This window comes from Schistocerca americana, chromosome 1 (assembly GCF_021461395.2).
Source record: "Schistocerca americana isolate TAMUIC-IGC-003095 chromosome 1, iqSchAmer2.1, whole genome shotgun sequence".
NCBI classification, from domain to species: Eukaryota; Metazoa; Arthropoda; class Insecta; order Orthoptera; family Acrididae; genus Schistocerca; species Schistocerca americana.
Genome location: NC_060119.1, coordinates 38,837,497 through 38,981,675, shown reverse-complemented (window position 1 = coordinate 38,981,675; position 144,179 = coordinate 38,837,497). Strand labels below are relative to the sequence as shown.

Genomic DNA, 144,179 nt, shown 5'->3' with positions numbered 1-144,179 from the left:
CCAGTAAAATTTTAGATTGTCCCTATGCATCCTGCAACTGCCCCATCAGACTCTGCACTGCCACCCTGCAGCTTTGTGCATGTGATCGTTCCAATTTAAGTCAGAACTGAGCAGAAGTTGGAGAGAGCTATATCTACAACATTCTGCAGCCCACGTACAAACAGGCTAAGCTGAGTTAGTGCAACAGCATTGTGTTTTGACCTTTTGATGGGGATGGGAATATGTTGTATAAAAGATAGAATGGCAACTGGGAGAAGGACGAGGATTTTGCTACTGTATTGTGGTGCGTCTCCAAACTACATACAGGTGCTGCACTCTGAAGCAGATCCGTGTACCTCAGGGTCCTTTCACGCCTATCACCCCAGCATTTTATCATCGTCGTTCTGTACCACCCAACAGAGAAAAATTAGGAACTGTAAAACCTCTGCTAACTTCATCCGATTAAGAACTCGATAAGAGTTTTACCACATCTCTCTTCCCATATATCGGAAACAAATACCATCTGCGTGATGCCATCGAGTGCACGTGGTGATCCTATAAAAACACAGGTATTGATCCACAGACCAGTGTGAAGTGTCAACGCCAGTACTATAGGAGGATAACCATATCCCACAGACTATACCGTCAGTCGCAAGAGAGGCTTCCTGTGTCGTCGTTTGAAACGTTCTTTTTCCACTGTAACCGGCTTTGTACACTGCCATACATTCCGTTTTTACTGCCACAAGTTCGAGGTCTGTGTCAGTTTCTAAACTGACGTTAACATGTTCTGATTCGTTATCTCTCACAGAAAACTAGACATCGCTTGGTGTAAGTCATGTTGTTACTACTGAAGAGAGTCACAAAGTAAGAAAACTGGTAGAGTTTCACAGTGTTGTGGAGCCTTTCCAAACTGCTGTCCCAAGGTGACTGACAACCTCTACATTTAAACTCATCTGTCACAGTGATGGGATAGCTGGTGATACTGTGTTCCGTTTCGATTGATTCCTCATGTTGCAGTTATGTATGTGATCACTGTTTCGGTGCTAGCTGCCGCCCCTCCACCAAGACTCTTGCTCCATCTCAAACAAGGGACATCAGTCAATCAATATATGGCAATCAACAGTTTACCGGTGGACGGGTGGGATGGAGAAGACACCGTCGATGCACTGGAATAATAGGCAACACAGATAGTGTGAACAATTTTACAGTCATCTAGACATCTACCAATTTTGGGACAGTATGCTTCGCAGTTTCAGTATCACTGCTAAACCGCCCCTTCTGTACTTTCCAGGTACCATTGCGAATGTAGATAGATGACTGCAGTACTTCATTCTTTTGTTAATTCTCGAACATATACATCATCTATGTATACCAGACAGCGATCTACATATTTCTAGCACTTTGAGCATAGTTTCTAATTTACGATCTGTCTCTATGCGGATGGGTGTCACAGGGCATTCTCGCAATCTTAGAATAAAGTTTGAAAGATCCCTCGCACTTTCTTCGACTAACCCATCCTGCAGCACCGTTACTGATTAAACCTGCAAATGACCAGGGGTAGAACAGTACATCCCGCATCTTGTGGATCAATGGAGCTTGCAAAGTCCGCACCCATCCAAGTGCTAAGATTTCTCTAGATTCCCCCTATGTCGAGGTGGTTAGCACCCCTTATAGATATATAGTAGTAGATTTGAAAGTGTTGTGATGTAATAGACGGTTAAGAAGAACAAGAACCGGGCCGTTATTATGCATGGTCAAGCTCCAGACAGATGGAGTTTGAAGCATTTTACGTAAATCAACTGCGCTATCAATTCTGAAGTATTGTCCTAGTGTCTGTGGTCAGTACCAGGAGGTTATTCGTTTGAGAGAACGAACACATGGACTCCTATGGCTACACGGTTCTGCACTTTAAGTAGGTTATAATGTTAGATCGCTAGAGTTTCCGACCTATCAGTTGTGTGGAATGAAGCACTGTTAATATTCTAATGTAAGAAATATATTTCCTGCACATGGCACACCTGCAGGTTTCTCTACAATTAACTATGGTAACAAACTGTAAAATGGAAACACTACTGCATTAAAACATCAGCTCTGTGTGATATACGCACAGTCTAGCTTTCCAGAGTCGTTTAGCGTCCTGTGTTCACATCCGATCATGGTTCCGAAATTATACTATGCTCGCATCAGACTTGTGTAGAATGATCATTAATAATGGAGAATACCTCTTACAAGGAAACAGATAAACGCATAGCAGCGGTGTCTGACATATGAAATTATACGTCATGCCGCCACTAACTCTGTAAACAGGACATTCGTGAAGCAGATGGTTAAAGGATTGCAGCGCCTTACGAACACTTGTTGCTAACTTGTAATCATTCTTGTCACGAAATTGAAGTCTCGATTTTTCACTCAAGATGCGACAAGGGAATGGAGTGTCATGTAAATCTTCGTATGTGTATAGGGAAGTGTCGAAACAGAGTGGTCACGTTTCATCATACATGAGATGGAAGTCCTCTGGTGACAGACAGGTTCGCTGTTAACGATCGCAAGTAGACAGTGCTCTATGTCCCACAACTGATTCATCCTGACAGAACAACGGAAAAAAATGATCAACTGACCTGCAGCAGCATCTCTACCCCCCCTCCCCCGTCTAGAATGCATCATCAGTCAGCCATTAAATCATACCTCGTTACAGCTCCATCTCAATCACGCATCCACTTTGTTATCCCTTAAAGCAGATGCATGTAAGTTTAGAGGCAGATGGTGTTTTCTTGGAAAGCGTCAAATACAGCGGTCAGCTCGGGTGTATCACTGTTACTTCAGTATACATACATTAGAAAGATGCCTCCACAGAAAAAGAAGTGACTGTTCCCTAGTTCCTGGTGCTTCCATGTCAACGTATCTCCGATTCCTCTTGCTGTCACATACTCGTTCCTACATACAAGAATTGTTCTGCACCAGCCAAAAGACACGGAAGTACTTCGTCAATTTCCCCACATTTCAGTGTATTTTTCCTCAATTTATATGTATTTTCCGTCATTTTCGTAATTCTATCGATTTTATGTCAATTCTACCCATGCGATCATGACATCACTTCTAAAATTGCTCGTAAATGTGAAACACCTGCAACACCTAGCGCAAATGCACTGTTTTCTTCTGATCGGGTGGCGTAGTATATTACTGGAGTCGTCTGCATCCAATCGCATCTGGGAGTAGGCATTAGGAGTGGTTTAAAATGGAATGACCATATAAAATTAATCGTCGGCAAAGCAGATGCCAGACAGATTCATTGGAAGAATCCTAAGGAAATGCAATCTGTAAACGAAGGAAGTAGGTTACAGTACACTTGTTCGCCCACTGCTCGAATATTGCTCACCAGTGTGGGCTCCGCTCAAGACAGGGTTGACAGGAGAGAGAGAGAGAGAGAGAGAGAGAGAGAGAGAGAGAGAGAGAGAGAGAGAGAGAGAGACAGAAGAGAAGATCGAACGGAGAGCAACGCGCCTCGTTACAGGATCATTTAATAATCGCGAAAGCGTTACAGAGATGATAGGTAAACTGCAGTGGAAGACGGGTTTTGTTGTAGTTTCGAGAACATACCTTCACCGAGGAGTCAAGCAGTATATTGCTCCCTCCTACGTATATCTTGCGAAGAGACCACGAGGATAAAATAAGAGAGATTAGAGCCCACACATAGGCATACCGACAATCTTTCTTTCCACGAACAATACGAGACTGGAATAGAAGGGACAACCGATAGAGGTACTCAGGGTACACACCGCCACACGCTGTCAGGTGGCTTGCGGAGCATGGATGTAGATGTAGATGCAACCAGGCTATATCACCACAAGCGACTGTACCACCACACCATACCGTTGTATTAAATCGTGTCCTGCGCCAGACACCATCATTTGAGCATCCTGCACAGAACTACCTACCACCAGACACACACGTACCGCGAAGACAGATCGGAAGAAAACCACAGGCACCGTATTTAGTAGTCTCAGCACGAGGTCGGTCGGTCGTCCACAGCGGAGCGGCCGGCCAATGAACACGAGTCAACCGCCCCCCCCCCCCCCCCCCCCCCGCACGCACACACACTGGCCTGATGCCAGCATCTTCCACGGACAGCGGTCGCTCTCTGAACAGGTGTACATCGTGTACACAGGCAGGGCTGGTTTCCCTGGCACAAAGACGTCCGCTGACGGTACTGTTTCAGATCTGGCCGGCTTGCTGCTGTGGTTTCTGAACGAGTTGCGTGCGATCATCTCTGAACTCTCGGATCACAAGAACATTTAATTTCTGAACACTGTCGATAAGAAATTCTTCGTCAATCCCGAATTAATTCACCCATCTCGAAACCGATATCAGCTGCAACATACGATTTTACACAAAAAAGAAAAAACTACGTACTTGTGACACTTTTGTGCTGAAACCGTCGAGAAGCATACGATAAATTTCCGGAATGTCATGTATTTTCACGAAGTTTGCAAGAGTATACCATTTATGCGACTGTTCTCGATACCGACCACATAGCACTTTGTTACAGATCGCTTGCACAGTGTAATATCTAAAATAGAGAGTTGAAATTATATTTGTAGAAACCGTAACATAACAAAGGTCGTTATGTGGGACGCGCTGCAAACCACTGAGAAACTAGAAACTTACCTCATCTGTGAAGATCTTTACATGTAAACTCTAAACTAGAGTAAACTGGTAGTTCCACTCTTATTTTTAACGAATACCTATGTCAGTGATTTAACAGATTCCAGATCATCTTTGCACTTTACGATGTCGACTAAGGTTTTAACACTTGTGACTAGAGAACCAGCACATGTGTCTTCCACCAGTTTCTCACCATCTACATGCACACAACAAACATAGCTATGTTGTCTCAACCAAATGGCATTACAAGCAGTCAGCCGGTCAGTTTACAAATGGCAGGCATAATTATCCGGCGCAAACACTCGCTCATGTTGAATCTTGTCAAATTTACACGGAGAACATCCGCAACACGTGCGATCACGAAGGCTGGCCAACACAAAGTGGCGATGCTGACAAGGTTCACCGTGCGCAGGTCAGCATCGCGCGCGCTGGAGCTTGACTGCGCTCGCAGCCTACCACGTTGCTGACAGGGAAGCAGACTGCCTCCCGCCGCCGCAGTGTCTCAAAATGCTGGTCGCACTGATCTGCCGCAGAAGACAGGAGCGAGGGCTGTGTGGGCGCCCGCTGCTGCTGCCCACTACTCGGCCACTCGCGGGTGCTGAGGTCAAGGTGGTCAGACGACCACACGACTACCGGCAGGGCGCGCATCGCTGAAGGAGCTCCAAGTTCAGCACAGAATTTCTCGTTGTTTTAAGTGACCGATTGTTTGCTTACGATAATGTTGAACCAGTGACAACTTCGAAATTTTTCCGTAATTCGCTCCATCTATCTGAAGTAAAAAAGTCTCGCATTGGCAAGATTCTCTTAAAAAACTACGAAGGCGCTAATAAACTCATTGTACGTTATAATTCGAAAGTGAATGATTGTAGGTCTCTTCTGTAATTTACTGGATTTCCAACGAATCGTGAACAAGGGAAGATCGACCTAACCAGAACTTAGCATCTCGCAGGTGCGGAACACCGTACCATTCGCTTGTACGACGTGTGATCAAAAAGTAACGGTAATTTTTGGTTCGCTTGAAAAAACTGTTGTTAATCAACACAACCTTGTGCCCTTCAGATTACTCCCCTTCATGCGCCAGCCCTTTTACCGATCTTGGAAGCACTTCTGCAACCGGCTTTCCGTTATGCCGTTCAACTCCGACAACGATTTTGTTTCTACCTCATCAGTTCATCAGTGGTGGCAAAACGTCGTTGAAGTCATGGGGTACAGGGGGGGGGGGGCGGGGCATGCCCGGCGAAAACGTTGGCTGGGGCCACATAAATGATCTCTCTTTTGCCAAAAACATCACGTATTCCTTACTGACCGTACGACTGTTGATGCGCTATCTCATTGTAATCGAAGAACTCAGTGAGGTGAAACCTCACATCTGATCGCGATTGTCGAATTTTTTCGGTGTTTGTTCTTCAGGCAGTTTCCACTGATTTCTTCGATTACAATGGGGTAGTGCATCATGAGTCGTACGGTCAGTAAGGAATACGTGATGTTTTTGGCAAAAAAACAGGACAGTTTAGCTCCTATACCCATCATTTGTTACCTGTTAATCTTTATTTAGAAGTTATGTATCGCTGACTTCATTCACCAATTTCTGAGCGACGTCTAAGTGACGTTGCTTTTGGCGGAAGTTCAACAATTTTGGAAAAACTTTTCTGCTAGACGTTTCAAGCCCAAAATATCCGGAAACAATAATACTTGGCATGAGCCGAACGATATGCCGACGTCGTCAGAAACCTCTCTGTTGGTAATTCGGCGGTTTTCCAGAACCGTTTTCTTTGCTTCTTCCACATGTCCAATATATGTGCTAGGTAGTGCAGAACGGTATTCGTCTTCAATGTCTCCTCCAAGCCCTTTTGAACGCTTATACCACCGTACACACTTGTCTTATTTATAGAAGATCCGCAGTCAACGTTTCGATTGCGGTGCTGCACGTTATTCCTCTTTTCAAGCAAAATTTAATTCAAATTGTTTGATACATCATCTTGAAAAGTAAAAATTCCCCAGCATTCTACAACACTTTTAACCTTTTCGATTGCCAAACAAAACATTCAGAACAGCTGAAAATACGGACATACGTAAGAAGCATGTGTAACAACAAGATGAAAGAGTTTGAAAACCGAATCCATAAAGCCGGCGAAATCAGAAAGTTGGTTATTTTTTTATCAAACCTCATAAAGGGGTCTAGTTCTTCGAAAGAAGAAGATACATTATCACAACTCTCTAAACTTTCAGTGCTTAAGAATAAATATGGCCATGCGCTTGGAAAAAAGTAAGTATTTTGGCGCTGGTCGGACGAGTCATTAACTATTTATGTTAGCTCAGTTACGAGGCAGCAGATCTAGTACAGAGCGGTGGTTCGAAGGTTGTCTGATCCCTTCGCAGCATTTTTTTATATTTTGCAGATAGGCTGAAATAATTCTCAATACATCATATTTACGAGTATTAATATTTTGGTAACGGTATGAAAAGGCAGGGCAAAGGAAAATTAGGAATAGGAAATAAATTTCCGGGGAGGTATATGCAATTGGATACTTATATTATTTTATAGTTCATTTACACGTGCTGTGGTAATATTCGAAGTGAAAAGAGGGACGCAGTAATTGTCTCTGCATCTTGCACGTGTCGTACACACCACATTCTTTCGACTTGGGCGACATGATTGCCTTGAAGTTTCTGTAGAGAAACGAACTTTGTTTGCAAACTGTACGATGAATGTAAACAAAGTGATACCCATTATTTCACCCAATTTTGATGAGGATAGTTGGTGATGTGGAATTTTGTTTTTGGATTTGTTAGAGTGCACAGAAGCAACTGAGGTCATAAGCGCCGGTGTTGTTGAAAAAAAATTTACTGTGATGTCTTCTCGGTCTATGATTCTTTTTCACTCTGGATTGGTCGATTTTAGTTCACTGGGACCATAGCGTTTGCGTTTAGCTGCTGAGCACTATTAAACGCCAGAATGAAACTAATGGAGTACCAAGTCCTGTACATTTCAATTACAGTCCTTTCCCGGAAACTTATTTGCAGTATCAAATTTTCCTTTGTCTTTCCTTTTCATGCCTTCCATGAGAATATTAATAAACGTTATTCATTGTGCATTATTTCGGTTGCTTTGCAGTGCCACTTGCGTAAACAAACACTGGAAAGGAAGACAGTTTTCACACAGAGACTCGACCCTGCGACCCTCTGATCACCGTTGTGTATCCCTTCCGCTATGCCAATCGTTGCAGACGGCCCATGCATCCGCCGACCTGCGCTAAAAATGCAATTTTTTTCTAAACGCTTGTCCACTGGGAGCTCCTGTTTCCTTCTTTCATTGTGAAGCACTGTATATACCATAAATTTGGACGGAATCTGTGATGAGTAGGGGCGGTCCCCTGATAAGATTTTATTACCGTCAGATTGCGTCATCTGAAAAATTACAAATCCTTCGAACAAATAAACAACAAAAATTGAGATTTAGCAAACAGCGTAAAGAAGTGAAAACTTTTGTTACGCCTTCACTGTCGGTACGCTTTATTATTCCAAGAACCGTACGAAGAATTTCAAGAATGCATCCACTATCATATAAAACGATTTATTTTGGATTAATTAATTTAAACGCGGTCGTACAAGTACCGAAGACGAAGTGCGCTCCATCAGCAAACTGAGGTCACCACAGAGTAAACCGCTGACAAATCCACGATACGGTAATGCAAGACAGTCGAATTAAAATTCCTGAGATTGCTGAGACTGTAGACGTCTGAACTGAGCGAGTGCATTGTATTCTGCAGTGAGAGTTGACTACGAAGAAACTGTACTAGATGGGTGTCTCGATTGCTCACTGTTGACCAAAAGCACATCCGGCACAGCATTTCAACATAATGTCTGGCGATGTTTGATCAGAATCCGCTAGACTTTTTACGCTGACTTGTGACTATTGATCAAACCTGAAACGATCAGACCATTATACTCCAGAGTCGAAACAGCAGTCAAAAGAATGGAAAAAGGCTGCTGAAAGTGCACCACAGAAGTCAAAGACCATTTGGTCAGTTGGTAAGGTGATGGCCATTGTTCTTTTGTGAATCCCAAGGAATAATCATTTTTCTGTTAAATTTATTATTTTAAGCGATTTTTAAAGAATTATAGTTAAAATAATTTTAAAATGAGGTATAATGAATGTATATGACGTTGGTAACACTGGTGAAAAACATTTGCTGACAAAAAACCGTCGATTCTGTTTTTATGTTAACAGATGATGTTTTGTTAACTGTCAACCGAACTTTACTTTCCCGTTTCCTGTACATGTGCTCAGTACAATGTCTAATCGTGGTTGTAAAAACTCTGTCGACAGTTTGTTATATTCGTGTCGAATTTGTGACTTAAAAACACCAAAGACACGTTACAGACTCTCTGAAAATGTTTATCTATTATACTCTGGATCTAAACTTTGTGATCAAAACAAATCTTGGGGGGGGGGGGGGGGGGGGGGGGCGTGCGTGCGGTTTTGAAGATCTGAGAAAATGGTCCAAAAAGGAGGGAAAAGGCTTTAGATTTATTCTTTCTATGATATCGAGGGAGCCAAGAAATCATTCCGATAACTGCTACTTTTGCATTGTTGATATTACTGGTCATAATTCGAAAAACAAGGTTATAAGCTACCCTAACCTTCCGTCCGCCATCCGACCAGTACGGCATTTTGTCGATTTGCCGGTTCCTGAACCACCAGATTTAAATTCTATTCCAACATAAGTATTTTCTGATGTACAATGTGATTTACATGAACCAGATGACGATTAATTCCACTGTAATACACAAAGTCTAGAGATTAACGATTTGGTTGGGGATCTGGGCTTAACGAAAGAAAAAGCTGAATTGTTGGGCTCTAGATTAAATAAAAGAACTTATTGGCAGATGGAACTAGCATATACATTTATAGAAAGAAAGAGCAGCAATTTCCCAAGTTTTTTTTTAACAAGAACGTGATTTAGTGTACTGCTCAGACATTCCCAGTCTAATGAATGAGTTTGGTATTGAATACAAAAAGGAAGACTGGAGGCTGTTTTATTACACAATGGTAACATGTATACCTGTTTGACATTTTGTGCATATGAAAGAAAGCTACGAAAACCTAGAAATAGTGCTAAATAAAATAGGCTATTCTGCTCGTGGTTGGATGATATGTGACGAAGTAACATGCATGCCCCTTAGTCAGCAAGGTCGCTTTACCAAATTTACATGTTTCTTGTGTGAATGAGATAGTAGGGTTAGGGATCAACACTGGTGCCGAAAGAACTGGCCTGTGAGGGAGTCTGTAAAACCTGGTGAGGACATTCTACGCAAAAATCTTTTAGATCCATAGTTCTCCTTCCACCTTTACATATAAAGTTGGGCCTAATGAAACAGTTTGTAAAGGCTTTGCCTAAAGATGGACCATGTTTTAAGTATCTCTGCCAAAAGTTTCCACACCTTTCAGAAGCTAAACTGAAAGAAGAAGTCTTTGTCGGACCTGACATTAGAAAATTGATGTCTGATAACTTTGAATCCACAATGACCTTAAATGAGAAAGAAGCATGGGTATCATTCAAGCAAGTCGTTACAAAGTTCTTAGGGCATGAAAAGTTCCAGAATATGTTTCTATTATAGCTACAATGTTAAAGAGGTCTAAAACTTTAGGATGTTTAATGAGCCTGAAAATTCACTTTTTGAACAGTCACCTTGAATACTTCCCGGACAATGTTGGAGATGTTAGTGAGGAGCAACGATAGCGTTTTCACCAGGACATTAAAGCGATGGGAAAACGCTACCAAGGCCAACATTATGGAGGACTACTCTGTCACTTCACCGAGAAGTTCAGCAAGCGACTCATCGCAGAAAATGCTACACAAGAAGCTTCGAAGGAAAAAGAGAAAGAAAATACAAACCAATTCCAGCTGACAAGTGAAACTTCTATTAACACGTATCATTGTTTTAAGTAGCTTACTGTAAATATAAACCATGCTTATGTTGTAGCAAAGCGTTTCATTAATTTCCCCGTCACCGTATAGAATACGATTTTTATACTACATAGTAAAAAGCATACTGCTCGAAAACTATGGCTGACACAAAAAACTAAGGCTAGATTTGAATTCAGCTCATAAAAATCTCGTGTAAAGATCAGCTCTCAAAGAAAGGAACTTTTTAAAAATTTTTTCGTTGGCCTGTGTAATCTTTTACAACGTGCTACCACTGAACAAAGATTTGCGGCTACACGAAGAATTTCCAATTTCGATGTTTTTTTTATCTTCACTGACAGGATAGTTATCATGCACACGAGTAGTCCGACCAAATGAAGCTCTGACGGCAGTGGGTTTTAGCATAGCATCAACTGCACTCTGAACCAGAACAACATGGAAAGCAATAGCGGATACTTTCGGTGCGGATCCATTGCCAACTCAAATTATGAAAAACGTACAATTTATGGAGACTGTCAACCGCGCAATCAGACGGAAATTTAACACAAACAAAGCGAACTGGAACCTATTCGAAATACTACTGGAAGAAAAACTAATCTATAGCCTCTACTGAGAATCATGAAAGAGTCTATGACGTGTTTGTGTCGCTTATCGATGAAGCAGCGGTAGTCTCAACACCTGAAAAGCGACATATGCGGACAACTACTCGCCAATCACCCTGATTGTGGGGTTCAGAATGTGATGCAGTCCTCTAGGAACGCAAGGAGACATTAAGAAAATACAGAAGTATCTCTAATGACACAAGCTTTCTTGCCATTGAGAAAGCATAAGCTGTAGCCAAGAAAATATTCACGTAGGAAAAACTAAAAATCTTGACAATTTCTGCACTCCGGTCGGCGAAGAAACTGTATTAACCTGGATCTGGAATGTAATACAGAACAATAAAACCTATCAGACAAGAGACATCCGACTTTTAGAATCGTTCTTGTGTATGATAGCTCCACCTGGCGTAACAGACAAGGGGCGAGGTGGAAAGAAGAGAGGAGAAGTGGCATTACACAACCCTTTTCGCTGGAGGAACTCCAGACTGCGCGCTCGCAAGGGAAGGTTACTGCTCCTGATACGGATCCGGATTATACCGACTACCCAGGTTACGGCACATCCCACACAAGGGAAAACTGCTGCTACTCAAATTTTGCAATTGTTTATGGACACAAAAGATCAAAATCGACTCGCTGAAAACACGTCGTGCCGTCGCCATCCACAAGTCGGGAAAAAGATCTGATAAACGTGAGTGATATCGGCTTTTCATCACACTACTGTGTTCGGCGAAGGTAATGGAAAGGATTAATATGGCGCTTAGAATGGCGGTGTAAAAACAAGCTATTACCGGAAAAAATACTTTGATTTTGAAAAGCAAAAGAGACAACTGACACTTTCACTGATGGTTATCGACATACAGCTAAATTTCTCTCTGTCGAATTATATGATAGTTGCGCATTCATAGATTTCATTAGAACATACAACAACGTGTTCTAGTCAATCTTTGTGAAAAAACTGAAGAAACTCCAGATATCAAAACCACTCGTGCGCAACGTTGTATGCTTCCTGTGCAACAGGAAGCCAATCATTCTGCAACACGGAATTACTCTGGGATCCAAAAAAACTAGCAGAGGACTCCCCACAGGGATGAGTCTTGGCTCATCTTTTTATTCAGTCTCTATACAGCAGACCTTTATGACCTCTTTGCCAGTGACATACAATATTACAGTACGCAGATGACGTATGCATATATTTTGAAGCCAGTACTCTTTAGTCCTGACATCTGAAAAGCACGCTGTGATAGTACGTCTGCATGAGTGAATTGTAGGAAGTGCCTTCGGAATATGATAGCAAGTCCTCTCTTTCGATAGTCGTCTCTTTCGATTTTTACTCGACTTAGGATTCCACTTCCCCTAACGATGCAACAGCAGCCAAAACAACTAAATACCTTGGGATGATTGTTGTTAAGTTTATATGGGCTCTTCGTATCTGACGTGTAATTACCAGATGTGAAAACGCCTACAACTGGACTATGGTGGGCCTGTGATCGGTGGAGAGCAACGTCTTTATACCGGTCCCTACTAAGGACACAGTGATTTGATGCCATGAATGAGCATCAGACAGCACGCTCCAAACACTAGACACTGTGGAGTATAAAGCCCCGCGTACAGTTAATTGAGCCGGCCGCGGTGGCGGAGGGGTTCTAGGCGCGTCAGTCCGTACCCACGCGGCTGGTACGGTCGCAGGTTCGAATCCTGCCTCTGGCATGGATGTGTGTGATGTCCGTAGGTTGGTTAGGTTTAAGTAGTTCGAAGTCTAGCGGACTGATGACCTCAGATGTTAAGTCCCATAGTGCTCAGAGCCATTTGAACCATTTTTGAACAGTTAATGGGGCGTTTATATTAAACTCTACGAGAGCATTACTGGTTCAAAGTAATGAACCACCGTTAAGGTTGCGGCGAATATTTCTCTGCGACTGTTTGGACGAATATTAGCACTTTGACGAAACATTTTGTGTGTGTGTGTGTGTGTGTGTGTGTGTGTGTGTGTGTGTGTGTGTGTGTGTGTGTGTGTGTAAGATGTAGGATAAATATCAGTTTCCACCGGCCGCACTTGAATTTACGCAGTTTAAGTTACCAGGCATGGGAAAGTTGTCTTCTACCGCATTAACGCCGACTTTGCAGATTGACGTCAGGTCCAGTTCAACATGTCAAAGCCAGGACCCATCAAATGCAACGGCTATGGAATTCCTGTCTCACCACCACGGCGCGTGCGTGGTGTATACAGAATGGGTCCAAGTCTAAAAATGGTTCAAATGGCTTTGAGCACTATGGGACTTAACAGCTGAGGTGATCAGTCAACCTAGAAATTAGAACTACTTAAACATAACTAACCTAAGGATATCACACATATCCATGCCCGAGGCAGGATTCGAACCTGCGACCGTAGCGGTCGGGCGGTTCCAGACTGAAGCGTCTAGAACTGCTCGGTCACACCGGCCGGCGGTCCAAGTCTAAAGAAGGCGCTGCTAGTGCTTATTGGGTACCCCAAAGCAAACAACACAGCCTACACAAGCTGGGTCCACACTACACGATTATGGCAGCCGAGCTGAATGCTATTTTGGAAGCCCTATAATTCACACAGACGTAGACAGCAAACATAGTCTGCATCCCTGATTTGAAACAATCATTATAGTTGCAGCAGTTGCAGACGTTGTTTCGTGTGCAGAGGAACTGTCACAACATTGTGATGGTATCGATGAAAGGCCACTCTTGGGTACCTGGAATTAAACAAGTAGACGGCCGTGCAAAGCCAGTATCTCTACATGCTGCTCATGGAGCTAGTATATATATATATATATATATATATATATATATGATAAGCCGTTGAGGAGTGGAACAATCTGAACCAATCGTGAATTGATGAACTTGTGGATAGTATGCCACGAGGAATACAGGCTGCATCAATGCATGAGGACTGCTACTGGGTATTAGAGGTACCAGTGTGTACAGAAATCTGGACGACTACCTCTGAACGTCTCGCTGTATGGTGGTACAACTTCAAATGTGTCGTATTCATGAGCAATATAAATGGCGGAAAAGAAACTTCCTGGCAGATTAAAACTGTGTGCCGGATCGAGACTCAAACTCGGGACCTTTGCCTTTCGCGGGTAGGTCGTCTACCAACTGAGCTACCCAAGCACGACTCACGCCCCGTCGCAGGAGAGCTTCTGTGAAGTTTGGAAGGTAGGAGACGAGGTACTGGTAGAAGTATAGCTGTGAGGACGTGTCGTGAGTCGTGCTTGGGTAGCTCATTCGGTAGAGCACCTGCCCGCGAAAGGCAAAGGTCCCCAGTTCGAGTCTCGGTACGGCACACAGTTTTAATATGCCAGGAAGTTTCTTATCAGCGCACACTCCGCTGCAGAGTGAAAATCTCATTCTGGCGGAAAAGATGTTTATGTTGATCTCTGTTCAAATTTTCTGTACAGGTTGTGGTGATGCAAAACTTTCTTTGATGTGTGTATTACTCTTGTGCGCATATAACAATTATTGTTTATTTTTACTTGCCGTTTAATCCCAGTTACATCCAGTTTCTTGGAACATTTGCGCCGGTTTCTGTAGAGCGAATGGGCACGACGTTGCGGACGTGTGACTGTCGTGATACGTTGTATCAGGATAATCCCTGGGCAACGTTTGGTATTCAAAGGACGTTTACATGGCCCATATTTCACGACAGTGTGTGTCCGAAATAGTGTTCCCTGTAAGAGTGCAGCAGTGTGGATGCAACACGTGGCATTTTTACGGTATGGCTTCGCAACATTTCTGTGTGAAGGCGATGATGCAGGCAGTTTCCAAGCTGTTACCGCTATCACCCAACAACGGTGGAGAATACCTGTTGTGTCCCAACACAGCGCTGCTATGCTATGCCTGGCCAGGTAATCGGAGCGCTGACACAGGTATTATTTCGTGTCAGGTAGAAAAAAATGGCGCATGTTGTAGACCCACTTGATTTGTTTACGTACAGGAACGCAGATGAGGGCAAACCAGTGATATCCACGAATTTCATGAATGTGATTGGTACATCTGCGTCCAGATACATAAAGTATTACACCTAAAGACTTTAGTCTGAGAAAGGACAGTCCCGCTGCTACAATTGCTACTTATCTGCAGTAGTGAGCCATAAATGTATTTTGCATAGGATCTTTAGATTTCTGAATTTTCCTGAATTTTCTACATATGTTTTCTTCTTCATATACACCAGCTTGCCAATTGTTCTTTTATCCCGGGCTTTTTGTAAATTACTTTCCACTTCCTACAAATCTTGTAGACGAATCGCATTTATGAAGTTATAGTTGGCTCACTCTACTTGTGAACCGCAATAAAGCATCTACATAAAAATTTAATTGGTATTTCAAATCATATTAATGAATTGCATGAGCCCTTGCACAATTGTTGCAAGAGTTTCGTACCTAGAGGCATAATTTATCGTTGACTAGAAGTGTGTCAAACTTCTGTATGAATCGTCTGTAGCCAAGCCCCAATGGATGATCAGTAACCCAATTGTAAACTGGTACAGTCATGTCTTAGGACTGGTATCGCCAATCCTCGTACCAGCTGCTTTTACGACATATTCAAGTGTCTTAATTTTTTTTTTTTTTTTTTTTGTTTGTGGTTTTAGGGCGCAAAACTTCTATGGTCATTAGCGCCCAGCCCATGACGTAGAAAACAGGAAAAAAACGAAATTTAAAATCAGCAGCAATGGAAACATAGTCAGAAAATTGGAGAAACTAAAGGCAGAAGGAATGCTTAAAAGTCCACTATAGAAAGGGGTTGGTTGTCCACAAAAAAAAAGCTTCAAATGACTGACGTCATTTCACTGTCACTAATAAACTGTAGAACGCGGTCAGCTGAGCGCGTGTCATCTGCTAAAATCGACGATAGATCAGGCGATAGCTGTAGACGGGAGCGTAACGGATTAAAATAGGGGCATGCAATTAAAAGGTGTCTGACCGTCCACAGCTGAGAGCAGTGGGGACAGAGTGGGGGAGGATCACCGCTTAAAAGATGTCGATGACTAAAAAGACAGTGCCCTATCCGGAGTCGAGCTAAAATTACCTCCTCCCGACGACGCGTTCGGGAGGAAGAGGTCCAAGCGCAAGGAACGGCTTTCACTTCCCGCAATTTATTGTGGGGAAGTGTTGACCAATGCGCATGCCATAAATGAGTAACTTGGCGACATAAACCGCTCCGTAGATCGGTAAACGGAAGAGACTGAAGAGCTGGCCGAGGAAGAGAGACTGCAGCCTTGGCCGCTATATCGGCCGCCTCATTTCCACAGATACCAGCGTGTCCCGGGAGCCAGAGGAACGCCACTGAGACGCCCCCCAGGTGGAGCAAGCGCAGACAGTCCTGAATCCGGTGGACCAGAGGGTGCACAGGGTAAAGAGCTTGGAGACTTAGGAGAGAGCTGAGAGAATCTGAGCAGATTACGTACTGTATCCGCTGATGGCGGCGGATGTAGTGGACAGCCTGGAGAACAGCGTAAAGCTCTGCAGTATAAACCGAACACTGGTCGGGAAGCCGAAAGTGATTTGGGGTGTCGCCAACAATATAGGCACTCCCTACACCTAACGATGTTTTCGAGCCATCGGTGTAAATAAATGTGGCTTCCGTCATTTGTGCACATAGAGCAGCAAATGCCCGACGATAAACAAGTGTAGGGGTACCATCTTTGGGAAATTGACATAGGTCTCTGAGCAAGTCGATCCGGGGACGGTGCCAAGGCGGTGCTGTACCCCAAGTTGTCAAGAAGGTTTTAGGAAAGCGGAAGGAAAGAGAATGGAGCAGTTGACGGAAGCGGACTCCCGGGGGTAGTAGGGAGGAGGAGCGGCCTGCATACCCGACATCAAAGGAGGCGTCGAAAAAAAGGTTATGGGCTGGATTAGCAGGCATGGAAGACAGATGGCTAGCATAACGACTCAGAAGGACTGCCCGCCGATTGGACAGCGGAGGTTCAGCAGTCTCAGCATAAAGGCTTTCCACAGGGCTGGTGTAAAAAGCTCCAGACACTAAACGTAATCCACGGTGGTGGATAGAGTCGAGACGCCGAAGAATAGACGGCCGAGCAGAGGAGTAGACTATGCTTCCATAATCCAATTTCGAGCGCACTAAGGCGCGATAGAGGCGGAGAAGGACCACCCGGTCCGCTCCCCAAGAGGTACCATTCAGGACACGGAGGGTGTTAAGGGAACGCAGACAGCGAGCCGAAAGATAGGAAACGTGGGAGGACCAGCACAGTTTTCTGTCAAACATAAGACCCAAGAATTTAGCGACGTCGGAAAACGGAAGGTTGACAGGACCTAGATTTAAGGAGGGCGGAAGAAACTCCTTACGTCGCCAAAAATTAACACAAACGGTCTTACTGGGTGAGAAACGGAAGCCGGTTTCGATGCTCCACGAGTAGAGGCGATCGAGACATCCTTGAAGACGTCTTTCAAGAAGGCTGGTCCTTTGAGAACTGTAGTAGATCGCAAAATCGTCCACAAAGAGGGAGCCCGAGACATCAGGAAGGAGACAATCCATAATTGGATTTATGGCGATGGCAAACAGTACAACACTCAGCACGGAGCCCTGGGGTACCCCGTTTTCTTGGGAGAAAGTACGGGAGAGAGTAGTGTTCACCCGCACCCTAAATGTGCGCTCTGCCATAAATTCGCGAAGAAAAAGGGGCAGCCGGCCTCGAAAGCCCCAAGAGAACAGTGTGCGGAGGATGCCTGTCCTCCAACAGGTATCGTACGCTCTCTCCAGATCAAAAAATATTGCTACCGTTTGGCGTTTCCGGAGAAAATTGTTCATGATATAAGTGGAGAGAGCAACAAGATGGTCAACAGCAGAACGATGCTTTCGGAATCCGCATTGGGCTGGTGTTAAAAGACTGCGGGACTCCAGCCACCAAGCTAAACGGTAATTCACCATACGCTCCAAAACCTTACAGACACTACTCGTGAGAGAAATGGGGCGATAGCTAGAGGGGAGATGTTTGTCCTTTCCAGGTTTCGGAACGGGAACGACAATAGCTTCCCGCCATCGCCTGGGAAAGGTACTGTCGGTCCAAATTCGATTATAAAGGCGAAGGAGGTGACGCAGGCTATGGGTTGATAAATGCAGCAACATTTGGACATGGATACCATCCGGTCCTGGGGCGGAGGAGCGAGAAGTAGAGAGTGCATGTTGGAGTTCGCGCATGGAGAAAACAGTATTGTAGCTTTCGCGATTTTGAGAGGAGAAAGCAAGAAGCCGCACTTCTGCTGCACGTTTCTTCGGGAGAAACGCTGGCGGGTAATTTGAAGAGCTCGAAATCTCAGCAAAGTGCTGACCCAATGAGTTAGAAATTGCGACGGGGTCCACTAAGGTATCATGCGCGACAGTGAGCCCAGAGACCGGGGAGAAACTAGGCGCGCCTGAGAACCGTCGAAGCCGACTCCAAACTTCCGAGGAGGGAGTGAAGTTGTTAAATGAGCTAGTAAAGAATTTCCAGCTTGCCTTCTTGCTATCGCGGATGACGCGACGGCATCGCGCACGGAGCTGCTTATATCGGATACAGTTGGCCAAAGTTGGATGGTGACGGAAAATGCGAAGAGCACGTCGCCGCTCACGTATTGCGTCACGGCAGGCCTCGTTCCACCAAGGAACTGGAGGGCGCCGGGGCAATTCGGAGGTGCGTGGTATTGAACGTTCCGCAGCTGTGAGAATAACGTCGGTAAAATGTGTGACCTCATCGTCGACGCTGGGAAAGCGACGGTCATCGAATGTCGCTAGAGACGAAAAAAGTGTCCAATCGGCTTGGGCAAACTTCCAGCGTCGCGAGCGCATATATGGCAGTTGAGGCTGCAGTCGAAGAACACATGGAAAGTGGTCACTCGAGTGTGTATCATCAAGGGCGAACCATTCGAAGCGCCGAGCTAGCGGAACAGTACCGACCGCAAGGTCCAAATGGGAGAAATTTGCCGTGGAGGCAGACAAAAATGTAGGGACCCCAGTGTTGAGGCAGACTAGATCCGCTTGTTGGAAGACGTCTAGCAATAGTGAGCCACGTGGACAAGGATGTGGAGATCCCCAAAGCGGGTGGTGGGCATTGAAGTCCCCAACCAGCAAATAGGGGGGTGGAAGCTGATCAAGAAGATGAAGGAGATCAGCTCGTGCCATTGGTGTAGACGATGGAATGTATACCGTACAAAGAGAGAACGTGTATCCAGAAAGGGAAAGACGGACGGCGACAGCTTGGAAGGAAGTGTTTAAGGGGATTGGGTGATAATGGAGAGTATCATGGAGCAGAATCATGAGTCCTCCATGGGCTGGAGTGCCTTCAACTGAGGGGAGGTCATATCGGACAGACTGAAAATGAGGGAGAACAAAGCGGTCATGGGGACGCAGCTTTGTTTCCTGAAGACAGAAGATGACCGGCGAGTAGGATCGTAAGAGGATCGACAATTCCTCCCGATTGGCGCGAATGCCGCGGATATTCCAGTGGATAATGGACATAGGGTGAAGAGAAAATGGAGGAACGGCACCAAGGGTGCTGTCAACTCAACGACTGCTCAGAGCTTGCGACCGACAGCATGGAATGGCATTCAGTCGAAGGCAGAAGATCCTGATCCATAGGTTGGTCAGGAGCAGCTCCTGCCACCAACGATCGGCCAGTTGACCGGCCACCAACAGTGCGCCTCGGCGACACAGAAGATGGCCGAGGGCGATTTCCGCCAGGTGGTGCTGTAGATGGGACACGCCTTGGCGGAGAAGGAGAGGAACTGTGTTTCTTCGTAGCCTTCTTGGAGGTATGTTTAGATGAAGGAGGAACCGATGGTTGTGAAGTTGCAGTACGTAAAAACTCTTCACGAGAATGCTCTTTTTTTGTAGACTTGGCGTCTGACTTTTGGGCTCGAGATTTAGCAGAACCCGACGAAGGGTGAGCCATAGAGTGGGCAGGCGAAAGAGGTGAGGTTGAACGGGCGATCTTTGCGCTGGCCGATCTGACGACCGTGGTACTAAATGTGAGGTCGCAAGTCTGCGTGGCCGCCTCCTTTGTTGGCCGAGGAGAAGCAAGGACAGTGCTGTATTTTCCTTTCGGAGGCACTGTGGGCTGTCGACTGGCGAGTAACTTTCGAGCAGCAAAGGTCGACACCTTTTCCTTCACTCTTATTTCCTGGATGAGCTTTTCATCCTTAAAAACGGGGCAATCTCGAGAGGAAGCAGCGTGGTCACCCATACAGTTGATGCAGTGAGGGGATGGAGGTGGACAAGCACCCTCATGGGCATCCTTGCCACACGTAACACATTTGGCTGGATTGGAACAGGACTGGCTGGTGTGATTGAACCGCTGACATCGATAGCAACGCGTAGGGTTTGGGACATAAGGGCGAACGGAAATTATCTCATAGCCTGCTTTGATTTTTGATGGGAGTTGAACTTTGTCAAAAGTCAAGAAGACAGTGCGGGTTGGAATGATGTTCGAGTCAACCCTTTTCATAACCCGATGAACAGCGGTGACGCCCTGGTCAGACAGGTAGTGCTGAATTTCTTCGTCAGACAATCCATCGAGGGAGCGTGTATAAACGACTCCACGCGAGGAATTTAAGGTACGGTGCGGTTCCACCCGGACAGGGAAGGTGTGGAGCAGAGAAGTACGCAGCAATTCTTGAGCCTGGAGGGCACTGTGTGTTTCTAACAACAGGGTACCATTCCGTAATCTGGAACAAGACTTTACAGGACCCGCAATTGCGTCGACACCTTTCTGAATAATGAAAGGGTTGACCGTGGAAAAGTCGTGACCTTCGTCAGACCGAGAAACAACAAGGAACTGTGGCAACGATGGAAGAACCGTCTGTGGCTGAGACTCAGTGAACTTACGTTTGTGAGCAGACATAGTGGAAGGTGAGGAAACCATTGCGGAAGAATCCCCCATGATTACCGGCGTCTCCGATGGCGCGCTCCTCCCTTGTGGGGGCCCTCACCGAGGGCACACCCGCCTTAGGTGATTGTTCACACCTCAGGTCACACCTCCCGACATACGGACGGAGGGACCAATCGGCACTTTCGGAAGGTATCAGCTCGGGTAATCACCCCTCCCTGGGCCTGGCCTTTACCAGGGGGTACGTACGTGTCCTACCTGTCTACCCGGGGCGGGGAATTACGCGTTACCCCGTCACCGGCTACGCATGGAAGTGCGTGGGTCGGCCTTCAGACACGCACAGGGAGGAAGAAAGAGAAAGGGAAAGGAAAGAAGAGGGGGTCTCAAACGCCGCAGCGGAGAAAAGGGTAAAGAGAAGAGGTAAGGAAAGGAGATGGACAAAGGAAGGAAGAAGACATACAAGCAAGGAAGAAGAAGAATGCGGTACATTTACAAGCGTCCGTCTCCGGACGTAGGCGCAAACCATACTCCCAGAGGGGGAGAAAGTGAAGGAAAGAGCAAGAGGTGAGGGGGGGGGGGGGTGAAGACAGGGGATGGGGAAGGATGCGGAAAGGGAAGGTATGCAGCCCGGAAAGGAAGGAAGGCCACATTAGCTCGGGGCCCCGTGCTCGCTACGCACGTATCCACAAAAGAGTTGTGGATCCCCTGGGGGGGGGGTGTCTTAATTTGAAACTGCTTTTCTATTCCTGAAGTACAATATTCGTGTTCCACAGTCTTTAATGTAAAATGTGTCCTCAGTGTTTCTTGGAAGGTAGAGTCTTCATTTAAAGGAATGTTTATCAGCCGTTAGTGGGTGCGTTTGACATAACTGGATAGAGATTGATAGGTGGGACTCAGGTGGTCGCTCTTGGGTTTCCAGACACACTGTGGTCAGGCTACTCTCGCATTGTGTGCCACCCTTGCACCTGCATTACACAATAAATTTGCCGAAGATCTTTCGTAAAGGTCATGTTGTACGAAGCTGACAAATGAAATCCTTAAAGGCCCAATAAAATTCCTAAACGTTGGATTTGGCAGGTGCTATACTTCGTTCAGGAATGACCAGCAGAGCAGTAGAAGTGTTAGGCTTGTGGAAGTGCATTGTCGAATGATAGCACATTACCTGATCCTTGCACGTCCCTGCAGCAAGTGTATGAATACAGCAGAAATTATAAGAGGCGTAAATTATTTTTTTTTTTTTTTAATTTCTTGGCTTTCGGAACGTGCACTTACAGCCAACCAAACACAGGAAATGTTATTACAGTTGATTTCGACAGTTCATGCAAGACATTATTTGAATTCTTTTCCTGGTATGATGTAACATAGGATTAAGAAAGGTCAGATCCGACATAAAACAAGATTTACAATCAGAGTACACGAAAACGAGTGAACAGGACGAAAATGGAACAAGATACACAGTGCTAGTATACTATAAAAATTCTACTGGTAACACAACAAGAAATGATAACTCGCCGTTGGTTCACAATTGGGATATTCCCAGGTCAATCCACATTGATGACTATATATCTAAATTAACAATAAAATTTTCTTTGTATGTTCTCTGAGAATTGTTTCAAAAGCTTCGGATAGAGAATCGAATGATTGTACAGGTCTGTAAGTTCCATCTATACAGACCAGAACAGCAGAACAGTTCACAAGAACTACAGTTGTGCATTACAGCCACACGCATTGATACACCAGTACATGGGCAAGTACACAGCGGCATAAATTTAGAGACTGAGCATTCCATATTCTGCAGAGTGGCAGATTCTGTCAATTGAGCTTTGGTCTTCCTCTGGAATTGTAAGTACATTAAGCGTTAATTAGCAACTGGGAGCTATGTCCTGATGTTGGCACTGTTGTCGAATTCGTATGGTAGCTTATATGTTGCTACAGCGTTCGGTGTCAACAAGCGTCGGTGGCTGCTTGGGAACACACGACAAAGAGCACTAATATTACTTTTAAGGACGTTGATGTGATACGTGCCCCGAAGACATTGCATAAATATGTGGTTGGATGACGCTTATGTCGAGTCGATGAAAGTGTTTGTTTTGAACTTCCGATGGTGAAATTTCAGCCGTACTGAAATTTTTGTGAAGCTCATTGATGTTTGTTTCGTATGATACTCGAACTCTCGGAAATGTCGGACGAAATAACGTGTAGTGATCGCCTTCGACTTTAGAGGTCTGCGACCATTCCTCTTACCAGTCCAAAGACAACTGCTTCGTGAGCATGGATATCATATTTGACAGGGAGCTTCTCGTATATATATATATATATATATATATATATATATATATATATATATATATATAAAAGCTCCCGGATAAACGAATCGGAAGAGGAGCCCCCCATCTCGGGATGGCGTTTATCATACACAAGAGCGTGCTCAGCTTCATCAAGGAAGTTACTCCCGTAAATAATAGGATAATGACGATGCGCTTACAATGTGCCAACAAAACATACACAATGGTTAATGTTCATGCTCCCACAAACGGAGACAACAAGAAAAACCCCATAGAAACAGAAAAGTTCTGGGAAAATTTGGAGAATATAATGGTCAAGATTCCAAAAGATGATACAAAAGTTCTACTCGGCGATTTTAATGCCCAAATTGGTAGGGAGAAAATCCACCAAAAAACCGTAGGCAAATATCCTGTACATAAATTTACCAATAAAAATGGTACAAGGCTCGTCGAACTATGTAAGCAGCATAACCTGAAGATAATGTCAACATCTCTAAGAAAATGTCCAAGAAAACAAAAGACATGGAGATCTCGTATACAACAAATTGGCGAGTTTCAAATAGATCATGTGGCGATTTCATACCCAGTACAAAAAGAAATTTACGACGTCCAAGTACGCAGAGGAGCAAACATTGATTCAGACCATTACCTAACTAGAATTAAAATCAAGTTTACAGCACGAAGAAGTCATCAGAAGAAAACGGAAATACAGAAATATGACACCAAGAAGATTAAGTAAAAGAAGAATGGGAGAAGAAAAAGGCAAACACATGGGAAGAATTTCATTCTAAAATCACGCGAATAGCTAAGGAAACTATTCCCTTAAAAAAGATATTCAAACACCCTTGGTGGGATTCAGACTGTGAAAATGCATTGGAAAGGAGAAAGGCATTTCAAGAATATAACAGTAAAAAAAAAATCACAAGAAAGTCTACATTTATTTAACGAGGTTAGAAAACAGGTTTCAAAATCTATTAGGCAAGCAAAAAGGAAGTACACAAAGGCACAACTGGATGCCATAGAAGAAAATTTCCAAAACTATAATACAAGAGACTTCTACAGAACTTTCGCAGATAAAATACGAGGATATATCCCTCAAAATTTATGTTTCAGAAAACTAGATGGTAAATTAGCCCTAACAAACCAGGAAAACTGTCAAGTATTGGCTCAATATTTTTCTAACCTACTAAATTGCCCAGAACCTAGTTTAAGGTTTCCCAAAGAAATCAGTGCCAACGCTCAACCGGATTCATTACCACCAACACAGGAAGAAATCAAATGTCACATTAAAAACTTAAAAAATAATAGAACATCTGGCGAAGATGGCATTGCTGCAGAGCTATTAAAAAACCTAGGACCAAAGACGTTGCAAGAGCTTACAAAAATAATAACAAAAATATGGGAAACAGAAAAATTACCAGAGGATTGGAAATGTGCCCTTATTCACCCGTTACATAAAAAAGGAGACAGAACAAATGTCAATAACTACAGGGGAATCTCACTTTTACAAGTCACCTACAAAATTCTCTCAACATGCCTGCTGAAAAGAACACAAGAGCAGCTGGAACGCCAAATTGGTGATTATCAAGCAGGCTTCGGCCCCGGTCGCTCATGCATAGAACAAATATTTAATTTAAAGACAATATTAAAACACAAAGCAATTAGAAATGCCCCCATAATTTGTACATTTGTAGATTTTAAGAAAGCCTATGACTCAATTGACCGGCAATTTTTGTTTAACATTTTAGAGGAACTTGGACTTGACTCCAAAACACTAAGGCTTATCAAAGAATCACTGACAGACACTGTATCTAAAGTTAAATTCAGGGGAGAAATCTCTGAACCTTTTCTCGTAAAAACTGGAGTACGTCAAGGTGACGGGCTATCTCCACTTCTGTTTAATATAGTCCTGGATAAAGTCATTAAGGAATGGGAAAAAGAATTAAAAAATCAATCCTACTGGAAACCAATCCATCTTGGTAGAACCAAAGACAACGTGGAGATATCTTGTTTAGCATTCGCGGACGACTTGGCCATACTTGCAGATGATGAAGAAATCGCCACCAAACAAAGAGAGATCCTTAAGGAATGCGCGGATAAAGTAGGTTTACAAATTTCGTTTCAAAAGACAGAATTTTTCTGTACGAAATTCCATATACACAGTTTGAACACAAAATATGGAAAAATAAATAGAGCAAAACATTTTAAATACCTAGGTGAAATTTTGGAGCCAACCGGAGGAGAGAAAGTTGCACAGAAGATCAGACAACAGAAAATGAAGAGAGCATATGGTATGACACATGAAATATACAATAAAAAATGCATCTCCTCGAACACAAAAATCAGACACTACTGCGCAGTAATTAAGCCAGCAGCACTATATGCTAGTGAAACGCTCACACTCCACACAAAATGTGATTTAGAAAAAATACTAAAAGAAGAACGCAAAATTATGAGAAAGATTTTAGGTCCAAAATTAACAGAAGAAGGATACCGGATACAATCAAGAAGAACCACAGAAACTATATCAAACCTGGCAGCAGACATAAGAAGGCGAAGATTAAAATTTTATGGACATGTCACTAGACTTCCCCCCACACGACTCACCAACAGAATTCTCACTTACATAGAAAAAGTCAAATCAACACCACCATGGATTAGCCAAGTAAAATTAGATTTACAAAAAGCAAATATTGAACTTAAAGATGTCAAAGATAGAAAAACTTTTAGAAATAAGGTGGAAAAGTGGATTGTATTGTCGGAGAAGGAAGCACTAAAGAGACCAGGAACAAAATGGACAGAAGAAAGAAAAAGAAAACATGGAGAACGAATGAAAGAGGTATGCAAGAAACGACGTCAGAAAGCTTTGCGTGATCCTTCTGGGTCCATTCGCGATAAGTAAGTATATATATATATATATATATATATATATATATATATATATATATATACTAGCTCCATGAGCTGCATGTAAAGATACTTGCTTTGCACGGCCGTCTACTTGTTTAATTCCAGGTATCCAAGAGTGGCCTTTCATCGATACCATCACAATATTGTGGAAGTTCCTCTGCACGCGAAACAACGTCTGCAACTGCTGAAACTATAATGATCGTTCCAAATCAGGGATGCAGACTGTTTGCTGTCTACGTCTGTGTGAATAGTAGATTCGGCGCAGATCCCTCAGAGGAGTTGGTGGGTGTCGTCCATAAACAACCCTTTCCAAACTATCCCAGGCAGGTACGATAGGGTTCTTGTCTGGAGGACATGCTGGCCACTAGTCCAGTGACGTTACCCTGAAGGAAGCCATTCACAAGATGTGCACGATGGGGGCGCGAATCGTCTTCCATGAAGACAAATTCCTTGCCAATACGCTGCCGATATGGTTGCACTATCGCTCACTATCGCTTGGAGGATGGCATTCTCGTATCGTACAGCCGTTATGGCGCCTTCCATGACAACCAGCGGTGTACGTCGACCCCACATAACGCCACCCCAAAACAGCTGGGAACCTCGACCTTGCTGCACTCACTGGACAGTGAGTCTCCAACGATTGTCTCGAAGGCATATGCGACACCCATCGGTGAAGAGAACGTGAAGCCAATCACGAGCGGTACATTCGGCATCATGTTGGGCCCATTTGTTCCGCGCTGCATGGTGTCGTGTTTGCAAAAATGGACCTCGCCATGGACGTCGGGAGTGAAGTTGCGCATCATGCAGCCTATTGGTCAGTTTGAGTCTTAACTCTATGTTCTGTGGCTGCACAAAAGCGTTGCTGTCAGGGTTCCTTCGAGCCATAATCCGTCGGTGGCGGTCATCCACTGCAGTAACAGCCCTTGGGGGGGGGGGGGGGGGGGGGGGGGGGAGCGATGCGTGCCATCGGCAGTTCCTGTCTCTCTATCTCCATGTCCGAACATCCCTTTGGTTCACTCCGAGACGCCCAGACACTTCCCTTGTTGAGAGCCCTTCCTAGCGTAAAGTAACAATGCGGACGCGATGGAACCTCAGTATTGACCGTGTAGGCATGGTTGAACTACAGAAAACACTAGTCCTGTACCTGCTTCCTGGTGGAATGACTGGAACTGATCGACTGTCGGACCCCCTTGTTTAATAGGCGCTGCTCCTGAATGGTTGTTTACATCTCTGCGTGGGTTTAGTGACATCTCTGAACAGTCAAAGGACTGTGTCTGTGATATAATATCCACAGTCAACATCTATCTTCAGAAGTTCTGGAAACCGGGGTGATGCAAAAGGTTTTGTGACGTGTTAATTTACTGAATACGTATACGTATATTTTTTAGTCAGAGTTAGAAATGATACTAACGTGTACATAGACGATTCATATTTCTCATCACGGTACACGTGAAAGATTGTGAGTGAAACTGGATGAACAGGATAGGGCGCAGCCCATACGCTAGTTCGGGAACTACGGATTGAGGATGAGCACGAAGCCGGGGCATTTCTCCGATTGACGAGCGGCGAGGTGGCATTTCTTCTAGACTCCGTTCATAAAGGGAGAAAAGTGAGACAAGTAGTAAGATTGCACCACAGTAATACCTTCCGCTTCACTGCAAAAGCTGGGACAACCTTACCTTAAAATATTTTATTTCACAAAAACCGTACATTTAAATGTACTGCGTTCCAATACCAATTAGCATTTTTCATGTGATTTGTGCGGCAGCCTACAGTATCCCTTTCGCGACCCTGTTTGCAGAATCGGCAGGATCATTAAAGAAGCAACTACGGTGCTCTGAAAGCTAAATATCTGCATGTAGGAATGTGAACATCTAAGCAAACAATCTGACTGGAAAAGAAATAAATCTCATTATTTGTAATGAATTCCAACACTGGTAATTTTTCATTGATATTTTTGAAAGTTCTGGTTCTGTATTTGCTTTGTAGCGTAATACGTGTTCATTATTTTTTCGACTATGCTCAAAATACAAAGAAATTCCGGCTTTTTCTTTCTTGCTGAATCCAGGCCCTATTAGACGTCAACCAGCACCAGAGCGTGTTTTTAACCGCCGACTCTACAAAAAGTTTCGGCATTTTAGTTATCAGTTTTAGAGTATTAAGAAAGCCATTGTACTTTAACCCAAACACAGTATCAAACAGTTCTGACTAAGTGTTCAGTCCATAACTTCTTACTGTTTCAAAACGTGTCCTCTTGTATGGGTAATGGGATGCGTGACTGTGGATTCCATAAACAGAGATCTCGTGCCAAATCACAAGCGTGATGGATGTAATAAAGAAAATTGCTTTTCCACTGCAACGAGGGAAACTAAAAAACGCGCCAGTATCGCGAAAAGATGCGAGAGACGCGTTTAGGGACTACAGCTATTGAAAGTGAACGGAGCTGTCAGCGAACCAAGAGCTGCAAGCTTTCTGGGAATAATGGCTTTCGGGAGACAAATAAGGCCAAATACTACTGTGATTTTCGTCTTGTCTGTACCTACTTTCTCGGTTTCTCATACTACCTAGTTCTTCGTCAATCTCATAATGAGAGCAAAATGAGGGTAAGCGTATTTACTACCAATCCCATGCCTGCTTTCAGTGTAGTTTAAATAAACTTAAAATTGAATCGAATAATTCACGAACTGTGCACCTGCCTCTGAAATACCCTGCGGAAAATAAAAATTCATCTTCAACTACCCCCTGAGCTTCATTTCCTTCCTTCTGCACAGTCAATAACAGAACCGCAAACTAAAGCAAAACAATTATGGACTTACCCGCGTACTATATAGCATAATAAATTTTTTTAGGTGATTCTTAGGCAATCTGCTGAATGTTTAAGTTGTCCTCAGATGTATTTCCGAACATGTTAGTTTCTTGAGCAAGTAATTGTCCTGAGTATGCGATTTTTAATTTTGAAACGAACACTTATTTCATGATTTTTCGCTATTAGCTAATTGTCACATTGTTCATATTCAAGCTACCTGATTGTCACATGACGAAAGTTGCAGCAGCTTCAAGAAGTCACTTATGAAAGCGGTGGTAACTGTCACAACCTACAGATATCACTAGACAGCACACTCCACATAAAATGTAAAAACATGAATTAACTTTGGTATCACCGTTAAATGACGTTACAGCTTTCACAGATGCCAATTCTGTATGTCAAGTGATTAATTGCAGCTCTTGTAAGGGTCTCTGTCGCTGTTCCACCATAAAACGCATTAAAATCCGTTGGCTCGCACTTCAGATCCTCCCAACAATAAGACGAAACTTTATGAATGTTTCTACCACATGCAGTATATGATTAGCAGACGTGAGAATTTTTTCTTTAGAACGTAGTCGTACCTCCATCCGTAGTTCAAGGCAGTATTTTGTCTAGAAGCTTCGCATATCTCTCAAACATTTTAATCATTAGATTTTCTGCCTAACTTAGTTCAGGCATACGTAGTAATGAGCCTTTGGCCAAGGGTTTATTTCTTTTGTTTAAGCTTTTTATATCTCTGACGAAACACTCGTGCAGTTGAATTCGCTGAAATGAGTCATTTAATTTTAAAACGTTGACAGTGTCATGTGCAATTTTATTTGAAATGCGAGCTAACGGATTTTAATGTGCTTTTGGCTGGCATAGCGACAAAGACCAGTCATTTCAACCTGAAACCAGCGTTTTACGAATTGTTTTTTAGTACCTGTCCCTTTGGCATGAAACCCCCGATTCTGTGGCAAGACCGACCTTGTGAAGATTCTACAGTTTCAGTGACGAAATTAAGCAGACTGGTTCCAATGACAATGTACTTTGAGACAAACATTGATGTCAGCTTCAGCAAATTAGCTGTCATGAAACTCAGCTATATTAAGAACATACAATCGTAAAATATACTTTGACACCAAGGTCTCAGCTTCTAGATCTACCTGGATAAATCACGCAACAATTCTCAAAATTGCTGGTGAGACTGCTTAAGTAACGTGGACCTCCCATTACTCAAACGACCTTCCACAACACACACAATAAATAACAGTTCTTACAAAACAACAAATAGTGTTGAAAAGAACGAGCTTTGAATAACAGCAAGCTCAAATTTCTTTAAAAATAAGGTAGCTAAGGAGGGATTGGATACACTATTCCAGGCGGAAGCGTCAGATAAACGGAATCAGCTTTCGCCATTTTACCGGCATGCTGACTGCTGATGCTCCATTACAGAAATAAGAGCCAACACACACGGAGTAGAAGGAATGACAAACAGACATCCAGCCAAACTTGTTAAACATAGGGTGTCCTGTACAAAACAAAAAACTACATATTTTCCAATAAAATGTAACAGTACAAAACGTTTAAAGCAGAACTTTCTAACGTTGGGAAACATTAACAGTGCCGAAATATTGCAATCTACTAACGTCAGCAAAGCCTTCTGAAAACTGATTGAGGCATCTGGAGTCAACAAGCCTTTATGCATAGTGCAGTACGGTAATATCGTAAAAGAATCCAAAGCAGTATGTATTCTTTTTAATAAGAATTTCGTATCACCAGCAGAAAATACAATACTTCTTATGGGCATCTACCATCAGATACCAAATCACACCACTCAAAACCGTGAAATTTCAACCAGAGGAGGTTAAGGGAAACGAAATAAGCAAGGTAATCCTAACATTAATGGACAAATACTCAGCTGTTATGTCGAGCCCTGAAGAAAGTGCATAGAAGGAACCACAACTGGCCTCAATCTGTAGTATTAAGAAAAACAGTAATCTAAAAATAAACACTGTTAAACCAGTGCTAAGAAGCGAAGTAACCTACAATAGAGGCTTCAAACTACAGCTCAGTATCATTGTCCCCTAGCTTTAATATGTGATATTACATAGGAAGAAATAGGTAACAAATTTCTTTGTGTCCTTCTGGACTAAAGTTTTCGTCACGTAAACCACATATATTTTGTGTGCGAGAAAATAAGCGGTAGGTTCCACCTGATACGCGAAGTGGCAAAAACAGTTCCAGCTCGATCCTTAAACATGGGATAATTTGTTAATCACGATACTGAAGTGTGCGGCTGCGTGGCAGGACTACACCTGAATACACAGTTGGTACTGTAAACAAGGTCAATGGGGTTATCGCACAGGCTAAGGTCCGGAGAGTCCTCGTGTGAAATCCTTGTTTGACATATTTAACAATATATTCCTTATATTTGTATTTACTTACTATAGTTTTTTGTGAACGGTAAAAACAAAACAAGCAAATGTGATACACACAACTATGACACTAGAAGTGGGATAACAAGATCATGCAGAGGACAAAATTAAATATAAGAATAGTCCATGTTTTAATAGGTATGTATGGTTCAACAAGCTGCCACATACTTTAAAAATTTGTGAAACAGGGGGGTTAGCTTTCCTAGTAAATACGTGTTTGCACTAAATGGATTCCAAGCTGAAGGCACGATTGTAATATGTAAAGATGAATGTATTGTGTATCACTACTGAATGTATTATTTAAATTAACTGATCACCCAACTAACTAATGACGTTTGGAAAAGCGACCAGCTTAATGACAGTAACAGAACTTACTCTACCCAACACCACATCGAAAGTAGTTCACAGGGGTGACTTCTGAAGCATCCCATATAAAAACTGGCTTCAGACAAAGTGACAGGCTAACACTACTACTCTTCAACTGTGCACTGGAATATGTAATGAGCGAATGGTAAGAAGATAATCAAAAGAAAATAAGAATTGTGTGTGCGACAAACGAAGTTTCAACTTCTTGGGATTTGCTGATGCTCTTGCTCACCTAGCCAACAATACTCAAGAAATAATGCAAGTTAAATCGCTACAAGAAACAGCACAGCAAATTGGCCTTAAAATATCATTTGGAAAACAAGATTACGTTGTCTTATCTGACTTGCAAATTAAATTACAATATAACAGGGAATCGAAACTGAGTTACGTATTGGACACCTCCTCTCCCCCCTGAATTTGTGGCCGTGGCGACAAAAATCTGTAGAACAGCCCTGTGTCTAGGTTATGTTACAAGGTGGCAAAGCCAACTAATGTGACAGTAGAAAGTATGGTCGAGGTAACAAATTAACTAGTAGCGGAGAGTAATATCTACGTCTGTGCCATATTGAAAAACGGATGGGGGGCGGGGGGTGTCCAATACGCAGCTTTTACCCAAAACTGTTAATAAATTTGAATATTTAGGTGAAATCGTAACAAACAATCTAAATGAGAACCGAAAATGGCAAAATACAACAATTGAAGAAAGAAAAATACATTATTAAAGAACAAAAAAGCGTGTCTATAGATGCTAAATTAAAGAACTATGAAACAGTTACAAGACCAGAAATAACATATGCAGCTGAAAAATCTTCAAAACTACTACAGCAGAAATGGACCAAAGACAGAAAGAAGAATTAGGAGACCAACAATATCTCATTAAATGGGCATCGAAGAATGTACATAGGCATACATAATATCATTTGATAGTAACTCCAAAGTAAACAATACGCAAGAAAACAGAACTAATAAAGAACACCATCAGGAAGAATCGCGAATCGTTCTTTAGACATTATGAGAACACCAGAGAAAAGAATTAGTACAAGAGTAATAGAAAAGTTGTTGAATAGTAAGAGCAACATTAAATGCGTCACAGAAATTTAGGAACACATAAGAACTCCAAATTATAGAGGATAATTAAAAAACCAAAATACTGGAAGACAGGCAAACCAGACCCCAAACGAAGATGAGGGGAAGAACTACAGGAAGAGTCGTCTCGTAAGAAGAAAGAAAACATCCGAGAGAACGAAGAAATATCGACCAGACAGAGTAAAGCACCCTTTACGTAACAATAAATTTTAACACTACTTGCACAACCACTGTGTTATTAATCGCCATATTGAATTATTACTGAACAATTGTATTGCAAAACACCACCAACAAATTCTATAAACCTTCGTAAATTTAAGGGATGTGCTTACATGAAGTCCATAAATTAATAATAATAATTAAATAGTCCATGGAGCCGGTCGAAAATGGAAATAATTGGTGAAGTCTCAAATTTTTGAGCAGTGGTAAAAGGGAGCGCCATGAGCAACATACTAAGAATTCTGACATGAGGGAAAGCCTCCTGCCCACTCGGTCCCCACCTGTTTAAAAAAGTGGGAAGTGTCGATACGTGCAAATGGTTTAGAAATAAAAACAATAAAATCCAGATTCCGCTCCCATCGCCGGTAGAAAAAAAGTGGTAGGCGTCGCGCAATGTGGATATGGAGTTTAGCGTTCACTCCATTCCATACTTCCGCCTGTCGCTTCACCTTCCAGCGAATACGTGCAGAAACAGCTTGTGGCAGCGGCCAGCCGCAGCTCACCGCTGACGTCACTCGCCTTCCGAGGAGTGTGTTTAGCAACTGCCACCTCCTTATTTCAGCTTGGAGTATTTGTCTTCCAGTTGCGTGTTGGAGTTTGCGTACTTGAAACTTACGAATGTAAACTCTTCATGATTAAAGGAGACCACTCCGCGGAAAGCGAAAGTGTTGACTTGTTGCTAGGCACACATTAAAGGCCGAAAAGTTGCTAACTTTCGGATTTTATTTACTCTGTTTTACTTTTATTGCTCTAGCTCGTCAAAGGATAAAATCCTGAAGCTAGCAAGTTTTGCCCCTTTCGTGTGTGCCTGCTTTTCTGTGAGGGAGTCACCTTTAATCTAAATTATTAATTTCAAGTATCTGTATTTTACAAGAACCTCCCTGTAACACAAACTCCATGTTGTTCGAGCTTTTAAAATAGTCTCATGCGCAGAAAGGTCCAACGCTTGCAACATATTACTCACTTTGGGTACCACAGAAGGCAGCGGCGGGAGCGCTAAACTTGTATTGTGTGAACGAGGCGAGTGCTTTTGTACAAAATACGTCAGAAAAGCATTTTCTTCTTAACAAAAAAGAATCTTTCTAGCACGAATGATTTTAAACATTCACGAACATAACAACTGACGCGTGACTACTTGCGACCATTTAAGTGTTGTGCGACATTTGCATTGAATAAGCCAAGTTCAGGAGTTGCGAGTAGGAGTACCGCAGGCTCTAATTCAGAGCAACAAAAATCGAAGGGGTGACTGTTACTGCATTGTTCCTCGAATATCCTCAGATAGCTCACTGAGCATTCGTTTGCAAATTGTTACTAGTGGCGAGTTACTACGTCTTTGTTACCTTTTTATGAAGAAATTAATTAGCTGTCCCAACGAAATACATACTCCAGCGGAGGGCAATGAGAGAATTTTGCATCGTACGACTAAAGTAGGGTTCTGTGTGCTACAAATCCCTCCCCAGGGGTGTGTCCATCTCAGCTGGTATTTATTAACAACTACTTTTGACACTTTATGGTCGCAGTGTTAAACAAAACGACCGATAAAACTACATCACGTGTTATTGCTACACGTAAACGGACTCTGCTTATTTCACAAACAAAACTATCCAGAAATTATTTGGCTAGTAACTCATGTATTTAGTCTTCTCGTGTTAGGCCCTCAAATGGTTTCAATCTCCTTCCGTAACGAAAAACGGTCACGAAAATCCATTTCACTGCGAAAATACTCTTCCCACCTGATTTTTAGGCATGTTTAACTCAGATCCAGTGGAATCAGTAAAATATCTGAGCACTGTCAGACCGTTTTAGATAAACGTAGATGTATTGTGACTCTTTATTTCCCTCTGACGTTCACTGTTTTTTTTTTCCAAGAAACTAAAGGAACACTTAAAATATGCACTGTACTAAAATAAGTGGAATACAGAATACCAAAATAACCTTAGGACGAAAGTCTATTTCAATAAAATTTAAGGTGTCTGCAACTAGAATGTGCCTATATTAACACGAATTATTCACTCCAGACTTCAAAACGGTCTGTGTGTACTTGCCGACGTGGGTCACTCAAGTAGTATGAAAATGTGGCATGTCATAAACAAATAAGACTATTATTGATTTTCGATTTGGCTCCCTGTAGCTGTATCACGAAACAGCTAAAAATCCAGTTTTCAGTGAGCCTGAAACCACACACCAAAGCAGCCTTCGTTTTAAAGGCGACCACATTACCACAGAGCTAGCAAAGCGTCATACATTTTTCTATCCCTTATTTCCCTAGAGGTGGCTAGGACAGTTAAATCACAATGTAAACGACGATATAGTTGCGACTATCGTCTGTAACAACTTTCCTGAGCTCGAAACCATATATTAATCGCCTTATTTCACACCTTGTGTAAATACCACTCAGCGTTTTCCATGGAAATTATACAAATATCATGTGAATTTAGCAGGATAATTCTGCTACATCGTGGAAGTAACTCGTCGGTCACAGAGTTGCCAAACATATCTTGCGTTGGTCCCAAGATTCAGTTATACTACTAGTATGAAGAATACCAGGCAATGGATTCCTGTAACATGCTGGGAAGTGAGCACAGCTGGTGTCTCGAGGACGCAGCTGCTGAGGGCTGGAATACACACTCGATACGTGATCGAGCCATATTTGCATATCAGTAACCAGGTCTGGAGACTAGAGCGTAGTTTTAATATCTTAATATTCCCAGTGATTCGTTGTCACCTCGTTCAGATTGGGTGTTCTGCCAAAGGTCCGTTTCTTCCCAACTCGCCGTAACTACGTCCTCATTAGGTGTTCCCTGACATGGCGTCAAAGTATCGTGTGGGGAAGATGCAGACCAATGGCAAGACAGCTGATCTCAACAAGATGGAACATGGTTACTAATAATGCTCAGATGCATCGACTGTCAATTAAACATCTCAAATGAAGAAATGTCACAATTATTTGTGTTTGTCTGTCTTAAGCCTACTGAGAACGTCATTCACCAGACGCGATTCACGTATCTGGAGCATCCCCAGTGATTATACTGCTTCCAGTGGTTATACTGTAAACATTATGAGCAGGCAGTACATCTTTATTAAAGTTGTAGACCCAGAAAATAAGTACTTAAGACGCCACTGTGACTCTTCCCAAGAGATAACCACACTAATAAAGATACAATAATACAGAAATGAATCTAAAACATGCCCATCCACAGGGAGACTTCGTAAACTAGGATCAACAAAGTTGTAAATCAAGAAATGCTACTGTGCAGGAAACCGTACGCAATAGCAGAAAATGTGGGCTCAAGAATCTTTTGAAAATATAACCAGCGAATGCATGCACTCCATGTTCGATTCTAGCTTTTGCAAACAAGAAGTTATCAGAAGGCGGAAGAAGCATACCTAAAACGCTGACGGAAATAACTATAAGAAGTCGTCCTTAAGCAAACCTGCCGTTCAGTCTATGAACAGTGGAAGAACGACTTGTATCATCTACTCGCCACGAGTACATGAATTTCCAATAAAGTGAAAAGCGCGTATTTTAGGACAACTGAGACAGGGAGTACCCGAAACAACACCAAGCTGGGCGTGATGCTGAGATTCTAAGCAGCTTTCTCATTTAGCCCGACGCTTTCATGTGAGCGACGCCCCTAGGCTACCGCAGTATCCATGTTAGAACTGTCGAGCTGTACTGCGACGGCACAAATGGCCAGATGGTTGTAAAACTTGCCGAGACTATCCGTACACTGCTTATTTGTAACGCCAAACTGCGACTACGTCCGATTTTAGCACAGACCTTCTGCCTGTGAAGAAATTGCTAAACAGTGGGTGAATAGTATCGACAAACCTGCGCCCCACATACAACACGGACTCATTACGTCCCAATTAATCGCAGCAAAATGTATCTTTGTATCTTTCTGCCACAGACATAATTCTTCCACAGCAGAGTATCACCCCGTCGTGGAGGCGAGAAACAGGTGCTGCCACCTAACCCGCAATCGTTCACGCCCACACCCTCCGCTACCTACCACATTCAATGTGGATGTTTCACAACTTATGACAATGAACGCAGATTTATACCTATTGGCCGATTTCGTGATGGCAGTACAAACCTTCAGGGATGATGGAGGAGAGTAATTTTTTTTTTAATTTAAGGAAAGGGAGCCTGGTCTGGAAACAACCAGGTCATCAGTTACAGGCGAAAACCGTTTCGATACCTCTACCAGTGGACCTTTGCTGCTGCAAGCTCTTTGCTTTCCAAATTTATGAGAGGTGGTAGTAGTAAACATGGGTTGCGAAGTCAGCCGTATGAGCAATTGCTCATCTCTGCTATTGTGGAACGAAGTCTTCCAGTGACCGTGGGATCGAAGCTTTTCAGATGTGCATTTGGCTGTCCATGTTCACTAGACTTTTTCTCGTTTTAGTCCATACTACACATTCACAAAATATAGAAACTTAAGAGCTGACAGGTCTAGTCAGAGGTATGAAAGATTTTCGCTTATAACTCTCTACTCTTTTTCCTGACTAGGGTCATTTACTTCAAACTCATACGATTACTGTTCTCCACCATCCCTGAAAATTTGCACGATCATCGTGGAATTATGCTGTAACTACATATATCTACATCTCACTGTCGTAAGTTAAGACATCCACAGTGTGTGTGACGGATAGAGGAAGGGAGTGGGTGTACAAAACTGTCTAACATACTGTAGAACGTACTTCTCACCTCCACAATGGGGCGACAGTCTGCTGCAAAAGAAAGTCATTGGCACAAAGATACAACCACAGAGTATTTTGCTGCGATTCACTGGCATATAACGGGTCTGTTGCGGGTGGGCCGCACACGGCTGATGCCATTCACCCACTGTTCAGCAGTTCTTCCACAGGCAGAAATTACGTCTGTGCTATAAGCCGACGTAGTGGCATTAAGTATCAGCAGGGCACTGACAGCTGCGTGTCCCAAGAAATAGGGTAGATTCTTTTGCGAACTAAAAACAGCTACCATCTATTTTACGCTTGTACATGGCACCTGGAGTTCTTTCTGTGTCTTCTCCGAGTATCACAAAAAACTGTCAAGTCGCAATAGCCATCTCTGACAACTACTTTGGCGCGTTCAGTTCGGTAAGACGCGAGCAGATTGTCCATCTCGGAGACAGTCGAGTGTAGAGCAAGGTTTCCTTTATACCACTGTTTTATGTGGATCGACACTTTTCCAGTAATACCGGAACTTTTCAAAAAGTTGAGTTGAACATCAGGATTTGTTTTGACTAAGTTACTTCGATCATGTATTTTAACACCAGTTCATAAACTTGATGGCAGCAAGAAGACAATAAGCAGATTTGTATTACGTTTTTGTTCGAGAAGCACGCAGGCGCCAGTGATACGACCTGTATTCGGAGCCGCAGCGTCGCAACAAACTGCGCCTTAGCTTCGAGATTCCAGTCTACAATCGCGTTCCCAACACCCTCCATCTGTTGGCATACTGAGGAACTTTCTTATGTTTGCCAGCAATAGCTTGTTTCTCATTTCCATGAGCAATAACTATCGGAAGATGTTCCTTTGATTTCTGATCATGTAAAGCAGGCAGCAGTTCGCCATTCCAGTGATTGCGCAACACCCCACACCCTGTCTTTTAAATTAGCTTTCATATCTTCCACACTCTCCTCCCGTACGAATTCTTTGAATCGAGCTCTTAGTTGCACCAAGTTCTTCAGTATTGCATCCAAGTGTCTCAATGGCAGTTTCTAGAATAAACTTTGAATCTCTCATACTTAACTGACACAGATACAGGGCTGTTATTAATTTTGGAGTAATGAGATTTTTTCGCAGAATTGTTTCACTGGTTTCAAATTGTATATTCTCAATCACAGACGGGAAATAATCTTGCAAATGCATGTACTTTTCATTACCATCAGAAGATCAGACTGCCTCAATCTCTGTCGCTGTAAGACATTTCTGTCTATATTTCTTTTCATCAATTGAGATGCGTCGCCGTATGCAATGTCTAACAAATCACCTAACTTGTTGACAAACTCATCGGCGCTGTTCAAATACGTTAAAGTTTCTTGTGCATTTTTTAACTCTTTCCAGTATTTGAGTAGGCTGCTAGTTTCTTCACACTTATGCAAAGATCTGGCAGGTACACGCACCTTTACGCTAAGGACAAGGCATTCGTGAATAGTGAGATTTGCACGTTCGTTGACAGTTAAATTCATCTCACGGATATTATAAAATCAAACTGCCACAACCATTCCATCGGAGGGCGGTTCTGAACATTTCATTGCAATATTCACTTTTCGTAACACTACGCCACTCAACATGTTCACCGACTAACAGCAATATGTTTACTAACAATTTACGAAAACACAGACGCGGAAGTGCGCTTCCGCCTTAGCAAATACTGACAACCTGACATGTTCCACTTACAACTCGGTACGGGTTGCCGGCGTCCAACGTTTCTGAAATTTTATTTACATCTGTTTTGACATTGTACAAATAAGAGGGTATGCGTTAGAAACAAAGGACATCAGTTTCTCTGGAACACCCCAATGGACAGTTTCGGCAAATTCTACAACCGTCTGCCCACCTACACCGTCGCATTACAACTCGAAAATTCTCATATGAATATTGCAGTACGCTACACTCGTCCCTCGGATGACGGGCTAAATTATAACACACTGCGCAGATGCTATATAGAACCTAGCACCACGCTCAGATTTGTAACCAGTTATTTCGAGTTCTCTGTCTTAAGCGTACTGCAACTTTAAAAGCTCTTCAAAACAAGCGCTTTTGGCTTTTACTGACAATGTATAAAAAGTAGTAATGCTGTAATCATATGATCATTTTCTTTCTTTCGGTATTTATAGACGAAATGACTGTTTTGCTTCTGAATGACTATTCTAGACGTGCCAATGTTCTGTGTTCCTTGTTTAATTTCTGCTGACAACTACTCTTTTCGTATTAGCTAATTCAATTTTCTCCACTTGTTTTCGAGATCGCTGTTTTGAACATGGCACATGGTTTTTGTGAACAGTAGACCACTACTTCTGCAACTTTATGTTAGTCATAGCTTAAAGTGTGTGTTCAAGTTAACGTTCTGCCATCAATTCTGTTATCTATTCATCTGCATTCCTCTGTTTTGAGGATAGAGTCAATGCAAGCGTTCTCTCAAAAATATTTTGAAAGTTAATAATGTTCAAGACATGTTGTGTACGCAATGCCTGCAGTGTAACCACTGATACGCTCCAAAAAATGTGAATCTTTTGTGGTGAATGATCTTTCAGTAATCAGTGTCCTTACGGCAATTGGAAATTCGTGGTACGGTCTTACGGGACCAAATTGCTCAGGTCATCGGTTCCTAAGCCTAAACACTACTTAATCTAACTTTAACTTACGCTATGGGCAAAAGAAACACGCACGCACACACACACACACACACACACACACACACACACACACACACACACACACACCGGAGGAAGGACTCGAACCACCGACCGGGGGGGGGGGGGGGAGGACCTTGTGACAAAAATACCAACAATTGCTATATTTATTTACTTCATTTAATTTGCAGTTGGTGCACCTACAGTAAGTATTATAAATAAATACACTACTTACGGAAATGACAAAATTCAGGGACATATACTTTTGGTATTCCGACCCTAGGAAGCGACGTCTTTGAGAGGCAAGTTGTTACTTCCGAGCCCCCTCAATGCACATATTAACTAGTTTTCTTCCTGCTGCTAGTATAACATAGAAGAAGCATACAAGTTTGGCAACTGTGAGCGACTAGTTACTTTCTGGTCGGCACAGACCTATACCGCTAAATTCACTATTTCACGTGTCATTTCCATTGAATAATCTTTGCGATTTTCACATAAGGCTATCAATTTATGGTTTTCAATCCCGGAAGATAATTCCACGTGGAAACTGTAAGTAATCTCTTCCTTCACAATGCGATGTACCTCTCCTAGCCACAACATTATCTGAAACCATCTGACAATGCTCAGGTACTTCAATTCCACGCCTGTAGAAACCTTCTGGTTCTAAGTTAAGGATGTTGTCAAACCAGGCCTGAAGCGCATTTTAGTCTGGAAACGAATTTTCTTAACGGTTGTTTGATAAAGAGTGGGAAAGGTAAACATTTGACGTTACAAAACCAGAAAAATAAGTATGTGTGGTATGATTTTCCAAACCACCTCCTGGATAGTTTTGTTTTTCAAATCAGCAGTATGCGTTATGTCCTAGTGCACAGCACCCCTCCCACCCTCCATAGATGCAAATTATGTTCACACTGAGTGCTGTATAGGAATGTTGAATGTATTTATTGATCGCGTTCGGGTAAAATATTGCTTTCAGTTTTAGCATGGAGTAATCCTATGCCAGGCTTCTAATCCTGTGGAAAATCATTCATGCGAGAACGATCGTTCTTGAAATAACAATATCCTTTTCTGGAATCTTTCGCTCAAAGACACTCGCCCACACGCAATACAAAGATTCAGAGCTGTCTATGCTGCATTCATCCCTCTATTAAACCCAAAGCGAATAATGTGTCACAAATGTTAGAACGTTTTCCACTTGAAAATATTTTACAACTATTTAACAACGTTCTCAACCCATTTTTAGCACCCAAATGTTATAATTATTTCTACACAATCAATGAAACTTTTAGCCTTGATTGCTATTTCTAAAAGTTTAAACTGACGGAGCTCTATAATGGCTGAAAATTGAAAAAATAAACCTTTCTTTTCTGGAAAGAGATCAGTGTTCCTATTCTTTAGTTTCGCACTTGGCTGCACTCTATGCCTGCTAGTAGTTTCTGCACAACAATCAATTGCGATTAAGTTGCCTGGGTGTGTTATGAACGTATGGATGCCCTTCTAACAATCCGTATATTTCAGATTTCCTGAAGTAACTGCAATAGCGGTTCATCTTACCATCCTAATAATAGAACGAAGTGTTACATTAGCATTCCTACGTCGATGTGCCATACACACGCCTTACACAGAAAAATTAGAAAATGAGAGATGCCCGAGGTCGATATGCAAAAAAAAGGAGAAGGAAAATGAGTGTTCTATGGCTACAAGTCTGACAAAGAGAATGAAGTTCTGATAATGAAATTGAGGGATAGCAAACCAGTATGTGTAGCCACAAACAACAGTACTACTACTGCTTTGAGCTCTGATGCAAGCTACTCACAGGCAAAGAGAAAGGAAACGTCTATTGCAGTGCCACATCTGTTTGAAGAATACAACGCCTATATGTGTGGCATTGATGTACTGGACAAGCAGATATCACTTTATAGGACGATAAGATAAAAAAATAAAACCGGTGGTGGCCACTATTCACTCAGATGACATATCTGTATGGTAAACACAACGGTGGACGTTCCAAATCTCTAAGCCAAATGAAAAGCTCTCACTGAAGGGGAATAGTGGTGTTGCGCGTTTCAAAGAACATACGATCAACACCGAAATGCAGAAGACCACAAGGACGAAAATTGACGAGAGGACAGGTGAGCACTTTAGCTGCTAAGTAAAATATAGGAAACGTCTTCATACTGCATAAAGATGACAACTGTGTCATAGCTACTCTGTTGGTGTACATGCCAAGTGTTTTGTTTCATTACACACTGAATAGACACACTAATATTACAGTGTGTGTATTTTGTTCACTATGTTTCTTGTTTTCTGCTTAGGTGGTAATATCGCGCCTTTTTATGGCTAATTTTGCCAACGTCCCAGAAATGGGACGGCCTAGAGTTTTTGTTCTATTCTCATCTATTAAAAATTTTCAGAAAAGTTTTTCATTTATCACGAACGTATCACTTTAAAGTGAAATAAATTGAAGAATAAAGTTTTGGCATAATGGATTAAGTTGCAAACATGCAAAATCCAACACACAACTTCAAGATAAACACTAGAACTTCAAGTAAGGAAGTGACAGGTGGTAAATGCACTCACAGCCCCGCGCAGCGTTAACCTGGCGGACGGCGCCTGGAACGCGGCAGGTAGTCTATACACGGCGAGGAAGTCTCGGGCGTGATCTGTTCCGACGTTTACGCAGCCACCACCTGTTCGGGGCGAATGGTTTCTGGAAGTTTCTGCTGTCACGAGAGTCCAGACTGTGGTATTACTGGTTGGCTATGTAGTGAAGAGGATTATCTTTGTGACTCCATCAGATGTAACATCAGCAGACACGAATATGATTTAAAAGTAAAACATCAAGGAGTTTATCTCGCGACTATGTATTTACATCGCGCGACGTTTACCACTAGACGAAGAACACATGATATACCCCTGAAATGGCTGGTGAAGTATGATAGAAATTACTCCATACACTTGCGCATCCTGCAGTATTGCCAGATTGTGCAGACGGCCGCATTTAGAATTCTGAGGTACGGAGGGTTATACTTGGCAGCTTGAGTGAACGACTCTACTGACTCTACGGCAGCCGCCCGGCTGCCGGGTTTTATGTCTGTACTGTTACCCACTCAAAATCCATTCCACCTTGGACGAGAATGTAACACGTGGCACTGTATAAGAATTTTAATAAAAACAACTTAAATGGGAATAAAATTTAACAATGTGTCATTTCTACAACATTTCCAATTTCTCTTAATTGTTATGGCCATAGACAGGGTCTTCTCTACCTTACTTTCATCACTTCTTGTCACTCTCCCCTAAATGTAAATTTGTTTCCATTCCAGTCAAATTATCGTGAGACCAGCGACATTATGGGGATTTCAAAGCGGGCAAGATAAAAAAAGAGAGCACCAGAAACTACAGCACACGTACATACATAAAATTTTCCAATACACGCGCTCCTAGCAGGAGCAGAATATCTGAAAAGATTTCCATTCTTTTTTTTGGAAATGGAAGTACGCCTATATACATTAGTCACTTTTTCCGGTACCCACACACCGACGATACAAGAATAGACGAAGGGATCACGCGAGGGTGGGCTGCGAGCTGCCACGTCGCCCTAAACCCTCTCGCCACGCCGCGCTGCGTTGAAGCTTTAGGAAAACGGCGCACACATGTTTAACTCGTATGCAGGTATCAATGTAATCGAGATTTTCCTTTTAGTTTATTATTATTCCACTTTATGCTGAACTATTTTCTTCCACGGTCGGTGAATTGCTGTTGTCAAGTATCAGAAGGACATAAACTTCTCTCACAATCTCAGATGGCATGGCTTTTTTCCCTGTGGGAAGAGGCTCATACATCGAGCTCACATGAAATCGTCGATGAGGGAGCCACTGAAGGGGACGAGTACGTTGGCAACGGTGTGCTGAACCCGGTAGCTCAGGGGTGCCCTTAACCTAGCGACGCGGTCGGTGGGTGAGCTGCAGTACAGTAGTCCCCCCCCCCCCCCCCCCCCCACCCCATGCCGGAGGAGCCGGTCCGGGGTTAGAGACGGGCCCCCAACCCATGTTTTCGCTTGTCTAAACATGGCTGACGAAGAGACAAGCGACTCGTGTGCGTCTGCGAGGGCCTCAATGCCTCCTGCTCCCGCACCATCAGGGGACATGGAGCAGATCCAGGAGTGTTAGCGACAGGCATATATGGATCACACGGTTACTGGAGTCCAATGTTAAAAATGGCAAGATTAGCCAAATTGCTATATTGGCACTGAAAAATGAACTCGCCACCTGGGCTATTGCTCACACCTGAAGAACCAGTGCAAATGAATGCAGTTAGTAGCACGAATGCCATTGCTATCCTAGAGCAGCCCTCGGTCTAACGCTTGGAAGTTGACCCCATAAGAATTTATCCCAATTTGGCACATTCTTTGCAGTTGTCTGGAGGATCTGGCTGTCCTGAAAACAGCATTGAGGGACATAGTGTGGTAGGACGTAAGTACGGACGTAAAGTCACCTTCTCGACCACGGAGGCTGTTGACAGAATACAGTTAAGAACCATGAATCTCCCCACCAACTTTGGTGCCCTGCGTGACCTCGTCAAAAAGGAATTTGGAAGAAGGAATTAAACATTTGATCTTGATGATATCTACAATCAGGCTGTCTTAGCAAACGGGAGGATAACATATGACTGGAGGAAGACCGTCCCTGATTCATACGTTCATACATATTTTCCATGACTGCTACGACTCAGTTGGGGCAGCTGAACGCACGTAAGAGTAGACTGGTCATGCAGGAGCTCCAGAGGGTGGTGGAGGAGATGAGTCTTGACGTACTCTGTCTACAAGCTTCATACTCTCCTGCGGGAAATATAGCTTTCACTGCGGTAGACTGTCAAATAATAAGCTTCCGCAATGATCCCGAGGCCACCATCATATTAAACATAGCCTTAAAAGTCACAGTGCATGCATATCTCTCACATGACCATTGTACTGTCTTTGAGCTCCAGACGCCCATGGGAGTCATACACCTAGTGAACATGTACTTTCAGTATTGTGACGATATAGAAGAGTAACTCGACCAACTTGTGCAAATAACCACGGCGCTGCAAGGTCGAAGGATAGTGGTGGTGGCAGACGTAAATGCGAAATCCGCCTGTGGCACAGTGGCACTCTGGATGTAAGAGGGAAAAAAATGAAGGAAACGATCATGTCTCCGCAGTATATCATAGCCAACAGAGCTGGAGATATCAAGAGTGTTTCGTGAAAACGTCACCTTCTTTCCATCAAAATATCCAATGTAAGTTCACGGAGCATACTATACTGGCGGGGGAGGTGAAGCTACTAACATACACATAACGTAAGTGTCAGCTAACGTTGCCGGCCACTTGCAAAACTGGATGGTCAGAGACCAGGTGACTACTAGTGATCGCAACTTAATTACCTTCACGCTTTCTGACATTATGCCACTGGGACATAGGTTGGGATGTTCAGCTCAACTACAACAGTCTGGGAGCGCCTAGCAAGAGAGTTTGACGTCCTGACAAGGCCAGATGGTGACGAAGTCAATAAGCATCCAGAAGAGCTAGTGGGACGCTTACTAGAGCAGTTAAGGCAGCCGTACCAACCAGGAGGAGGGCTGTGACTGCCTCTCCATGGTCCGCTGAACTAGGGCAGACGCATCAGTCTGCCAGGAGGCCGAGGAGGTACTACCAGTGAGTGTCGTCTGAAAAGAGAAACAGAGATGGCTGCAAACTTACAGGGACACCAAGGAAGAATTCCAAAGCGAACTAAAAAACGTCAGACTCCTAAACTGGGAAAAGTATGTCCAAACACAATTGGCTATTGACCCTTGGGGCACACCCTAAAAAATAACAGGGGAAAAGATACGGTCACCAATGATACTTTCAACTATTAAGGATGGGAACCGGATGACAGGGTCTTGGCAGGAAATTGCCGATCCCTGCTCCAGGACGACAAGGAAAAGGAGGATACTGAAGAACAAGGCTTAATTAGGTAGGTAAGAATATCCGAACAACAACATAGTGTATCTATTCTCCGAGAACGAGGTGGCGACGCACATTAAATCACTTAAAAGAGGTAAAGCCCCAGGACCAGACGGCATTGTAGCGGAGGTGGTGCAATACATCGCTCCTCAACTGGTAACACCTCTAACAAGAATATACAATAAGGGGTTGAGGCTCAGAATGTTTCCCTCAATCTAGAAAGAAGCCTACGTAGTAATTATCAAGAAAAGCAGGATAAAGATCCTAAGGAAGTCAAGTCCTACTGATCGAGCTGTGTGTTGGATCTGCTTGGGAAATTGTTGGAGTGGTTACTAGCTGACAGGCAGATGGCACACCGGGTGCTCTGTGGGATGAGCAATAGGCAATTCGGCTTCTGGCCAGGGCGATATGCCTCTGACGCAATCGCCATGGCGGCTGAGGCCTGCAGGTCATCCACACAGAAGTACTTACAAGGGAACCTCCCCATCGCACCCCCCTCAGATTTAGTTATAAGTTGACACAGTGGATAGGTCTTGAAAAACTGAACACAGATCAATTGAGAAAACAGGAAGAAGTTGTATAGAACTGTGAAAAAATAACCAAAAATACAAACTGAGTAGTTCATGGGAAGATAGGCTACATCAAGGACGCCGGAAACGCATGAGCGCCGTGGTCGCGTGGTAACGTGAGCAGCTGCGGAACGAAAGGTCCTTGGTTCAAATCTTCCATCGAGTGAAAAGTTTAATTTTTTATTTTCAGTTTATGTGACAAACTCTCATGTTTTCATCACTTTTTTGGGAGTGATTATCACATTCACAAGAAAACCTAAATCGGGCAAGGTAGAAGAATCTTTTTACCCATTCGCCAAGTGTACAAGTTAGGTGGGTCGACAACATATTCCTGTCATGTGACGCACATGCCGTCACCAGTGTCGTATAGAATATATCAGATGTGTTTTCCTGCGGAGGAATCGGTTGACCTATGACCTTGCGATCAAATGTTTTCGGTTCCCATTGGAGAGGCACATCCTTTCGTCTACTAATCGCACGGTTTTGCGATGCGGCCGCAAAACACAGGCACTAAATTTATTACAGTGAACAGAGACGTCAATGAACGAACGGACAGATAAACACTATGCAAAAATAAAGAAAGTAAAATATTCACTTGATGGGAAGACTTGAACCAAGCACCTCTTCTTCTGCAGCTCCTCACGCTACCACGAGACCACGGCGCTCGTGTGCAAATTGTCTCCATGATATTGCCTATGTCGCCCATGGGCTACTCAGTTTGTATATTTTGCTTATTTTTTCACAGTTCCACACAACTTCTTCCTGTTTTCTCAATTGATCTGTGTTCAGTTTATCAAGGCCTATCCACTGTGCCAACTTATAACTAAATCTGAGGGGGGTGCGATGGGGAGGTTCCCTTGTTAGTTGGCATCACGATAGATATCAGTGGCACCTTCGACAACCTGTGGTGGCCTTCGCTCTTCTGCCGCTTGTGGGAGGAAGAGTGCCAAGGGTCTCTTTATGGGTGTCTTAGGAGCAATTTTGTGGAAAGGGAGGTCTGGCTATCATCCCCTAGTGGGAGAGTGGGTAAGTGGATAACGAAGGAGTATCCACAGGTCTCTGTCCTGGGGTCACTCTTTCGGGACATCAATATGGAGCCTCTCCTAGACAACTTTGAGAGCAGCGCTGATGTGCTAGAGGTGATAGCCTACACTGACGACCACCTCCTGTTGGTTGGCAGCTGAAGCCGAGAGGAACTAGAACCCAACATCGGGAGAACTATGACCATATTGTCGCAATGGTGCTACAGGATCAAAGTTAAAATGGCGCCAAACTAGTCAATTTACTTGCTTGCTTTTAAAATGCCAATTGACCAGGAACCCAACCGTCAGGATTGAGGGCACACCAGTTATGCACCATCGAGAGGCACGATACCTGGGTGTTATTCTGGATGAGAGATGGAGCTTCGCCCAACACACTGAAGTGGCAACTCATAGGTCGCTAGAGGTCTTTAACAACCTTATAATGATTGGGCACAGGCGATTTCATCTTTCCCCACAACTCATCAAACACTATCCTTGCTTTCATCGAGGGCTACAGGTCTGGAGTCTGGGCTCACAGGGGTCGTTCCTGCTTTGGCCGTGAGGAGGGTGCAGCGCAACATGCTACTGCGATCGATTGGAGCCTACCGCACATCCCCAGGGGGAGCATTGCTGATTTTCATGAGGCTGTACCCCCTAGACGTTACAATCAGAGAGCAGGCTGCGTGCTATTGGGCAAAAAGGGGACAAGTTGAAAAGATGGAGGGCATTTTGGGGGTGCGAGTGGGGGACAAACCGTCGATCCGTCGATTAGAAGAAGGGGGAAGAATTATGGCAGTACTTCTGAGATAGGGACGAGACAGGCAGAAGAACCTACCAGTTACTTCCAAACATCAGGGAATGTCTTCAAATTAAACGTTTTCAACCTAGTAAGGGACTACTGCACTTCCTCATTGGGCGTTGTCCGTATCCGGCATATCTCTGCCGGTTTGGGAAAAGGGCAATTCCTTTGTGTGACTGTGGTGCCGGGATAGGTACACCGGACCACGTCGTCCACAAGTGCCCCTTGTTTGATGATGTTGCCACGGAATTAAGGAACCAACAACCCAAGACAGACATTTCACTTTATCAGGAATCCGGTCACCTTTAACATCATTGACAGACTTGCCAGCGAGGTATCCACCAACGTCCTGCATGTATACCGAAGGGAGAGAGAGAGAGAGTGGCGAGCAATGAATCAACATCCCACAGCCATCCCACATCGACGGCGCGCGGACTGGCCGACCGCCGTGACGATTGGAATCCGCCACGTCCTGGATTATGGGGATGGTGTGAACTTACCAAAATTAGACACTGCACACTGTTTATGACCCTAGTAGTTAGGATTCATTGGTAGAATATAGTTTTTCTGGATAATTTAGAAAGACCTGCAGCGATTTCCAGTTAAGGCCAGCCCAGTGTCAGGGGTACGCCCACTGGGATTAGCTCAGTGGGCACGGCCAAGAAAGAGGTTTGTATTTTGCTGGCACACTTTTAACGCTGCAGGACGTAGCTTGGTAGAGTAGTAGGTTGAATAGTAGGCTTTCCCATACAGTAGCTAGCTCTCCATCCTGTAGTTAATATTTAGTAGATAAAAGAATAGTAAATGCTGATTGGTAATCAGTACATTGTATGTACTTAGGACCCACTAATGTTTTAGTTGGTGGGTTATTATGTATAATAATTGTTTTTGTGAATAAAGATTTTTAAAAAAGGCTCACACAGCCTTAGACCCCAAATCTGTGGTACGGAGAAACCCCCTATATTGTCATTTTAAACCATAACTGTATTAAGTTTTCTTTGCTATTCTGGAAGGTTATAACATAACCTTTCAGTTTTCAGTTTCTGTCTCCTCTCAGTTCACTTATCATTACATTTTTTTCCTTGTTGATAGCTCTAATTCTGAAGAAAATGCGTGCCCTTGTGAAACATTCCAGGAAAGATCAGAGAAAAGGTAACGCCTTATATGATAGGCAACGTAATTTCGCATACTATGGAATATCTTAAAGTGACCAGTTAGTATGCTGTCCCTCCATAAACAGTTGTTGATACAGAAAGAGTCCTGAATCACTTTTTGAACATATTTTAATTTCCGTAACTCAGTGCTATATCCTGTATTCTTTTGTCTGAAGATCCTTTGTTTCTATTTTCATAATTTCTATTTACTTGCGCAGGCACGCATTGACAGTCACATAGCAGTGGGTTTTCGTCGTTAACGTTTTGTCTAGTAGCAATTTCTTCCATAGTCGTTAATTTACTTCTATTTTCCTGGAAAATATTTTCTAATTCCTTGCGATAGCTCCATTTTCGTGCCCGAATATTTCTCTCATTATTAGGCTCATTACTACGGCCTGAATCAGCAGTGGATGGATTTAGAATTGGAACAGCATCACTCTACCTGCATTTAGAACGAGTAGTCAACAGTTCTTTTCAAATCTCTTCCGTAATCGCAACCCACAAGAGCATTTTCAACTGGAAGCGAATCTGCAAGTCTCAAACACTTGTCTGTTTTCTTTTTGTCTCACCGCTTCTAGGGCTCGTAGCAAATCATTATTTTTCACTTAAGAACTTTCTCTAAAAATCCCTCAACATGCCGATAATTACGCCGTAACTCTGTATTCAATCACCAGTCAGTAATAAAAATTCACATTGACGCAAGCAACCTTGTTTTCGCTCGGAAACGCAATTACAACATAGTGGCAGTCCCGGGCTGCTAGGCGCTGTCCGGGCTCGCTACTGTGGACACCCCTCGTGATCCCTGCCGTGCCTTCTAGTATCCACGCACACACCCTACTGACAGCGAAATCTTGAAAGGTCATTTTTATTCGCCATTTCACCTACATATTACCCAAGACATTTTGGCAACTTCGGAACCCTTGAAAAGAACACGAAGCTGTGGGAATATCAGCACCTACTTTGTTGCCACATCTACCCACCATTTCCTTTCAATTCATAAATGAAACCTGAGTCTGACCCACACATTTGGTTAAAAATAATCTCATTTACTCCTACTAATAAGATTATAGCAACAATGTAACAGTCGAGCCCCTGAATGGAATTTAGTATTAACTTACACATTTCTAGAAAACTTGTGAACAGACATAAATGAAAAATTCTGCACTAAATGTTGATGCTTCTGCAGCTCGTTCCGAATTTTCTGCCTGAATGTTCAGCAGAGTTAAATTGTCAACTTCAAAGCCATTCGTGAACCATACTGACAGACCTATTTAGTGTCCCTTTTTAATGTCTTTCAGAAGTCTTTATTCTCATTTTTTAATCAAAATTAAATGCGCTGCCGAATCACTTGTAAAAACAGTACTGCAGTGTCAAATATCTACAGCCGACTTGATCCGTCTACATGTCACCATACCAAGTCATGGTTCATACATAGGGAAGGGAGGGCTCTAGAGGCGCTGTGCATCCAGCTTCCCAAGCCAGACAACCCCGACAGAAAATCAAGCAAGAGGCGGCAGCCCCATCACGTGCGCAGGTTGTGTGTCTTTGGCAATGTGGAATGTTAGACGACTAACCAACACAGAAAACGAGTTAAACTAAGTACGCAAGGAGAGGGAAGTATACACTGTAACAGAAACTAGGAAAAACCAAGAGAAACAAAAGATGTGACGGACTACACGATAGCTTACAGTGGGTTCCCACAAAGAAAACGAGCTAGTGCTGGAGTGTCAATTTCAGTCAATGATAAATGGAGAGGGCAGGTTCGTCAATTCAACCTTATGAATAATGACCCATTTCAAATTCCAAGAGATTATCTAAAAGCTGTCTACAGCCCAGAGGAGGAAAGGATGATCCTCAGAAAGTGAATAAAAATCAACACGACAGACCGTGTTGTCATCGCTGGTGATTGTAATGCAGAGCTGGAAATCTACCTACACCAGTAATATCAGGCTTATTTGGAGGAAAGATCCTTGATAATAATGGAAATGAACTACGCACAGTTGTCTCCAACAATTTTAAAATTACTACCACATTTTGCAGACAAAGACAGTAACAAGTTTACGTGGAGTGCACGAAGATTAATGTCTGTGATTGAGTACACACTGATTAATGATAAAATGAATAATCTGATGTAAGATATATTTGTTTGTAGAGGACGAGACATAGGTAGTGACCACTTCCCTCTACGCAGTAAGATAAGGCTACTGCCAAAATGAAAGGAGACAAACTCCTAAAGAAACCACACCACGAGTTGTTCAAAATATATCTTCTGTCGGAATACAGTATTAGGAAACTTCATCAGTACTGACTCCAAGGAAAGCTTGTTTTATTACCAGTCAATAAAGACATCAATATAGAATTGAATATCAAAACCGGCATAATTGAAGCCCTACAAGCACTTGGTAGAAGGAAGAAAACAGATGGGGAAAATACTCAATTTGGAACACAGAAATTAAAGAAGTGATTAAAGAACAATACGTAGCTTGTCGAAGTTTCTACAGATGAAAACGTCAGAAAGTTTGCAGACGTACGGAATAAAGCGGAATGCTGCCCAACAATTACTGTGCAAATCTCACCAACAGCCTACTACATTCATAAGCGTCTTAGAACACGATGTACATGGCAGACAGCAATGTGCATACGAGGTCATGAAAGCGCTCAACAAGAAAGAAAAAGACGCTGCCTTACTAAACATTATAAGCAATGGATAAATTACACTGAATGCTGAAAATGACACTCGAGAAAGTATGAACAATGAATCAGTAGCGCAATTACTACGGACGAACTACAATACGCTTTGAAAGGCATGAAATACAGGAAAAAAAAGAATAGATGGAATACATGCAGAGCTAATTAAATATGGAGGGTTACCACTAAATAAGACTTTACAATTAACAAATGAATGTTGGTCGAAATGTAAGATCCCCAGACCATTGGTACATAGCAGAAGTGATCTCTCTCCAGGAAAGGGAAACACAGTGATTGTAGGAGCTATCGCGGCGTAAGTCTTCCAAACACTGGCTACATACTATATAGATAGAACAATAATGACATGCAGAATATTACAGAAACTATTATTTCTGAGGAACATAATGGTTTTAGGTCGTTTATGCACAGTCATTGTGGTTGTAATTAAAAACATGATAGGAAAAAGACAGAGTTTAATGTACAAACCCATATGGCCTTACCGATCTTCACAAGGCTTTTGGACGCGTGAGCCGTGAGAGCCTATGGAAGATTATGTCCAAATATTGATATACGTACTACCTAACTGAGGTAGTGAAAAGTCTTTACAATAGCACATGCAATGCAGTAAACACAGGTAGGAATCGATTAGATGAAATAATTATTAACCAACGGGTTAGATAAGGATGTGGACTGTCACCTATCCTTTTTAATGCTACAATGACATTACCTCAAATGCAAATGTAAAGTAAACAAAGGAATTAACATAACGAATGAGCAATATCTGAATGTATTTCAGACTGACCTCCAAAGATCAGTGTACCAGCTAACAAAGATCAATATATCAGCAGAACGGAAGTACATCTTTAGAATTTCTAGTAACAAAACAAAAATAATGGCATTCTGAGGAAAATCTCCAGTCAGGTCAAAAATTGTTTTGGATAATTGAGTTTTAGAACAAGTGTCTCAACTCTTATTTAGGATCCGCTGGAAGTTTTGATTTGGACCCTGATATTGAAAATTAAATACAGAAATTTCAAGCTCTCTGTGGCACCGCTAGCAGAACACTGGCTTATAAAGCACAAAAACAAACAGTCGTGATATTCTATAAAGTAACGGCTGTTCCGGTGTTATCTTACACAATCGAAAGTTTGTTTACCACAAGAAAATAAAATTCAAACAGAAGAAATGGGGTTCCTGAGAAAGACAAAGAGCTGCACAAGAAGATATGATTGAAAACGAAGAATTAGAAGAGAAATATTTCCATCATGAATGAAAAAGTTAAAAGAAATATCGTGAAGATTGGGAGCAAACACCTCATGATAATTCCAGGTCACAGAATTCCTCATACGATTGAGGACTACAAGCAGAAATGGGAGATATTGGAAGGCCTGGATAAAGATGGGTATGAGTTTGTTTCAAAGGTCGTAACAGGCAACAGCCTCATCCTTTAAAGGACGATGATAGTGTGTGTAGGTGGCTTGTGGGATTTGTTTGCTTAAAACAGCTCGAATACGTCCATAAAAATCACTCGTAGGTGCAGCTCCGTCATGTGATTGTGCAACAGAAATTTAAATTACGGTTGGTAGTTTTTTCTTAATGTAGACTACCAAGTTTTTACAGGTTCGAAGACTAGGGACGTTTCGTATACGTTACCACCCAAATAGCACCGAATGACTATATTTTCTCAGTTTTCGAAAACCCTTTTGACTCTTCAAACATTAGAACAAAATACTGGGCTTCTTTCACTTCATGTGAGGCATTCCACCATATTGCTAAGGTTATAAGGATATTATTTGGTTTACCGTGAGGTGTTCATTTTTCCCGTTTAGGTTCACGTTTTTCCTAAGACAGATCCTTCCTTCAAAGTTCCAATGAAGGGAAAAAATTTCTGATTTGCACTATCTTTCTACTCACTATGAACTCTTCGTACAAGTCCCTTGAGAGCTGTGTATCGAAGTAAATCGGCAGTCTCTTCCATCCCCCCTCCGTTTTCTTGAACGTCTAGAACGTATCTTTGATCCACTAGAGCAGCAACCGTTACATTCCCTCCAACCTATTACTTGCAATTTATAGAACACGAGAGCGTATAATCCCTGAACTACAATTGCAAACCTTGTGCTTAAAGTAACAGGATGTAAACATGTACCAGTATAGTTTTAATGTTCATTGCACAGCACTGTTTACGGGATTACCAATAGGTTGCGATCCCACATGTCTGCTTTGACTCATGATATGAAAATACCGGCCATCTGGGTTTCAAGCATAAAGAATATGTCCCTCATAGTGCCACTCATTGCATCCGCGAACAAACTTAACATGCGTAATAATCACTACTAAAAACTCAAATTAACGGGCCAACCACGAGAAGTAGAAATTCTTGCCAAACACTAACAAGAAAACAACCTTAAATTAATGGAAAGAATCGTTCGTTATTGGTCGAAACAGCTGCTGGAAACTTATCACAGACAACTTCTCCCACTGCAGGAAGCAATGACCTACTCGTAAATTTCCTTATCACAGACAACGAAATTTATATGAATTACCTGTCCTCTTCCTGACAATTCTGAAAACGTATTATGCAACGTTTGGTGGGTTTCTAAACTTATCTTCTCACACCCTTCACCCAGAGATTTTCGAGTTGGATGGATACGAAATATGAAATCAGATGACTGAAGGAAATCCTCTAATGCGAAAGTAAACAGCGCAGCCACTGCAGATTAAAAAATCAACCATGTATAGAGTCGAAACAGGCAAAATAATAATGTAAAAAGTCTGTTTTTGATGTTATTGTAAAACAAATAATCGCAATGAGCATGCTATTATACAAATTGTATCAGAGGGAAGTTTTAATGAGAGAGATATATATAAATATAGGGGACTTTCATTTCACATGCATAACATGTTAATAAGAACATCAAATAAAATATGATCACCGTCATTTTCTTAAAACTTAACATCCCAGCAAAATACAATTTACAAAAAATATCAGAGTTCACTTACCATGGCTGTTATCTTGATGGCACTCTCCTCCCAAAGCAAAAACACTCTCCTCAGCACCACTCTCACCCTCGTCAGCACCACTCTCACCCTCGTCAGCACCACTCTCACCCTCGTCAGCACCACTCTCACCCTCGTCAGCACCACTCTCACCCTCGTCAGCACCACTCTCACCCTCGTCAGCACCACTCTCACCCTCGTCAGCACCACTCTCACCCTCGTCAGCACCACTCTCACCCTCGTCAGCACCACTCTCACCCTCGTCAGCACCACTCTCACCCTCGTCAGCACCACTCTCACCCTCGTCAGCACCACTCTCACCCTCGTCAGCACCACTCTCACCCTCGTCAGCACCACTCTCACCCTCGTCAGCACCACTCTCACCCTCGTCAGCACCACTCTCACCCTCGTCAGCACCACTCTCACCCTCGTCAGCACCACTCTCACCCTCGTCAGCACCACTCTCACCCTCGTCAGCACCACTCTCACCCTCGTCAGCACCACTCTCACCCTCGTCAGCACCACTCTCACCCTCGTCAGCACCACTCTCACCCTCGTCAGCACCACTCTCACCCTCGTCAGCACCACTCTCACCCTCGTCAGCACCACTCTCACCCTCGTCAGCACCACTCTCACCCTCGTCAGCACCACTCTCACCCTCGTCAGCACCACTCTCACCCTCGTCAGCACCACTCTCACCCTCGTCAGCACCACTCTCACCCTCGTCAGCACCACTCTCACCCTCGTCAGCACCACTCTCACCCTCGTCAGCACCACTCTCACCCTCGTCAGCACCACTCTCACTCTCCTCAGCACCACTCTCACTCCCCTCGAAACAAAACAACTCCCCTCGAAACAAAACAACTCCCCTCGAAACAAAACAACTCCCCTCGAAACAAAACAACTCCCCTCGAAACAAAACAACTCCCCTCGAAACAAAACAACTCCCCTCGAAACAAAACAACTCCCCTCGAAACAAAACAACTCCCCTCGAAACAAAACAACTCCCCTCGAAACAAAACAACTCTCCTCCCAAAGCAACAACAAAACTCCACTCCAAACAGCAACAACAACAAAACAACTCCTGCCAACTCCGTGCTCAATACTCGATGTGATCAAATCTAACCACGTAAGACGAATAACCCTCAGCTGTTCGTATCATCCGTTGCAGCCGTCAGGCAGGTCACATGACTCGATAGCAGCGCCTCTCGTGGCACCCCACCAACCGTCCGTCTGGCAAATTGGCTGTGTGTCGGCGTTTTGACTGACCGACCGACGAATTTTTATTGTCGGGTTGTCGGGCGCGTCCGACCAGTCGACAACTGACCCAAGAAATTGTGTCGTGTGTATCGCGATCGTGACAAACGCATGACTAAAACACCAGTTCTGACACAGCTCTCAGAATTAAATACTGTTGTAATATACATTTCTACGTCCGAGGCGGACGAAACTTTAAGGACAGAGTTTTTAGAGAAATTCAAAGGCTGTACATCTTTTCGCGACACATAGTGTGAGGAGTATAACAATAGAGGTGCAAGAAATGAAGCACTTATTTCATTTTTTAACGAATCCATAATGGTTTCTCTATGTGCAACACGAGATTAAGTCTGTTGATCTTCTTTATTTATGTTTTTAGATTTTAATTTCCCTGTAGACCAAATGTGGCATCTTTAATTTTTATTTATTTATTTATTGCAATTCTAACGCTGAGCGAGTTGTTGCAGTGGTTAGCACACTGGACTCGCATTCGGAAGGACGACGGTTCAATCCCGCGTCCGGCCATCCTGATTTAGGTTTTCCGTGATTTCCCTAAATCGCTCCAGGCATATTCCGGGATGGTTCCTTTGAAAGGGCACGGCCGACTTCGGCCGACTTCCTTCCCCGTCCTTCCTTAATCCGATGAGATCGATGACCTCGCTGTTTGGTCTCTTCCCTCAAACAACCCAACCGTACAATTCTAACAGTCGCTAAATGTTTCATTTCTTACGTATCCATTGTATTTACTAGATGATGCGCGCCACCGTCATGTGTAGTCTTTCTTGTTCAAATATGATATGAGTTTCTGAAATTTGCAGATCATCTTTTGTATAGCATCCGTAAATAAATTAATAACGTTTTGTTTTATTTATTTTATCATGATTTATTACCTCTGTCAACTATAGATCACGTTGCACGTTTCAGGAATAATTTTAGGTAATAATTGCAGCGGTATGACAGTACTGAATCTTAGGTCTGCCGCCAGTGACGAGAAATCGTAATGCAACTAACAGTCTCTCCTCGGAGTTTAGCACCTCTCTCAGGACTGCATTATTTCTCCTTTAAGTCCAGCAGCCCCGAAATGCATGATTCACCCCTTCTTAAATAATCAGGAAAATTATAAGCTCCCAGCCTGAACATGGGTGAATTTCTTCCCTTGCGTTGGCCACTTCTTTGCCCACAGCTTTCTCTCTGTTTTTTCCCTTCTCATCTTTAAAACAGCCAAAGCAAACCGCGTTATTATTTTTCTGAAAAACCAGGCGAGATCTCGTAGAACAAAAACGGAATTAACTGAAGATAAAACAAACAACAGGGCGGCACTATAATCGCCGAGTACAGTCGGTTCGGACGTGTGTAGGCTGCGACCAATTTGGTCATTCTGTCATCCGATAAATTTGTGTGTGTGTAGGAGCCTTGTATACGCAAATACTGTTCATTGAGACCTTAAACCGATGACAAATCCGTATTTTCTGCTTCTCGACGCTGAGCTGCCTCTGTTTCCTTTGCCTGGTCTTTGATGATAGCCAGCGCAGCTGGATAGATGTTTTCGCTCTGGCGCAAATTTTAATTACTTCCGGATGAAAAATGGACAATTGTTCCCAAAGTATGGAGCACAGGTTCTTAGTGACACCAATTTCCGTGGAGAAATTGTGGTTCCATAGATCTGGACAAAAAAAATTTCGTAGCTGGGAGGTGGAGGTTAGAGTTTAACGTGCTGTCGACAGCGAAGCCATTAGAAACGGAGCACAAGCTCGGACTGTTGAAGGGTGGACTAGGAAGTCGGCCGTGCCCTTTCACAGGAACCATCCCGACATTTGCAGTAAGAAATTTAGGGAAATCACGGAAATCCCATACCTAAATGACCGGACGCAGGTTTGCACTGTAAACCTGCCGAATGCTAGTCCAGTGTGCTAACCACTGCGTTACCTCACTCGATAATTTCATAGTAGTTTGAAGGAGCGATTCTGAGGTTACAAGCAAACCTCCGCGAGAAATCGTGGTCAGCCACTCAACCGAACTTTCCTCAAGCATTGCCAGTAACTCCCCTTAGTGTGTCGCCAGTGATCTGTCGTAATGTTGCTTCGGTATGCTACATATAGTATTGAAATCTTTCAACGCTGAAGTCGGAAGCCTGTTATGAGACATCGGAATCTGCTATTGCGAAATTTATATTTTCGAGCTCTTTCTCTCATTCAGTTACTATCAGTGTCTCACTGTCAGTAAAGGACCCTACCCTACACATGCGCCGGTTTACCGACCGACCGATAAATTGTGCGCGTGTAGCTTGTTGACCGACCGACCGACTAACAGTACGCCTGTAGGCTTGTTGGTCTGAAGAGAGATTTTTCTTTGCGGTGGGTTGGTTGGCTAAGACTAGCAGACAGCCGCACCTGCCTGCCCGCGACCCCATTCGCCGTGCAAATCGTGTAGTCTGTCGTGCAAGCCGCCCCACAACAGTTCCTTTTCAGTCACCACGCGCGGGGTTCAGTGCACTCCGAATGTGGCTAACACTGCAGTGTGCGAGGCAGACGAAATTTGTATGAGAGAGTTCCTGGAAAGTTTTCGAGTCTTCAGACGTCTGTGGGACATGCCGTGCGAGCAGTATAGCAATAGAGGGTAAGAAGTGAAGTGCTTCTTTCATTTTTAACGAATCTATAGTAGTTTCATGTGGCAAACAGAGAAATTAAAATGCACATTTTTGTGAATAACTGTTAATCATCTGTCTGTTTCTCGATTTTATTTCCTATACTCATCGGAAAGGAAGTCTGATAATCTTAAATACAGACAGATTGGATTTTTATTTAATTTCCGATACGTAGCGAAAATAAAAACTAAAAGCCGAATTACAGACACATTTGGTTCATTATTAGAAGTGTTACAAAAATTCAACCTATCGTCACCCCTCCTGCTATGAAGAGCAAAGTGAAGAGCTTTTCTCAAGTTCTAACAACTGTTAAGTGCTTCATTTCTTATGAGTATGTTGCTGAATTTATTACATAATACGCGCCGCCGCCATTTGCAGTCGTCCTTCTAATCTGAAATGAATTTCTTGAACTTACAGGGGATATTATTACATTCGAACATAAATTCATAAAGTTTACATAAATATATTTTAATTATCGTTTCGCTTCTGCTTTATCACGAGTATTTCCTCAAGCAACTATTAATCACCTTGCAGATTTCATGAATCCTTTTAGATAATTTTGGGGATTAATTGCGCTGAGTTCCGCCAGTGGCTAGAAATCGTATTAGCTATCGTATGACGACGTTCAGGAGCTCCGAGAAGCATTTTACATTCATTCTTAAATAATTCCGAAAATCCTCGGGTCTCAGCTCCGTAAGTAACAAAGCATTTGGTCCATTGCAATAGCCATTTCTTTACCCACAGCTTTATCACGGCTTTTTCTGGCCTTGTTAGTTCGAACAGCCAAGCCAAATCCCAATTATTTACTTGTGGAATACTAAGCGGTATCGCGTAGAACAGAACGTCATAACCAGCTCTAGGAGCAGGGGGGCGCTGAAATCATGTAGTCGGTCGGGACGTGTGTTGTGTAGACTGTTACGAAATTTGTCGGTCGGTCAATAAACTGTGTGTAGTAGAGCGGTTGATGTTGGGGCGGGCTAGTTTTGCATGACGGAGTAATAGAGCACAAAATGAGAGGTGTGCTGAGCACAGCCTACCTAGACAGCCTGCCCGCACCAGTGGCCGAGCGTAGAGGCCATGGCCAAGTCATACGTAATGTTAGACTCCAAAAACGTCAAACGTACCTTCACCCCTGCGCAACTACATCCACCACAGGATTCTCATTCGTGATGTATTTGTAATCATGCAGAGTGAGGAAGTATTTGCAGTAACAAGTAAAACTGAAACCAATGCGTAAACGTAGAGGAAGCGGGATAGTCCAAAAAGCGAAGTAAGGAATAAATATTTGTTGTAAACTGAAACAAATTCTACAGCATGTCACGCGTAAACTGATCGTTTGTGTTTCCAGTTGCGAACACTCATTTAAAGAAATACAGTTGTATGAAATCCCCCACTATCTCCTTCAGGAATTTAGGTTGTAATAAAAAACAGCGAAGTTTGTTGCAATGTGTGCTAAAAAGGTGACACGTTTTAGAGGTGAGAGGCGTTTCTGATGACAGTTCCAAAGAAATAGGCTAAGAATTAATTCATCTAGGTGCAAATTATCGAGAAGTCGGCGTTTCAGATGTTACGTCAAATATTTCTACTGTAAGTATGCATGTCAAAGAAGAGGCTTCTTGCAGTCCGAAACCGTATTATAATCTTCTGTTATAAAATTATTAATACAAAATTCTCTACGACGGTTGATATATGTGGACTGATTCGTATAAAAGGCGCATTATTCGACACAGCACATAAGCACATATTGGTCTCTTGTGAATAACATTCGATTTATAACCGAATTCCCAGACGTTAAGCTGACAGGAGTAAATACAGGGTGTATACGAGGATGAGAAAAAAAATTCCAGGATTTCTCGGTGAAAATTAGACTTTCTCCTGGGTGAAAATACACTTTTTCCTTGTTAAGTGACAGGGTACTTTTCCTCGAACCTGTAAAATTTATCAATCCTTTGAATGGTTATGGCTTTATACACCAGCGTAGTACTTCTCGGCCCTTTAGAAAGCCACATTCAGTAAAAAAAATACATGAATTTGGAAACGTGTACGCTACATATTTTCGTATTACGGAAGTGTACATTTAAATTCCACCAAACGCCGCATGTCACTTTCTGAAGCATTGAAATAAAGATTACAATGCGCTTTTGTAACCAGTCATAGCTCATGTCACGTGATCTCGCCAGGCGATGACAGCGGATATTCGAGCATATGACACGTGATAGCAATACCACTGTTCAGTAGTGGGTTCACAGATAGGAAACGTTAATAATGGTTCAAATTAATATACATCTTGTTACTACAAAAAAAGCAAAGTTTTCACATATAATCTTGGTCTCTAAGATTAATAAGCTGCAAGAGAAGCTAAGCTTTCACATACCATATTGATTTTTGCGCGTTACACTTACACACTTCCCACAAAGGACATGACTGATCTTCTGAGCTCGAAATTTTTCTAAATGTTCGTACCAGACTTGATTTTTAAATGAGTCAAACGCTCTGTGATTTAAGGAGTTCATCGTAAATTCTCGCACATAGTACAACTTAAAAGGTAATTTACTTTGAAAGTAACGATTTTCAAGCAACCATTCGCAATATTTTCCCGCGACCTGTTATAAATAGGTTCGCCTCAGTAGTTGCCAGAGCGCCAGATAACAGGCGTCACCGCGCTTGCGCAGCTACTAGGATTCTGGAAGCTCGTATGTTCGTAGGTGTAAGACATTAAACGATCTTACATTGTCATAAAAGAAAAAGACATCAGAGTATACTCAAAGTGCATCGGAATTTCGTGAACCACACTAAAACGCGTAATTCGGCTTGATGTGGACATTCCTATGTCCAGATTCGGATGTAAATTTTCTTGGAGTACCAGTAATGTATTATTTCATCTTTGGTTCTTCATTATGACATAATTTCATACGTGCTAGAAGATGAAAACATGCACTTTCGAAATGCAGCAAACCGTTGAAACCAGCCAGTAGTGTGGAATTAAACACTTCGTTTCAAATAAATTGACTGCCTCAGTGGAAAAGATTAATGAAAGCCAAATCTCTTCGACAAATATAACTTCATTGTTCTGTAAGGCTATTAATGCTTGACTGTCAGAAAGATGGAAATAAAATAAAATCTGAAACTAATAACATAATTTAGCCTTCCGTACTCCTGTCAATGTATTTTAATTCACTTGATAGCTCTCAGCCACAGAAATCCATTTTGTTTTCACTTGACGTGAGAGCAATAAACGAAGAGAAAACAGCAAAATCACTGAACGTAAACGTCGGTCGTGTGAAGATTATCACCTTTCCCACTATAACTGAGACTGCTTTGCGCATCAGAAAAAAACTCGCAATCAATATTGGATGGGATAATTTGTAACCGGGAGAACAAGAACTCTTCAGAAAATTTGCATTATTTATTGCCTATAGCTAATAACTCGTTTTTTTGTGTGATATAAAATTAAATATAGGATACATGAAACCAGTAGAAGAGACAAGCAAGACAGTACATTTCGTCAGACATTAAACCTAGCATTTTTACTCTCTAACTTTGTTACAGATTTACATGACGTGCTTTCCTTTCTGGGAAAGAATCTATTACCTCATCAAAGATCGTCAAATGTTTTGCTACATGAAAAAAGAAATTATTTGGCTAATACTGAAAAAGCCGTTAGTACATACAATACCCAAGACTTGGTGATTTCTCAATCTGATAACGTGTTTTTGTCACTGTCTGCTAGATAAAACAAAATAAGCCTGTCTAATATTGTAGCTATCTTAACAAACACCAAATAAACGAGACAGTTTTGGCACAAATGGTCATTTTTATAACACGAGAAAATATAATTCACGAAGTACCAATATCAAATGCTTATCAAGCCTACTACAAGCAAAAAGCTTCATGTTCGGAAGTAGTTTCACATTTCATTCATATGCTCCAGCTTCCCAAGCATGAGATCGAAAGTAGTAGTACGAAATTTTTGTATAAAATTGGAATCGTCGCTGCTCGGGAGTAACCGAGCGGTCTATGGGCGCTGCAATCGTGGACTGTGTGGCTGGTCCCGGCGGAGGTTAGTCCTCCTTCGTGTGTGTGTGTGTGTGTGTGTGTGTGTGTGTGTGTGTGTGTGTGTGTGTGTGTGTGTGTGTCCTTAGGCTAAATTTGGGTTAAGTAGTGTGTAAGCTTAGGGACTGATGACCTTAGCAGTTAAGTTCCATAAGATTTCACACATACTTCAACATTTTTTTGGAATCGTCTTATTCTTACATAATTTGTGTGATGTCCCCGTTTCTGCTTCTTCGTTCTAATAAACATTCTTGTCGTGACTAATTACGTAACTTATTCTCCGGTTAGCTTCACTAACCCTGCCACAATCAACGGTTTAGTTATCCGGCGTTTATTCTCCGGTTAGGCATTATTAGGTGTTCATATATAGATGAGCGAGGTTTCTACGGCTGCTGCCCCCTCTCTTATCCCAATCACCATCGTTCACGGTCTATCCAGTCTCCTTCATTAAGACTTCTTGCCGCCGTTGCTTCGTTGACGTCGTCTTTCCAACATCTCGCAGGTCTACCGCGCCTTCTTCTTTGATGTGGAGTCCATTACCATACCCGTTTTGGCCATCTTGTGTCTGGAATACGCTGTAAGTGACTATACCAGAGTAGGCGCTTCCTTTCTATCTAGTCTAGGATTGTGCTTTTGACATTCATAACCTCTCTGGTCCTATCACTTGCAATATGGTCAAGTCTGGAGTATCCACAACTTCGCCTCCAGAAATCCATCTCGACAGCCATCAGGCGATCTTTCTGCCTCTGAGTTAGTTCCCACAACTCTGCACCATGTGTTGTGATACTTCCAATAATTGAGCAAGCGTACAATGATCTCTTCTCCTCGAAAGCTAACAAGCTGATTACTCTGGTCAACAACACGCAATTCTAGGTAATCCAATATCTGAACTGTTACTGGGACATATATAGTTTGTGTGGGCTTGAACTATTTTATACCCAGTGCCGACTGTAGGGATGAATCAACTTATCGTTGAGGTATGAGTTTGTGGCAATATTGCTCTCAACGTGGATTGTGCTGACTGGTAGTATACCTACAGCTTGATCCGATGCATAAAATTTACTGGCGTCCCTCACCAAAACACGATCATTTGCAAAACCTAGCAGTGGACCTATTGAATCTGTCTAAAGTCGATCGTAGCTCTCTGCCCGTATTTGATTTACGGATATTAATGTTTGCCCGCAGTTCAATACCTTTTTCCTGACTGTTTTAACACTTCGTTTAAATCATCAATATCGTAGGCACCAAGTTGTATTTGTAGACTCTCCTTCCGACCGTCAATTTCCAGATGCTCTTCGTGAAATTTGGAATGCTGTTATACGCCTCCAGACCAATCAGAGCAATACGCCAGTCCCCTGCACTTAAATCGGCGGAAAGTAATCTGCACGTAATGCTGATACTCGCTCTTTTAAAGTCAGTGTGTATGACATAGCATCTAAACCTCAAATGATGGGCGTGCGTTCAGTTATGGCTGTTTCATATGTGTGGATGTTCGCACACCGGCTCTGACAAGGAGAGGAGAAAGCGGGCATTCCAGACTTCTCACCGTTCAGTCTAAATATAGCGCGCATTCCAGAAGTTCGCTGATACAGGCGAAGGCTAATTTGCCATGGCTGTGATGAGGAACATAATGCAGAGATGCCCGCACAGGTATGTGTTAAAGTCCTGACATCGCCGTAGATTGTAGAAAACACGACTTTTGCTGGTGAAGTAGCGCTGTGAATCTTCAGGCGGCTGTAAATCCCCAAATGAATCGAAATATTGTACTGTATTCGCACTTTCCTTAACATACGCCACCCAATGGATTCCTGGACCCCCAGCAACATCTAAATTTACAATTCCGCACTCATTAGTCCGCCACATAGTCTCCGGTAATGTATCCCGCATAAAGACGCCACGGAATCCAGGAATGTGATGTTTCTCTTTAACAATATTAATAATATCTTTATTCGTGAGTGCTCGATCAGGTAGGATAACTAACGAACTTTTTTTATTTATGAAGAGACCTAGTCCTTTTCTGTATGGTTTAAAGTAGAGACCCTTTCCGATAGCTGCTGCTTCCGTGGCCCGATTATGTCTTCGGGCTTCCTCTAGATGCCTGTGCATTTTTGACGCTCTGGCTACAGCTGCAGCCCCACCTGTGAGTGAACCTACCGCCGACAGAGCTGCAAGGGCTGGAACGAGGAACGGAATAATTCCACCTGATGTGTTTGGTAGTGGTAGGACTCTAGGTGGTTTAATTGCAGTCTTCTTCGACTCCCCCCCCCCCCCCCGCCCCCCCCCCCCCCGCCCCCCCCCCGCCCTTCAACACACGTTTAGCTGTACACATCGAAGTGAGAATACAGTTTTTCAAAGAACCTGGTGTGGTGTCACCGCCAGACACCACACTTGCTAGGTGGTAGCTTAAATCTGCCGCGGTCCATTTAGTACATGTCGGACCCGCGTGTCGCCACTGTGTGATCGCAGACCTAGCGCCACCACAAGGCAGGTCTCGAGATACAGACGAGCACTCGCCCCAGTTGTACGACGACATTGCTAGCGACAATACGGACGAAGCCTTCCTCTCATTTGCCGAGAGACAGTTAGAATAGCCTTCTGCTAAGTCCATGGCTACGACCTAGCAAGGCGCCATTAGCCTTACATAGTTTGAGAGTTATAGTATAAATGTCTCCAGAAGAACGCTGTATTCATCCACGAATGAAGTTAAGTATAAAGCAGCTACGTACTTTTCTTGCTACCATTCAATAGTTATCCTGTTCCAGAATTCACGCCTGTCTGCGTTAGATAGCGTGCCTATCGGCCCCCTCAAAATAAGACTGTGTCGGCACTTCTGTCCACACATCATTTGGCGCCGAGGCTTAACGGATCGTGTTCTTACTCATTGCTTTGCTCTGATTTGTCATGGCTTCGCCACAATCTCCAGATGTACTGTCTGAATTTTATCGCTTGCAGAATCAGCAGACGCAGGTGTTATTGGATGCCTTTGGACAGCTCGTCCAGGGTCAACGTGCCATTCAAACCGATGCGCCAGCCGCCGCTTCACCGCTACCGCAGCCACAACATGCTGTTGCACCGCCGTTTCGCAGTTTTAATGCGGCGCACGAGTCGTGGCCAGAATGGTCCCGACAGTTCGCCTTCCATCTCGCCGCCTACAGAACTCAAGGTAATGAGCGGCAGCCGTTTTTGCTTTCTTGTGTCGGTGTGTCCACCTACCGTGTGATAGTGAAATTGTTTCCCCGACGCGACGTAGCAACTCTGTCCTACGAGGAAATTTTGTCTGCTTTAGATGCCTATTTCAAAGACACACTTAATGTGGTTGCAAAACGGTATACGTTTTTTCGTACAAAACGTACGGCCGGTCAAACGAATAGGGAGTGGGTAGCAACATTGCAAGGACTTACTAGGGACTGTGCCTGTGACTGTGGCCTTCTTATTCAGATACAATGGTACGTGATGCTATTGCACAGAACGTTTCTGATGTTCGCATACGGGAGCACATTTTGAAACTAGTTAATCCCTCCCTTCAACAAGTGATAGACATATTGGATAGACAAGACACACTTGACTGTGTTCAGGAATCTTTTGAAACTTCGCCAGCCGTGTGTAAGATTAACCGGCCCGCCGGGTGAGCTGCGCGGCCCGGTCAACTGCCCTCGCGCACACAAACGCAGCTGCCGCCGCGCTCTAAACCAGGTGTGCCGCGCCAGCCAACAAATGCAGTGAAATCATGCCCGCGGTGTGCTACTAGACATTCGCGTGAACATTGCCCATCGCGCCAAGCTATTTGCTTTTTCTGTAATAGGAAAGGACATGTTCAAAGTGTTTGCCAGAAAAAGCTCCGATCTGACAATCACAATCATTCCAGGCACTTTGCTTCGCGCCGGAATCGAACCAAGGACACTCAGGATCGTGGACCTTCGCCCATGGACATTCATGTAGTTAATTCTGATTCGTCCAGTGCCACTTTCTCTAACAGTGACTGTGTTCGTCCCACAAAAACTGTGCGTCGACGTCGCCGGAAATCACGTCAATTAGCAAGTGATTCTGTACAAGTGTCTGTTCAAATTGCACAAGACAGTCGCTCTTGTCGTCAGCAGGACAATAAACTTTTTGTAGATTTGGACTTTAATGGCAAGGTCATACCATTCCAGCTCGATACCGGAGCTGCAGTTTCATTGCTCAATCACGACACGTACAAACAACTCGGCACACCTCCGTTGCGTGCCGCAAATGTTCAGTTACATGGTTATTCAGGACAGAATATACCTGTGTTAGGACAGTGCAGCCTTCTTGCCACATACAAGGGACAAATAAAACTTGTGTCGTTTCACATTCTTCGTTCTTCTTCTGCAGTGAACTTGTTTGGTTTAGATTTATTTCAATTGTTTAACATTTCTATAGTAAATCATGTCCTATCAGTGAATCAACCTGTGCCTTCAGACAGTGTTTCTCGTCTGTGTGACGAATTTGCAGACATTTTTGCACCGGGCTTAGGTTGCGCTAAAATCTATGCAGCACGTTTGGAACTGAAAGTAAACGCGCAACCAAAATTTTTCAGAGCGCGCAATGTTACTCACGCATTGCGTGATGAGGTCGCACGAACATTCCACGATTTAGAATCACAAGGTGTGAGTGAATGTGCGCAATGCCTCTTCTCTTTCAGCTCCGCTTCATCGCTTACGCCGTACAGGTGTTCCGTTCGTCTGGACGACGGAATGCGAACGCGCCTTTCGCCAGTTGAAATCGGCGTTGCTTTCTAATACTTGCCTCACGCCTTTCGATCCCCGGTAACCCCTTTTGTTGATGGTAGATGCATCGGATTTCGAGATCGGTGCTGTGCTTGTGCACAAAGTTGGCTCGCATGATCGCCCTATTGCCTTTGCGTCAAAATTGCTCTCATCTGCGCAAAGACATTACTCACAGATAGAGAAAGAAGCTTTGGCTCTCGTGTTTGGTGTTACTAAGTTCCATGATTTCTTGTATGGTCGTCACTTTACCATCATCACAGACCACAAACCTTTGACATCGCTTTTTCATCCGAACAAGCCTGTACCTCCGCGTACAGCGCAGAAATTCATTCGCTGGTCTATTTTTCTCTCGCAGTACCGCTACGATATCTTCTATCGGTCCACTGCTAGGCACGGCAACGCTGATGCGTTGTCCCGTTTGCCTGTTGCTGAGGATAAAGCATTCGATTCTTCCGATCTTGCTTGCATGTTCATTGATTCGGAAACAGATGAAGTGGTCGAATCGTTTCCGATTGATTTTCGTCGTGTAGCTACAGCCACAGCTGCTGACCCTGTCCTTGCTACCGTTTTGCGTTTTGTTGCTACGCAATGGCCTTTGTCAAAGTCTCGGATCGAGGATCCGTTGGTTCGCCGATTTTTTGCTCACAAGGAGAGACTTTTTGTTCGACGTGGTGTTTTGTTGTTGCGTTCTGATAATCAGTCCAGAGTCGTGGTCCCACGTTCGTTACAGTCCTGTTTTACGGCTTCTTCACCAAGGACATTGGGGTATAGTGCGAACGAAACAACTTGCTCGTCAGCACTGTACTTGGTTCGGAATCGATGCTGCGATTACGAATATGTGTTCTTCTTGCATGGCGTGTGCCGAACAACAATCCGCACTGCCGCGGAAAGTCTTTGCATGGCCAAAAGCCACTTCCCCTTGGCAACGCTTGCACATTGATTTTGCTGGTCCATTCTGGAATGTTCGATGGTTGGTTCTGGTCGACGCCTTCAGTAATTTTCCTTTTGTTGTCCGGATGTCTTCCACGACGACCTCCGCCACCATCCAAGCGTTGTCTATCTTTTGCATTGAAGGTCTTCCGCAGACTATTGTTTCCGACAATGGCCCACAATTCATGTCCGCAGAATTTCAGTCATTCTGCCAGGCCAATGGTATTCAACATCTGACATCCGCGCAGTTTTCGCCTCAGTCAAACGGTGCCGCTGAACGATTGCTCCGGACTTTCAAGTCACAGATTTTGAAGTTGAAACGTCAACATGGGGTCCTCCTCACGGCGGGCGGAAGCCTTATCTCACGACCGTTCGCCGATTTGCGGGGGAGGAATGTGGTGTCACCGCCAGACACCACACTTGCTAGGTGGTAGCTTAAATCTGCCGCGGTCCATTTAGTACATGTCGGACCCGCGTGTCGCCACTGTGTGATCGCAGACCTAGCGCCACCACAAGGCAGGTCTCGAGATACGGATGAGCACTCGCCCCAGTTGTACGACGACATTGCTAGCGACAATACGGACGAAGCCTTCCTCTCATTTGCCGAGAGACAGTTAGAATAGCCTTCTGCTAAGTCCATGGCTACGACCTAGCAAGGCGCCATTAGCCTTACATAGATTGAGAGTTATAGTATAAATGTCTCCAGGAGAACGCTTTATTCATCCACGAATAAAGTTAAGTATAAAGCAGCTACGTACTTTTCTTGCTACCATTCAATAGTTATCCTGTTCCAGAATTCACGCCCGTCTTCGTTAGATAGCGTGCCTATCGGCCCCCTCAAAATAACACTGTGTCGGCACTTCTGTCGACACATCACCTGGTTCCTCCTTCTTCGCCCCCAAAGCTGTTCGCGCTGCATTCATAGTTAGTTTGTAATTCATAACCCCCATGTCCAATTTAATTTTTCCACGCATGGTTTTATCAACTACGAATGCAGCAATGTGTTGACATATTCAGAGATCTTTTCTTCGTCTTATTTGCTTAGCTCTATCGGCTAATATTCGGTCGGCAACGTGGCATGCTGGGAGATCTTTATTTGCAGCGAATGCGAGGTCGTGTTCAAGACAGACTTCGTCTAGTAGGTTAATACTGCTAACACCGCGTGCCAGGCGTTTCTGAAGCTTTGTCTCAGGCCCACAGAAGTTGTACCCCGGAATGTGCAATTCAAAAGGCAATTTTTCAAAAATACCACCTCCACCTCTTATGGTGTGCTGCCTATCATGCATGATACGCTACTGAGGAGACAGAGGTCTACGCTTCCTGTTATACACTAACTCGTCAGCGTCAATCCAACTATTTTCTGATGATGGAAATACTAACAATTTAACTAGCGCTCTATTCCCGCGACGTCTTATCACGCGTTCGATGAGAAATACATCTGCTGCAGAACTCTACTGCAATTCTTCTGTGTAAAAGCATCCAGCAATTTCTTCACCCTTGCCATCCTTTAGGATATATGTCCTAGGGTTCGTTCTGTGCACTTTGGATACTGTGAATATCTCCGCTGACCAGTTTGGTAAGTAAGATTTCTCGAACGCTGTCTTGTATTTTGAAATATGTACTAAGTCGCCTACATTGAACCTCTGTTTGCGCGGGTCCAGCATTTAATGTGGAAATATACTTCGTCCATGAGTGAATTATAGCGAACATCGGTCGGTCTCATTTTTATTGTACTATGTTTGGTTCGATAATACCGCGCAATTATTTGTGGGATGATATCTAGCCACTTGTAAGAACCGCGAAGATTAAACGGTATTCACATTTGAGCTTTCACCATTCTGTTCAAACTGTCCACGAAGCTAGCTTTCAGGTGGGTAAACGTCGAGTAGTCGTGTATCCCGTACCGCTCCATCACAGTCTTGAAATGTTCATAGTAAAACTCACCACCATGATCGGTTTGAAGATTGTCTGGGCATCGATTCGATCCTGTCTGCAGCAAACGCTCAAACACTACAGCAACATCTATACCGGTTTTAGTTTTGACAGGTAATGCCCATGCGAATTTAGAGTATATATCAATAACCATTAAAATGTATTTGAATCCATTATTCTCGTGTGAATATTGACTCATATATACAAGATTGGCCTGCCACAAGTCATCCAGCCGCTTAATCATGACATGCCTCGGAGCATATGTTTTGCGTGGTGGCTTGTGCAATTCTCGAACTACCGTCTTCATACTTATTAAATAATACCTCTCTCTCAAAGCTCAGAGATTATCGAAACAACCTCATTCGAATGAGCTGTACTGCCTGCAGCAGCCGAAGCCATCAACAGTCGAAGCCTATTAGTTCATCCGGCTCATCGTAATATATATACTGTGGGAGTTGATTGCTCACGCCTTTATGCTGAAAGTCTACACCCTCACCAATGCTTTTAGGATGCTCATTCACTAAAGGTTGTATAATGGCTCTGTATTTAGTTTTGCAGGTTTCTCAGTGTTCTGTCAGGAATTTAATACAGCTCAGTCAATTGCAGTATTTCACCATACACTTTGCGATTATTGGTAGAGTATTTTAAGTTTTTTGAGGGCCTTAGGAACATTAGATTCATTAAGCCAGGTGTTCTTCTAAACTCTGTATCCCCGAGGCGTGTCGTGCTATCGGATAAACTTAGTTTGAGAGCCTAGCATGTATGGTCTCTCCCTGCTGACACCGAATGTTCTATCTTACCCGCCCAATACTGGTTGGTGAATTCTGCGATTGAATCATTATCACGCGAAGCCATCTTACTGATAGATTCGGTAACAGGTTTAAAAGTTTCTCTTAATGTTTGCTCGCAACCCATATGCCCCAATTTCTCTGGAACTGCTTTGTGTGCCTGAATGACTTAATGCTTTGTCGACATCTCGGAGCATACTAATCAGAGCTGTGCATATCACGTGGTTTTATATATGCTTTGTCGTTCTTCTTCTTCCCTACACCACCTCCTTCAATAACAACCACCTCAGCTTCTATCTTCACTCCAATTGCGCTAAATCTATTCTCTAGCCAATTTTGGTTAAGTGCAAGAAGTTTAGGAGTGTCCTTTAATTCCCTTACAAGCTTACCGAGTCTTGCCTCAAGATACGTAAATTTCATATCGGTATACATGTGAGCATTCTATGCACACCTAACCTCTCAGATTGAGCGTCCGCCAAGCGTGCGAATTTGTCCATGGTGTAGTGTCTACTGACGCACTCAGCTATTTTGTACATTTATATATGGAGAAACTGTGGTGTCACCGCCAGACACCACACTTGCTAGGTGGTAGCTTTAAAGCGGCCGCGGTCCATTAGTACATGTCGGACCCGCGTGTCGCCACTGTCAGTACTTGCAGACCTAGCGCCACCACATGGCAGGTCTAGAAAGATGGACTAGCACTCGCCCCAGTTGTACGACGACTTTGCTAGCGACTACACTGACGAAGCCTTTCTCTCATTTGCCGAGAGACAGTTAGAATAGCCTTCAGCTCAGTCAATGACTACGACCTAGCAAGGCGCCATTAGCCTTACAGTGATTTTAATCAAAGTCTCATTTGTATCGTCAAGAGCGATGTCCCCCCCTGCGGGTCCGGGGATTAGAATAGGCCCGAGGTATTCCTGCCTGTCGTAAGAGGCGACTAAAAAGAGTCCATCCTCCTCACGGGGGTAGTTAGCACCTGCGTCCGGAGACGGACGGTTCCGCGACCTATAATTGTGGTCTTTTTGGTTTTTCACTTCTTGTTTCTTCCTTCCTTTGGTTGCTTCCTTTCTTTGCTCTTCTCCACCTCACTGTCTTCCTTACTCTTTCCCTTGACTTCTTCTCCTTGCATCCTCATTGCCTTCTTCTCCTTGCCTTCTCACTGCCTCCTTCTCCTTGCCTTCTTCTCCTTGCCTTTTCTGGTCTCCGCCTCGGCGTTTGAGACAGTCTGTCCTCCTTCTCCCTCTCTCTTCTTTTTCCTCTTCTTCCTTCCTCCCTGTGCGTGCCTGAAGGCCGACCCACGCGTTCGCACGCGTAGCCGGTGACGGGGTAACGCGTAATTCCCCGCCCTGGGTAGACATGTAACGCACGCGCGTACCCCCTGGTAAAGGCCAGGCCTGGGGAGGGGTGATTGCCTGAGCTGATACCTTCTCACCATGCCGATTGGTCCCTCCGTCTGTTTCTCGGGAGGTGTGACCTGAGGTGTAAACATTCACCTGAGGCGGGAGTGCCCTCTGAGAGGGTCCCCACAAGGAAGGAGCGCGCCATCGGAGACGCTGGCAATCATGGGGGATTCCTCCGCAATGGATTCTACTCCATCTCTCTCGACTTTTGCCCAAAAACGGAAACGTGACCAGCCACAAAATGCTACCGCCTGCCCCACAGTTCCTCGTCGTTTCTCGATCTGAGGACGGAAAGGATTTTTCCTCTGTCAACCCTTTCGTTATCCAGAAGGGCGTAGATGCCATAGCCGGATCTGTCAAATCTTGTACCAGGTTGCGTAACGGTACCTTATTACTAGAAACTGAGAGTGCCTTTCAGGCACAAAAACTGCTTCGGGGCACACTCCTGTACATGTTCCCTGCCCGGGTGGAGGCCCACCGAACTTTGAATTCGTCTCGTGGTGTGGCCTATACTAGCTCCCTCGATGGATGGATTGACTGACGAGGAGATTCAATCTTTCCTCGCTGAGCAGGGCGTGACGGCTGTCCATAGGGTCATGAAAAAGGTCAACAATGACCTTGTACCGACCCGGACACTTTTCTTGACCTTCGATAGTGTTAAGCTGCCATCGCGCATCAAGGCGGGCTACGAGGTTATTTCTGTTCGCCCCTATGTCCCGACACTACGCGCTGCTACCAGTGTCAGCGTTTCAATCACACTCGACAGTCTTGTTCCAATGCGGCTAAATGTGTCACTTGTGGCAGAGATGCCCATGAGGGTCACTGTCCACCTCAGTCTCCTTGTTGTGTGAACTGTCAGGGTGACCATGCCGCATCCTCCCGCGACTGTCCTGTCTATAAGGAAGAACGCTGTATCCAAGAAATTCGGGTCAATGAGAAAGTGTCCACCTCGGCTGCTCGCAAGCTATTGGCTAGTAGGAAGCCCGCGCTGCTCCCAGCAGGGAAATACAGTACTGTCCTCGCCTCTCCTCGGACTACAAGGGAGGTGGCAACCCAGACATGCGATCTGACCTTCAGCACCACGGTCGTCCGTTCGGCCAGTGCTAAGATCGCGCGGTCGACGTCTCCTCTTCCTCCCATCACCCCACAGACACCAGCCCCTTCATCAGCTTCTGTTAAGACGAACACCCCGAAGTCAGATGCACGGGCCTTCAAGAAGGAACCATCCCGTGCAGACTTCCTACGTACCTCGACCTCCCAGCCTTCGACCGGTACTTCCACCAAACGTCCTTCCAAGGAGGCTCATAGGAAGCACAGTTCTCCTTCTCCGCCCCGGCGCATTTCTTCTCCTGCGCCACCCAGCGGTTGCCGCGCCTGGCCGCACCGCTGGTAGCAGAATATCTGGCCGTTCACCGGCGGAGGAAGCTCCCCCTCCCGGCCATCCTCCCAAGATGGCCGATTAACCTATAGACCCAATGGACGATGACTGTCCGCTTACTGATAGCGGCGGCAGTGCTCGCTCGAAGCCAGGCCCTCAGCGGCCTTCGAGGTGACCCCTTCTTTCATCTTCCTTTTCTTACGATGGCACTTATTCACTGGAATATTCGCAGCATTCACTCCAACCGAGAGGACTTGAAGTTGCTGCTCCGCTTGCACCGTCCGCTCGTCGTAGCCCTCCAGGAAACAAAGCTATGCCCATGCGTTCAAATTGCCTTGGCACACTACACCTCTGTGCGTTTTGACCTACCCCCTGTGGTAGGTATCCCAGCTCATGGAGGGGTTATGTTGCAGGTCCGGGATGATATTTACTACAATCCCATCACGTTGCACACCGGCCTGCAGGCAGTTGCCATCCGCATTACTCTCCCCACTTTTACGGTTTCCATTTGTACCGTTTACACTCCATCGTCATCTGCCGTTACCAGGGCAGACATGATGCAAGTTATTGGTCAGCTACCTGCACCATTTTTGTTAACTGGAGACTTCAATGCCCACCATCCCCTTTGGGGCTCTCCAGCATCCTGCCCGAGGGGCCCCTTGTTAGCAGACCTTTTCAACCAGCTCAATCTTGTCTGCCGCAATACTGGCGCCCCTACTTTTCTTTCGGACACATCTCACACCTATTCCCATTTAGACCTCTCTATACGTACTCCCCAACTTGCACGCCGGTTTGAGTGGTATGCACTTTCTGATACGTATTCGAGCGACCACTTCCCGTGTGTTATCCATCTCCTGCAGCATACCCCCTCTCCGTGCTCCTCTAGTTGGACCATCTCCAAGGCAGACTGGGGGCTCTTCTCTTCCAGGGCGACCTTTCAGGATCAAACCTTCCCAAGCTGCGATCGTCAGGTCGCACACCTCACGGAAGTCATTCTCGCTGCTGCTGAATATTCCATCCCTCACCCTACTTCTTCTCCACGTCACGTACCGGTCCCCTGGTGGTGCGCAGCATGTACAGATGCTTTACGTGCTCGTCGACGTGCTTTACGCACCTTCAAACGCCACCCTACAGTGGCGAATTGTATCAATTATAAACGATTACGTGCTCAGTGTCGTCGTATTATTAAAGAAAGCAAGAAAGCCAGCTGGGCTGCTTTCACAAGCACCTTCAACAGTTTTACTCCTTCTGTTGTCTGGGGTAGCCTGCGCCAGCTATCTGGCACTAAGGTCCACTCACCAGTTTCTGGCTTGAAGGTCGCGAATGACGTCCTTGTGGCCCCTGAGGCTGTCTCCAATGCCTTCGGCCGCTTTTTCGCAGAGGTTTCGAGCTCCGCTCATTACCACCCTGCCTTCCTCCCCTGCAAACAGGCAGAGGAGGCTAGGCCACCTAACTTCCGCTCCTCGAATTGTGAAAGTTATAATGCCCCATTCACCATGCGGGAACTCGAAAACGCACTTGGCTGATCACAGTCCTCCGCTCCAGGGCCTGATTCTATTCATATTCAGATGCTGAAGAACCTTTCTCCTGCGGGTAAAGGTTTTCTTCTTCGTACATACAATCGCATCTGGATTGAGGGACATGTTCCCGCATGCTGGCGCGAGTCTATTGTTGTCCCGATTCCTAAGCCGGGGAAGGACAAGCACTTGCCTTCCAGTTATCGACCTCTCTCGCTTACCAGCTGTGTCTGTAAAGTGATGGAGCGAATGGTTAACTCCCGATTGGTTTGGCTGCTCGAGTCTCGACGCCTACTTACCAATGTACAATGTGGATTTCGTAGGCGCCGCTCTGCTGTTGACCATCTGGTTACCTTGTCGACCTTCATTATGAATAACTTCTTGCGGAAGCGCCCGACCGCGGCAGTGTTCTTTGATTTGGAGAAGGCTTACGACACCTGTTGGAGGGCGGGCATTCTCCGCACCATGTATACATGGGACCTTCGCGGTCGCCTCCCTCTTTTTATTCGTTCCTTTTTAATGGATCGACAGTTCAGGGTACGTGTGGGTTCTGTCCTGTCAGACACCTTTCGCCAGGAGAATGGGGTGCCACAGGGCTCAGTTTTGAGCGTCGCTCTCTTCGCCATCGCGATCATTCCTATAATGGATTGCCTCCCAGCTGATGTATCAGGCTCCCTTTTCGTGGACGATTTTACCATCTATTGCAGCGCGCAGTGTACACGTGTCCTGGAGCGCTGTCTTCAGCGTTCTCTTGACCGTCTTTACTCCTGGAGTGTCGCCAATGGCTTCCGTTTTTCTGCCGAGAAGACGGTCTGTATTAACTTCTGGCGCTACAAAGAGTTTCTCCCACCGTCCTTACGACTCAGTCCTGTTGCTCTCCCAATCGTGGAGACGACCAAATTTTTAGGCCTTACATTTGACAGGAAACTTAGCTGGTCTCCACATGTCATATTTGGCCGCCCGTTGTACCCGTTCTTTAAATGTCCTCCGTGTTCTCAGTGGTATGTCGTGGGGAGCGGATCGAACCGTCCTACTTCGTCTATATCGGTCGATCGTCCGCTCCAAGCTGGATTATGGGAGCTTCGTATACTCCTCTGCACGGCCATCCATCTTACGCCGCCTCAACTCCATACAACATCGGGGTTTACGACTTGCGATCGGAGCATTTTATACTAGTCCCGTAGAGCGTCTTCATGCTGACGCTGGCGAATTGCCACTCACCTACCGGCGCGATATACTGCTTTGTCGGTATGCCTGTCGGCTACTGTCAATGCCCGACCATCCATCTTATCGTTCCTTTTTTGACGACTCTCTCGACCGTCAATACGGGTTGTATGTCTCTGCCCTGCTACCCCCTGGAGATCGCTTTCGTCGCCTCCTTCAACACCTTAATTTTTCACTCCCTGCAACCTTTCGAGTGGGCGAGAGCCACACGCCACCTTGGCTGCAGGCTCAGGTCTGCGTTCACCTTGACCTCAGCTCACTCCCAAAAGAGGTTACCACCGGTTCGGTCTACCACTCCCGTTTTTTGGAACTTCATTCGAAGTTCATAATATGACTTTCATTTATACAGATGGCTCTAAGATCAAAGACAGAGTCGGGTGTTCTTTTATTGTCGGGGCACAAAGTTTCAAATACCGGCTCCATGGCCATTGTTCGGTCTTCACAGCTGAGCTCTTTGCCCTCTACCAGGCTGTTCTTTACATCTGCCGCCACCGACATTCTGCTTATGCCATCTGCTCCGATTCCCTGAGCGCCATGCAGAGCCTCAGTGATCCGTATCCGGTTCACCCTTTCGTGCACCGGATCCAACGCTCTCTTCGGCAGCTGGCGGACGTCGGTTCTCCGGTTAGCTTTGTGGGTCCCTGGCCATGTCGGTATCCCTGGGAACGAAGCTGCAGATGCCGCGGCCAAGGCTGCGGTCCTCCAGCCTCGGACAGCTTCTTGTTGTGTCCCTTCGTCAGATTTTAGCAGGGTTATTTGTCGGCGCATTTTATCGCTGTGGCATGCCGATTGGGCTGCCCTTACAGCCAACAAGCTTCGGGCCTTGAAACCTCTTCCCGTGGCTTGGACGTCCTCCTCACGCCCTTCTCGGCGGGAGGAGGTAGTTTTGGCCCGGTTAAGAATTGGACACTGCCGGTTCAGCCATCGCCATCTGCTGACGGCTGCGCCGGCGCCGTTTTGCCCCTGTGGGCAATTGCTGACGGTCCGCCACATTTTAATGTCTTGTCCGGATTGTAACGCACTGCGTCTCGATCTTAACCTGCCATGTACTTTAGATGCCATTTTAGCGGATGACCCACGAGCAGCTGCTCGTGTTCTTCATTTTATCCATTTGACAAACCTCACTAAGGGCATTTGATTATGCTGTTTTTAATCCTATGCCTGTCAGTCTGTCTTTTATCGTGTTTTCCCTTTTAGTTGTTGTTTTAAACTTGTGCCTCGCGGTGCATTCTTAACGTCGTCAGGGTGCTAATGACCATTGAAGTAGTGCGCCCTAAAACCACAAAAAAAAGAGCGATGTACCACAATGATGGATTAAAGATGAGTATTAACTTAGCTGCATACTTTTCTTATTAGCATTCACAACTTATCCTGTTCCAGACTTCACGCCAGTCGGCGTGAGTTGACGCGTGCCCTTTCGGTAACTTCACCCTGTGTCTAGACTGTCTTGTCTAGACACAATAGAAACTCCTGGAAGTTCCGGCTATAACTACCATCATTCAGTTTCCGCCTTTTATCAATAACGAGGAAACGGGATTGTGAGTGATTCCAACAATCAGCACATATGTTTACAAATTCATTGTATGACATGACAGTCCCTACATGAGCGTGGTAAATGTATTTTAAATTGAGATTGTCTTGTTTGAAGGCTATGAGGTTGGCGTTATCCCTCACCAACTGTGTTGGGATGCTGGAATATGTCTCAGACAAAATACGTCAACACCCATATGACGACCAAAGCAGAAATATCTACGAATTTGATCCTGCTTTTCAACAGCCACATAGTCAAATATGAAGACGGTGTTAGGCTTTACATTTTCAGGTTAAGGGGGGATGACGTCGCTTTCACTAAATGCTCTGTACATTACACCATCTACCCCATCTAATATTTTATGCAGTAACTGGTATTTGGGTTGAAGCAGTGCTTCAGAGTAGATGAAAAAGTGCTTGAAGCGGACTCAGTCTGTGTGTGTTGACACAGCCATCAAGACATTATCTAACCACAGTTGGAAGGACCTACAATTATAGCTTGTATGCTGTTGGGAAGGAGTGCTACATTCTTCTTCTTCTTCTTCTTCTTCTTCTTCTTCTTCTTGGTCTTCTGGTCTTGATCATCACAGGACCGGTCACCAACAACAAAGTCCTTGCAGCAAGTGTGCATCACCCAGCCTGCCATGATACCTATTGTGCTATGTACTGGCGTGCAATAGGCTTTTATATGATAGAGTGTGTGTGTGTGTGTGTGTGTGTGTGTGTGTGTGTGTGTGTGTGTGTGTGTGTGTGTGTGTAGCCACTATAGTGCAATCACCTTATCAGCTGAGCTACAACAGCTACACGACAGAATGAATTCCACATGGTATATTTAAAGGGAAGTGTGTCACATAGATTAACGTACATAAAGGTGTACTAACGTGCATTAACATGTGACATTTTTGTCTAGAGAAATGAAAAAGACAGAGAAATTTAATATTATAAATACATTTATTTACTCGAGACATAAAATTATGATCAGCATGGAAAACAAAAAGTTCATTCTTTTTCAAATGGTGCAGCAGAAGTATAGTATTTCGAAAATAGCTGTTTCTTATGTCCCTCAAATTCAACACGTGTATCTCATAATGTTATAGACCCATTGAAATAGTTGGGTGTCCCATCAGTAAATTTGAGTTCAACATTCTCAACACTTATTTGAGGAATAGCACAAGACTTCGGCACTGGAGTTATACAGGTGCTAAGACAATGGTCTATATCTTCTATGTGAATGCTAAATGTCTGAAGCCAGTTAATGATGTTATTGTATACACCTTGAACACACTGGCGCCATCTATTTAGTACTAGTTACTGCCATGTGTAGATTGAATAAGTTATCAACAGTCGAGTGCTGCATGAAAATACTATGACCCCCAGCACATTTGATATACTCTCTACTTCGACCATGTGTCTCTTTTCCTAATCTAATTCTGTCAGCATCACCCGACTTAATTCGACTACATTCCATTATCCTCGTTTTGCTTTTGTTGATGTTCATCTTATACCCTCCTTTCATGACACTGTCCATTCCGTTCAACTGCTCTTCCAAATCGTTTGCTGTCTGACAGAATTACAATGTCATCGGCAAACCTCAAAGTTTTTATTTCTCCATGGATTTTAATACCTACTCCTAATTTTTCTTCTGTTTCCTTCACTGCTTGCTCAATATACAGATTGAATAACATCGGGGATAGGATACAACCCTGTCTCACTCCCTTCCCAACCACTGCTTCCTTTTCATGCCCCTTGACTCTTATAACTGCCATCTGCAATATCACTCTCTTCTATAAATGATGTAGTGAAATGTGGCTAGTCCTCCTTTGAATGTCTACATCATCTGCATTCATCTCGATGATCGAACATGTGACGATGCTTTGATGATGACAACAGAGCAAAGACTAAATGTGCACCGCCAATCAGGTCATCTGAGTGGCGAAACAAAATAAGTCGCCGTCCTGGATAACGGTAGTTGAGTGGATGTGGTCCAGTTGGCCTTCTTCCCGCCAAAATCCGACATCTTGAATGACATCCTCTGCTGGTGGCAATGTAACTTATCCAGTTGGACTATGGATCTCGTGGCGAACACACCTGCAAGATATTGTTGAAGTAATAATAAAGACAAGTCAGGTTTTTGTGCCATTATTGTGCTGGAATTTAAGCTTGCCGCCATTTTCTAGGGGCTTGGGGGGATAGGTTAGTGGATGTAGCCCAATTGGTCTATTTTCCCGCCATTTTCGTGGTGTGATGCATTATCCTGCTGGAATTTGAATTTCCCACCCAATTTTTTTCTGGAGGGTTAGGTTAGTGGAGGTAGCCCAATTGACCTATCATCCAGCCAAAATTCAAACTTCCCACCAAATTCCGCACTTGCCCGCGAAAGGCAAAGGTCCCGAGTTCGAGTCTCGGTCGGGCACACAGTTTTAATCTGCCAGGAAGTTTCATATCAGCGCACACTCCGCTGCAGAGTGAAAATCTCATTCTGGAAACATCCCCCAGGCTGTGGCTAAGCCATGTCTCCGCAATATCCTTTCTTTCAGGAGTGCTAGTTCTGCAAGGTTCGCAGGAGAGCTTCTGTAAAGTTTGGAAGGTAGGAGACGAGGTACTGGCAGAAGTAAAGCTGTGAGTACCGGGCGTGAGTCGTGCTTCGGTAGCTCAGATGGTAGAGCACTTGCCCGCGAAAGGCAAAGGTCCCGAGTTCGAGTCTCGGTCGGGCACACAGTTTTAATCTGCCAGGAAGTTTCATATCAGCGCACACTCCGCTGCAGAGTGAAAATCTCATTCTGGAAACATCCCCCAGGCTGTGGCTAAGCCATGTCTCCGCAATATCCTTTCTTTCAGGAGTGCTAGTTCTGCAAGGTTCGCAGGAGAGCTTCTGTAAAGTTTGGAAGGTAGGAGACGAGGTACTGGCAGAAGTAAAGCTGTGAGTACCGGGCGTGAGTCGTGCTTCGGTAGCTCAGGTGGTAGAGCACTTGCCCGCGAAAGGCAAAGGTCCCGAGTTCGAGTCTCGGTCGGGCACACAGTTTTAATCTGCCAGGAAGTTTCACATGTATATTAATAAACACACTTGACGGCATCCACAACAGCCTAACTGTGCTTCACACAGGACCCAACAGTAAAAAATTTAATCTACTAGAACAGTTAGAAATAATGCTACACAAAGAAAAATATTCCGAAAACTTGTTGAATGAACAAGTTTAACAGCCACATTTTTTTACGCCTTCAAAAGTTTATTTTGTCCTAAGAAATCAAATCCATAAGAGTACGAACAGTCGACAACCTACAACATGGTGCCAAATAATTATTTTAATGATACCTGTGTACTAATAATACTATCATATTATCTTCTGTGAAACAAGAAAATCGATTATATTTAGAAGTAGAACATCTGTATGAACGAGAATCTGTGGCATGTTTACGTTCTGCTACTACAATGTGCGAAAAAGTGTGTGACTGTGTGTATCCCAGTGTGCACTGCAAAAGTAAAGATGTATACTGTGTATACCAACTGCACAACAGAAGCAGACATCATACAATGTTAAACTGTAACTTATTTTCACATTATTAACGCTGTTAAACTTACATCTAGAATATACGATGTTGTAACAGAAAAATGTAATAACAGGCAAACAACTAAAAAACCTGATGCAAATCGCTAACAAGCACCTGAAGATGAGCCTCCAGTGCTCGAAATGCATAGTGCAGTAAATAAACGCAACTTGTGACTGAAGGCGGTTTGTTCATTTTATTAAATAATTCTTCCAATATGAGATGGCACCCTATCATCCCTCCCTCTCTCTCTCTCTCTCTCTCTCTCTCTCTCTCTCTCTCTCTCTCTCTCTCTGTCTGTTCAATGCGTCTGGAATGAGGGAGACTCCCAAGTCAGTGTTACGACTTGTTCACACCAAAGAATGATGTAAACCTGGAAGAAGCACTTGTCATCGATGGTGGATTTCTTCTCCAGTGCGTTGTATGGAAGAATGGTGAAACACTTAAGTTAATGCTAACCAAATACGTTGAATACTTAAGAAGACACTACAGCGGAAGTGCGACAAGTGTGGTGGTAGATGGCTACCCAGAAGACCTGCCCACCAAGAAAATCAAATATGCTGAGCACCTCTGCCGAAGCAAAAGACACACTACTCCTGAGGTCATATTTACCGAGCTAATGATGGTGATTGACTCAGGAGCAATTCCTTTCCAGAAATGAAGCACATCTCATTAGCTTGCTTATTTCGAGGCTCGAAGATGAAGGCTTCTTAGTAAGGCAAGCCACTGAAGACGCAGACCACTTAATTGTCTTAATTGTTACCACAGTGCTTGAGGTTTCACAGGAGCATGAGAAGGTTGTGGTTGTTGTTGAGGATACGGACCTTCTCATCATGCTCAATGCCCTAGCCACACCATCAGCAAATATAAATTTCTTGAAATTTGGAAGAGAAAAGACCTCATCAGAAATATTTGTTTCTAACAGTTCCAAACTGGCAAAGATCAGGTCACTCGTATTTCTTTACGCCATAAGTGTGTATGACACAACTTCAGCACTCTTCGGTCAGGGCAAGAAGGTGGTCAATCTACTGGTCAAAAATAAATGTCTTCTGGAAGATATCAAATCATTATTACAGCATGACACTCAAGCTGAAGCTATTGTCGAAGCTGACCTCCGATTTACGGAGGTATGGCAGGAGAGACTTCAGACAACTTGCGATTCGACCTGTTTTCCAAAGCGATTGTGAAATTTAGATTCACCCTAGCATCCCTACCACCAACGTCGGAAGCAGTTCGCCAGCGTTGCTTGTGGACCTACTTAAAAGTACAAATGTGGATAGGACACCAGATGGATCCGCTCCTCTGGGGATGGCAGGCTTCAGAGTTTTGTCTTTGCCTCATTCCTACCTCCAAAGAACCAGCTCCACAGTCTCTTCTCTCAACAATTTCCTGCAAATGCAACAAGTGCTGTGTAGGTAGTTGTGGGTGTCGGAAGGCTGGTATTAAGTGCTCATTAATTTGTGTAAACTGCAAGGGGATCTCATGAACTAGCTCCCTCCAACCAGACGAAACCGACGAACAAGATGTTAACGAAGACCTGGATTGTATATATGAGGTGACGAAAATTACTGACTTTGAGGAGCCGAGTGACGGGGCGTCGGACTCGGAAATTTCAGACTTTGAGAAGCTGAGTGGTGCAATGACAGTCAAACGTTGACGTATGTGAAATTTGTGTACGTACCTACTTTTACCTTTTCATCTCATACATTTATGTAAAATTCTGTAATTACGAAATATAATAATCACTACTTAATTTCAAGGAGTGTCTCTTCCTGCGTCCTTCATATCAGTTGAATGGGTATCACTATATTATATTGAGGGTTATGAACGGAGACCACGTACCTGACAAGACAAATTTCACAAGGGAGCTGAAAAAATAACCTTTAATAAAAATTTTGATTGTTTTGATTTTTTATTTAGAGATAAACACTTATTACTCACAGGTTGTGCATTGTCTTTTTTGCATCATTTTGTTATAACATGTATTTTTTACACTTACAAGTTTTTTTGAGTCAGAACTTTCTGACATCTGTCAGATACGAGGTCTCAGTTCTTAACCCTCGACATATGAAAAACTTTTTTAATATGTTTCAAATTTTACAAAATTTTAGAATTTTTCTATTACTATATTAAATAAGTGCAAGGCAATTGGTTGCTATAGTTCTGTGTTTAAAAGAGTGTACATAAGAATTACTGAAGAACTACATTTGAAATGTATGATGAGAAATGGTCCAACTTTAATGGGGAGCAGTACACAAATGGGTGGTTCAAAAAATTCACTTCTGGTTTCATCGAATGCCAAATTTCTCTCACCATATCTCTTTTATGAACGACATTATTGATAGGTGGGTTAGTTTCTACGACATTACAAAAAAGAGGTTAAAACGAAAATTTTTTATGAGCATGTGAAATTGGTCTAATTTTGAAGAACACTAGTATGGAAACGGGTGGTCCAAGAAATATACGGATGGTCTCGTTCAATGCAGAATTTCATGCCCTACAATTTTTAATTGCGCTATGTTTTCGATTTGTAAGTCATTTAAGAGATAATCTCGAAAGCGAAAAATACCCCTCTTTCGGGTACATTTTTGCCCCCCAGCACTTTTCCACAACTCCGCCGTGGGGGAAAACGTAGGATAGTCATACTGGGACACAAACAAAGCCATTAAAACAGTAAAATTTTTGTAGCAATTATTTCCGATTGGAATGCTAAATCTACTGGACTAATTGTAAATACTGTTTGTTAGGGTGAGTGTGGCAACGGCCGACATCGTAACCAAAGTATTGGACATTGATTTACTCCAGGATATGGCTGCTCTCGGAACAGAATTCATAGGTTGCAATCACATTCCAGGAAACTGTCGCTGAATAAGAATGACAGAAATAATGGACGCAGTATATCGGGACAAAACACGGGGCCTGCGCCTAACTGGACGCCAACCCCGAAAAATCCTACCGTGAGCACTTTAGAGGTGTCCGAGGAATGGTCCTCTAGCAACGCCGGCGGGTCATACTAAAACCGCCCCCATCGTACTCACTGCGACGGTCTGTCTTGTGACAGCCAGAGCGAGAGCACCAGCAGCAGCGAGTACTGTTTGTACAAAGCGTTTATTTTGCATTTTGTTTATGACCTTCCACTAAGGAAGGGATTCTATTTGTGTTTATCTGCTCTGCATAGTAACTAACAGTTCTTGGTAAAACTTTACGTAGTTTTCGTGTTAGATTTCTTAGTGTCTTCTTGATCGTTTAGAACAGAAAGCGCCCTAAAACCGTCTTTTGTTTGTTTCGCGGCCGTTAGCCACTAGTCACTTGAATCAGCAGTTGTCTTGTGACAGCCAGAGCGAGAGCACCAGCAGCAGCGAGTACTGTTTGTATAAAGCGTTTTTGTACTTATTCGCTGCGCTTAGCTTTTAAATAGTTTTTCTGGGAAAACCTAGCGTAGTTTTCGCGTCTCGTATTTCAGTGAGTGTTTCTTGATTATCAGAGTAGCTCATCAGAAGATTATCTTGGGAATTTGTCACCGTATAGAGTAGGGTAAACATAGTCATGTGTAGGGACTGTGGTTGTTGTGAGCGGACGCAAGGAGAATTGGCCACTCTTCGGGGGCAGGTGGAGGCTTTGTCTGTTAGGCTCATCGAGCTCGAGGCGCAGGCGTCGGCTCGTAGTGGCGTTGGGGCAACTGTGGTGAGACCTATGCCTACTTCGGTGGCCTTGGAATCACATGGAACCCCTGATGTCGCTGCGTCTTCCGGCAGTGAGCATCTTACCGGTCAGCCATCACTCCAGGGTGAATGGCGGACAGTGGTGGGCTCCCGCGTGCCTGGCCGAAAGGCGAAGGTGGGATCTGGCCGCATGGCAGCTGCCTTACCCTTTCCAACAGGTACGGGGTGCTTCCTAGTGGTGATGACATCGTTTCCGAGCCACCACAGGATGCCTCGCCTGTTGGGCCAGTGGCCGATTCTCCGGCAAGGTCCCGACAGTCACAGAGGGCGGGCCTATTAGTTATAGGGAGCTCCAACGTTAGGCGGGTTATGGAGCCCCTCAGGAAAATAGCGGGTAGGTCGGGGAAGAATGCCAGTGTGCACTCGGTGTGCTTGCCGGGGGGTCTCGTCCGTAATGTGGAGGAGGCCCTTCCGGCAGCTATTGAACGCACTGGGTGTGACCGGCTGCAGATGGTAGCACATGTCGGAACGAATGACGCCTGCCGCTTGGGTTCTGAGGCCATCCTTGGTTCCTTCCGGCGGCTGGCTGATTTGGTGAAGACAACCAGCATCGCACGCGGAGTGCAAGCTGAGCTTAATATCTGCAGCATAGTGCCCAGAGTCGATCGCGGTCCTCTGGTTTGGAGCCGTGTGGAGGGTCTAAACCAGAGGCTCGGACGACTCTGCGACTATAATGGCTGCAAATTCATCGACCTCCGTTATTGGGTGGACAACTGTAGGGCCCCCCTAGACAGGTCAGGCGTGCACTACACACCGGAAGCAGCTACTAGGGTAGCAGAGTACGTGTGGCGTGCACACGGGGGTTTTTTAGGTTAGAGGGACCCCCCCTTGGGCGAAACGATAAAATACCTGACGGCTTACCAGAGAGGACATTATCATCGTTGATAAAGAACGTCCGTCCTCAGAGACCAAAAACAGGAAAAGTTAACGTAATATTGGTAAACTGCAGGAGTATCCAGGGCAAGGTTCCTGAATTAGTATCTCTTATTGAAGGAAATAGTGCGCATATAGTATTAGGAACGGAAAGTTGGTTAAAACCGGAAGTGAACAGTAACGAAATCCTAGACACAGAATGGAATATATACCGCAAGGATAGGATAAACGCCAATGGTGGAGGAGTATTTATAGCAGTAAAGAATTCAATAATATCCAGTGAAGTTATTAGCGAATGCGAATGTGAAATAATCTGGGTTAAGTATCAAAGGTGGGTCAGATATGATAGTCGGATGCTTCTATAGACCACCTGCATCAGCAACCGTAGTAGTTGAGCGCCTCAGAGAGAACCTGCAGAACGTCGTGAAGAAGTTTGGTGATCATACTATTGTAATAGGGGGAGACTTCAATCTACCAGGTATAGAATGGGATAGTCACACAATCAGAACTGGAGCCAGGGACAGAGACTCTTGTGACATTATCCTGACTGCCTTGTCCGAGAATTACTTCGAGCAGATAGTTAGAGAACCAACTCGTGAAGCTAACGTTTTAGACCTCATAGCAACAAATAGACCGGAACTTTTCGACTCCGTGAATGTAGAAGAGGGTATCAGTGATCATAAGTCAGTGGTTGCATCAATGACTACAAGTGTAATAAGAAATGCCAAGAAAGGAAGGAAAATATATTTGCTTAACAAGAGTGATAGGGCACAAATCGCAGAATATCTGAGTGACCACCATCAAACGTTCATTTCTGAGGAAGAGGATGTGGAACAAAAATGGAAAAAATTCAGAAACATCGTCCAGTACGCCTTAGATAAGTTCGTACCGACTAAGGTCCAAAGCGAGGGGAAAGATCCACCGTGGTATAACAATCATGTAGGAAAGGTACTACGGAAACAAAGAAAGCTTCATCATAGGTTTAAGAGTAGTCGAATCATAGCTGATAAGGAAAAGCTGAACGAAGCGAAAAAGAGCGTAAAGAGAGCAATGAGAGAAGCATTCAACGAATTCGAACATAAAACATTGGCAAACAATCTAAACAAGAACCCTAAAAAGTTTTGGTCATATGTAAAATCGGTAAGCGGATCTAAATCCCCTATTCAGTCACTCGTTGACCACGATGGCACCGAAACAGAGGACGACCGAAGAAAGGCAGAAATACTGAATTCAGTGTTTCGAAACTGTTTCACTGCGGAAAATCGTAACACGGTCCCTGACTTCAGCCGTCGCACGGACGCCAAAATGGAAAATATTGAAATAAACGATATCGGAATTGAAAAACAACTGCTATCACTTAGTACCGGAAAAGCATCCGGACCAGACGAGATACCCTTAAGATTCTACAGTGATTATGCTAAAGAACTTGCCCCCTTTCTATCAGCAATTTATCGTAGATCGCTGGAAGAACGTAAAGTACCTAGCGACTGGAAGAAAGCGCAGGTCGTTCCCATTTTCAAGAAGGGTCATAAATCAGATGCGAATAATTATAGGCCTATTTCGCTTACGTCAATCTGTTGTAGAATAATGGAACATGTTTTGTGTTCTCGTATTATGACGTTCTCAGATAATACAAATCTCCATCATAACCAACATGGATTCCGCAAACAGAGATCATGTGAAACTCAGCTCGCCCTATTTGCCCAAGAAATTCACAGTGCCGTAGACACTGGCGAGCAGATTGATGCCGTATTCCTGGACTTCAGGAAGGCATTTGATACGGTTCCGCACTTACGTTTAGTGAAAAAAATACGAGCTTACGGAATATTGGACCAGGTTTGTGATTGGATTCAGGATTTCCTAGAAGAAAGAACACAACATGTCATTCTTAACGGTTCAAAATCTGCAGATGTAGAGGTAATTTCGGGAGTACTGCAGGGAAGCGTGATAGGACCTTTATTGTTTACAATATACATAAATGACTTAGTTGACAACATCGGTAGCTCCGTGAGGCTGTTTGCAGATGACACGGTTGTCTACAAGAAAGTAGCAACATCAGAAGACTCGTACGTACTCCAGGAGGACCTGCAGAGGATTAATGCATGGTGCGACAGCTGGCAGCTTTCCCTAAACGTAGATAAATGTAATATAATGCGCATACATAGGGGCAGAAATCCATTCCAGTACGATTATGCCATAGGTGGTAAATCATTGGAAGCGGTAACGACCGTAAAATACTTAGGAGTTACTATCCGGAGCGATCTGAAGTGGGATGATCACATAAAACAAATAGTGGGAAAAGAAGGCGCCAGGTTGAGATTCATAGGAAGAATTCTAAGAAAATGTGACTCATCGACGAAAGAAGTAGCTTACAAAACGCTTGTTCGTCCGATTCTTGAGTATTGCTCATCAGTATGGGACCCTTACCAGGTTGGATTAATAGAAGAGATAGACATGATCCAGCGAAAAGCAGCGCGATTCGTCATGGGGACATTTAGTCAGCGCGAGAGCGTTACGGAGATGCTGAACAAGCTCCAGTGGCGGACACTTCAAGAAAGGCGTTACGCAATACGGAGAGGTTTATTATCGAAATTACGAGAGAGCACATTCCGGGAAGAGATGGGCAACATATTACTACCGCCCACATAAATCTCGCGTAATGATCACAACGAAAAGATCCGAGAAATTAGAGCAAATACGGAGACTTACAAGCAGTCGTTCTTCCCACGCACAATTCGTGAATGGAACAGGGAAGGGGGGATCAGATAGTGGTACAATAAGTACCCTCCGCCACACACCGTAAGGTGGCTCGCGGAGTATAGATGTAGATGTAGAAAGGGGGGGGGGGGATTGGAAGTGATAGACGGCATGAAGAGCAGTGGCAGCTGTTGGGTAAGAGCCCAAGAGCACGTGAACACCGTAACTTTTGGCACCTTGCTGATTTATTCCTTATTTTTCTTTGAAGGCTTTAAACATAATGTAGATGGGGTAACCCTAAATAAATGGCACCTACCGCGCTGCGCTACATTGTTCCCCGACTCAGTGAAACTGAAACTTGGGATCACGATCACGGGCGCACATTCACGGGCCAAATATATACGGATTTGATGAGCAGTGTAAACGGTTTACAGCACTCAACTAAAAGTTTACATCAATACCACCAGGTGATTGCGCACTGCAGCAGTCGTTTGCGTGGCATAAATCCCACGAGGCAGTTAGCACACTGCGCAGATACGCCAATTCACTCGTTATATGGTAACATTAGATCGGACGTTAGTATATTTTATACTGACAAAAACACCTATTTTGTGAGATTCTGAATGAGATATAGTACAATAAGTTTTGGATTTTATCCAGCAGTAATCCGTTTGAGGCACTCAGAACCATAAAGCACATGATTGTCAATTGTGAGAGTGGAGCATTTATTCAATGCTTCTAAAGTCTGTTGAGCTTACGGTGGGTCAGGTATATCTGCACTGTGGGCCCACATTACATGTATATCTGAACATCCAAGAAAAGCTGTCTCACTGGTTTCTCTAGTATTCACTTAAATTTGGGGGTCAAGGACAGTGTGCTTTTGGCCCTCGTGGCTCTCAGCGCCTCATTTGTATTCTGGTCAAGTGAACTCGTTGGTAGATAGCACTATTTGAATTTAATAGTTTCCATGAAAGGCAGTGTGTGTTTGGAGTTCGCTGTTTACTGCGCATGAATCGGCTTTCTTGTGCAGTGTCAACATCAGCTGTGTTGAACCTGTCTTAATGAGCGTACAGCATTGTGAGCCGGGAGTCCCCCATTTGGGGAAGTTCGGCCGGCGAGGGCAAGTACTTACTGCATTCGACGCCACATTGGGCGACTTGCGCGTCGGAGATGGGGATGAAATGAAAACACAATACCCAGTCCCTAACGGAAAATAAGTTTCTGCTCGAGCTGGGAATCCAACCTGGGCCCCTTGAACCTGTATTAAACGCTAACAGAAAACAGAATCACCAGGAAAAGGAAGCAGGGCCTCTCAGACGACATTCGTTGTTTGAGAAAGTGAGGAAATCAAGTAAGCGTGACTAGAAGCGAACATTCAACAAAGAACTGTATAATACGCGTAAGCTGTGTGGGTGCATCGTAATAATTCCCGATTATCGGCCAGGAAATCAATTCATTAACTAATACACGAATTGTACATACATGATCTTGTACATTTTTCCGAAAAACTAAAAAAGGCGCGAAAACTGCCACTTACATAAAAATGTGAAATGGAGAATAGTGAAACCCTAAACATTGTTTCATTCTTGCCATCGACTGCACTAAATAATATACAGAATAACAAAATACCACATACACAACTTTTTTCAGACAAGTTGAAAATTATTATTATTATTTATTATTATTATTATTATTATAGACAGTGGCGGAAGTTGTACAAATATCTTGATAAGCATAACTGTTTTACAGTAGATGCTATTAATTACAGACATATTTACCGGAATTCAAAAATTTGTGAAGACCCAGAATATAAACCTATGAGCAAACCTGATGAAAAGTTTCATATGCTACGATATAAAGAGGATACAGATATTAGAGAAGAACTGTGAGGAGATTTTAAATCGTGCATGAAACTTAAAGAACTAGTTCAGGCAGCCGTGAATTCTGTAGTGGAGAGCATACCCACGGCAGTTGTACTGGACAGAGGAGCAGGTATTAACTTCCGTGACGTGAAATTTTCAAAAGTGTGACTAGTAAAACTCGTCTACCGATAATGCCATTCCAAAACTGTGTAGTCTCCGGTGCTACTGGCGTCAAGGGACAATTAGGTGAGTGTGGAATGAGAGGTCCGAACAGTAGTATCAGCTACATGATAATGTGTGCACGTAATTTCCTTAATAGTCATAGTTGCATATTTGCATGGAAGTAAGGCGCTGCACGAGTTTCAAAAAGTTTGCATTTCACATTTTTATGTAAGTGGCAGTTTTCGCGCCTTTTTTAGTTTTTCGGAAAAATGTAAAAGACCATGTATGTTCAATTCATGTATTAGTTAATGAATTGATTTCCTGGCCGATAATCGGGAATTATTACGATGCACCCACACAGCTTACGCGTATTATACACTTCTTTGTTGAAAAACACGAGTCGGTGCATACTACATTATATTATAGCGGTGTATTAAATTTAGCTAACATACTGAATTTTTCTTTAGACTTGGGACTTGGTGTCTGTCATCGATCTCGAAAAAAACTGCTCTGACGAATCAATGAAGCCACAGTGTAATATCTACATCATCTCTTATATTTCCACAACTGTTTGAGATATCGAAATGAGATTATGGCAAATGATAAAACGCAAAGAGACTATTTTTCCTTATGTTTATTATGCAGAACGTCTTCATTTACGGTGTTATTCCACGAACTACAGAATTTTTCGAAGAAAGCACATGCTATAGGTTTCAGAACAACATAAGTGAAGATATTACACGTTTATTTTTGTACCGCGGATGTGCTTTTCCATAAGCTACCGATCTTACTTTTCCTCAGTTCCTTACTTAAACTTCATAAGCTACTGTTTCGGAATTGTCTCTGCACAACATGTTTGTGAGGTGAAACTGTAAACTCTGCTGTGCTCTGGCAAAAGAAGCAAGTTTTAACAGGGCAACAAGTTAAAAGTACAGGTTTTATTAAAATTCGGCACTCATGATGCTTCTCTGAAAATTACAAATGGTTAATAAACCAGACGAAAACCAATTCAGCGGAATTCTTTTTTGATATTGACGAAAGCAGAGGTGGCAGAACTTTCCGAATGGTCACCATACAAGTGAGGGCTCCACTTAATACTAAACGAAAATTTTGAGCGTACGCTTCACTTTAGAACGCACTATACCTCCAACGCTCTAAAGTTCCTCTACAGGGCGTGCCCGTAACCCACACCACCACCACCACCACCACCACCACCACCACTCTCCCCAAACGTGCCCAGCCGTTCTCGCAGCGTTATTCGGCCCGGGCTCAACGTTTCTCTGTGTCAAGAATTTGTCTGTTTCCTGTCTGGTAGGCATGGGATTTCTGCGAAGAGGGGACGCAAAGATCGACCTTCTGAACGGAACAAGTTGTAAGTTTCTTGAGGAAAACCTCATGTCATGGTAGGTATAGCGAAAAAGTGAAGGTCAAAGTCTCAAATCTATAAAAACTAAGGCTCTGTCCACTAGTGATGGGCAGTACTGTGTTCATAATGCACTATAATGTCAGAATACAGGAGATGCCATGGATATTTTATCCCACATTCAAACGAAAATAGGCGAATCAGAGCATTTAACATAACAACAAAAGGCTGACCTAGCTGATTTGCTAAATAAATATTCAAATGTCTTACCACATAAGCCTGGCATCATCAAGGGGTACGAATATCATGCACAGGTAGTCCCTTATCAGATGTATCCTAGGCGCAAACTAAGTTCACACAGCGCGCAGTGGCAACTGTAAATGGGAAATGCCTTTAGGTCACTCACACCGGTCACTGCGCCGACTACCAACTTCGTCTGCATATACAGTACTGTCATGTGACGTATTGCTTTCCCTGGGCCTAAGGAGAGGCGGTGGAATTTCTACTTAATTTAGCTTCATATATAGTATAATAGTTATGATGGCATTTTGTAGTCAGTCCGGCAAATTTCTCTTCTAAAAATGAAAAAAAACTTTTCTGACTTTAAAGCATGATTCTTCAAAGTTAAGTGAACTTCTTGTAATTATAGATAGTAAATATTTCTGTTTAATTCATGAGTCTCAGACAGATGATCGGCTGTACTAATCTCGTGGAATAATGTATATATGAAAATATATTTGTATAACAACTCATCAAGATTTGGACACAAGCTTTGAAGCAGTAGAAGTACGCTTTGTTTCATGGACTAACCACAGTGGCGTGTAAAGCTAGGAATTTTAAATATGTTCTGAACAGTACAATAGTTAATTCAAAATTGCGTGAGAACAAAATACTTGCACAGCAACTATTTGATTGTCAATGTACACAGAAACTCCTGAGAAAAGACACAACGATTCTGTATTCATTGCAGTTTAAAACCCACTGTGGAACTCAGCACACTTATTTAAGTGATACTTAAAGGCTGTGCAAGCATAAGCAAATAAAACATGTGAAAGCCCATAGTAGTACGTTAATCTGTACTCACCTCTGCTGCGTCGGATTATGGAGGTAATCGGATGAAGTATGCACGAACGCTTTTAACCAAGTGTATCTTCGTAAGTGTTCTCGCACGGGACAACAAATAAACGCGTCTGGTAAACGTGGTACTAACAAAGCGAACTGATGTCTGCCATTGTGGTATTCAGTAACAGTGCTTAACAAGTCCACTATTGTCACGTATGGTTGTGCTTGTTTAAAGTACAAAAACTTTAAAGACTGAATAAATAACCTGTGCCCTACGAGAACGCTAAACTACCGTTTGTCGTAGACAGTTTTGTAATATGATTAGCTAAGAGCTGAACTACGTGCAACAGGTTAACAGTAATTCTACAGTGGATGTCATGCCGCGCTCTGACCGGTGACAGTGTTGCCAACGTAAAACAAGGAAACGTGTTCTCACTTTGAAATGAACGAACAGTAGAAACTGCGTATAAACTACATTAAACAACTGACCAGACAAATATGCTAAGCAAAACTCTATTCAGCGCCGTCTAGTGGATAACAAATGTTTTGTCTCTGTGATGCTGCACTTAATTTGTTTTGTATAAACGATGCTGAGGTGAAAAGCAGAAGCGCAGCCCGCGACACATCGTGCAAACCTTGGTACCAGCAGCAGGCATTTGTTCCTATGAAGCAGTTGGTGTGGCGGCAGAACCGCAACAGAAAAGGTGATAGGAGCCGCCGACCGTGTGATGTGAGCTCCGTATCAATTACATAGTCGTATCAAATGAAATTTACGATGAAGACTTTAACGCTGACGTGTGTCACACTAAGTTTAAGAACTTTACTACAATTTGTAAACTGTTGAGCCAAAAATAGCTCGGACTTGAAAACAATCAGTACAATAATTTTGATAACATAATTAAAACAAAACAATTTTGTGTGTAATTCTGTTACGTAGCGGTTGTAAACATGAAGCGAACTTTATGTTAAACAAAAGTGGATGGAAATTTTATCCCTCGCTGCGTTTTTTTTGCTGAGGCATGTTTTCCCGTCGGCTACGCCGAAGTTGGGAGGATTGGAAACAAAGTATAATGCCACGTAAACACAACTATTCACTTTTGCCTCAGTCAAATGCAAATATTGAAAAAAAAGTTCTCATGCAATCCTGAAAACTAAGCCTTATAATAATGACAGTTTATTGATCAGTGTGCAAGTAAACTTTATTTGGTTATTTTATAACTATAGCAAATGAGAATATTTCTGAAAATAATTTGCCATCAGAAAATCGTAACCAATACATTAAAAAAGAGTAAAATTCTTTTGAAAAATATTTAGAGAACAATTAAATACTAGCTGGTAACTGATCGAATGCATGAAGTATGTTCTGTTGATCGTATAACATCATTCATTCATTCGGCTTACAACACATTATATATCCTCATTATCTGTGAAAGACGTTTATGCCATGCCCCCAAAGTGATTTCGAAAACGTATTTATAGAAGTCTATTAATACTGAACTTTATAGTACCGAAAAATGTTTTCTGTTTTTTTATACAAAGAAATGTTTTGTAATTAAAATCGTTTGGATAGACACAGTGCTTAACAAGTCCACTATTGTCACGTATGGTTGTACTTCTTTAAAGTACAAAAACTTTAAAGACTGAATAAATAACCTGTGCCCTACGAGAACGCTAAACTACCGTTTGTCGTAGACAGTTCAGCTCTTAGCTGACCATATTACAAAACTATGTGCAACATAGCATCGTTTATACAAAACAAATTAAGTGCAGCATCACAGAGACAAAACATTTGTTATCCACTACACGGCGCTGAATAGAGTTTTCCTTGGCATATTTGTCTGGTCAGTTGTTTAATGTAGTTTATACGCAGTTTCTACGCAGTTTCTACTGTTCGTTCATTTCAAAGTGAGAACACAACCACCTCTGGCCGTAACAACGGCCTTGATACGCCTGGGCATTGAGGCAAACAGAGCTTGGATGGCGTGTACAGGTACAGCTGCCCATGCAGCTTCAACACGATACCACAGTTCATCAAGCGTAGTGACTGGCGTATTGTGGCGAGCCAGTTGCTCGGCCACCATTGACCAGACGTTTTCAATTGGTGAGACATCTGGAGAATGTGCTGGCCGGGGAGCAGTCGAACATTTCCTGTACCCAGAGACGCCCTTACAGGACCTGCAACAAACTGTCGTGCATTATAATGCTGAAATGTAGGGTTTCATAGGGATCGAATGAAGGGTACAGCTACGGGTCGTAACACATCTGAAATGTAACGTCCACTGTCCAAAGTGCCGTCAATGCGAACTAGAGGTGACAGAGACGTGTAACCAATGGCACCCCATACCATCACGCCGGGTGATACGCCAGTATGGCGATGACGAATACACGCTTCCAATGTGCGTTCACTACGATGTCGCCAAACAGGGATGCGGCCATCATGATGCTGTAAACAGAACCTGGATTCACCCGAAAAAATGACGTATTGCCATTCGTGCACCCAGGTTCGTCGTTGAGTACACCATCGCAGGCGCTCCTGTCTGTGATGCAGCGTCAAGGGTAACCGTAGCCATGGTCTCCGAGCTGATAGTCCATGCTGCTTCAAACGTCGTCGAACTGTTCGTGGAGGAGGTTGTCTTGCAAACGTCCCCATCTGTTGACTCTGTAACGGATGGTGCAGCCACATCTCGATCCCTGTCATGCGGGTAAGATGCCTGTCATGTCGACTGCTAGTGATACGAGGCCGTTGGGATCCAGCACGGCGTTCCGTATTACACTCCTGAACCCACCGATTCCATATTCTGCTAACAGCCATTGGATCTCGACCAACGCGAGCAGCAATGTCGCGATACGAGAAACCGCAATCGCTATAGGCTACAGTTTGACCTTTATCAAAGTCGGAAACGTGATGGTACACATTTCTCCTCCTGACACGAGGCATCACAACAACGTTTCACGAGGCAACGCCGGTTAACCGTTGTTTGTGTATGAGAAATCGGTTGGAAACTTTCCTCATGTCAGCCCGTTGTAGGTGTCGCCACCGGCGCCAACTTTGTGTGAATGCTCTGAAAAGCTAATCATTTGCATATCACAGCATCTTTTTCCTGTCGGTTATATTTCGCGTCTGTAGCACGTCATTTTCGTCGTGTAGCAATTTTAATGGCCAGTAGTGTAATTAATTTCATTTTCTCATATTTTTTGCTTACGTTTGTCGTCTATGGTTTCCTCCCGCCCGTCGCAGACGGGTAAAACAGCCAACAATTTTCTTACCGTGACATACTGGGAAAACTATGCTTACCAGTTTTCTCCCAGAATATTCTCATTCACTATAAATTCAGAGAGAGAGGTGTGGGTTTCGTCACTACTCGGAGGTCGCAAAAGTCATGGGATACCTCCTAATATTGTCTCGGATCTCCTTCCGCCTGACGTAATGCAGCTATTGGATGTGACATGGACTCAACACGATGTTCGAAGTCCCCTGCAGAAATAATTAGCCATGCTGCCTCTATAGACGCCCATAATTGCGGGAGTGTTGCCAGTGCAGGATTTTGTGCACGAACTGATCTATTTGTCCCCTAAATGGGATTCGTGTCAGGCGATCTGGGCAATCGAATCATTCGATCGAATTGTCCTGAATGTTCTTGAAACGAGTCACGAATAGTTGTGGCCCAATAACGTGGCGCATTGTCATCCATAGAAATTTTACCGTTATTTGGAACATGAAGTCAGTCAGTGGCTGCTGATGATCTGCAAGCAGCCAAACATCTCCATTTCCAGTCACTGATAGGTTCAGTTGGTCCTGAGGACCCAGTCCGTCCATGTAAACACAGCCTACACCGTTACACCAGCTTGCACAACGCCTTGTTGACAACTTGGGTCCGTGGGGCCTGTTCCATAGTCGAGTCCCACCATCAGCTCTTACCAACTGAAATTGGGACTCATCCGACCACGACACAGTTTTCCAGTCCTTTAGAATCCAACCCAAATGGTCAAGAGTCCAGGAGAGGCGCTGCAGGCGATGTTGTGCTGTCAGAAAAGGCACCCGCATCGGTCGTCTGCTGCTGTAAACCATGAACTCCAAATTTCTCCGCACTGTGTCTAGCGGATACATTCGTCCTACGTCCCACATTGATTTCTGCGCTTATTTCACGGAATGTTGGTTGTCTGTTGGCACTGACAACTGTACGCAAATAGTGCTGCTCTCTGTCGTTAAGTGAAGGCTGTCGCCATTGCACTGTGCGTGATGAGAGGTAATGCCTGAAATGTGGTGTTCTCGGCACACTCTTGACACCGTGAATCGCGGAATATTGAATTTCCTAACGCTTTTCGGAGTGGATATCCCAAGCGTCTAGCTCAAATTACGCTCCAGTGTCAGTTAATTCCCGTCGTGTGACCATTATGAAATCTGTAACCTTCTCACATGAATCACCTGGCTACAAGTGACTGCTCCATCCGTGCACTGTCCTTCTATACTTCATGTACGCGATACTACATCCACCTCTATATGTTGACATTGCTATCCATGACTTTTTTTTTACCTCAATGTATCTTATCAGCGACAATGCATTACTATGCTGTTCACAGTAGTGTACCCGAATTCCTATTTTGTTATTCATTATTAAACCATTCCTGCTTTACCCATATTTGCCTTTGTATTTATAACCCTTTATTCACCGGACCAGAAGCCCTCTTCCTCCTGCCACCAAACCTCACTAATTTCTACTATATCTATCCTCAACCTGTCCATTTCCTTTTTTAAATTTTCTAACCTACCTCCCAGATTAAGGGATCTGTTTCCACACTCCGATCCATAGAGAGCTATACAAACCGAAATATACAGCTTGTACATTTAATTGAAACTATCTGAACAGCATTACCCGCGATTACCTTCATTTTTATTGCACTCCCATCACTACGACTACTATATTTACTTGATGATTCAGCAGACGCAATAATCACAATAAAAACAATTGGACGACAATGATACTGAAGATAGGAATATCCTTGTTTCTCTTGATGACGTGAAGTAACAGCTTCGCTAATCTGATGTTCGGGCAACAATAGCTGGCTGCTAAGCGGTAACTGATCAGGATCATAGCTTGGCATCTTGTAATAGCGAGTGGCGCCTAGTTTTCTTAGTGTGTTCACTGTCGCCGCTACGTTTGCTCGCGTTGTCTGTCCGTGAGTGGCAGCAGCAGCAGCGCTTATCGATAGCGCTTACTGTGGTACCATCTTTGGAGCAGCCTTTAGTATTTCCGGGTCGTCGTGTGTCGAACAAGCGGAGTTGGGAGAGAGCAGCAGTGAAGTCTGGACAGCCAGTACTCGCCCGACCGCTCGCGACACACATCCACTGTCCGGCGGAAGGATGTGGTCGCGAGAGTGCACGGCCACGTCAAGGACCGGATCCAGCGAGGTTTAGTTGAATGGACCGTGATATTTTATTTGTGCGTGTGCGTGTGCGTGTGCGTGTGCGTGTGCGTGTGCGTGTGCGTGTGCGTGTGCGTGTGCGTGTGCGTGTGCGTGTGCGTGTGCGTGTGCGTGTGCGTGTGCGTGTGCGTGTGCGTGTGCGTGTGCGTGTGCGTGTGCGTGTGCGTGTGCGTGTGCGTGTGCGTGTGCGTGTGCGTGTGCGTGTGCGTGTGCGTGTGCGTGTGCGTGTGCGTGTGCGTGTGCGTGTGCGTGTGCGTGTGCGTGTGCGTGTGCGTGTGCGTGTGCGTGTGCGTGTGCGTGTGCGTGTGCGTGTGCGTGTGCGCGCCTGTCTCTGGCCGTCGAAGTGATCTCATGGAAATAAGTTGCCAGTCGATGATTTATACTGGGATCTTTCCTGTACCTGACTTGAGTGGAGACGACCGTTGGTTGGTCGTTCGGTCGTCGCAGCGGACGACGTACATTAGGTGTTCCAACCACTTCTGTGCCGACTTGTAATTCGTCCATGTTGTTTCTTAGTGACTGGTTTTAGTATTGTGAGTTGTTGTCGTAATTGTTTTCCGGGCTCCGTGTGTATCTTGTGATCTTGTGGTTTTGAATGAGCAGTTGTTTTAATGCTGTCTGCGTACTGGATTTGGTGTCAGTGGGAGGGTGAATGGACATGAGGTCGTTAGGGGGCGCAGGTGCGTGCAGCGCGGGGGCGAGCCGGGGTTGCTGGCGGCGTGCTGCCACTGCCGGATCGAGGAGGGGCGGCTGTGAGAGCGACGACTTCGTTGTACACCGAACCCTGGACGTTTGAGTGAAGAGTTAACTGCTAATGCAACCTTGACTATTCTGAGATCTCGACTTTGGCAGGCGGGTTGTTGCTCCCAGGGCCGCTGAGCCTGGCGGCTACGAGTGAAGTGTTTAGAGGCGGTGAAATATTGCAGCCGTCTTTCTCTATTCGTTATTCATCACTGAATTTAGTATTACTCTTATTAGTGAAGTACAAGCAGTGACATCTTCTGCCTTGTGGCCGCTAACGCCCCAGTTACCTGCCCTGGAGGTTAGGGTACCTTTCCGGCGGTGTGCCTTTCCGGCGGTGTGCCTTTCCGGCGGTGTGCCTTTCCGGCGGTGTGCCTTTCCGGCGGTGTGCCTTTCCGGCGGTGTGCCTTTCCGGCGGTGTGCCTTTCCGGCGGTGTGCCTTTCCGGCGGTGTGCCTTTCCGGCGGTGTGCCTTTCCGGCGGTGTGCCTTTCCGGCGGTGTGCCTTTCCGGCGGTGTGCCTTTCCGGCGGTGTGCCTTTCCGGCGGTGTGCCTTTCCGGCGGTGTGCCTTTCCGGCGGTGTGCCTTTCCGGCGGTGTGCCTTTCCGGCGGTGTGCCTTTCCGGCGGTGTGCCTTTCCGGCGGTGTGCCTTTCCGGCGGTGTGCCTTTCCGGCGGTGTGCCTTTCCGGCGGTGTGCCTTTCCGGCGGTGTGCCTTTCCGGCGGTGTGCCTTTCCGGCGGTGTGCCTTTCCGGCGGTGTGCCTTTCCGGCGGTGTGCCTTTCCGGCGGTGTGCCTTTCCGGCGGTGTGCCTTTCCGGCGGTGTGCCTTTCCGGCGGTGTGCCTTTCCGGCGGTGTGCCTTTCCGGCGGTGTGCCTTTCCGGCGGTGTGCCTTTCCGGCGGTGTGCCTTTCCGGCGGTGTGCCTTTCCGGCGGTGTGCCTTTCCGGCGGTGTGCCTTTCCGGCGGTGTGCCTTTCCGGCGGTGTGCCTTTCCGGCGGTGTGCCTTTCCGGCGGTGTGCCTTTCCGGCGGTGTGCCTTTCCGGCGGTGTGCCTTTCCGGCGGTGTGCCTTTCCGGCGGTGTGCCTTTCCGGCGGTGTGCCTTTCCGGCGGTGTGCCTTTCCGGCGGTGTGCCTTTCCGGCGGTGTGCCTTTCCGGCGGTGTGCCTTTCCGGCGGTGTGCCTTTCCGGCGGTGTGCCTTTCCGGCGGTGTGCCTTTCCGGCGGTGTGCCTTTCCGGCGGTGTGCCTTTCCGGCGGTGTGCCTTTCCGGCGGTGTGCCTTTCCGGCGGTGTGCCTTTCCGGCGGTGTGCCTTTCCGGCGGTGTGCCTTTCCGGCGGTGTGCCTTTCCGGCGGTGTGCCTTTCCGGCGGTGTGCCTTTCCGGCGGTGTGCCTTTCCGGCGGTGTGCCTTTCCGGCGGTGTGCCTTTCCGGCGGTGTGCCTTTCCGGCGGTGTGCCTTTCCGGCGGTGTGCCTTTCCGGCGGTGTGCCTTTCCGGCGGTGTGCCTTTCCGGCGGTGTGCCTTTCCGGCGGTGTGCCTTTCCGGCGGTGTGCCTTTCCGGCGGTGTGCCTTTCCGGCGGTGTGCCTTTCCGGCGGTGTGCCTTTCCGGCGGTGTGCCTTTCCGGCGGTGTGCCTTTCCGGCGGTGTGCCTTTCCGGCGGTGTGCCTTTCCGGCGGTGTGCCTTTCCGGCGGTGTGCCTTTCCGGCGGTGTGCCTTTCCGGCGGTGTGCCTTTCCGGCGGTGTGCCTTTCCGGCGGTGTGCCTTTCCGGCGGTGTGCCTTTCCGGCGGTGTGCCTTTCCGGCGGTGTGCCTTTCCGGCGGTGTGCCTTTCCGGCGGTGTGCCTTTCCGGCGGTGTGCCTTTCCGGCGGTGTGCCTTTCCGGCGGTGTGCCTTTCCGGCGGTGTGCCTTTCCGGCGGTGTGCCTTTCCGGCGGTGTGCCTTTCCGGCGGTGTGCCTTTCCGGCGGTGTGCCTTTCCGGCGGTGTGCCTTTCCGGCGGTGTGCCTTTCCGGCGGTGTGCCTTTCCGGCGGTGTGCCTTTCCGGCGGTGTGCCTTTCCGGCGGTGTGCCTTTCCGGCGGTGTGCCTTTCCGGCGGTGTGCCTTTCCGGCGGTGTGCCTTTCCGGCGGTGTGCCTTTCCGGCGGTGTGCCTTTCCGGCGGTGTGCCTTTCCGGCGGTGTGCCTTTCCGGCGGTGTGCCTTTCCGGCGGTGTGCCTTTCCGGCGGTGTGCCTTTCCGGCGGTGTGCCTTTCCGGCGGTGTGCCTTTCCGGCGGTGTGCCTTTCCGGCGGTGTGCCTTTCCGGCGGTGTGCCTTTCCGGCGGTGTGCCTTTCCGGCGGTGTGCCTTTCCGGCGGTGTGCCTTTCCGGCGGTGTGCCTTTCCGGCGGTGTGCCTTTCCGGCGGTGTGCCTTTCCGGCGGTGTGCCTTTCCGGCGGTGTGCCTTTCCGGCGGTGTGCCTTTCCGGCGGTGTGCCTTTCCGGCGGTGTGCCTTTCCGGCGGTGTGCCTTTCCGGCGGTGTGCCTTTCCGGCGGTGTGCCTTTCCGGCGGTGTGCCTTTCCGGCGGTGTGCCTTTCCGGCGGTGTGCCTTTCCGGCGGTGTGCCTTTCCGGCGGTGTGCCTTTCCGGCGGTGTGCCTTTCCGGCGGTGTGCCTTTCCGGCGGTGTGCCTTTCCGGCGGTGTGCCTTTCCGGCGGTGTGCCTTTCCGGCGGTGTGCCTTTCCGGCGGTGTGCCTTTCCGGCGGTGTGCCTTTCCGGCGGTGTGCCTTTCCGGCGGTGTGCCTTTCCGGCGGTGTGCCTTTCCGGCGGTGTGCCTTTCCGGCGGTGTGCCTTTCCGGCGGTGTGCCTTTCCGGCGGTGTGCCTTTCCGGCGGTGTGCCTTTCCGGCGGTGTGCCTTTCCGGCGGTGTGCCTTTCCGGCGGTGTGCCTTTCCGGCGGTGTGCCTTTCCGGCGGTGTGCCTTTCCGGCGGTGTGCCTTTCCGGCGGTGTGCCTTTCCGGCGGTGTGCCTTTCCGGCGGTGTGCCTTTCCGGCGGTGTGCCTTTCCGGCGGTGTGCCTTTCCGGCGGTGTGCCTTTCCGGCGGTGTGCCTTTCCGGCGGTGTGCCTTTCCGGCGGTGTGCCTTTCCGGCGGTGTGCCTTTCCGGCGGTGTGCTGATGCTGTCCGACACGGCGTGTAGTTTGACAACCTCTTGTATTGTACTGTGCGCATATATATATATATATATATATATATATATATATATATATATATATATATATATATATATATATATATATAAATTTGTGGGGTTTACGTCGGTCCTAGTGTTTCCTTCGCCCTTGGGTGTTTTGTGAAGACGTAGTGCTGTCTGTCTTCGCCCTTGCCTAAAAATATTCCATCGTTGTACCAGTGATTGGACGTTAGGCGCATTGGTTAGTCGGTCGGTCTACGCTTAACCTGCCCCTAGTTTGAGTAGTTTTAGTTGCTATCCTCTTGCGTCGCTACTACTCTTCACTGCCTGTCTCACCCTACCTTATGTTTGAATTACTTTCCCAGGCCGACCCTTGGAACACTTGCTGAGAACTGCTTGTCCTGATTCCTTAGATTGTGGTCTTTGTTTTAAGGATATTTGTAATTCACTAATTATTGTTGATGTGGCCTTCGGCCGAGCAATAATTTCACTTCTGATGTGTCTGCGTAAGCAGAAGAAACTAACGATCAAAGTCCGAAAAGAATTTATTGGGCTGTTCAATTAACCAAAACAAATTCTCCAAGTATAACACCAACACACAAAAGTGATCCGTCTTCGAATCACAACTACATACAACAATAAGGTAGAAAACAACTGAAATAATATCCTCCTAGTCTCCGCCAGAGACTTCTCCGATATACCGAGCCTAATCCAGAGATCAGCGAGAAGATCAAAGCCGGGCTGCCGCGGCGGCAGCCATCCACGTCTGCTGGCGGTCGATGAACTGCCGGTGTGTGGCCGAGCGCCGGCCTTTATAGCGCTTCGGCGGATGAGTACCTCGGAACTATTTTCCGTCACGTGGTTTGACGTGTGAAAATAGTTCCGGGATCTGCAGCGACCTCTTCCTTATGTTTATGTGGGCCGGTAGTGGCCCCTGGTGTCTGCTGGTGTCTTTGCTGTGGTGTTGGTGTTGTGGTTGTTGCTGTGGCCATTCATCAATACTGCCTGCCGGTCGTGTAGTGCTTCGGGTTGCCCGCGACGCGGGCAACCCGCGGCTGCAGGCTGTCAGTTTCGTTGCTGATGCTCTAGGCGCCGTTATGTCGGGTGGAGAAGGCCTCAGCAACTTCTTTGGTGATAAGGCCTTCAGCCGTGTTACAATAAGTTTTTTTAAGCAAACTTGTTTTAAAAGCAACGTATTTATAAAAGTGCAATTTGGAATTGTTCTTTTGACTTCTAATTCAGGCCTTCAGCCGTTTGTTGTTTGAGGTTATTGTTGGTGGCCTTCGGCCCTAAAATTGTGGATATTTTTTTCTGTGCTATCACACAGTCAGTCGTCTTTTTAAGAGATCGTTTTAAAATTTAAATTTCTATAAATAAAGTTTACGTATTTGTTGTGCAACTGAGAGTAACTGATTACGGCTCCATCCACAATCGTAACCTTATCCTGCTCCATTCTGAGAAACGAGCTCTCAAAATCCGCTGAGTTTCGATTGCGCCAAAAGTCGCACAAATCTGAAGGCTGTAAATTCAACTAAATACTTAAGAATTACAATTACAAATAACGCCCCTCAAACCTTCCTCTCTTGGCCTAAGCCGGCGGGTCCATGGGATCGCATTTATTTGCACTTCGCCGGCCCCTTCTTCAGCTACCAATGGCTTATCGTCACCGATGCTTTTTCACGTTTTCCGTTCGTTATCCGTCGTACCAGCACCACTGCGGAAGCGACCCTCGCTGCTCTCAAGAAAGATTTTTCCTTGGAAGGGTTGCCGCTAACAATTGTTACCGATAACGGCCCTCAATTCCAGAGCCAGATATTCGCGACGTTTTGTTCTGCCAACGGCATCCAACATGTCCTCACTCCGCTCTTTCACCCGCAATCGAACGGCAAGGCCGAACGCCTCGTCCGAACATTTAAGGCCCAAATGTCAAAATATGCCTCCACCCACACTTTGGACGAGTCGCGGACATTGTTCCTCAGTTCCTATCGGTCGAGGCCCATCGGCTCCCGTAGTCCGGCTGAACTTCTGCATGGCCGGCAACCTCGTACCCTTTGGCACCTCCTCCGGCCCGGACCCAAACAATGGGTTCCGACTGCACAGGCTCCCTTTGTTCCGGGATCCCTTATCTAGGCGCGAGGTTTCGGCCCGAGAGCCGGATGGATTGAGGGGGTGATCGTCCAGCCGCAAGGCCGTCAGCTCTATGATGTCCGCATTGCCGACAAAGTGGTCTGCCGGCACCGCAACCAACTCCAGCGCTGATATCAGGGTCTTCCCGGCAAACCGCTCTGCCGCCTTCTTCCGGCCGCCCGGATGTGATCTCTTCCGCCTGTGGTTGGCGTGCAGGGATGCCAGACCCCATCTAGCAGCAACAGCAGTCATCTCGACAGCGGCTGCAGGCTCCACCGGCTCCTCCGCCGGCCCGACCGGCTGCGCCATCCGCCAGCGTTGACGATGCCCCCGTGACCTTGGTACCGCCGCCGCCGGTGTCGCAGCCTAGCCAGTGACGCCCACGCAGTCCACTTTTCGGGCAGCATCCCGCGGACGTCGATGAACCTATGCCCCTGGAACCATCGCGGCCGGCTTCCCCGCCTCTTCCACAACGCAGCTCTACCCGTCTGGCCTGCCACGCCGCGCCCTACTCTGCGGGGCCGAGTTTTCACCGCCTCCTACACGAGGCCGCCAAGACTGAGTAGGACGACGTCGCCCTCCTCTCCCCCCCCCCCCCCCCCCCCCCCCCCCAGGAAGGGAGGTGTGTACTGTCTGCCATCGGGTTCCCCTAAATGGCAGGCAGCACCGCATAACAGCCACGCTATGAGGGGAAACAAACCAACAGGCGAAGACATCAGGTAAACACGTCAAAGATTCCAGTCGATTGATAGGAACCTTTCCTTGCAGAGGTCACCGCGAGATAGCCAGCCACAGATTCCTACACTGGGTTTCTATTGGCTCCAGCTCACTATATAGGCCCGGCCAGTCGAAGGAAGATCAGTCTTCGTCCGCATCTAATGGCAACCGCTATAGCACACCAGAGCCGCTGTACTGCACCGCCGATCGAAGTACCAGTCGACCGAGAGGAACCACATCTGACTAGATCGTTTGACGTCTACATCTATTATACAGCCAGCTATTGTATTGTAGAAGTTACGTTCAATAAATGTTTAAATACTACAATGTACTAGCTTTCCAGCGTGTGTCTTTGTATTTCTATGAATCAGTCAAATAATGTTAGTAGGAATGATCAAACTCTGGTTTTCCACTGGTAAATATACGAGACTTACAGTGATCTCGCATATAGAAACAATATTGCAGAGTTTACTTTGTTTATACATCGTAATCACTTGTCTTCACTCAACATGGGAGTCCACCTGGCTGAAAATGAAGTCACCCATACAATTTCAGCATAACAAACTGGATTGCGAAATTATTTAACATCGACGATGCATTTCACCGCTTCGTGGCATCACCAGATTGTGTAAAAGAACCTGTATATGTAATCCATCTGGCATAAAGCCATATAAAATGGAAAATGGACACAACAATGGCAGTAGCCCACAGATGTTTTAAAAGAATGATGGTAGGCAGTAGCAGAGCAAACCTGTTTCTGATTGGTCTAGAGAAAAGGGGTTGGGAAAGGGAGTACTCGGCGCTAAATTTGTTAGCAACATTTATCTGCAAGGTCGTCGGTACATTACGACAGGTTTGCTGTGGCGGACTGTCCTCTCCCCCAGTGACTGAGTGCTATTTGTGGCAGCCACTAGGTCTCTTGCGTGTGCACAGATACGTATTGTTTAAATAACGCAAATTTCTGCTCCACACCTGGGGAGACGGTCTGGTGTAGTGTTAGGCAGACATGCAGTGTTCTCCCATTCGTGACTCTGTGGCCGCGACCGCACAGGGAGTTCGGTACCCTGCTGGCATTATCCAGTGAACACAGGGGAGGAGATCCTCGTCATCCAGGTATGTATTAGTAGCGTTCTTTGAATTTACACCGACGTGTTGGGATCTGTTTGCTTTTATATTACAGCGGGCAGGAGACTTTTCGGCCAAAACTGATACGGCAGCAGTGTCAGCCACCAGGCTGGAGATGACCACACCCCAACGTTCTCAGCAGTTGCTCCGCATGTTCGCGGTCATATTCCAAACAGCAGTTTCCGCGGCTATCCATCCACAGTTTGCAGTCAAAGGGGTAAGCTACCGTCAGCGAACTGATGTTCGCTGAGGTGGTTTCAGTTATTGGACGGTTGTATCTCTAGGTGCGTATTTTATAGCGCTGTACAGCATCTGAAACAGTATCTTCCGTTGGAGGCATCGGTATTTTATTATGTCGTCACACAATATAGTAATGTAGTGGTGGTTTGGAAGGGGTTTGTCTATTGGAGTGTGGTATTTCTTATGTTACATACTTGGTTAGACATCTGTAGCGCTTACAGAAATTGCTATGACATAATTTCTACCAATACATTAGTTTCTAACACATACACGATGACGTCCCAAAAACACACACACACACACACACACACACACACACACACTAGTGATGGAGTGGTGACTTAGCAATGATAAATAAATAAGACCTATGCTTCGTTGTGATTGCCTGAGGGCATCAAGAAATTGACCAGACGTCGAAACAGTGGGGTGGATCTTGTGTGATTCGACGCAATAATTATAATTTAGGGAAGCCCGAAAAATTACGAAAATGGGCGAAAAATGCGTAAAATTGGGAAGATACCAAAAATATGGGAAATTAAGGAAAATTGCCGAAGAATTTTATAAATTAGAAATCCTTTCAGTACAGAGTACAACTGACTGGGCTCATGCAGTTCAGCTGTACCTGTTGTTGTTGTGGTCTTCAGTCCTGAGACTGGTTGGATGCAGCTCTCCATGCTAATCTATCCTGTTCAAGCTCCTTTATCTCCCAGTACCTACTGCAACCTACATCCTTCTGAATCTGCTTAGCGTATTCATCTCTTGGTCTCCCTCTACGATTTTTACCAACCACACTGCCCTCCAATGCTAAATTTTTGATCCCTTGATGCCTCAAAACATGTCCTACCAACCGATCCCTTCTTCTAGTCAAGTTGTGCCACAAACTTCTCTTCTCCCCAATCCTATTCAATACCTCCTCATTAGTTACGTGATCTACCCACCTTATCTTCAGCATTCTTCTGTAGCACCACATTTCGAAAGCTTCTATTCTCTTCTTGTCCAAACTAGTTATCGTCCATGTTTCACTTCCATACATGGCTATACTCCATACAAATACTTTCAGAAACGACTTCCTGACACTTAAATCTATACTCGATGTTAACAAATTCCTCTTCTTGAGAAACGCTTTCCTTGCCATTGCCAGTCTACATTTTATATCCTCTCTACTTCGACCATCATCGGTTATTTTACTCCATAAATAGCAAAACTCCTTTACTACTTTAAGTGTCTCATTTCCTAATCTAATTCCCTCAGCATCATCCGACTTAATTCGACTACATTCCATTATCCTCGTTTTGCTTTTGTTGATGTTCATCTTATATACTCCTTTCAAGACACTGTCCATTCCGTTCAACTGCTCTTCCAGGTCCTTTGCTGTCCCTGACAGAATTAAAATGTCGTTGGCAAATCTCAAAGTTTTTGTTTCTTCTCCATGGGTTTTAATTCTTACTCCAAACTTTTCTTTTGTTCTGCTGTCCAATTTGGAACACAACCTACAACCAGCTTAGAGACAGAAGTGATGACACTTTCTGCAGGACCTGACCATCATTTTGCAGGACAATGCTAAAGCACGTACAGTGCAAGATGTTACTGATTTGTTTGACTGATGGCGCTGCTAAGTGCTATACCACCTACTGCACTCCGCTAATTTAAGCCCTTGTGAGTTCAACTCGATTTCTAAACTGAAAGAAACACTTAACGTCATTCGCTTCAGAACTGCTACAAATTCGTCCAGCAATAGACCGCACCGCTCGAACTCTCAACACAACTGGCACTGCTAAGAGTATTCAAGCGATTTCCACATCGCTGGCAAACGGGTCATACACAATGCTGGTGACTACTTTGAAGGTCAGTCAAACTTTGAAACACAGGAGCTGTAAATAAATAGTTACCACTATTAAAGTTCCAACCCTTGTAGATGAGTTTTTATCATGGCTGGTTCCCCCAAGGCTATCAGTAGGGGTCTCGTTTCGATTTAGGTCTTTTAGTGCTCTGTCAAATTCTTCACGCAGTATCATATCTCCCATTTCATCTTCTTCTACGTCCTCTTTCGTTTCCACAATACTGTCCTCAAGTACACCGCCCCTTTAAAGACCCTCTATATACTCCTTCCCCGTTAATGTTTTCCCTTCTTTGCTTAGGATGGGTTTTCCATCTCAGCAATCATGATTATCATACAAGTGGTTCTCTTTCCTAAAAAGGGCTCCTTAATTTTCCTGTTGGCAGTATCTACCTTACTCATAGTGATGCATGCTTCTACATGCTTCTACATGCTTCTTACATTTGTCGTCTAGCCATCCCTGCTTAGCCATTTTGCACTTCTGTCGATATCGCTTTTGGGACTTTGTATTCCTTTTTACCTGCTTCATTTACTGCATTTTTGTATTCTCTCCTATCATCAATTACATTCAATATCTTTTATTATCCAAGAATTTCTACTAGCCCTCGTCTTTTTACCCGGTGCCTTCACTATTCCTTCTTTCAAAGCTACTCATTCTTCTTCCACTGTATTTCTTTCCTCTGTTATTGTCAATGGCTCACTAATACTCACTCTGAAACTCTCTATAACCTCTGTCTCGTTCAGTTTATGCTGGTTCCATCTCCATAAATTCCTACCTTTTTGCAGTTTCTTCAATTTTGATCTACAGTTCATAACCAATATATTGTGGTCAGAGACCACATCTGTCCCTGGAATTGTCTTAAAATTTAAAATCTGGTTGCTGAATCACTGTCGTACCATTACATAATCTATCTGAAACCTTCCAGTGTCTCCAGGCCTCTTCCATGTATAGCACCTTCTTTCATGATACTTAAACCAAATGTTAGCTACGATCAAGTTATGCTTTGTGCAAAATTCTGCCAGGTGGCTTCCCCTTTCATTCCTGACCCCCAATCCACATTCACCGACTGCTTCTCCTTCTCTTCCTTTTCTTACCAACGAATTCCTTTCCCCAATGACTATTAAATTTTCGTCTCCCTTGACTAGCTGAATAATTCCTTTTATCGCATTATACATTTCTTCATGCTCTTAATCATCTGCAGTGGTAGTTGGCATATAACCTTGTACTGTGGTAGGTGTGGGCTTCATGTCCATCTCGGCTACAATAATAGGTTCACTATGTTCTTCGTAGTAGCTTATCCGCGTTCCTACTTTTTTATTCATTATTAAACCTACTCCTGCATTACCACGATTTGATTTTGTATTTATAACCCGTATTCACGAGACCAGAAGTCTTGTTCCTCCTGCCACTGAACTTCACTAATCCACAATATATCTGTTCCAGTCAAAACCCGTTTTTAGTTAGAATGCGTTCTTATTAGTTAAAACTAGTTTTTACTGTGCCACTTGGTCAAAACGCGTTTTGCCTAGTAAAAACTAGTTTTAACTGGCTTTCGCTTTTGACCAGCAGTAAATTCTAGTTGTAACTAAGAGTATCAGTATCAACTAGTAAGAACGCGTTCTAATTAAGCTACTGGTATACAGAACTAGTTTTCACTAAATTTATTTAGGGTCAAATATTAAAATAAAGAGCAACTGATTGAAATAAAAACACCTTTTTTGTATTGTGCAAAGTAACATTTATTGGAATATTGATCATACATCCAAACACTTCCAGATAGTGAAAACAAGAAGGCGCCGACACGGACAGTTCCAGGCGCCAAAACCCCCCGCCTGGGCAGCGCTTCAGCGGCCGACAATACCCCAGCCCGCCAGTGGGCGCTTTTCGCCACAACAAACAACACGGTAGAGGGGCCAAGCACGTGCAGATCAGTTTGTACGTATTTATCATGTCAGATCTATATCAAGAATGGCGATGGAAAGAATAATTTGTGAGAAGGATGTTACAGACTGAAGAACACGACAAAAGAGGAAACCATTACAATGTTACGACAAAAGGATCTTACGATAAATTAGTGGACGCGACTGAAGAACCACAATATGATAAGAAAAAGACACAGAAGCAGTACATAAGATTAAATCGATTCAAGGTTATTAATATTTGTGGGACCAGCAAGTCAGTGACAAGAAGAGAGCCTGTGGAGTACTACTTACGTGTCGAAGAAATTTTCGACATTATTGAAGCAGCACAGATTAAACGTTGAAACTTCAAGAAAATACGAAAGCGCAACAGTGGACACGATACACATTTATCTGTCTATGTGTGAAACTTGTCAGCGCAAAAGGAGCATTAAGGAAAGGGGGCACATGTCGAAACCCATACTTCATTCAGAAATGAACAGTCGTTGCCAAGTTGATCTGATCGACATGCAGACTTCCCCCTGAGGGTTCGGGGGTTAGAATAGGCCCGCGGTATTCATGCCTGTCGTAAGATGCGACTAAAAGGAGTCCATACCCCTCAAGGGGGTAGTTAGCGCCTGCGTCCAGAGACGGACGGTTCCACGACCTATAATTGTGGTATTTTCGGTATTTCACTTCTCGTTTCTTCCTTCCTTTGGTTGGTTCCTTTCTTTCCTCTTCTCCATCTCACTGTCTTCCTTACTCTCTCCCTTGCCTTCTTCTCCCTTGCCTTCTTCTCCCTTGCCTTCTTCTCCCTTGCCTTCTTCTCCCTTGCCTTCTTCTCCCTTGCCTTCTTCTCCCTTGCCTTCTTCTCCCTTGCCTTCTTCTCCCTTGCCTTCTTCTTCTCCCTTGCCTTCTTCTTCTCCCTTGCCTTCTTCTTCTCCCTTGCCTTCTTCTTCTCCCTTGCCTTCTTCTTCTCCCTTGCCTTCTTCTTCTCCCTTGCCTTCTTCTTCTCCCTTGCCTTCTTCTTCTCCCTTGCCTTCTTCTTCTCCCTTGCCTTCTTCTTCTCCCTTGCCTTCTTCTTCTCCCTTGCCTTCTTCTTCTCCCTTGCCTTCTTCTTCTCCCTTGCCTTCTTCTTCTCCCTTGCCTTCTTCTTCTCCCTTGCCTTCTTCTTCTCCCTTGCCTTCTTCTTCTCCCTTGCCTTCTTCTTCTCCCTTGCCTTCTTCTTCTCCCTTGCCTTCTTCTTCTCCCTTGCCTTCTTCTTCTCCCTTGCCTTCTTCTTCTCCCTTGCCTTCTTCTTCTCCCTTGCCTTCTTCTTCTCCCTTGCCTTCTTCTTCTCCCTTGCCTTCTTCTTCTCCCTTGCCTTCTTCTTCTCCCTTGCCTTCTTCTTCTCCCTTGCCTTCTTCTTCTCCCTTGCCTTCTTCTTCTCCCTTGCCTTCTTCTTCTCCCTTGCCTTCTTCTTCTCCCTTGCCTTCTTCTTCTCCCTTGCCTTCTTCTTCTCCCTTGCCTTCTTCTTCTCCCTTGCCTTCTTCTTCTCCCTTGCCTTCTTCTTCTCCCTTGCCTTCTTCTTCTCCCTTGCCTTCTTCTTCTCCCTTGCCTTCTTCTTCTCCCTTGCCTTCTTCTTCTCCCTTGCCTTCTTCTTCTCCCTTGCCTTCTTCTTCTCCCTTGCCTTCTTCTTCTCCCTTGCCTTCTTCTTCTCCCTTGCCTTCTTCTTCTCCCTTGCCTTCTTCTTCTCCCTTGCCTTCTTCTTCTCCCTTGCCTTCTTCTTCTCCCCTGCCTTCTTCTTCTCCCCTGCCTTCTTCTTCTCCCCTGCCTTCTTCTTCTCCCCTGCCTTCTTCTTCTCCCCTGCCTTCTTCTTCTCCCCTGCCTTCTTCTTCTCCCCTGCCTTCTTCTTCTCCCCTGCCTCCTCCGCCCTCGCCTCCTCGTTTGAGACAGTCTGTCCTCTCTCTCTCTTCCCTTTCCTCTTCTTCCTTCCTCCCTGTGCGCGCCTGAAGGCCGTCCCACGCGTTCGCACGCGTACCCGGTGACGGGGTAACGCGTAATTACCCACCCTGGGTAGACAAGTAAGGCACGCACGTACCCCCTGGTAAAGACCAGGCCAAAGGAGGTTTGATCGCCTGAGCTGATACCTTCTGACCATGCCGATTGGTCCATCCGTCTGTTTCTCGGGAGGTGTGACCTGAGGTGTAAACATTCACCTAAGGCGGGAGTGCCCTCTGAGAGGGTCCCCATAAGGAAGGAGCGCACCATCGGAGACGCTGGCAATCATGGGGGATTCCTCCGCAATGGATTTCTCTTTTTCTCTCTCGACTTCTGCCCACAAACGGAAACATGACCAGCCAACAGTGACAAAAGTGCTACCGCCTGCCCCACAGTTCCTCGTCGTTTCTCGATCTGAGGATGGAAAGGATTTTTCCTCTGTCAACCCTTTCGTTATCCAGAAGGTCGTAGATGCCATAGCCGGTACTGTTAAGTCTTGTACAAGGTTGTGTAATGGTACCTTGCTACTAGAAACTGAGAGCGCCTTTCAGGCACAGAAATTGCTTCGAGCCACACTCCTGTACACGTTCCCTGTCCGGGTGGAGGCTCACCGAACTTTGAATTCGTCTCGTGGTGTGGTCTATACTAGATCTCTTGAGGGATTGACTGACGAGGAGATTCAGTCTTTCCTCGCTGAGCAGGGCGTGACGGCTGTCCATAGGGTCATGAAAAGGGTCAACAAAGACCTTGTACCGACCCGGACACTTTTCTTGACCTTTGACAGTGTTCAGCTGCCATCGCGCATCAAAGCGGGCTACGAGGTTATTTCTGTTCGCCCCTATGTCCCGACACCTACGTGCTGCTACCAGTGTCAGCGTTTCAATCACACTCGCCAGTCTTGTTCCAATGCGGCTAAATGTCACTTGTGGCAGGGATGCCCATGAGGGTGACTGTCCACCTCCGTCTCCTCATTGTGTGAACTGTCAGGGTGACCATGCAGCGTCCTCCCGTGACTGTCCCATCTATAAGGAAGAACAATGTATCCAAGAAATTCGGGTCAAAGAGACAGTGTCCACCTCAGCTGCTCGCAAGCTATTTGCTAGTAGGAAGCCCACGCTGCTCCCAGCGGGTAAATACAGTACAGTCCTCGCCTCTCCACGGACTACCAGGGAGGTGGCAACCCAGACATGCGATCTGACCTTCAGCACCACGGTCGTCCGTTCAGCCAGTGCTAAGATCGCGCGGTCGACGTCTCCTCTTCCTCCCATCACCCCAAAGACACAAGCCCCTTCATCAGCTTCTGCTAAGGCGAAGACCCAGAAGTCAGATGCATGGGCCTTCAAGAAGGAACCGTCACGTGCAGACTTCCTACGTACCTCGACCTCCCAGCCATCGACCAGTACTTCCACCAAACGACCTTCCAAGAAGGCTCATAGGAAGCACAGTTCTCCTTCTCTGCCGCAGCGCATTTCTTCTCCTGCACCACCCAGCGGTTGCCGCCCCAGGCCGTCATCCATTTCGCCTGGCCGCACCGCTGGTAGCCAAACATCTGGCCGTTCACCAGCGGAGGAAGCTCCCCCTCCCGGCTATCTTACCAAAATGGCCGATGAACCTATAGAACCAATGGACGACGGCTGTCCGCCTACTGATAGCGGCGGCAGTGCTCGCTCGAAGCCAGGCCCTCAGCAGCCTTCGAGGTGACCCCTTCTTTCATCTTCCTTTTCTTCTTACGATGGCACTTATTCACTGGAATATTCGCAGCGTTCGCTCCAACCGAGAGGACTTGAAGTTGCTGCTCCACTTGCACCGTCTGCTCGTCTTAGCCCTCCAGGAAACGAAGCTACGCCCATGCGATCAAATTGCCTTGGCACACTACACCTCTGTGCGTTTTGACCTACCCCCTGTGGTAGGTATCCCAGCTCATGGAGGGGTTATGTTGCTGGTCCGGGATATTTACTACGATCGCATCACGTTGCACACCGGCCTGCAGGCAGATGCCATCCGCATTACTCTCCCCACTTTTACATTCTCCATTTGTGCCGTTTACACTCCATCGTCATCTGCCGTTACCATGGCAGACATGATGCAACTTATTTCTCAGCTACCTGCACCATCTTTGTTAACTGGAGACTTCAATGCCCACCATCCCCTTTGGGGCTCTCCAGCATCCTGCCCGAGGGGCTCCCTGTTTGCAGACCTTTTCAACCAGCTCAATCTTGTCTGCCTCAATACTGGCGCCCCTACTTTTCTTTCGGACACATCTCACACCTATTCCTATTTAGACCTCTCTATATGTACACCCCAACTTGCACGCCGGTTTGAGTGGTACGCCCTTTCTGATACATATTCGAGCGACCACTTCCCGTGTGTTATCCATCTCCTGCAGCATACCCCCTCTCCGTGCTCCTCTAGTTGGACCATCTCCAAGGCAGACTGGGGGCTCTTCTCTTCCAGGGCGACCTTTCAGGATCAAACCTTCACAAGCTGCGATCGTCAGGTCGCACACCTCACGGAAGTCATTCTCGCTGCTGCTGAATATTCCATCCCTCATCCTACTTCTTCTCCACGTCGCGTGCCGGTCCCCTGGTGGACCGCAGCATGTAGAGACCCTTTACGTGCTCGTCGACGTGCTTTACGCACCTTTAAATGCCACCCCACAGTGGCGAATTGTATCAATTATAAACGATTACGTGCTCAGTGTCGTGGTATTATTAAAGAAAGCGAGAAAGCCAGCTGGGCTGCTTTCACAAGCACCTTCAACAGTTTTACTCCTTCTTCTGTTGTCTGGGGTAGCCTGCGCCGGCTATCTGGCGCTAAGGTCCACTCACCAGTTTCTGGCTTGACGGTCGCGAATGACGTCCTTGTGGCCCCTGAGGATGTCTCCAATGCCTTCGGGCGCTTTTTCGCAGAGGTTTCGAGCTCCGATCATTACCACCCTGCCTTCTTCCCCCGCAAACGGGCAGAGGAGGCTAGGCCACCTTACTTCCGCTCCTCGAATCGTGAAAGTTATAATGCCCCATTCACCATGCGGGAACTCGAAAGCGCACTTGGCCGATCAGGGTCCTCCGCTCCAGGGCCTGATTCTATTCATATTCAGATGCTGAAGAACCTTTCTCCTGCGGGTAAAGGTTTTCTTCTTCGTACATACAATCACATCTGGATTGAGGGACATGTTCCCGCATGCTGGCACGAGTCTATTGTTGTCCCGATTCCTAAGCTGGGGAAGGACAAGCACTTGCCTTCCAGTAATCGACCTCTCTCGCTTACCAGCTGTGTCTGTAAAGTGACGGAGCGAATGGTTAACTCTCATTTGGTTTGACTGCTCGAGTCTCGACGCCTACTTACCAATGTACAATGTGGATTTCGTAGGCGCCTCTCTGCTGTTGACCATCTGGTTACCTTGTCGACCTTCATTATGAATAACTTCTTGCGGAAGCGCCCGACCGCGGCTGTGTTCTTTGATTTGGAAAAGGCTTACGACACCTGTTGGAGGGCGGGCATTCTCCGCACCATGTATACATGGGGCCTTCGTGGTCGCCTCCCTCTTTGTATTCTTTCCTTTTTAATGGATCGACAGTTCAGGGTACGTGTGGGTTCTGTCCTGTCAGACACCTTTCGCCAGGAGAATGGGGTGCCACAGGGCTCAGTTTTGAGCGTCGCTCTCTTCGCCATCGCGATCAATCCAATAATGGATTGCCTCCCAGCTGATGTATCAGGCTCCCTTTTTGTGGACGATTTTACCATCTATTGCAGCGCACAGTGTACACGTGTCCTGGAGCGCTGTCTTCAGCGTTCTCTTGACCGTCTTTACTCCTGGAGTGTCGCCAATGGCTTCCGTTTTTCTGCTGAGAAGACGGTCTGTATTAACTTATGGCGCTACAAAGAGTTTCTCCCACCGTCCTTACGACTCGGTCCCGTTGCTCTCCCAGTCATGGAGACAACCAAATTTTTAGGCCTTACATTTGACAGGAACCTTAGCTGGTCTCCACATGTGTCATATTTGGCCGCCCGTTGTACCCGTTCTTTAAATGTCCTCCGTGTTCTCAGTGGTATGTCGTGGGGAGCGGATCGAACCGTCCTACTTCGTCTATATCGGTCGATCGTCCGTTCCAAGCTGGATTATGGGAGCTTCGTATACTCCTCTGCACGGCCATCCATCTTAAGCCACCTCAACTCCATACAACATCGGGGTTTACGACTTGCGATCAGAGCATTTTATACTAGTCCCGTAGAGAGTCTTCATGCTGACGCTGGCGAATTGCCACTCACCTACCGGCGCGATATACTGCTTTGTCGGTATGCCTGTTGGCTACTGTCAATGCCCAACCATCCGTCTTATCGTTCGTTTTTTGACGACTCTCTCGACCGTCAATACCGGTTGTATGTCTCTGCCCTGCTACCCCCTGGAGTTCGCTTTCGTCGCCTCCAACACCTTAATTTTTCACTCCCTGCAACCTTTCGAGTGGGCGAGAGCCACACGCCACCTTGGCTCCAGGCTCAGGTCCGTGTTCACCTTGACCTCAGCTCGCTCCCAAAAGAGGTTACCCCCGGTTCGGTCTGCCACTCCCGTTTTGTGGAACTTCGTTCGAAGTTTATCAATATGACTTTCATTTATACAGATGGCTCTAAGACCAATGACGGGGTTGGGTATTCTTTTATTGTCGGGGCACAAAGTTTCAAATACCAGCTCCATGGCCATTGTTCGGTCTTCACAGCTGAGCTCTTTGCCCTCTACCAGGCTGTTCTTTACATCTGCCACCACCGACATTCTGCTTATGTCATCTGCTCCGACTCCCTGAGCGCCATCCAGAGCCTCAATGATCCGTATCCGGTTCACCCTTTCGTGCACCGGATCCAACGCTCTCTTCGGCAGCTGGTGGACGTCGGTTCTCCGGTTAGCTTTATGTGGATCCCTGACCATGTCGGTATCCCTGGGAACGAAGCTGCAGATGCCGCGCCCAAGGCTGCGGTCCTCCAGCCTCAGACAGCTTCTTGTTGTGTCCCTTCGTCAGATTTTAGCAGGGTTATTTGTCAGCGCATTTTATCGCTGTGGCATGCCGATTGGGCTGCCCTTCCAGCCAACAAGCTTCGGGCCTTGAAACCACTTCCCCTGGCTTGGACGTCCTCCTCACGCACTTCTCGGCGGGAGGAGGTAGTTTTGGCACGGTTAAGAATTGAACACTGCCGGTTCAGCCATCGCCATCTGCTGACGGCTGCGCCGGCGCCGTTCTGCCCATGTGGGCAATTGCTGACGGTCCGCCACATTTTAATGTCCTGTCCGGATTTTAACGTCCTGCGTCTCGATCTTAACCTGCCATGTACTTTAGATGCCGTTTTAGCGGATGACCCACGAGCAGTTGCTCGTGTTCTTCGTTTTATCAATTTGACAAACCTCACTAAGGACATTTGATGCTGTTTTTTAATCCTATGCCTGTCAGTCTGTCTTTTATCGTGTTTTCCCTTTTAGTTGTTGTTTTAAACTTGTGCCTCGCGGTGCATTCTTAACGTCGTCAGGGCGCTAATGACCATTGAAGTTGTGCGCCCTAAAACCACAAAAAAAAACCTGTAAAAGATAGCCTGTCTACGTAGTGCGTGACGTCACAAGATGGCTACACACATAGTCCCTTCTTCAACAGTTTCACGGAACAGTGCTTGTGAATAGTCGTTCGGCGAGTTTCGCGTCAGTTTACTATTATAGTGAATGGTGTTCCTGCGTTAGTGTACGTGATTTGGTTGTTTAGTTTCTGTGCACTAAACTGGTGATCTGTTTTTCTTGCCTGTGAAAATTTCGTTGCCTGCAAAATGCCGTATCGTTGTTGTGTGCCGAATTGTAGTGGAAATTACGACGGTGGACCAAAAGTAACCGTGTTTAAATTTCCGGAGGATGAAGCAACGAGGAAGAAATGGTTGTCAAATATTCGCAGAGATATCTTCACTCCTTCAAGTTCAAGAGTAAGTATTTATTTTCTTTATTTCATAAGAGGTTAAGTGTGCTAACAAAGAATAGGCACTTATGAAGTAAGGAAGGTCAGCGACATTTTGACTAATATATCAGATCTTAACTGAATAAGTGCCGAAGAAAATAGCGTTTCGTTTTCTTGCTGGTAATTCTACAGTTTAGCTGGTATAGGTTATATGAATTCTGTATTCTGCAAGTTCAACCAGTATAGCCTAAGCACAGTCATACTTACGTAGTTAAATATCTCAGTATATCTTTATACTTACTGTTTATGCTGCCTGTTAGGAATAAAAGTCGGTTTATAATTAAGTACGTGCACTTAAGATACAGACGACTTTCGATGTATTCTGCTTCTGTATTTAGTGTTTCTTTTTGCTGTAAAAGTCTTTAGGAAGTTGCCTGTTCAAATACAAGTAATGTGGTGTACCCAGAAATTGAAAATGAAGTAAAAACAGTGTCTCAGTCGCTTGTTGTTAATAAATTATTGGTGGGAATTTGAAGTCACTGCAAGGAATGTTACTATTAGGGAATATAGTAGGCTTTAGACTTAACAGTGAACCATAGACAGGAAAAATGAATGAGTACATAAATGGATTAACAGGCCATCACAAAATGCAAAGGGAGAAACTGTGAAAACATATAAAAAATACTTGTTGATTTTACAAATTCTTACTTTTTGGGTCTGGAATTTCAGATACATGCCAGTGGCCTACACAGCTGTCTTATAGATACACAGCTAAAGTACTTCAAAGCAATTGTGTGCTCATGTTTAGCCTAATAGGTAGCACATAAGTGGCAATGTATTAGTTCATCATACTGTCAGTTTTTATGTAAGCTATGAACTGATATCAAAAGCAAAACAGTGTCTGATAAAAAGCACTACCTTTAAGTACTTCATAGTTCTAAAGGTTACACAGTGTTGACAATTACTTTGTATTATTCTGTTACTGTGTCACAGTTGCTTCTATGGATTACACCTGTGCGAGTTTGGTGTCATCATGCTTTCTTGTGCCTGAGGTGTGTGTGTGTGGGGTGGGGGTGGGGGGTGGGGGGTGGGGGGGAATAGAGCAAGACATTATGCAAAAATCCCACCCCTCTTGTGAATATATGAGCTTCAAGGCTAAATTATAAAAAAATTGTCACTGTTATTGAATTATGCTACAAACATTAGTCAATGTTTGTAATTTTTGATGGGGAAAGTACTTTCTTCATTTCACCATCTCTTTAAGAGCTTGTTGCCATGAGATGTAACTGCATGTGTTTTGATATTGTAGTGTTATTGTTTTATAGAGTTACTATGCCATGGCCACATTTATCGCTTGAGTATTCTTCTGCATTTTAGTTGGGAGTCTATTTGTATTTTAGAACTAGAAACTAACTTTATATTCATAAATTATTTTCACACTATTAATATTGTCATCACATTCAGTTGTAAGCACCTTTTTCATTTTTTATTCATTTCTAATTACAGGTATGTCATGTTCACTTCCACAAGGATGATGTTATTTGGGAAACACAAATTTTGGATGAAAGGACTGTTCAGTTATTAAGAGCCCCCCTACTCAAACCACGTTTGAGACCAGATGCAGTTCCATCACTACTCCCAGACTGTCCTTCGTACCTTTCAAAGGAAGAAAGTAGACGTGAAGGGCCATAGGAGAAAAAGCAAAGGCTTGAAAATGAGCAGTTAGCTGCAGCGTTACAATATAGTTTAGCATCACAGAAGGACCATGAAAACAATTTCAGCTTCAGTTCTTTAGAAGAGTTGATGTTGCGTACGAAGGAAGTGGATTTGCCCAACGAGTGGAGTGTGATCGAAAAACACAGTGATTTTGTTTGTTTTTTAAAGATAAGAAATCCAGCACCATTAATCATACATTCTGTCGTTATAGATAGTAATTTAAATGTTTCATTGTTTAAGAAAGATGTACAAATTAAGACATTAGGAAAAAGATCTTTTCCTGTAATTGTAACCAATATCCAGGAAATTGTCAGTGTACTGCAGGAGGTTTTAGGCACAGATTGTGGGCACTCAGAAACTTCTATAGATAGTATTGTAGAGATAGTGAAAGACAGAGTAGGAGTGCTGAAAGACAGTTTACAGGAGAGTGAAAAGGAGATGGTAGACTTTATATATGAACAAGTTAGTCTCATAAATGTAAAGAAATTTAATCATAGGTTTAGTTCTACATTTATCATACTGTGTTGTTTGCTATTTTCAATTTCGTCTCATGCTTACAATTTTTTACGTAGCAGCTCATTAATGAAAATGCCACATCCAAGCACTCTGCGTAGTATCTGCAGCAAATTTAATGTGAATCCATCTCACGAAAGGCTTGGGGGAAGTAATTTCCTGTCCTATGCAAGACAGAAATTTCAATACTTGAACAGCGATGATGTCAATGTTGTTTTGAGTGTAGATGAAATTCATCTAAATTCTTATTTCGAATATAAAGGAGGTAGTGATTTGGGCATGTCATATAACTCTGAATGTGCTGCAAATTCAGCATTTGTATTTATGTTGCAGAGTGTCAAGTCTTTGTACAGGGATGTTGTTCACATTTTACCGGTGAAAACCATTTCATCTAATGCATTATACGATGTGCTACTGGCCGTAATAAATGGCCTTGAACTAATAGGCTATAGGGTTTTTTGTGTGGTAACTGACAACAACAAAATCAATAGCAAAACCATGTCAATGTTTTCTCTGGATAAAGCTATTAATATAGTTTCTAAACATCCATCTGATCCTAATCGCCCACTTTTCTTTTTAATTGATGTCATACACATTGTTAAATGAATAAGAAATGTGTGGCTGAACCAAAAAAATTATGGTAAAGATATGTTTTATCCTCAGTTTCCAGTTAGAAAAGAAGTGGAAGAAAATAAGTTTTCTGTAGCTTCTTTTAAAACACTGAAACAGATTTATGACATACATTCCAGTTGTTTAGTAAAATATTGTCACACATTGTCTCTCAAATCACTTTGTCCTACATCATTAGAAAAACAGAGCATGAAACTAGTGCTGCAGATATTCAATCGACATGTCAGAAGGCCTTGAGGTAGCTAGTGATAAATTTGATTTGAGACATGCACCATCAACAGCCGAATACATTCGAATAATAACAAAATGGTTTGATGTCGTTGTTGTTGTTGTGGTCTTCAGTCCTGAGACTGGTTTGATGCATCTCTCCATGCTACTCTATCCTGTGCAAGCTTCTTCATCTCCCAGTACCTACTGCAACCTACATCTTTCTGAATCTGCTTAGTGTATTCATCTCTTGGTCTCCCCCTACGATTTTTACCGTCCACGCTGCCCTCCAATACTAAATTGGTGATCCCTTGATGCCTCAGAACATGTCCTACCAACCGATCCCTTCTTCTGGTCAAGTTGTGCCACAAACTTCTCTTCTCCCCAATCCTATTCAATACTTCCTCATTAGTTATGTGATCTAGCCATCTAATCTTCAGCATTCTTCTGTAGCACCACATTTCGAAAGCTTCTATTCTCTTCTTGTCCAAACTATTTACCGTCCATGTTTCGCTTCCATACATGGCTACACTCCATACAAATAATTTCAGAAATGACTTCCTCACATTTAAATCTATGCTCGATGTTAACAAATTTCTCTTCTTCAGAAACGCTTTCCTTGCCATTGCCAGTCTACATTTTATATCGTCTCTACTTCGACCATCATCAGTTATTTTGCTCCCCAAATAGAAAAACTCCTTTACTACTTTAAGTGTCTCATTTCCTAATCTAGTACCCTCAACATCACCCGACTTAATTCGACTACATTCCATTATCCTCGTTTTGCTTTTGTTGATCTTCATCTTATATCCTCCCTTCAAGACACTATCCAATTCGTTCAACTGCTCTTCCAAGTCCTTTGCTGTCTCTGACAGAATTACAATGTCATCGGCGAACCTCAACGTTTTTAGTTCTTCTCCATGGATTTTAATACCTACTCCGAATTTCTCTTTTGTTTCCTTTACTGCTTGCTCAATATACAGATTGAATAGCATCGGGGAGAGGCTACAACCTTGTCTTACTCCTTTCCCAACCACTGCTCCTCTTTCATGCCCCTCGACTCTTATAACTGCCATCTGGTTTCTATACAAATTGTAAATAGCCTTTCGCTCCCTGTATTTTACCCCTGCCACCTTTAGAATTTGAAAGAGAGTATTCCAGTCAACATTGTCAAAAGCTTTCTCTAAGTCTACAAATGCTAGGAACGTAGGTTTGCCTTTCCTTAATCTTTCTTCTAAGATAAGTCGTAAGGTCAGTATTGCCTCATGTGTTCCAGTATTTCTACGGAAACCAAACTGATCTTCCCCGAGGTCGGCTTCTACTAGTTTTTCCATTCGTCTGTAAAGAATTCGTGTTAGTATTTTGCAGCTGTGGCTTATTAAACTGATTGTTCGGTAATTTTCACATCTGTCCACACCTGCTTTCTTTGGGATTGGAATTATTATATTCTTCTTGAAGTCTGAGGGTATTTCACCTGTCTCATACATCTTGCTCACCAGATGGTAGAGTTTTGTCAGGACTGGCTCTCCCAAGGCCGTCAGTAGTTCCAATGGAATGTTGTCTACTCCGGGGGCCTTGTTTCGACTCAGGTCTTTCAGTGCTCTGTCAAACTCTTCACGCAGTATCTTATCTCCCATTTCATCTTCATCTACATCCTCTTCCATTTCCATAATATTGTCCTCAAGCGCATCGCCCTTGTATAGACCCTCTATATACTCCTTCCACCTTTCTGCTTTCCCTTCTTTGCTTATAACTGGGTTTCCATCTGAGCTCTTGATGTTCATACAAGTGGTTCTCTTATCTCTAAAGGTCTCTTTAATTTTCCTGTAGGCAGTATCTATCTTACCCCTAGTGAGATAAGCCTCCACATCCTTACATTTGTCCTCTAGCAATGCCTGCTTAGCTATTTTGCACTTCCTGTCGATCTCATTTTGGAGACGTTTGTATTCCTTTTTGCCTGCTTAACTTACTGCATTTTTATATTTTCTCCTTTCATCAATTAAATCCAATATTTCTTCTGTTACCCAAGGATTTCTACTAGCCCTCTTCTTTTTACCTACTTGATCCTCTGCTGCTTTCACTACTTCATCCCTCAAAGCTACCCATTCTTCTTCTACTGTATTTCTTTCCCCCATTCCTGTCAATTGTTCCCTTATGCTCTCCCTGAAACGCTCTACAACCTCTGGTTCTTTCAGTTTATGCAGGTCCCATCTCCTTAAATTCCCACCTTTTTGCACTTTCTTCAGTTTTAATACACAGGTCATAACCAATAAATTGTGGTCAGAGTCCACATCTGCCCCTGGAAATATCTTACAGTTTAAAACCTGGTTCCTAAATCTCTGTCATACCATTATATAATCTATCTGATACCTTTTAGTATCTCCAGGGTTCTTCCATGTATACAACCTTCTATCATGCTTCTTAAACCAAGTGTTAGCTATGATTAAGTTATGCTCTGTGCAAAATTCTACCAGGCGGCTTCCTCTTTCATTTCTTAGCCCCAATCCATATTCACCTACTACGTTTCCTTCTCTCCCTTTTCCTACACTCGAATTCCAGTCACCCATGACTATTAAATTTGCGTCTCCCTTCACTATCTGAATAATTTCTTTTATTTCATCATACATTTCTTCAATTTCTTCGTCATCTGCAGAGCTAGTTGTCATATAAACTCGTAATACTGTAGTAGGTGTGGGCTTCGTATCTACCTTGGCCACAATAATGCATTCACTATGCTGTTTGTAGTAGCTTACCCGCATTCCTATTTTCCTATTCATTATTAAACCTACTCCTGCATTACCCCTATTTGACTTTGTGTTTATAACCCTGTAGTCACCTGACCAGAAGTCTTGTTCCTCCTGCCACCGAACGTCACTAATTCCCACTATATCTAACTTTAAGCTATCCATTTCCCTTTTTAAATTTTCTATCCTACCTGCCCGATTAAGGGATCTGACGTTCCACGCTCTGATCCGTAGAACGCCAGTTTTCTGTCTCCTGATAACGACATCCTCTTGAGTAGTCCCCACCCGGAGATCCGAATGGGGGACTATTTTACCTCCGGAATATTTTACCCAAGAGGACGCCATCATCATTTAATCATACAGCGAAGCTGGATGCCCTCGGGAAAAATTACGGCCGTAGTTTCCCCTTGCTTTCAGCCATTCGCAGTACCAGCACAGCAAGGCTGTTTTGGTTATTGTTACAAGGCCAGATCAGTCAATCATCCAGACTGTTGCCCTTGCAAATACTGAAAAGGCTGCTGCCCCTCTTCAGGAACCACACGTTTGTCTGGCCTCTCAACAGATACCCCTCCATTGTGGTTGTACGTACGGTATGGCTATCTGTATCGCTGAGGCACACAAGCCTCCCCACCAACGGCAAGGTCCATGGTTCATGGGGGGGGGGGGGGGGGTTTGATGTCATGAATGTGAAATCAGTGTTTAAAGGGAAACACAAACAGGATCCTTATATGGATCCGTTGACAACTGATAGCGTTTCTATGCAATTTTTGCTAGGTTTTCTAGACTGGCTTGATGTGTGGAAAGCAAAAGGTTTGTCAAGTGGGTTTCTGACAAAAGAAACATTTTTTGCTATTCAGCATACAACATATGCCGTTGTAGAGATTGCTCGATACTGTACTGAAGAGCTAGGTATGAGCTATTTACTGACAGCCAAGCTACAAACAGATGTGCTTGAGCGGCGTTTTGGAAAGTATAGACCGCTTGCAGGTTCCCAATACAATGTTTCAGTGACACAAGTCTATGAAGCAGAAAAGAAGCTTCGAATTCAAAGCGTAATGCCTTTAGTTTTATGTTCTCCTTCCTATGGCAATATCACAGTAGGGGCCATAAAAATTTTTATGTTTTCTGAAGTTGAAGAAATAGACACATTAGACATAGAAGTCAGTGTAACTCAAGACAATGTTCTTTCAGTGAAAGATATTGCAACGTCTTTAACTTTCATTGCAGGCTACTGTGCTCATGCAGTGATTAAGAAGCTGAAATGTGAGAGTTGCCTTAATGAAATTGTGATTGAAAAGGAGTTGCCAATAAACGAATATTTTAGTTTGATACAGAGACTTGATCATGGAGGACTAAAATACCCATCAGACACTATTTTAAATATGATTGTCTACACTTATATTGTCATCAGCAAACTTCTCAAAGATCATGAAAGAGATTTTATTGCCTGTACGAATCAACGTGCTATTGCCTGTGCAGTAGCACCTGCTACTCTTCACGAAAATGACTTTTTATTATTTGATGGGGTATGCTGCAATGGACATTCATCCCAGGCAATAATGAAAAGTGTTGTTTGGGTTGGTGTCAATATATTTTTAAACAACTACTGTAAAAAGGTTAATGGAAAAAAAATTTCAAAAAACTCAGTGAAAACTGCAAACTCTTACAACATAACTTTGAAATCTTTATCTTAGGTTCTTTTTAAATCATTAATACAAAACCTGTCATCAGTAATATTGCTACATCAACAAATGCCTCTTAAGCTGAACTAGTCAGGTTAATCTGAAACTAGTCAAACTTACCAAATTGCAACTTATGGCTGAGAGTTTGTATAAATATTTTAATATACAGCTGTTAACAGCTATCAACACTAATAGCCTAACGTGAAATTTTTATCAAAGAAATAAATCTTTAATATAAAGAATCTTACACTAATTTTTTCTCAGTTGAAGTTGGGTGGTAAATGATATATACAGGAGGGAGGACCAATAGTAATCTTTTTATAGTATGTGAAACCTAGAAATCAATTCGCTTGCTTTTCCGAGTATGACTTAAACCACTTCTTTGCTGCATGCCTTATTCATAGTATTTCTAATTTGTGTAATAAAGTTATGTGGCCCAATATGGCACATGCCTTTGACAATGACAAGACAACGCCATTTTGATCACCTTCCTTTATTATTTTGAGAAAAACTTACACAAACTGTGCTATAGCAGACTCCACTTTTTTTGCAAACAAGGTTAGTTTGTCTTGGTGATAAATGGGAGACAAGAGCAAAATTGCTCTATAGTTCTCTACATTCTCTGCAACACTTTTCTTTGTATACTGAAGTTATTACTTCAGCTTGTGATACATGTGAGAAATCTGCCGATTTGTAATGATTCATTAATTGTTACTGTTGAAAAAGCTACTATAGTATTTATGCATTCTTTAGGTAGACAAATTTCGATTTCACGTAGTGTTTGTGGTGTTCCTCTGTCTTCTACTACTGTCACTGTTATGAGTGCAGATGTGCATGCTGTGACAATTGCCTCTCTTTTTCTGAATTTACTACTTTCTCTGCAGCTGTTATAACTGTTGTTTTCTCAACATTTTCTTATGTAGATCATGTTTGCATATATTTTACTACCAATACAAATGGAGAAGCTGGTAGGGGAGGGCTTTGCAGTACTTTCATGGCCTTCTTTGTGTATAATGATTGGCAGGTCTCCTCATCTAATAGTAATGTAATTGTGGAACAGCTCTCACTTCTGTTACAAGCACTATTGAGTGCCACTAATTCTCAGGTTGACTAATTACTGAGCTCTTTAAATAGATGCTTGCTCTGTGCCATAAAGTGCCTTCTTGTTAGCTCATCTTTGCTGAGGAGAAAAATATCTGAGGTGGACTCTCAGGTATGCCCTTCTGTTGGCTTTTTGAATATATTTGTTTATAAAAGAATATTAAAAAAGCTTAAGCCTGTCACAATTGCTTTTCACTCACCTAATCTAATTAATGTAACCAGATCATATTCCAACAACACCTGACACATTTTTGCCACATAACATACACTTACAGTTGGTAATTACTTGCAATTTACAGGGTGACCTAATATAATATCTATATGCATCGCCATTTTTCTACTACAGTGCTTTCATATGCATTCTTCCTACACAAAACTTTATGGTGCAGTGTTTTATTTGCATTCTTTTAGTGTCCCACTTAAAGACCTTCCATTACTACCCTGGAGATTATAAAATAGCAATTTAATAATTAATGTTGTTCAAAATTTATCATTATTATTCCTAAAATTATGAAACTTAAGTCTCAAGAATGTGGTTATTGTTAATGTTTGGCCTTGGTGTCCATAAGTCTTAATTATTTTGTCCCTACATAGTATTCATGCTGTACATCTATAATTTTCTATTGTGAACCACTATAATCTAAAATTTTTCTCATTCCATGTGTTAGTGATTATTGACAAGAGTGTATGGAAGATGAACAAAAGAAATAAATAAATTCATTCATACACAGAATTTTTTTACTTAATTTGCATTCATTCATATCAGCATGGTCAGTAGATGAAACTTGTTTTCCACTTTTAAACAATTACCAGTATATATATTTTGGAATGATGATCTGTTAAAGTATTGCAACTAAATAGAGCTGAACCACCACCCCCACCCCTTTCCCCAAACTTACGGAAGGATGAAGTATTTAAGCCACTGGTGAGTGCAGCCCAAATGTGATGCTAAATGCAGGTAAGTGTTCATTTTTCACAATTATTTCATCACAGGTCACATCACGTCATAAAACTTCTCAACAGATGAAATGAAAGTTTACTTTGTAGTTGAAATTTATTTATGTGCAATTCATGCAAACAGTTTGTTTCAAAGTATATACTTCTTAGTACAGAAACATTCTTTCTTCAAAGGTATTCAGTTTAGAGCAGCGAAATTCTAACCTGGTAATCTGTATTTTGAGACCTCTTGTAATTTCAATACATAATGGAAATTTAGTTAACTTACTGGGAAAAGAGAATTCATTGAAATTTGTATTGGCATACCAAAACTTTATGGCAATACCATTACATACTCATCTCAGGTCAGTGAGATTTTCTTAATGGAAAGAAAGTTTCTTAGGGGAAGGTGCACAAACTGAGAAGAGATATCATATCATTCATTAGAACTGCATTTCACTTAAAAAATATTAACAGGAGAAATTTCTTTAAATAAAAAAAAAAGCATGAATACGAGGTTGCTGAAATGGTGGACTAAAACATATGTAGAACATGTCTTTCAGGGCAGTGTTAGTTTTTGAAACGACTCATACTATTGCTTATTACCAGTGCCTCTCTATAGGGGGTGTTATAATTCGAACACTATTTGCCCAATTTTCGTGTTTCTTTTTTTAATTCACAGGTATATCATCCAATCAGGTTTTAAAATGGATTTTGCTACATAAGGAATAAACAGCGGCAATAACAGTGTCCGTAAAATGTTAGCTGCCAGTGTGCTACTTTGCAAAGTGCCGTCCATATTATTAGACCTGCTTCAAAGTGATGCAATATTTAACTTAAAAAACAGAACAAAACCCCTAAAAGAAAGTCCGCGAGAGTATACGAGAATCTTTCGCGGCTGGCTTTCAATCAAAATTTTTGTCATTCAAAATCGTCTTACACAGGAACTGCAAAACGGAAGAATGGTGAATGGTGAATGGTGGTCAGCCATAAAAGATAAATGTATACCGTTGCAGACGTTTAGATTGGCCTTTTCGAGATTTACAATTTATACTACAGCACTTACAGTTTAGGAATGGTATTGGGAAGAGCACACTGGTGGCAAACACTTGCACTTTTTGTAGCTGACGATCTTTGAACGTCTAACCAGACTGCCATCAAACAAGTCGTGACAATCCGCATTAAAGCAACTTTAAAATAAACTACAATGAAATGGGTCCATTCATTTGGGAGTTTTGATGCCTCAGATAATGAAAGTTATTACAGCCACTTTTTACATCGGGGCTAAAAGGTATGCAGAAATAAGTTACACACAAAAGAACTGGGTCATTTGAGAAAGGAAATCTTGTAATTCATGAGAGAGGTATGTCAGATTTCTTTACGAATTTTCCTCGTGCGGTTCCCGCAACAGTCTATTGCTGTGGCCAAACGGACTGCGAGCATCGGCACCAGACTACGTGCGTGACGTCACTGAGCGGGCGCGCAGGCTTTCCTCTATAGGGGGTGCTGGTTCTGCCCATGTGGGCAACTGCTGACGGTCCGCCACATTTTAACGTCCTTTCCGGATTTTAACACACTGCGTCTTGATCTTGGCCTGCCATGTAGTCTAGATGCCATTTTAGCGGATGACCCACGAGCAGCTGCTCGCGTTCTTCGTTTTATCAACTTGACCAACCTCTCTAAGGACATTTGATTATGCTGTTTTTTTTTTTTATCCAGTGCCTGTCAGTCTGTCTTTTATCTTTTTCCCTTTTAGTTGCTGTTTTAAACTTGTGCCTCGCGGTGCATTCCTAACGTAGTCTGGGCGCTAATGACCATTGACGTTGTGCGCCCTAAAACCACAAAAAAGGACATGCAGACTCAAGAAGGTCGCGGATTTAAGTATATAATGATGTATCAGGACCACTTGACAAAATTTGTTTCGTTACGTGCACTGCAAAGCAAGAGGGCAGAGGAAATAGCACATCATTTAGCAGATATATTTTTGACATTTGTTGCTCCTTGTATTTTCCACTCTGACAACGGCAGAGAATATGTTAATTCTGTCATAAACGAGCTGGCTGTATTTTGGCCTGAGTGTAAACTGGTTCACGGACCACAGACGCACAGCCAAAGGCAAGGTATTGTTGAACGCGCCAACCAAGACGTTGAAAAAAATATTTTCTTCATGTATGAAAGACAACATTACCACCAACTGGTCAAACGGTCTTCGCTTTGTACAGTTTATGAAAAATCGGGCATATCATTCTGGTATCAAACAAACACATTACAAAGCTGTGTTTGGCACAGAACCACGAGTAGGGTTTATGACTTCGAGTTTGGCTCTAGATGTTATTAAGGAGATAAAAGATGAAGATGATCTTAAAGAGGCTTTAAATAAAATTAATGTGGTAGACGCAGAAAATGAGACACCTGACGAACTGGAACCCTCACACGACTCAGAGGAGATAGCGGTTATGGTTAGTGGCAATGGACGGATTACAGCTGCAGCCAGACAAGATGATGCAGCAGCCAGACAAGATGATGCAGCAGCTTTGCCCAGTACACGTATACAGTCTCCAACAACAGCAGTAGCCAAGCAAGAGGATCCAGAAGCCGTAGCTAGTAAGAGTGCGGAGCCTCAGATAACTCCAGCTTGTCACAAAGAACCAGAAGCTGAAGCTATTACGAAACGACAATCTCAAATACGAACAGCTAGAGAAAACGCTCATGAAAACCTGACGAAACAGGCCAAAAGGATGAAGATGGCTTCACAATGAATACACGCTACTCTAGAAATCTGTGACAATATAATTATACCGATTCCTGTTATCGACAGCGCAAAAGCAGATCTCCCCAATCTTATTGAAGTTGTTCTTCAGAATGATGAACAGGGCTTGCACAAGATTAGAAAGATATATGGGATACTCGACAAATTGTATTGCAGGTATGTATTTCTGAATTGATTTCAATAATTAAGGACAAAAGTTAGACAGTCATTACTTAATTGATTTAATGCTCCGAAAACGTCGCTAACTATTCAAGTAATTCATTCATATTTTAAGATTGAATACTTACGTTGTAATATATTCTATATGTATTAAGTACCTAATCGCCTTTCAAACAAACTAATTAAAAGTTCTCTTCCAGATCCGAATTCGACGTGTCCAAAGAGAAATTCTTGCTGCTGGAAGACGTGCCACAGACAAAGGTATCATTAAGAACTGCTGCCAAGATGGCAGCCTTAGGAGCAGGACAAGAATTTGTTCGCTGTGTGTGTGTAAGAAGGCATGTATTTAAAAAAGGTGCTTTTCTTGGGAAAAAGGAAAACTTTGTAACTCAAAATGTCAAGACAGTTTGCCTTGCAATAACATATAATCAAAATTTAATTGTAAAATTTTTTGGCACGTTTCTCCTTTATTAAGACTGTGGCAACTTTTGTCAAATGTATCAGTAATTTATATACTTTCACTGTATGATTATTTTGTTTCCACTTTCGTAACTAATATTGTTAAAATGGCTGCAATTTTCCTTCAAATGTTTCTTCAGTGTGTGGTTACTTTTGTATTGCTGTAGTTAATATTAACGACTTAGATATATTATCAATATTCTCAATAAATATTGCATTGCACAATACAAAAATGTTTTTATTTTTTTATTTCGACGAACAAGTAGTTACTCTTACTTTTAATATTTGCCCCTGAATAAATTTAATGAAAACTAGTTCTGTCTAGTTTAGTTAGGAAGCGTTCTTACTAGGTGAAACTAGTTGATACTGATAGCCTTAGTTACCTCTAGAACTTACTGCTGGTCAAAAGCGAAAGTCAGTTAATGACATCAGTTAATGACATCAGGCCTGTCCCCAGACCTTTCCGTCAGCGATGCTCTCTCAATGCAACACTGTTTTATGCGAGCGGCAGCAAATTCCACTTTCACTAACAATGCACTGTTTCTCGTCTCCATAGCCACACTGTTCACTCACGTTATGGCTAGCCAGATGAGAGCGTGGTTGTCATACTCTCATACAAACAGTTTGCAGCACCAGATTTGCACCTGAAGGAAAAAACAAATATTTTTTCCCGTGTAAATCAGTTTCGCATTAACGCATTAGAATATGTACAAGTTTCGTTGTCATGCGATAATTACAGCCCGCACTGGACCTCCAGCAGTAATTGCACTTTAATTAAAATCACCCTGTATTTACCCTGTCTTGGAAGCGACAATTAAAACTGTCTCTCTGTACACTCACTATATTCCTTATTCAGCACACACATTCTATTTAGTGGGCTGAAGTACAGTAAAATGTTGCTATCATTCCACTTCTTTTTTTGACATTTTGTGATAAATCCATCGTTTACCCTGATAACAAACAGTGTAACTCTTCACTGAATACGACAAATGAAAGATTTGGTATCCACATGGGTGTCTACTCATCAAGGTTCGAACATTACATAGACATTTAATATAGGTATTCACTTCAACACTGAAATAACTTCACCGTGTGCACTACTGGTAAACGCAAAATATCGAGACAGTATTCTATCTTTTGCCACACATTCTACACCACGTGTGGTGTGATTGTACTAATGGCTTCTCTGATGCGGTGTTACATTGTCACAATATCACGAACTGCTGTTTTGTACACACATTCCCAAAGAAAGAAATCTAAGGCGATGGTGATGTGATGAGGTGACGGCGGCGGCCGCGGAACTGGGCTCCCTCTGCCTGTCCACCTGTTGGGAGGCTTTCATTAAGGGATCCCTGGAGCCCAGTGATGGGGAGCGACATCTCCTTGATAGATGACAGTGTCTTGTATATCCCATGGATGGGGTACGGCATAATTCACCAGCATGTCTGGGGGTTTACATATTCACTTACATTGATTTCGAGGAAGAAAATTAAGCCAGTCACTCGATCACACACAACCCACACCGCAAAATAACGTTTCCAATGTCCCAAAGCTGTTTTCGTACAATACGAGGATCTTCTGATCCCCAGATCCGGGCATTACATTTGTTACCTCTGTCACAAACGTGAAATGTAGTTTCATCGGAAAAACACATACGCTTCAAGATATCATTGTCCTCATCCAAACCGTTCAGCATCTACACTGCAAATCGTTCATGTTTTGGGCCATCATCTGCTTATATTGCGTGAAAAATTGGGACCTCGTATACATAAAGATTAAGACGTTTGCGAACAGCTTTATGAACTGTATTCTTGGGCGATCGAAGCTTGTCTAATCGGTTTCGGTGGCGACCTCGTGAATGCAGTTTGAGCTACCTGCCCAGAATCACCCGAAACAAGTGGTCTGCCGCAGCTTGAGGTGATTTTTTTTTTTTTTTTTTGAAATGGGACACAGTTTCGCTTCACTGTGTTCGATGATTTAGTTTCTTCTAGCCACACAACACACTGTTTTCTGTGGTGGCGGGGGGAACCGTTTTTACATTGTAGCTCACAAGGCGCTACTTTTCGCAAAAGTGTCGAATGAGACACAGTGCTATAGAAATTTAATGGGTTCCCTAGCAGACCTGTAACAAAAAAATACCATCATAGATATTTAATATACAAAGTGGGGTAAAAACTTATGGACACGCTGTATTTAATTCTTTCAGTGCTTGTAGTCAGCGATCGAATACTTAAGCACATTTTTCGTCAAATACAGTTTGACTGTTAAATCCCTCTCTACAACTGGACAGGCTGGCTGCAAGAGAAAAAGTTTGCAAAACTTCGAACATAGATAGCGAGGCAGTGGTCAGAGCATCACAGTCAATTATTGGGAATTAAAGTGTGTAGCCTTTGTTGAACTCTGAAGCTAAAGGCATAACGGAGAAATTGTGTAGTTTTGAAACATCCTTTGCGATTGCGAGTTGGGGTACAATTCTCGAAAGGTTCAGTGTTGTAAGTCAGCCAGTGTTCCGCAGTTGCACAGTTCCGTAGTTAGTCTCTCGGAAGAAATTAAAATGGGATACCAATTTTTCAAGAATCAATGTCAGAAGAAATTTGAATCACTTCGTAAAATTGCTCGAAGTTCGAGAAAGTGAAGTTAGGACAAGAAACACGATAAGAAAAACGAAGAAATTGTTCGACGAATATGATTCGGATATCAAAGAAGCTAATGGATTAGATGAGGTGCAGATATCCTTTTGATTTTGGATAAACTGGCTGAAGAACAGAACAAGAATTTTTAGTCTTATAAGGATTTCAGTGAGCTATATGTATTCCGCAGCGTCGTGGTGCAGCGGTAAGCGCTGAGGTTCGTAATCCGAAGGTCGCCGGATCGAATCCTGAACCATTCAACAATTTCCCCCCATGAACCATGGACCTTGCCGTTGGTGGGGAGGCTTGTGTGCCTCAGCGATACAGATGGCCGTACCATAGGTGCAACCACAACGGAGGGGTATCTGTTGAGAGGCCAGACAAACATGTGGTTCCTGAAGAGGGGCAGCAGCCTTTTCAGTAGTTGCAAGGGCAACAGTCTGGATGATTGACTGATCTGGCCTTGTAACACTAACCAAAACGGCCTTGCTGTGCTGGTACTGCGAACGACTGAAAGCAAGGGGAAACTACAGCCATAACTTTTCCCGAGGACATGCAGCTTTACTGTATGATTAAATGATGATGGCGTCCTCTTGGGTAAAATATTCCGGTGGTAAAATAGTCCCCCCATTCGGATCTCCGGGCGGGGACTACTCAAGAGGACGTCGTTATCAGGAGAAAGAAAACTGGTGTTCTACGGATCGGAGCGTGGAATGTCAGATCCCTTAATCGGGCAGGTAGGTTAGAAAATTTAAAAAGGGAAATGGGTAGGTTAAAGTTAGATATAGTGGGAATTAGTGAAGTTCGATGGCAGGAGGAACAAGACTTTTGGTCAGGTGATTACAGGGTTATAAATACAAAATCAAATAGGGGTAATGCAGGAGTAGGTTTAATAATGAATAAAAAAATAGGAGTGCGGGTTAGCTACTACAAACAGCATAGTGAACGCATTATTGTGGCCAAGATAGACACAAAGCCCATGCCTACTACAGTAGTACAAGTTTATATGCCAACTAGCTCCGCAGATGATGAAGAAATTGATGAAATGTATGACGATAGAAAAGAAATTATTCAGGTAGTGAATTGAGACGAAAATTTAATAGTCATGGGTGACTGGAATTAGTCAGTAGGAAAATGGAGAGAAGGAAACATAGTAGGTGAATATGGATTGGGGGGAAGAAATGAAAGAGGAAGCCGCCTTGTAGAATTTTGCACAGAGCATAACTTAATCATAGCTAACACTGGGTTCAAGATTCATAATAAAAGGTTGTATACCTGGAAGAATCCTGGAGATACTAAAAGGTATAAGATAGATTATATAATGGTATGACAGAGATTTAGGAACCAGGTTTTAAATTGTAAGACATTTCCAGGGCAGATGTGGACTCTGACCACAATCTCTTGGTTATGAACTGCAGATTGAAACTGAAGAAACTGCAAAAAGGTGGGAATTTAAGGAGATGGGACCTGGATAAACTGAAAGAACGAGAGGTTGTAGAGTGTTTCAGAGAGAGCATAAGGGAACAATTGACAGGAATGGGGGAAAGAAATACAGTAGAAGAAGAATGGGTAGCTCTGAGGGATGAAGTAGTGAAAGCAGCAGACGATCAAGTAGGTAAAAAGACGGGGGCTAATAGAAATCCTTGGGTAACAGAAGAAATATTGAATTTAATTGATGAAAGGAGAAAATATAAAAATGCAGTAAATGAAGCAGGCAAAAAGTAATACAAACGTCTCAAAAATGAGATCGACAGGAAGTGCAAAATGGCTAAGCAGGGATGCCTAGAGGACAAATGTAAGGATGTAGAGGCTTTTCTCACTAGGGGTAAGATAGATACTGCCTACAGGAAAATTAAAGAGACCTTTGGAGAGAAAAGAACCACTTGTATGAATATCAAGGGCTCAGATGGAAACCCAGTTCTAAGCAAAGAAGGGAAGGCAGAAAGGTGTAAGGAGTATATAGAGGATTTATACAAGGGCGATGTACTTGAGGACAATATTATGGAAATGGAAGAGGATGTAGATGAAGATGAAATGGGAGATACGATACTGCGTGAAGAGTTTGACAGAGCACTGAAAGACCTGAGTCGAAACAAGGCCCCGGGAGTAGACAACATTCTATTAGTACTACTGACGGCCTTGGGAGAGCAAGTCCTGACAAAACTCTACCATCTGGTGAGCAAGATGTATGAGACAGGTGAAATACCTTCAGACATCAAGAAGAATATAATAATTCCAATCCCAAAGAAAGCAGGTGTGGACAGATGTGAAAATTACCGAACAATCAGTTTAATAAGCCACAGCTGCAAAATACTAACACGAATTCTTTACAGACGAATGGAAAAACTAGTAGAAGCCGACCTCGGGGAAGATCAGTTTGGATTCCGTAGAAATGTTGGAACACGTGAGGCAATACTAACCTTACGACTTATCTTAGAAGAAAGATTAAGAAAAGGCAAACCTACGTTCCTAGCATTTGTAGACTTAGAGAAAGCTTTTGACAATGTTGACTGGAATACTCTCTTCCACATTCTAAAGGGGGCAAGGGTAAAATACAGGGAGCGAAAGGCTATTTACAATTTGTACAGAAACCAGATGGCAGTTATAAGAGTCGAGGGGCATGAAAGGGAAGCAGTGGTTGGGAAAGGAGTGAGACAGGGTTGTACCTATCACCGATGTTATTCAATATGTATATTGAACAAGCGGTAAAGGAAATAAAAGAAAAATTTGCAGTAGGAATTAAAATCCACGGAGAAGAAACAAGATTTGCGAACTGAAATGGGGTTCCATGGTTTGTTAATACCACCCAAGGGTGAATGACGGAAGGTGTGGACCAAGGACATTTGAGGTACTTCCTTCACTGTTTATTTTTTTTACAACACACTTCTTTATTAATAACATTGATAATACTTTTAAAAGGAAACAACACAACAGGCCTTGTAAATTAATATGGCTATGAGCACTATGGGATTTATCTTCTGAGGTCACCAGTCTCCTACAACGTAGAACTACTTAAACCTAACTAACCTAAGGACATCACACACATCCATGCCCGAGGCAGGATTCGAACCTGCGACCGTAGCGCCTTCTAAATCGCCCAACTGCATAAGTGAACTACTAAAAATAATCGTTAATATGTTTTGAAACACAATAAACTTCAACTCACAAATAGCATTCAGTTGTTTACTAATTAATATCTGTTCAAAGCAATTTTCCCACATAATCCACAACTTGAAACCAGAAATGAGTGCACTTCATTGCTATTAAATGTCTGCATAAGTTAATGGCCATACATAGTAACCTCTGAACAACAATTCAATTGACTTAAAAAAAAACACAACCACCTAAACATGTTTACAGAATTATGGGAAAGAAACGTATATACACCTTCTGTTTAGCAAATGAACCACTTTCGGCCTGAGCCACCAACAACATAAGTCGGTCTCTTTACCCACATGGAGCCAGTACGAGTTACTGGAAGGAAAACTAAACCGAGCACTGGTACACAGCGTCTGGTCCACCGCACTGTCCAGCTCGCAGCCCTGTCGCGTCGCGCTGTCTCGTCGAGCTTCCACACCGGCCCTCGTACAAAGATGTCGGGTCGCTCTGGGACGGGTGTCTGCACAGAGCCGCCTGCCTGGAGGCCGGAGCACTGTGCGGTGAGGCGACCAGCAGAGGTGGAGGAGGAGGAGGAACAAGTGGCGCTGCAGGTCCTGTAGGCGTGTCAAGGGGGCGCTCCTCTGGTCCGTGACGTCGGAGGTGTGGGAGGGTCACAGTGGCTGCCGTGGCGGCTCGAGTGTTGCGTTGCGGGCCACCAGTGGAGGACGGGTGTAGAGTAGGAGGTACACGCCTGCCCGGCTAGCCGCGCGGTCTGACGCCGTGCTTCCCGAGCGGGAAGGCGTGCCGGTCCCCGGCACGAATCAGTCCGGCCGATTCGTGTCACGTCCGGTTTGCTGGCCGGCCTGTGGATGGTTTTTAAGGCGGTTCTCCATCTACCGCGGCGATTGCGGGCTGGTTGCCCTTATTCCGCCTCACTTACACTATGTCGGCGACTGCTGCGCCAACACTGTCTCCACGTACGCGTACACCATCATTACACTACCACACAGACATTTCGGGTTCCACTTTTGTGGTACGAGATGTTCCTGGGAAGGGGGGGGGGGCAGGGTCCACTGGGGGCCGAATCACACAATAACCCTGGCTTTAGTGTGGGGCGGCGGAGGGGTGGACTGCTGTGGGGTTGTGGACCACTGGGTGTTACGGCGGGAAGAACCGTCTCCGTCGTTTCTAGGACCGCAGTTTAATACACAATACACGCGGTACACACCCCGTACATGTAGTAATAATGATGTTGTCGACACAAGTGTCACGGGACATGTTGACACGACCGAGGATTGCGCGAACTAAACAGTCAGAGCGAGTCCACACAGCTGCCTTCACTGGTCAGCGACGCCGTCGTCCCCACAAGCATTTGTACTCGAGATACTGCACTTCATACACGACACCTCTCAAGTAAAGAATGAAAGTGAGTCAAACTCTTTCAGGATTCTGCGAGATGCCAAAAGGTAGCAACTTGGCGAATCTTTAGCCAAAACTGAACATTGCTCTTCAAATACACTCTGGCACACTCCACAGTAAGGTCTTCTTCCACTGTAAAATACACAAATAATTATTTAAGAAAATCACAAAAACAGGATCGTCTTAATTATTTCGGTGGCTTTACTGTCGAGTCAGATTTGACAGTGAAACTGAAGTAAGCGAAAATCGTAAATTTGTTTTCCAATGACAGAGCAAGGACAAAATCAAATGGTTCAAATGGCTCTGAGTACTATGGGACTTAACATCTGAGGTCATCAGTCCCCTAGAACTTAGAACTTCTTAAACCTAACTAACCTAAGGACATCACACGCATCCATGCCCGAGGCAGGATTCGAACCTGCGACCGTAGCGGTCGCGCGGTTCCAGACTGAAGCGCCTAGAACCGCTCAGCCACAACGGCCGGCAGGAGAAAATCCCTTCTTATTTCAGTAGTCAGTGTTTTGCGTCCTGATACCTTCCTAAATGTAATGCAAATTGTTTGTATTGTTTCTGTTTAATTTGAGTAAAAGCACAATTTCAATGTTTACATTTATATGTATTGTGTGAATGTTTATTAATTTTTTCTGGTCGTATTTTATTAAAATCACTCTTTTAAGTTCGAAAGTCAATCTTAAATAATTATCTGTGTTTCATATCGGTGGGTTGGTGGTGGTGGTGGTGGTGGTGGTGGTGGTGGGCGGCGGCAGCAGAGATGTTTTTGCTCAGGGGCGTCTCATGAATCCTAAGTACAGACTTGTCCACAGTCACTGACCTACAGCCATTCGAACGGAAACCGTTACTCCTGTAGTGCTGTCACAGCACCCTTGCTGCCTCAGCCAAATAAGGCGCTTATTAAATGCACTGGAGGATTCAGTCAACACTACCTGCTGCGAATGCACTGTCACAGGGAGACACACTTGTTCGATTCTCAGTCGCTCAACTGCACGACTGCAATGTTCTCGTGGAAACTGCCAACAGCAGCAAGGACCCTCAAACCTGTAACCACGTTATTGGGTATAACAACAACTTATAATCTGTAATTTTGCATACAAGCGAATGATCCATTTTGTGACGATCTAACTCCCATTATTTATTTTTTATACATAACGACATGGAATAAACACATGCCAAAAGTTAGTTCCGTACGGATACGATCTATTTCTTTTAATAATAAATTAAAGTCAACCACTGCAGCTTATGTCTATTTTCAGGCAATTCTCAGGGACCACTGTAAGGATTTTGGTATGGCTTTAGTTAATAGATTGGTTCACGGGGTAGGTTTGTGTATATGATTTATAAATATTTCTTAGAAAGTGATATATATTATTTATCTATTTATTCATACTATGAATCATAGTATCTCCGTTCCATTTCTTCTGTGGTGGTGATCTGCTCAGAACATCCGCCCACAAACAGATTTTGCATACGCAGTGGAGAGTGAAGTAACAACACTATTTTCATCTAGCATTGAAAAACGTATTTCGGTTATTAGTCCAATATTTGATTACGTGATCCATTGTGTGAACTTAAAAAGTGGTTATTGGACATATGGTTAAATATCAAACATATGGAGTGAAAATATTTTACTCGAATAAATGTGTCCACATTTTAAGAAAAACCTACCGGTGGTCGGGCTCGATCCTAGGACCTTGCTTTACACATAGATACATTCATATCCGCGCCACCAAATCTCCAAACATAATCTTAAAGTATTATCTGTTACGAACAGCATCAATAATTTTTAATGAGATTTTCTCGAGACTGATACAAAATTGTGCTTTATGCTTCTACCTATTTTCAAGTCTAGGCCATGAACTTGAAGTATATTTAAAAGTGAATCGAATGCGTGAGCGAATGGAGGAAGATATCATTTATCCAGAAGTGACATACGCCATCCGAAACGACTTAACCTTTGACCGCTGACAAGAAATCTTGGTTTTGGTTTCTACGTACTTCCTGAGACCCCTCGTATATAAGCGTGTGCAGTAGACTAAGTCTCACATTCCGAATCTAAGAGATCAGCGTGCGAATCATTCAACTCTCTTTTTTTCCACACGTTACGATTGCGACTAAGTTAAGAAAGTCGATGATTCGAATACTGAGCACGAAATGTTACTTCCTACATGCTACACAGCATCCTTGGTTTTGTTGTTCGCACTTCTCAAATCAGTGCCTGATTTTTGGAAAAGATGCGTGATGTGAGTACATGACGATCGTCGTGAGGACTGAGTTCTCCGCATTGTATATCGGGCTGCGAATGCTCTGGCGGATTTGTTCTTGCTAAGTATGCGTGAGGTTCCCTGTTCCATGCTTACTACTTTAACTGTTGCCTTAAGTACTAGATGCGATAGGTACTCTGCTTCCCGCAATCAAATTCACGGAAATCCAAGTGATGTAAACACATCCTCCATTCAAATGTGTCACAAACGTAACGGTAATTGCTGTGTTTAAAGAAAAGAACATATCAGCCATGACGAGCTTAAAACGGGGCAGGGGAGTTAACTGTAAAAAAAATTTAAATTCCCTCAGCGAGGTTCTTTCCATACAACAGGAAAAAGTGCACTTCGCTAACAGAGTTGTTACTACTAGCTGTAATGCTCATAGATAATTGTGTCTCGCTCACTGTTCGTTTTGTATGAGATGCAGTAGGTTCACATGAGATTGACAGTATGTTGGTAGAATCATGTTTTCTAGCCACTTATGTTCTGTACCAGTTAGTAAAACTTCGCAATTTAATGTAACGAATAGGTGAGCGGTCTCAAAAATTGTGTCAAGATGAAGCTTTCGCAGCTTTAAGATGCCAACCGAACTACCAAGCCGTATTGGCTGGTGTGACGACCGAGAGAAAATCACTCCCCACGAACTCGGAAATGGGAATGACTGTCACACAACGGCCTGAATTTTGTGAATGGAATGGCCCTCGTAAATGACTTTTGGATGTCAGTTCTTCCACAGATAAGTAAACGTGTAATTAATTACAAGAGGATTTATCGAACTACCGAATTAACCCCAATATGTTACAATCATTCCATGTAAGTACATAGACAAGCAAGAAAGCAATAATTATATATTGATGTGAGCAACGAATTACGAGGTTAGAGGGACTACGAATTACGAACAACGAGGCGCACTTGAACCAGAGGTGGATTGCTTTGGCAACGTCCGTAAGAAACAAGTTGTTTGGGAGTGACCATCGTCGAAATAGATCATTCTCTAAAATATAAAACATATGTCTGTGCAATGATTGGCTCCATCGTGCAAGAAAAAGAAAAATGTTCAAATGTGTGTGAATTCCTAAGGGACCAAACTGCTGAGGTCATTGGTCCCTAAACTTAAACACTACTTAAAGTAACTTAAACTAACTTACGCTAAGAACAACACATACGCCCATTCCAGAGGGAGAACTCGAACCTCCGGCGGGGGAGACCGCGCAATCCGTGACATGGCGCAGCAAACCGCGCAGCTACACCGCGCGCTGATCGTGCAAGAAAGATGTTCCGTGCATGCAACTGACAAAAGCTGGTCAGTCACGTAGGAGCACTCGAATTCTTGATCTAGCGTTGAATGACGGAACCTAATCAGGTTCAGAAGAAAGACCGAAAAGCACGATGCTGCTTTCCTTCCCAGTCAGGCTGCGCTGGGAGATATTCACACTGCAGGCGACGTGTCGGAGCGTCGAGCTCGTCACACAGCGGAGCCTGCTGCTAGCCGCTGGTCACCGCCCGCCGTGTGATCGGCTGACCCCCAGAAAAGCGTGTCCGGCCTCTGCAGTGCCAGCAGAGTCAGAACGTCTGCTTTTGCCCATCTCGAAGCATCGAACATCTGCTTCCCTGTCTCCATCCATCCAAAAAAAATTCTTTGTTTCCTCTAGGTTCTGCACAAAACCAGTGCAAAAGTATAGTACACCAATGAGAAGGCTCTACTAAATATTGGCCAGCTAGTCCAACACACCATTTTGCAAGTGTTTTACAAGTTATCCAATGGGCTGCCTTCTGGTGTGTATAATTTTGAGAAAATAAACTCCTACCTGTCACTTCTCAGATACCCAAGTAGTGGGACAAGAGGGGCATCACCCCACTCTGCACTGTTGTCAAATTTATTCAAGATCGCGGTTCCAAGATGGCGGCGACGGACGTGGCAAATTCACAATGATGTCATGATATAAGTTCAAATTTTTGCGCGGAAACAGGTCAACCGGGCTACCTCCACTAACCTATCCATCTCCTCCCGTCCCACCACTCTGTTCATAAACAAAATGGCGGGAAGTTCAAATTTTGACGCTAAAAAGAGGTCAGTTGGGCTACCTCCACTAACCTAAGTCATCCACCCACCACCTCTTCCTTGAAATTGGCATTGAAAGGACTCAGCCTGTGCTGGACTGCTGGATAGGATGGCTGTAAGTGTTCACTTTGCATGAAGTATACATTTAAACAATTTGAGTTTTCATAGGCTGCAGCTCTATCCAGTGTGTTCGTTATAAGGTCTTGAGTCCAGCTGACCTAGCACACAGTAC

The 144,179-nt window shown here is 44.2% G+C and overlaps 1 protein-coding gene across 1 annotated transcript; it reads right to left on the bottom strand.

Annotated features, from left to right (window-relative positions):
* Positions 1-55,685: 55,685 nt before the first annotated feature.
* On the bottom strand, positions 55,686-119,236 carry LOC124595914 (collagen alpha-1(I) chain-like). Its single transcript, XM_047134861.1, has 4 exons — positions 119,220-119,236; positions 112,428-113,482; positions 100,922-103,641; positions 55,686-56,519 (listed from the first exon to the last, which is right to left on the bottom strand). Exons 1-4 carry the CDS (start codon positions 119,234-119,236, stop codon positions 55,686-55,688), a joined length of 4,626 nt encoding a protein of 1,541 aa, XP_046990817.1.
* Positions 119,237-144,179: the final 24,943 nt, after the last annotated feature.

Bases quoted from the DNA above. Each gene is read 5' to 3' on its own strand.
- LOC124595914 (XM_047134861.1), bottom strand. The intron at 103,642-112,427 runs GCAAGGGAGAAG...ACCGCCGGAAAG, and splicing joins AGAAGGCAAGGGAGAAGAAG to GCACACCGCCGGAAAGGCAC. The intron at 56,520-100,921 runs GCACACCGCCGG...TTTTGTTTCGAG, and splicing joins AAAGGCACACCGCCGGAAAG to GGGAGTGAGAGTGGTGCTGA.